Raw genomic sequence first — 137,911 nt, forward strand, 5'->3', positions numbered from 1 at the left:
CTGTACCTTGCGGGAAATGAACATGAAACCGTGGCGGAACGGAACAACCCGCCAGCCCGCCGCGGAACTACACACCCCGGAGGAGACGGACGCACGCACGCGACGGGATATGATCCGATCCCTCACGGATGCCGCCGCGATACCCTGAACGAAACCGATCGGGACGAAGAAGCTGTGGCCGGCGGCCGGAGGATGCAGCTGAGCCGCCGTGGTAATGGCCGGCGGCCGGCCGGGCAGCAGCGGCGAGCTCGCAGCGACAAGGGTGGCCGGCCGAGGCCGGGCGGCTTGGCGTTGTGCGCAGCCGGGCAAAGCGTCTCCCGTGTCCGTGCGAGATGCTGGCTGGAGGAGATCGAGGGGAATCTTCCACGGCCTCCGGGCACATGACCAGTGTGATCTGCTTGAATTCCCATCCATTCCCTTTCGTCCCTGTCCTTGCCGTTTTCTCGCTCACCTGCTCACATATGGATTTTCATTTTGTTTTCAAGATTCCAATCATATTTTTCTTTTGAAGTCATCAACTAAGGTCTTGTTTAGATACGTTAAATTTTGTGTGGAAAGCACTGTAGCATTTTTGTTTGTATTTGGTAATTATTGTCCCGCCATAGATTAACTAAGCTTAAAAAATTCGTCTCATAAATTATAGATAAACTATGTAATTAGTTATTTTGTTTAACTATATTTAATACTTCATGAATGCGTTGGAATATTCGATGTGATGGGGAATTTTGTAAAATTTTGAAATTTTGAAGAGAACTAAACAAGGCCTAAATAAAATTGCGTCGGATTTTCTTTCTCTTTTCGTGTACCAGGTACAGGTGCGGATCAGAAAAGGACGGGCAAGGGTGAGGGTGACGACTATGGCACGTCCTAGAATTTGCTTGTTTGTCTCATCAGATGAGGTTGCTTCAGCTCTACACCTTCCGGGAAAAAGCATCTGCGTCGTCTTTCCAAAGTGTGTACGGTTGAAAATTACAGCTTTGTTACTGTCAGTATATAGATGTATGTACTGACATGAAACTAAACATGTTAACTAAGAACTTCGTCATGTCGTTGAAATTTCGCTCCGTCACGGAAATATCAAGAAGTTTACAACTAGAGATAGAGATAGAATCAGAAGGATGCCAACAATAAGAACGAAAATCCCTATCGCCAACTGATGCCATCCTATCCCTAACTTGTTAAAATGTGCATGACTGAATATTTACAGCTTATGTTCAGTGCAGTGGGACCTTTTTTTTCACCAACGAGAAAAGGTAAAGAAACATTAATTGTGGTACAATAGTGTAATGTATTATCATGGGACTAAAAAAAGTTTACCAAAAACTTTGTCATATATGATTAAACTTTCACTCATTCCACAAGCGCGCGGCAGTACTAATTAGTATATCAGTACACTCGATCAATAACACACTAATTATTTGGAAATTTGCCCATAAAAATTGTACTCCAGTTGAAAACTTCAAGCGCGTGGCAGAATGCTAATAATAATTTAAAAATAATTCAACGCGACACCAACCTCCTTAGAAACCAGCTGAGCTTTTCTTCCTGATTTGTGGTCAAGCTCACAATCTTCTCTTTGTAGCATGCGTTTTGGTTCAGCTTCACACGCCACCATCTATGGGCAAAAGCTATGTTGAATTGTTGATGCGCATCGGTCTGTATCCTACTACTTGTGCGATTTTGTGTCTACCTACTACTAAGTCAAAGAGTGTCCGGCTGGAGAAAACCTTTGGCCTGATTTGGACATAGCTTGTCCTCTTTGTACTCTTATTGCCTGGATTACTAAAACCCAGAGCATAAAACCATTGTTTCGTGTCTGATACTTGCCCCAACTTCAGTAGTTTTCTCTGCTCTTACATACACGCTGCGTTTTAGACAAGCTACTGAATGTGAGCTCGCCAATCAGCACATGTGGCTCAGATTAAAAATAGAACCGCGTAGTGTTCTGGATGCATTTAGTATGCAAAGTAGGCCTGCTCATTCTTAATTAGGGTTTAAGCTGGTCACAGCTATCAATCAGCAGCAGCTGCTGCTGCACGGCACCACAGCATAAACTTCTCTCTGATGTGCGTGTGAGATTCTTCTGCTACTACACACAACCTAGTCAGCTGCACGCCCTAAACCGCATTTGTTTTGGCCATGTCTCGGTCACTATCTGTACCAACCGCCTCGCGGACGGTCCGCACTGGGCCGGCGGACGGTCCGCACGAGGTGACGCCTAGATATTTACCTCATTGTGGGACCCGCTTGTCATATCTTCCTCCTCCCTCTGCTCACTCCGTCCCGAGACGAGCAGAGCCCGACCGCTCGCCTCGACGTCGCCCCCTCCCCTCGATCTCCCTTCTCCGGCCATCTTTCCTCGATTCCTTGCGAGAGTACCTTCCCGAGCCCCTCCTCCACCTTCTCCGACCCCTAGCCCCACTCCTCCCCGGCTGAATCGTCTCAACCACCGCGGGTCACCATTGGAGCCCCTTGAAGCTTGCTCCACTGTCGATCCGTCTCTCCAGTCGTCCTCCGCTCTAACCGACCGCGGGAACGGGTTTGTGGTAAGTTGCTTGTGCTCCCTAGCCTTGTTCCCCTTCCGTTGGGTGCTGCCGGCGTCGGTGAGCGACCGCCGCCGCCGTCGCCGCGCTTGCGGCCGCCTGGTGCACGGTGTCAAAGATAGGAGTCGCGGACGGTCCGCCCAGGGGGGGCCAGACAGTCTGCAGGTCAAGTTAGGTTTCGTCCAGAGACGATGTCGTCTCTGGTAGTTAGCAGAGTCGCTTGCGGACAGTCCGCTAGAGGGGAGCGGACGGTCCGCAGTTGGGGCTTGAAATTGTTCCAGAGACGATGTCTCTGGTGGGGTTCGCAGGATTTAACTGCGGACGGTCCGCCACTTGGGCGCGGACAGTCCGCGGTAGAGTCAAGGAGTTTGTCCAGAGACGTTGCCGCCCCTGGTAGATTGATTATGTGAACCGCGGACGGTCCGCCAAGGGTGGCCGGACAGTCCGCAGGCGGTTTTAGAAATTTTTTAAGAGAAGTTGTTGCCTCTGGTGGGTGGGCGTAGGTGTACTGCGGACAGTCCGCTAAGGGTGAGCGGACGGTCCGCCATATAGATGGAAGTTTGTCCAGAGACATACTTGGTTCTAGGGGGTCGGTAGACTAGTACGGCGGACGGTCCGCCACTTGGGTGCGGACAGTCCGCAGGGTATTTTTTTTAGTTAAAGTAAAGTAGTTACATCTTTGGGCTGCACTCATTTATTCCATATGCATACGTGTAGCATCCGCAGCTGAGGGCGCCGTATTTGAGGTGATTGCGGCACCGCAGGAGCAGCCGACGCAAGCCCAGGAGGAGAGGTGTGAGCACCCGGCCCAAGGCCCGGTTGAACCTAGTATCGAGCAACAAGCGCAAGGCAAGCCCCGGAGCACAACCTATAAATTTTAATTTTATGCCATCTATATGTATATCTATTACTTGTGCATTACGTATAGAAATTGGTTGAAACTCTAGTTGCATGATCTTTAGGGTTCCTTGAGTTTATACTAGTATAATAGGACGATAGTAATGCTATGCTTAAGAGTTCTCGGTAGAAGTCGAGTGACTTCTTGTCACTCGCGAAATATAGGATATATAGAAGTCGAGTAATTTCCAGTTACTCGCGAGACATAGGATATGTCTACTTATATTACAGTACTTGAGTATTGGAAATGGATATGGAGATGTGAGACCGGACGGGGATGGTGTATAGGTATGGCAGCAGGACAGGGATTCCTGGTTGTCTTAGCCCCGTCTGTGTCGGTTAAGGACCGGTCGTTGTGGCAGTGCTGATCGGGGATTGAATTGTACTAACCGCATGCCGGGAGTAGGAGGTAGTCGAAACCGGTAAGCCTAGTACTGCCTTGCTTCGAAAGTACAGGACTCCATCTCACCTCCTGGGGTAGTCGAGTAGTCGCAGAGAATTGGGAATGCATGTATTACTTTTGGTGGTCTCATGTTGAGCTCGACTGACCATATGATGGTGGGGCGGTCCTGTAGTTCGAGGCGGGGAGGGGAAGAGTTGGTGCGTGTGGTCCGACGGGGCTTATGCGTGCCGTGTTGGTTAGGTCCACCTTGCAAGGTTAAATCGGATCGATTCGCCGTGTCTCGCGGTTATGAGGGCCTTGATCTCTTTGTCACCTCGTAGAAATGATTTAGAAGTGTAGTGATAAATGATGGAACTATTTTGAATCATTATTGTATTGCTCCAACATGATTGAGTAGGTATGCCAACATTAGATGAGAGTCTTCCATATGAAACTTGTGGCTAAAACATTGAAAGTAAGGAATCAACCCTAGGTGCTTTTCTGCAAAATAACCACCAGCCAAAAGTCTTGCATGTCTAGCTATGTGGGCTAAGTTATACCCACTGGTCGGGTAAGCCTTGCTGAGTATTATACTCAGGGTTTGTTGCCACAATTATTTCAGGGAATGCAGTTGTAGACTTTTGCCCCTGCTGCGTCAAGTTCATCCGCCGGGATGCAGAGGGATGGGTGGTCGTGGAGCCAGACGTCTAGTTAGGGATCTCCCTAGGGCTCACTTTTGGTAGCTGTAGGCCCCTTTCCTCTAGATGAATCAGGATTTCAGTAATGTAAAGTTTGTGAATTATGTATTTATTCAAACTCGGTTTGTAAAATTTAAGGTCAAGTTCTATGTATATTCGTTGTATTTTCAAATATGTGTCGTGCTTGTACCATCTGCGTCCACCTTCGCGTGGGACTATCGGTGATGTTTCGATCGGGACGTGGGTTGAGAAAGGATCGCCAAATTAAGCCGTTAAGCTAATGAGACCGATGTGTTCAAAGGACGGCCATTACGCTTAATTAGAGTTTTAATTTGGCGGTTCCCTCACACTATCGACCCCTATTGGCTCTGACAGATCACTTGACACACCCTGCCGCTGCGTGCTGCCGCTACTATATCCTTGCATGGCCTTTGGGAGGCTTTAATTGGGAAAATTCGATTCGTGCCACCGCAACTCCGTGAAATTGGGTGTCACGTTCAAAATCATGCCACTCAATGGCATGATTTTGAACATGAAATCCAACTTCAAGAAATTGGAGTGGCATGGATCAAAATGACCCTTTTTAATTAGGATCCAGTGGTTGTTGGTCAGTGACCAGCCTATGCAAGAGCGTCCGGCCATGGGGAGGCTGGGCTGGCTCGGCATAGTAGGGTGGTCCGGCCGTGTCCTTTTTGGAGGGATCAAAGCCATGGAAGAGAAGACAAGTGCTTGAGGCTTTTGCTTGTTTCTGGGTTGCAGTGGATTCCTTCAAAGGAAAGAAAGTGGGATCGAAGCAAGGGTAGCAGCTACCGCTATTAAAATCCACATCCTAGGGAGAATATTGTTGTGCTGCTGCAAACATTTTCTTCTATTGAGAAAGATGGGGATCTAAACATCTTTATTTATATTAATATGAGCAAGTATGTGCTGGTTTTCTTATCCATCTATCTTAGTGTACATGAATCGATACCATTGGACAAACAGTATATTTCTTTTTTCAAAATGACACCAATAGCAAATTATAGCTTCTGTCCACTTTGTGTCTAGCTTGATTTGAACAATTTGTGTCTCTAACGACACTGAAACAGCCAATGCGTATTCCTAGAACCACAATCACCTCGTATAGATGAAAGTGTGTCTTGCAAGTGGAAGATAATTAGTCACAAGAGACTAAACATGAATAGCACTATGTATAAAAGCTATAATAACAAAACATCATGAAACCATTTATTTTTTTAGAAAAAGTTGCACTTTACTAGTTTTTATCTTTCTTCATAAGCTATACCTTTAATATTTTCAACTACACTCTAAACCATTCAGATATCCGCATCAAACCTTGCCAAACACCTCAAAAAAGTAAGAATAGAAACTATATGTAGAGGGTTCAAGGTCCATAGTGGCCTTTGCATGACTGCATTGAGTATATATACCCACAACATTGGAAAATTGAGATTCCTAACACTAGGAAGCGAGTTGTGATCAAGTCTTCCACAAATTTTCGCTAAATAAGCATGAATTGATTGAAGTAAATGATTTTGTCTTGAGTTGAGCGCGCGCGCGCGCACACACACACGCGCACGACTTAAAAGTTTGACCTTCTTGAAGTTAAATTTTTCTAGTAGAAGTCTTATTATCTTTTTTTGTTGAGACCTTGATTTGTAACCCATCAATATTAGTTACTAAACGACAATAGGGATCTAGGCGATTTGTAGCCCTTCAATGTTAACTATCAAATGACAAGAGATATATAAGTATTAGCAGGAAACCGCAAGGCGACCGTAGATAGCCGCACCCAATTGTCAACATCCAATAATTTCAAACATGTCACTCATCACTTATAATCAAATTTAACATCAACTGTTTCCGGTTTGGATTCTCAAATAGTAACAGTGATGTGTTCCAAAACATGTCGCTGAAATAAGGTAATAAACTTCACCGAGAGATTGCCCTAGCTAAATGTATGTGCAATAGTACTTCTTAGGGGTAAAATGGCAACATGGATTGGACAGCTATATCCGTGCGTATGAAACTGTCCCATACAGATGTATGTGCAGGTGCCAAAATTTCAAATCTGACAGGGTTGTACTGTGTGGCGCTATCATCAAGTCAACCATTAAACCCGAGTTAAACTACCTTAGTTATGAGCCAAGTAGAGAACCGGGTCCTGTTAGAACGGGCTAAAAACCTTCACTCACGGTCACACACATTTTCTCAATAAAGAGTCAAGTTTCAGAGAAAATTCACCAAATAAAGTTTTGGATAGGTTCATCGATCACATTATAAGATACATTTTAAGACTACATCTAAAACCAAATTACTGTGCAAGCCTTCTCTAGATTTGATTTGAATTTCTGATTTTGTAGGAGAGATCTCCAATATAAACAGATCTAGATTTCATCCATGTTGTTCTTTGCTGAACTAACATTGGGAATTGTGTTTATCATGTTGATAAGAGATAGTGATGATCGGGTTTCAAGTGTAAAATGTGAGCAATGCACTTCATAAGAGCAACTATTTCTGTTTAGTTTATCTTAACTTGCAAAGAAAGGATCATCTCAACTACCTTATTCAAATGTAAATGTCAAAGTTGAGAATCAAAGCGATACATACAATATATCATTTAATTGAAAATTTGAATATATATAATATATTGTTGTTATCTGGGTTCCAAAGTAAACATCTCTATTGAGTATTGCTAAATTTTGACGAAATTAGACTGCTGGTCTCGTCAAGATTAATGGCTGAAAAGAGAAATATCAAAATAGTTAAAAGTATATAACCACAACATAAGTAAATAAACACCACTAAAGGCATTTTAATATGGTGATGGTGCGCCGCGTGGTCATAGAATGTTCCATGGGAATTTTGTGATAGTCATGTAGGAGTTAGAGTTAGTGACTACGCTGCCTCATGATGCCTAACTGGCTACATGAGGTGGGCACTTAGGGTTTTCTGAATGAGGCCAACCGCATGGCTCCAGCACACATGTCCAGTTGACATGTCATGTAAGAAGATCAAATTGATGGTTATGCTCTCGTTCCATCCCAAATGCATCACAGATGCAGTTTAATCTTAGAAATGATTGCCTTTTTTACTTTTTTTATGTAAGTGTTTTTTGGACGGTTGTCTAGATCCCAGTGATCGATGATGCAAAAACTATATGGGATTTTGTCCGTTAAAGTTCTATATACCTTGATGGTTACATGATGTAATGCATCTAAAATATATCATTTTGTACATGCATACTGATATGGTGTCTAAACCACACCATACATATATATACATCACTCTATTGAAGTTAATACTATATGGCCACACACAGCGGTAAAAGTAAGTAAATAATGTTGCAACAAGGATCAGCTTAGAATAGTTACATTGTGTTTATTTCTCTGTATACATCAGGGGCGAGGCCAGATGGAAATGGGGACGGGGTCTTTCCTACCTAACGTCAGGGTCTTAGCCTTTAGAAAACAGTAATCAACAGTGATTCATATTGATTTTTCACAAATCCATCGGGGTCGGCTGACCCGACAGTCATGTCTAGCTCCGCGCGAACAGTGATTCATATTGATTTTTCACAAAGCCATTTTGCAAAATTAAATGATTTAGTTTTTCTAAAATTAAATTGGTTAACATTATGTTATATGGCTTTTGTCTATCACTCACTTGTATAATCTGCATTGATTTGTCCATAAAAGCTACCCATACACTAGAAGTTTCAAAACAAATTTTGTTAACCGAGATTACGATATTCTACCTTAACGACATACCGGTATGTGATAATATCAGTATGCATTATTTATCTAATGATCATACCCTATTAGTTGTTGAATGCAATTCTTTCTCTCAATGTAGGAGCATGTTCCACCCCCTGTTTATGGTCCCTCATGGATCATGGCATTTGTTGGAAACAGGTGATACTTCCAATTTATACCGCCAATTTCTATCTCTATTTGTGTGACAACATGAGAGAGGTTAGGAAACTTTGGAATCTCACTCCAGCCCCTTTTAGAAACTTGGCTACCTCAAAGAATGCAATATCATCCAAGAAAAGTTGTGACAGTAACATGAAGCATGGAAGAAAGAAAAATGGACAACTTGTTTTGATTTATCAAAAAAATGGCTAACCTCTGCATTCCATTTAGCACCTCACACATCTTTTCTTGAAGAACTATATATGGTGAAATGTAAAACATAGAATTTTAACTTATGTATAGTACATGTAATATATCACCATGGAATAATACATATCATTGATTTTTTTCACTTACCTTGCTAAGATATCAAGATTTTATTACTTTAGGTAGAGACAGAGATATGGAGATATGAAGGATACACATAATAGAGGAGCATCTTAATCGATGCAAAAAAATATGGTAAGAATTTTCTTTACATAATTGGATCTTTGGTTCATGTACGAGGATATCATGAAGTTAGTTTTGGAGATAGGGATAACAAGGCCGTGTTCTCTCTTGATTGAAATAATAGGATCATAGCTATTCAGCCTTAGTCCTTAAATATACCATGACTCTTTGGGATAGACATTGCGTGTAAAAAAAATTGCGTATATATCTAAAGAGACGTCAGTATCTCTTTGGATATAAAAGTTTTTAAAAGTTCGGCGGCACGTTTCTGCTGACCGTAGGAGACATCTATCACAAGCTACGCGTACGTGTGAGTGCTTATCTGTATATAACTTAATATAACATTTTAAAAGTTCAGTGTGATCTCTTTTTCTGGCTCATGGAGACGCCGTGACGTCAAGCAAAGAGTCTCCGACAAAGGACACGTATATTATTCGCCAAAAATATTATAGCTATCTTATGTAATAAAAAACTCAAAATCTTTGTAGGAAGCTAGCAATGTAACTTAAAGCACTAACTGACTCTTTTAGATATTATACATGTTTATGGTCTATCTATAGCCAACACGCTGCATGTATCGGTGAGACACGTGCAACATCGTCAAAGATGACGACAAATTAAGTATGCTTACACAAATATGAAATATTTGAAGATAGGACTCAAATTATACCCTAATTAGAAAAATAAAAATATAGAAGTACAAAATATTTATATGATAGAAATGATCCTAGTAGTTTTGTAAAAAAAAACTACTGAAGAACCAATATTGTTGTGCTATACCACCAAAACGTTGAAACCATGGTGAAATAGGGAGAGGGAAAGGAGAAATCCCACTCCAGAAAACCTAAAAAGGCATAGGAAAAACAGAAAAACCCTACTCTAAGACACAAGAAACAAAATCCTACAAAACCCATCCTGCAACCCAAATAACCCCATAGAGAAAACGGGTGCTGTTTTTCATTTTGAACCCGGAACATCCGCAGCCTTCCAAGGCCGCCCCTCCCACCCACTATTTCTTCCCCCTCGCTCCCGCTCCTCCCCTTTCTTCTTCCTAACTTCTCTCCTCCTCCCCCTGAGGGCTGAGGATATCCTCCCTCCAACCCATCCACCTCACGAGGAATCCGCACTCGCTTTTGCTCGGCAATTTATTGCTCGGGGTTCTTGCTGGGTGGTGGTGGTGGGTGGTGGGAGCAGTAGTTCACAAGAGCGAGCTGTTCTTGTGTGCTTGGTTCTATGCCTGCTTGCTTGGCGTGGGGAGGAGGAGGCGGAGCAGTGGGACTTGAGGGGTGCAGGTGCCGGCATTGCTGAGGCAGCGTGGGGAGATCAGGCCATGTCGGAGGCCGACCGGTTACGCCTCCGCGCGGCGGCGCTGGCGCTGCAGGACGATGGGGTAAGGGACAAGCCGGACGCCAAGGCTAACGTCTTCGCGGATCTTGGCTCGCCGGTGTCGCCCCTGCGGCCGCGGGCGAGCGTGGCGACGTCGTCGTCCTCGTCGTCCGGGTCGGCCAAGTCGCCGGTGCCGTCGAATGCTGGGATGGCCGGCGGGAGGAGTCACTCCGGCGAGCTATTGGCGGAGTGCAACCCGCCGCGGATGACGGGGCACCGGCGGTGCGGATCTGGGCCGCTGATATTCTCCGGCGGCAGCAGCGGGGGGAGCGGCGGCGGCGGCGGGGACCGTGGGAGCACGGCGAGCTCGCCGATGCTGAATGCGCTCCCCACCGGGAACATCTGCCCGTCCGGGCGCATCCTGGCGCCGGCGGCCGCGCCGCCTCCGCCGCGCTCCCGCCCGGACGTGCTTGGATCCGGCACTGGCCACTACGGCCATGGGAGCATCATGCGCGGCGCGGGCATAGCCCTCGCCAGGAGCAGCATTGACTCCCCGTCGTCCCTCGGACACTCCTCGAAGTCGCCGTCGAGCTCCCCGGCAAGCGGCGGGAGCCTTCAGGAGGTGACCCGCTTGGGGAACGAGTGGTACAAGAAGGGCAAGTACGCGGAGGCGCTCCGCCACTACGAGCGCGCCGTGTCGCTTTGCCCCGAGAGCGCCGCGTGCCGCGGCAACCGAGCCGCCGCGCTCATAGGACTTGGCCGGCTTACGGACGCGCTCCACGAATGCGAGGAGGCCGTTCGGCTCGACCCTGCCAGCGGCCGCGCCCACAGCCGCCTCGCCGGCGTATGCCTACGGTAAGCCTCCTGCAGTTTTCCGGCCTCCACCATTGCGCCACAATCTGTACTAGATTCTGGAAGCTTATATATGCGTCATAGATCTCTATTTCTTGCTTCGATTTTGTTCTCCCGAGTTCATGGTTGCATCAGTATGTTGCTGTTGCTTTCTTGGATAGTTGGATGGCTTTCCCTGTGAGCGAGACCAAGGGGAAAGCAACATGAGTGTTGCGCCTTTCACTTTTCCTTTCCATTGAGGCGGTCAGATTTAGTTCTGCAATTGCTACTATGCTTGATCTTCACACCTAATATTCATTTTACTCAACTCGCTGGATGGAAAAATTGTTTTTTCCCCTTCATTTTTTGCAACTCAAAGAGCGCAGTTATTTGTTGATTGACCTGAATATGTGAGGAAAGCTACAATATTGTCTTGCTTTGATTGTGGGTAAAATTGGCGTTAAAGGTTCCCATCACACAATGCTGATGGAAGGGTGTCTGCTTAGCTGTACTTTGTAAGGTTGCTTGGTGGCCATTTTGTCAGGTTCATTGGATTTAGACCACACAATGCTGAAGCATCCTGAATTTTTGTTCCTAATTTTGTTTATGCTATACATTGTCCTTACTCTCCCCTGGAAGACCACACAATGCTGGTGCATTCTGAATTTCTGTTCCTAATTAATGTTTAAGCTGTACACTGCCCTTGCTCTCTCCTGGAAATAGGGATTAAATTCGGACAGATGATATGCTGCAATTCTTTGCACGGTTGCTGAAATTCTGTGACGGCTTGCATTGTTGCAGGTTGGGGATGATTGATAAGGCCCGGAGGAATTTCACCCAGGCGGGTCATCTTCAGCAGTCTGATCCTGCTGAGTGGCAGAAGCTGCAGGAGGTGGAGATGCATCTGGGAAGAAGCACTGATGCACGGAAAATTGGGGATTGGAAGAGTGCATTGAGGGAAGCTGATGCTGCCATTGCTGCTGGGGCTGACTCCTCTCAGTTGGTAATGACTTTGACTTGTCCGTGGTTTATGTTTTTTATGCAGTGCTCAGAATGTTGCTATATTGATATTTTGGTTGTGGAATTCATATTGACATTGTGCTTTGCGTGTAGCTTCTTGCCTTGAGATCAGAAGCACTCCTACAACTTCACAAATTGGAGGAGGCCGAGTCGACTCTTGCAAGCTTGCTGAAATTGGATGGTGCATTGCCCTCATCATTAACAGCAGTGAAACTCTCAGGCATGCTCGCTGAGTCATATGTACATATTGTCCGAGCCCAAGTTGACATGGCTTTGGGGAGGTGTGATTATCAAAACTTTATATAATACTTTATTTCCCACGATGCCGTGTCAAAGCAGGTTAGCATTCTTAAACATAATGATTGGTTTATGCAGGTTTGAGGCTGCTGTTGCTGCAGCTGAGAAGGCTAGAGATCTTGATCCTGGGAATGCAGAAGTGGGGATGATTCTGAATAATGTAAGGCTAGTTGCTAAAGCCCGAGCCCAAGGAAACGATCTCTTTAAGGCTGCCAAGTTTTCTGATGCATCTATAGCCTATGGTGAAGGGCTCAAGTATGATCCCACAAATTCAGTGCTCCACTGCAATCGAGCTGCTTGCTGGTCAAAGCTAGAAAAGTGGGAGAAAGCTGTTAACGATTGCAATGAGGCACTAAGAATACAACCAAATTATACAAAGGCTCTCTTAAGGAGGGCTGCATCCTATGCTAAGGTAAGCAATCAGCATGAACAGGGATGTTTTTGGTTCTTGAATGTACTGTTCCATTGACCTTGTATTGTATATTTTTGTTCAGCTTGAGCGTTGGGCTGATTGCGTGCGGGATTATGAGGTGCTTCGGAAAGAGCTTCCTAGTGATAAGGAGGTTGCAGAAGCACTATTCCATGCCCAAATTGCCTTGAAGGCGACTCGTGGTGAGGATGTGTCAAATATGAAGTTTGGAGGAGAGGTAGAGATGGTAACCAATGTAGAGCAACTCCGTGCTGCCATAGGTTCTCCGGGTGAGTTATTCACTGCTACCTATTTCTGTTGTACTCGCTCGTTCTCATATCAGTTGATAATTCGACACAGATTATAATGAGTTCGACATGGTTTGTAGTATGTCAGAATTGCTTACATTGCCTTGTTTACAATGTTATTTATTATGATTATGATATTCCTCCTGTAATTTGTTGCTCGTGTTTCTTTAGGGGTATCTGTTGTCTACTTCATGTCGGCAATGAACCAGCAATGCACACAAATCACACCTTCGGTGAACACTCTCTGCACTGAATGCCCCTCAGTGAATTTTCTGAAGGTACGCTACTGATTACATCTCTCTAGAAGAACTCTGGTAGTCAGATACAGTTCGGAAGCATTTCTAAAGGATGAGTTGATGACTAACACTTATTCTCTTGTGTGCCACCCTACAGGTAAACATAGACAGCAGCCCTCTGGTGTCAAAGGCAGAGAATGTTCGGATAGTCCCGACATTCAAGATATATAAAGATGGGGTGAAAATGAAGGAGATGATCTGCCCGACTTTACATGTTCTGCGCTATACCGTGCGTCACTATTCTGTGTCCAGTTCTTGAGAAGCTTTAGGTACCGGTACCCCAATTCCCATTTTCATTGATGCATAGAGCTCCCCTTTTCCCCGTCAAACTTGCAGCATTACCAGCCTCCAGAGCATTCACACCACCTGCATAACTATTCCCATTGAGCATGAGCACAATGAGCTAAGATTGTCGAGTGGAAGAGCCCACCCAATTCCCCCATCTTCTTTCATTTTCGCCTTTTTATCGTTCATCCGTTCATATGCCAACCCCATTCAATTCAATACTTTTTTTCATGTTTCGGGCTCCTTTCACCTCATATGTATTTTGATACTCCATTTTGATTTACCTCTATCATAGACTCATAGTCCATAGGCCGGCCAGCACCCTGCTTCTCAAGAATGGGAAATGTTTGTAATGTTGTCTAGATTTAGCATACATCTTTTAGGGAGGGGGGAGGGAGGCTGGGGGGATTGCGATTTTCGTTACATGTAAATACCTTATAGGAAAAACATGAGAGAAATCCATTGGAAGATTGGTTTCCCTGGAGAGAGAAAAAAAAGAGAGAGAAATGGTGGCATCAGATTGAGATGAGATTTTGGTGGTTGGGGTCAGGTACAGGGCTAGTAGCTATTTTGAGTTTCCATTAGAGTCTTTGTCTGTCTATCTATGTTTAGATAGAGAGAGAGGGGTTAACTGATGATGGAGAGAGAGAGGTTGAGAGGGATGATGGTTGGTGTCCATTGAATATGATGATGACATGTCGTTTTTGCTGCTTCTGCTGGCTTTTTGTCACCGATACCGTATATATATGCTACCATTTCCATGAATAAAAACATCCATGAATAAAAACATCGCAACATTCGTTGTTTTTTTCTTTCTTCAATCTGCCGTTTGATCGTCTCCCTGCGCTTTTTTTTATCAGATGCTGTTGCCGGCATCTGCACTAGCATCTTTCTCTGCAGCCAGAATTTGGAAGCGCAATGGTTCCTGGCCTGCTGCTGTGCGCATGCGCATCGGGTCCGTGTCCCGTGTTCGTGGCCTGATTACTGTGTGAGGTGAGGTGGGGATATGGAAAGGCGATGAGGCTATGAGCACTCGTTCTACTCTAAATCCATCTCTAAAAAAAATATTTTTATTTGGTCATCGAAATTTTTTATTGTGTCTTCAGTTTCTCTGTCATACTCAATATATCCTCTATATCAACTACCATAATGCGACCCACACGTCATACTCTCCTTTTATTTTTTCCCCCACCAGTCTCTCTTTCCTTCTCCCCAGACTCCTGCAGTCCTGCTCGATGCGCCGCCCCCTCCCTGTCCCCGCCGGTGAGCCGCCTCGCCGCGCCGCCACGGCCTCTCAGTACCTCCGCCACCACCCAGCGCCGGCGGAGCGACGCAGCGTGGCGAGCGGCGGCATGGCGCACGGTGCACCCCTCCCTTGCCGGCCACGCCTCTCTGACCCCCGGAGAGCAGGGGACGAAGGCGGAGCGAGGCTCATTGCGGAAGCACCGGAGGATCCTGGCGGCGGCGGGGCGCCTCTCCTGCTTTCTCCGGGCGCCGCCTCCTCCCCTGTCCTCCTCCTCCCTCAAGGACGCGGCACGCGGCGAGACGGCCCGACATCAGGCACCCGTGGACGGCCTCGATTCGATCCGGCGCGGCGGGGCGGAGGCGCTGCATGCGGCGGGGCGGTGGCGGATCCACGAGCTAGGCGTGAGCGAAGCAGGGCACGCGCAGGGTGTGTGGATGATGCGGCGGCAGGCTAGCGCGTGCGGGCGCGTGGACGCGGCGGCGGCCCGGCCTCCGAGCTCGTGCGCTCGGCGGCGGCGGAGCGCGCGGGGCGGGCCTGCGCGTGGGCGGGCACGCGCGTGGTCCGCTGCAGCCCCCATGGCCGGGACAAGACGGCAGCGGTCGGGACGACGGTGTCGGGGTGGGCTGTGTCGCCACCGATGCGGGGGGTTCGCCCGGGACACGGCATGGTAAGGGTGGGGGCCAAGCGGCGTGTGTGGCGGAGCCCGTGCGGGCGTTCAGGTGCACGCGGCCGTCGAGCTCGGCGGCCTCCAGCTCCGCCGCGCCGAGGTCGAGCGGATCCCGGCAACGGCGAGCTTCGCGACGGCTCGGTGCTGCTGTACTCCCTTCCTTCCCTCCCTCTGTCTCCCCGTGGAGGCCGGCGGACGGTTGGGGCTGCGTACGCCCGGCGGTGGGCTCTGCGCCATGTCAGGTGGTAGCGCACGTCCGCTACGACGCCGGATTTGGGGGGAAGAAGAGCCATCCAGAGAGATCACATATGCGATAGCGTCCCCCGCTGTAGGCCCGGTACTGGAAGATACCGTCCCGGGTGCTTTACCGCACCAGGTGTGGAGATATAGCGTCCCCCGCTGTAGGCCCGGTACTGGAAGATACCGTCCCGGGTGCTTTACCGCACCAGGTGTAGAGATATAAATGGTACTGATATGTTCTGACCGTCGTGGTACTGATATGTTCTGACCGTCGTATTCAGAATTCGATCAGATCTATATCCGAATGCAAGTATCCAACAGATCGCGTGGCGCGTCCCCCGACGTGCTTAGGAGTGAGAGAAAGAAGAGACTCTCTAGTCCAGGCTCCTCTAGGGTCCACTGCTGCTACAGGAGTAGCATAGGGAGGGAGAGGGGCCCCACTGCGCTGGGGGACCACACGTCAGTGGGAGAGGAGTCTCGTCCGGCTGACCACTGCTATCCTAGAGCTGAAAACCCACGTCCTCCGTTGCCCTTGGCGGTGGCGATGAGGGGAGGAGGAAGGAGGCGATCGGATCTGGGATCGGCTACTGGTAATGATGGATTCGAATGTCTATTCGAATGTCAGATTTTTGGTCATTTTTCTTCGATTATGAACAAATAAGATGTAGAATTTACTATGTAAATTCATAGTCTTGTACTTAACATTGATCTTGTAAAGATTTAAAAAAACTAAACCTCAAATTTATCATATATATTCTCAAATAATAGATATAAAAATTCGAATACGGATCGGATACAGATACGAATCTTTTTTCACCTTTTTAATTGTAGGGAGCAAATAATACATAAAAAAATTTATACAAAATTTTATTCTTATGTGTAATAATATGCTTGATATTATAAAAAAATATTAGCATAAAATTTTAAGCATATCTATTTTAAAATATCAAATTTGTTCTAAGAATTCGGATGTTTAGATCCATCCCTGGCTACTGGGCTGGTAATGGCCGGGGCCCCACCCGGGGTGCCAAGTCGTCCTCCCCGCCCACTGGCTGGCAGAGCGAGAGCTGGCCTGGTCCCTTTTCAATGGGGGTGGGTGCGCCCTCATTCAATGCTCTCGACCCCATCCAAATTCTACTCCCCCGCAGGCCAAACCACAATCAGCCCGTAGCTTTCCGAATTTTCGACCTGATAAGGGAAGAAAATCGATCCCCTACTGCGAGTACTGTATCGTCTCATCTTGTGTCCTCACGTCACCGGGTTTTCAAAAAAAAAAATCAAACGGTTCCCTTGGGAGTATGGGACCTGCATGTATCCAGGTGCCAAAGCTAGCGGTCGCCGAGATCCGGCGACCGGCGGCGAAGTGTCAAAGCTAGCGGATCGGGGGCGGGTCGTACGGAAGGGAGCGGTCGGGTTCCATTGCTGCGTAGGTACCGGGGGGGACGAACATCTCAGCGGCCAGCCGTGCCTGCTCCAGGATCGGGTTTGTTTTCGATTATAATCGATTTATCAGTAGAAATAAGCGATAATCTTATCAAATGCCTCGTTTATTTTCACTTCTGTGATAATTCGCTTCAAAAATTTGAACTACGAGAAGAAAAAAATCTTTGCTTCTCTCAACCACACTTAGTTTATAAGCCAAGCGAAAACAAATAGGTTAGGAGACAACTGATGCCACGCAGGCAGCCGAAGCACGTGAGCTGACGTGTCCGGGTTTCCGGCTCGCCTTGGTCGGCGGCCCGTCGCTCCGCCTAGTTAACGGCTAACGGCTCTTGCATCAATCTCGATGCTCAGTGGCCATGTGTCCGCTCCCTGCGCTTTTGTCTCGCCCTGTTACCGCTCGATCATCACTGTCTTCTTTGTTGTTTAGATGCTAAAATTTTTTGGTAAAAAACATAATATCATATGTTTGGAGACATGCATAGAGTAATAAATGAAATCTATTTATAAAGAGGGGTTGTAAATCGCGAGACAAATCTAATGAGTTTACTTAATTCATGATTCACAAACAGTGATGTTACAGTAATCATCCGGTAATCATGGGTTATTAGGCTCGTTAGATTCGTCTCGTGATTTACAACTCATCTATACAAAAAGTTTTGTAAATAGACTTTGTCTAATACTCCAAAATAATAAAATTCTATTTCAAAAATTTTACCCTAAACATCACCCCTGTTAGAGACGGGCTCGGGGCTCCTGCCGACGGCTCACACGGCTGGCTACCACTGTGAGTGTGAAAGGAAACGAGTGTCAATGGAAAAGCTGCGCGAACCTGCCCGGGCCGAGCTTCTTGTTTCTCAAGCCACCAGAATCGCCGACATGCTCGGCGGCCGGTGGGATCACACTTGTCACTTGCGACTCTGAGCTAGGATCCACGCCGCTCACCACCATGCACGAGGCTGACCTTGCACTATGCGTGCACGGCTGCATGCCTCCATCTCCGAGTCTTTGGCCGCCACCTGCACCGAGCGAGAACCGCGCCCGGCGGCCCTGCCTGCGCGACCGGCGGCGCGTGCTGGTTAGGCGCGCACCCGATGCGGGGGATGCGGCGCATGAGGGAGCGAGCCCGTGTCTGTGCACGCGCAAATGTGCCGTGTGTTGCCAACCGAGATGCCTGCCTGCCACTCTCTGTCTCTGGGCACGAGGACTCCATCGATATTTGGCAGGATGGCAACAGCCTGCACTGCCGGCTCGTGGACCACTCGTTCTCCGGTCTGCATCTATCGTTGTCTGTAGGCCGGGGAGAGGAAAGGAGGTGACGCAGCACGCTGCTGTGGCAATCTCAGCAGGCGCCATGCCGCCAGCGCCATGTCTGCACGAGAGACGGAGGACGCGGCAGCTAGCACAAGCCGACAATGATGTACTCCGTACTAGATGCTGCAAAGCCGGGCCGGGGTTGCTGCCGGGGCCGCTCGTGCTCTGCCGATTTGACCGCCGCGCATGCGTCGAGCCTCCTCCGGGCTCCTGCCTGCCGCCCATCACGGCATCACCCTACTACTTGCTCTCGACCCGTTCAGCGCAGCGCACCCTAGCTGGAGGTACGCTAACCCGGGCGCCCCACGCGTGTATGAGACGCACGGCGCGGCGTAGTGGATAGTTTTTCTTAATCTGAACGACTCGGTTCTCCAACATCAAGCAGCGGGACGAGTTTATTTACTCAAAAACAAACAAAAAATAAAAGATCAATGGCCGTTGAGACACAATGGGGCCGCTTGGTTCCCGGCTACAACTCGCCACACTACTGGTTGGGGCAGCGGCTAATTTGATTTGCTTATGTGGTGTGGAGAGTTGTAGCCGCTGCCCCAAACCAAACAAGGGATAACTTAAGTTGGAAAATATTGCTACCCAACTAAAAAACTCATATGTGAGAATGTGTTCATAGGCAGAAGGGGATTCCATGCTTTTCTGCTCCTGCCCCAACCAGGCCCATACCCGGCTGCACTCGCCGCCTGTCAACTGACCATTGAAATGTCTGGGAAGGAAAGAAGCCGTCACAACCCAAAACCTCCGTCCTAGTCTAGCTAAAAACTCCACTTCCTTTGCAAAAACAACTCCAATTGCTTGGTGCAGTAGAGTTTGACTATTACGAATTGATCAAGAAGTTGACCGCTGCATAGTGGTAGCTGTCAAGGAGCGGCTTGTATTTCTAGCCATCTTTTCTCCGAAAGCAAATGTTTTCGCCCTTTTTTTCCTTGTCACAGCAAAAACTTTGACGTGGTTTCATATTTTGGGTGGATGACAATCTTCAACTGTGAATAGTAAACAAAACCAGACTTGTTAGTGTATCTCCAAGAGTGCCCAAATAATTGAGTCCTAAAAGAAAAGACTGATTTGGGAACCTTGCTAAAAGATTTTGGGAGTAACTCGCAAAAAAAAAAAAGATTTTGGGAGGAAAAAAGATCTCAGCATCCAACAGTTTAAAAAATTTGTCAAAAAAAACTAATTGCTGCCACATCATTCAGAAATTCTAGACCCAGCGTTCGATTTAGAAGTTCACAACTCATCGGAAATCACGATAGAAACTTATTAGCGATTATTTTAAGTCAAGTTCATGATTAGGGACTAGTTTTTTATTCCAAAAATTCCTCCTTCCCCAAGCCGCACAACAGCAGCGAGCCAGTTTCTCCGGGAGCTGCATTTGAAGCAAATTGCCATGAAATCTACGTGCACAACTATTTACAGCCCAACACGGGCCCGCCCAATCCAATAATCTATCTCAGCTCTCTCTCTCAAAAAGAAAAAGGGTCAGGGAAAATAAAAATCCCAACGGCAACCGTGTTTCCGTTTGCTTCGCCTGGTCACCTTCCGCGGTGCGTGGCTGCCTGCGTACGCGGTCGTCTCCATCCATCCCTAGCCCCAACTCCAACTCGTCTCCCCCCCAATCATCAAAAACCTAAACCGAATCCTCCCCTTCGATCCCCCCACCCCGAGCCGCCTTCCAACCAGATTCCTCGCGGCCCCCTCGCTTCCGCCCGCCCAATCCCCGAGCCCGCCGCCGCGCTTCCGCCGGCGCCGAATCCGGTAAGCAGCCTCCTCGCTCCCCTCCCTCCCCCTGCTCCGGCTAGATCCGCCGCGCCCAGATCGGTGCTGCCCCGCGATTAGACTATTAGAGAGGAGGGGGGGGGGGGGGATTGGCGATCTGCGCGTGGGCCCCGTCTTTGTGGCTCAGTTCGTCGCGATCGCTTGGTCCGAGGTCTCTGCTCGGATCGCGCCCGCTTCCACGATAGAGGGGTTTTCGTCGCGTCGGGGTAGCGTAGGTCGGGGGAGCGGGCCGCCGCCAGGTGCGCGCCCTCTTTTTTTTTTCTACTGTAGTCGGCGCGGTGGGGTCGGGGTCGCTACTTTTGAGTTTCTCGAATTTGCTTGTGAGTGCTGTTGTTGTCTTCTGCTGCTGCTTCGCGTTGCAGGTATTTTGAGTTTCGGTCGCGAGCGCAGCTATGTCCATGTTCAACAGGATCTTCGGGAAGCCCAAGGAGCAGGCTAACTCCAATGCGCTGGCCACTCTGGACAAGTTAAATGAGGTGACCTTTTTTGCCCTTTATTTCATGACATCTGATTTCTCTGATTAATATTTCCCATGCATTGATTTCTTTTCCTTATTTCGATAGCCTAATTAAGACTATAACCTTAAGAGTATCCTTCATTTTGTATTGAATGTTAAGGTTCACTCTGAACATGGCATCGCTAGTTGCTTGTTGGTTCATACCACCGAGCTCTGGAATCATAATTTCGCACCTGTATATTTTAGTGTTTTGTAACTCTCGCATTTTCTCAACTTATAGGATGCATGAGTTATCCCCATGGCAATTGCAAGCTCCCCCATTAAGCCTTTTGTGGTGGACACCTTGATAGGTTGATCATTCTCTGTGTCACTGTATTTGCGCCTCAAGATCTAACGTTTTACCTCTTAGGGAAGGATCAGGGTCTTTATCTATTTATATGTTTAGCCCACTAGTGCACTAACTGACAATATGTAAGATCTTAATGCATATACCATAGCGAATTAGAGGTTCTAAAAGCTTACTTGAATTCAGACTCTTGATATGCTGGAGAAGAAAGAAAAGGTGCTGGAGAAAAAAGCGGCTGCTGAGCTTGAGAGGGCGAAGGAGTTCTCAAGAGCAAAGAATAAAAGAGGTATGTTCAAATCACCATATCACCATTTGTAAGATATACTTTGTTTTGGCGCAGAGATGCTATGCTTTTGTTAGTGCACATAAAGTTTTCTGTGTACGCATGTTGCGCTGTAAACTTAAAAGGTATCCATATTTGCCTATTTTTATGTAATTATTTCCTTTGGTACATGGTACACTGGATTATCAAATATGTGGGTATACCTTTTGACACGGTTATTGTTCGTATCATTGTTAGTACCATCGTGATGACTTTGTATCTTATTAAATCAAATTTAGGTTTTTATGTACCTGCATTGTACTTGAGGCACGCAGTATGCAAATTGCATATAACATTATTTTTGAATCAATCTTCACCATCTTTTACTCACAGGACGATACAACGTAGTCACTTTTTTTCGCTTCTTGTTTTACTTTCATTTAAACCAATGCTTTCCGATGAAAACTATATTTATAGGAGATTGTGCTAATGTAAATATTAATTATTTATCTTAACAGCGGCTATCCAGTCCTTGAAGAGGAAAAAACTTTATGAACAACAAATCGAGCAGCTTGGAAATTTCCAGTTGAGAATCCATGATCAGGTTAATATTCCTACTCAAACATTTAGAGTTTTTTTGTTTATATGTTACATGTGTTAATTGTATATCCCCTCTATACAGATGATCATGTTAGAAGCAGCTAAAGCGACAACAGAGACTGTCGATGCATTGAGGACTGGAGCTGCAGCTATGAAAGCAATGCAAAAAGCAACGTTAGTGTTAATTTTGAGTCCATTTTAGTGTTTTCCCACAATATAGGAGGTATCAATTTGATTATTTACCATGTCCCTGCAGAAATATTGATGATGTCGACAAGACTATGGATGAAATTAACGAACAGACTGAAAACATGAAACAAATTCAAGATGCTTTATCAGCTCCTCTTGGAGCTTCTGCTGATTTCGATGAGGTAATCAGTGTAGACATTTAACTTTACGATCTTGCATTACATTGTTTTCTCTGATGTACTTATCACCTATTGCACTGAAAAAACTCAGGATGAACTGGAAGCGGAACTTGAAGAACTGGAGGGAGCAGAGTTGGAATCTCAGCTTCTGGAGCCTGTTGCAGCTCCTCCAGTGCATCCAGTGCATGTCCCAGCCAACAAGCAACCAGCTCGCCCTGCTCCACAGAAAGCTACAGCTGAAGATGATGAGCTTGCTGCACTGCAAGCTGAAATGGCGTTGTGATCAGGTTAATGTTTGTTCTAGTTTTGCCTCACTGTATCTTCTTGCCATTCCTTCTATGGGACTACGTTGCCGGTACCTGTGTAACTATGCTGAGTGGCCAACTGGTTGTATATTGCTCAACAGTACTTAGTTAGGTCTGATGTAGAAATGTGCACACAGTAGCTAGCTGTTAAATTATTCCTACTCTTTTTTATTCCTTCGAATATTTTGAATCTTTGATTGTTCAGGAATTTTCTTAGCTCCAGAGATATCTTATAGGAATGTTCTGTCGCTGGAACCCTGTGATGACATCGTTCTGTATTTTACCATCACTGTTAGGATATACTAGCTTGATAAAGAGATATCACAAGTTCAAATGTGCTAATTTAAATAGGGGAAACATGTGCATGACAGTTCTCTGTCTAGATTGATTTATCAGATGAGGCATATGCTTCAAAGAGAGATTGTGTCCATCCAGTTGTGCAGTGTCCAATATTACTGATGATCCTGATAATTGGAATGCCTATTTTGTCTGACCCGTTGTTGATCTTAAATTTTGAAGTCACTAATGGGCTGAGTACCTAGTTTCATATAAGTTGTACTGCGGCTTAAAAACTTATTGCAACCACATTAGTTTGCCTTCATTTTCTTTTGGCTGCTTACTACAATCAAAGAAAATTGTAATTGGAAAAATCAACATTTATAGAATTTGCTTGGGATTTACACTTAAGTAGTTCAAGTTTAGGGTGTTTGGAATAGAAATGGGAAGAAGTTTGGACGATTTGGTTTCTGTGGAAATATTATTATTCAATGTTCTTTTTTGCATTATCTAAGTTACCATTCCCTTGTTCATAATTAACTCAATTGAAAACATGCAGGTTCCCAGTGAAGAGGTGAAATGTGTAAATGATTGGCGTTGCACTACGAAGTTCCAAGCGAATCTGGCTATAAAATATTTGCTCGTGTGTGTATAATCTTGGGAGGGGGTATTTGGCAATCGAAGCAGAAAAAAAGGCTGCTCCAGCCAGTGTTTGTTTCAGTGGTTTTGGGGGGTCTGTTCTGGATAGACAGTTTCAGTTATTGTGGCTCGGTTAGCTCCATCCATGCTAACCTTCCAGGTCATGCAACGTGCAATGTTGTCATACAGTATTTTCATTGACCCATATTGTCTGGAGCCATGTAAAAATGTTATAATTCCCCAGGTTTTACTTTTGATGCGCCGGTTCGCAGCTCTCAATTTTATAAGCAGCGTGTGTTTTATTCCTGTACCCCACAAGTACCAGTGTAGTGTTTGTTACATCGTGCATTTTGCTGGAAAAAAGAAGACTTGGCGCGATGGTACTTTTGAAGACAATTGGTACTTTTTGAAGGCATCTGGACTGTGGACAAGGATTTGCATCGATTTCCTAATCACTAGAAAAATGATGCGCCGTTGGTGCCCCCGAGAGGCCTGTCAAGGATGTATAGATATGTGTTTATAAAGTTTTATTGTGGGTTCGGTCAAATTTGATGAGGTATGAACCGTTGAAATATGTCTATTGCACGTGCGATTAGAAGTTATATTATTGCACAAGTCAAATATTTAAGAGACATTGTTCTAGAACAAAAATGTTTCAAAATAAAATAAAAATATTCAAGAGAGAAATTGTTTTGGAACAAATAAAAATATTTTAAGGTAAGATTAAGATATTCTAGAGGTAGAAATTATTTCGAAAAAATAAAAATGTTATATTATTTAAATATAACCTTGTGCAATAGTATAGCTTCAAGTCGCACGTGCGATAAATAGACGCACCTAGAAAATTTGCATGTAGTAATCATTATATGTGTCGATGTTGTGGTATACGCAGTGTGTAAATATGTGAGACAATTCAACCCATCACGATACACATTAAGGGGTTGGTTTCACAAAAGTCTGGAGGGTTTTCTCTGATTTTGATGTTCGTGGAGTGTAGATTAGTTTCGCCAGGGAGTTTTTATAATTATTGTCAATAGAATGTGTGCTGATTTTGGTAAAGTTCAGGGGTCTTTTTGTTTTTGTCAAAGTGTGTGTGTGGTGCCGGGGGGTGTAAAATTGCTGTCAGTAGATTGCGTGTCGATCTCTTTAAAGTTCAGGGGTACTTTATAAAGAAAAAAAGTATTTTTGTCCATCTAACTATCGTCTGAGTTTGATTTTTGCCATACAACTTTAAAATCGGGTATTCTTGACCATCCAAGTATCAAAACCGTTCACATTTGGTCATCCGATGGTTTTGCTGGGTGGTTTTGGTGATGTGACTGACACCTGGTGGTGGGACCCACATGTCAGCTTATTTTTCATCTCTCTCCTATTTATCTCTTTCTCCCCCCCTCTCTCTTCTATTTTTCTCTCCGCCGCGCGCAGGGCACGCCGCCGCAGCCGCCGCTGTAACACCCTGGGTGTCTGCACAGTAATTAAAAAGGTGCCTGCACAGTAATTGTGTATGTTTGCTATGCATCATGTGCTTGAATTGCTTAAAAAAGATCTTTTTGTAATTATGAAAGGTTATATGTGTAATTATGATTTTATGCAAGGTCCTTTATATGGTTATTTATGAATATAGCTTTTGTGGAGGGTGTTTTTGTAAAATTTCAGTGCATTTAATGCATGGTAGCGAATTTTGCTTGTAAGTCTACATTTGAAGTGAAATTGCTTTGAAAAAGGCAAATTTCCTAGAATTCAAATTCCTTTCTATGTTTTTAATTTTAGCTCTTGTATCTTTGGTCAAATAAATTTTTGCACAACATCAAAGTTGTAGATCTTGAAAAGTTGAACAACTTTCATGTTGGGCACTTTTTCATTTGAGCCCTATTTTAAAAGTTATCGCTGGTTTACAGTTTAGTCCATGGAATTTTTGGAAATTGCAAAATCGCCCTTATCCCCATCTCCCACCTCCCTGCTCTGCTTCTCGCCGCCGTCCACCGACAGCGCCGCCGCCGGCGCCTTCCCGGCCATTCCGGCCATTAATTCGGTGCGCGCTGGCACCCACGCGTCGCGGACGACCTCCTCCACCGCCCTCTAGCCTCGCGCTGGCCCTCTTCTTCCCGTGCCACGCGCCCCGCCGCTTCCAGAGCCGCCCAGGCGGCCGCCACCGCGACGCCGCCGTGGACAGCCCCGGGCAGAGCACGCCGCCCTCTCTTCGCGCGCGCCCGGGCACTACAAAAGCCCCAGCAAGCTAATCCGTTCGCCCTTTCGCTTGCTCCTCGCTTCCAGACCCCAGAACACGCCGCCGCTCCACCGTGAACGCCGACGAGCTCCACCCCGCCGTTGCCTCGCTATTCCAGAGCCGCTCCGCCCAAATCGACCACGCAAATAGCTTTGCCTCCCTCTCGCGCAGCTCACGGGCTACTTCCCGTCAACCATCTTCCACCGGAGTCACACCGCCGCCGTAGCCGAGCTCCGCAAGCCGCCGCTCGCCGTCGACATCCACTTTCCCGACGACCCCAGCCTCGATTCCAAGCACCCAGAGGTGCGCCTTGGACCCCTTTAGCCCCCACTACGGTTTCCCCTCACCGCCGGTGAGCCCCTCGCCGGGAAACCGCCGGTCAAACCCGTGCTCCCCCTCTGACCCGACCCGAGGACCTCGGTTTTGAAATTCCAGAAAACCCAGGGGGTTATTTGAATAGGCCTAGACACATATGAATAGTGCCTTAGGGACTTCTTTGCTATGATTTTCAGTGAACTTTGAAATTCAATATCAATTCATAGAAAATTCGTAAAATAGAAAATCTTGATGTTTTGGAATTCTCTTGAAGAGCTCTATGCAGTAGAACCATAATATGTTAGGCTTTAGTTGCAAGTTTTTGCTGTAGAATTTAATTTGTGTTACTAGTGCTTAAATATTAGTTGTTTTCATCTTTTTCTTAACTACTATATAAAGCCATGTCTTGCAGTGAAACTTTTATGATGGTTCCCTCTTGTAACACTTGTTTTCCTATAAAAATTTCATGATCAGTTCTGTGGTGTAGCTATTTATTTGATTTAATCTTTGTTTATTAGACTTTAATTATGGTAAATAGTTTTTGTTCATAATAAATCATGAATTTATTTCTGCATGCTCTTTCTGAGTAACTTAGTTTGTCCAGAAAGTTTGAGCCTCAGTTCATGACTAGAACAGGAGCTAAATTTGAATATTGCTAAACTGATGTCTGTTCTGTTTATTTTTCTCAGAATTAATTATGTGTAGATAAAATCATGAAAAATTCACAGTAGCTATGTCATCCCTTTTTAGACCTACGGTTAAATTTTGAGCTCATGTTTTGTTTTAGTTTGACTAGTATAATTCAAACTTGTTCTAGGTGTTGTCTGAATGAATGAATTGTTGTGATTAAATGGCTACATGTCTTGGCATGATTTTTACAGGGTAGCTTAATCTGTTCATGTTCTGTTTAGTGTAATTTTTGGTAAATTAATTACTGTTTGTACTTTGAGTTATATGTTTATTTGCAAACATGGAAGTAATTGCTATAGGAATCCACCACCACTTGTTCATGAAGTTAGTCAACTTCTTTTGTGCTGTTGATCATGATGCCTTGTGTAGTTAAATTTGCTATTTAACTACTCTATAAATGATTGCCCATGTATGTTTTTAATGTTATTCTTGCATTACATATAGACACGACTGCCTTATCGGACAGGACGTACGAGCTGATCCCGGAATCTGACGGAGGTGATCTCGAAGCTCAAGTAAACACTGCTGAACTAACTGAAGCCCCGAACCAAAGTTCGGAAGAGCCTAGAGCTGAAATAGTTAGCGACTACCGAGAAGGCAAGCCCCGGACATAACCTATATTTCAAATTATTATCATTTACGGTTGTTATTTGCTTATGCATTTACAGTTCTTAGGATTTGAATTGAAACCCTAGATGCATGATCCTAGGAACCTATGTACTGAATACTAGACTTGAGTTCGACTACTTGCTAAGCTTATAGGACCGGTAAAAGTCGAGTGATTGCCTGTCACTCGCGAGTTTTATAGGAATTGATTGTTTACCTTTCTGTTATCAATATAAGGACGACAGACGGGGTTGTGTTCGACATCATGACTTTATGTGAGACCCCGTCTGTATTGATGAACTAGCTAAGGTCGCGGTGTGTGGTAGTGCTGGTTAAGTTTTTGAAAGTACTAGCCACATGCCGTAAATATGGTACGCAGCAAGCCTAGTAGCCGATTGGACCGGGGAGTGGATATACCTTTCACTCTCTCAGTAGGGATAGGTTTTATTGTTATGTTGCGCAACACCACGACTTCAAGGGACAAGGTTCGGCCTTGGAGCCCTGTAGTCGGGGAGAGTGACCCTATCCACAAGCCGGAAAGAAAGGTCAACGGTTGTTTGGGAATGACCCGACGGTGTTCCAGACGTGTGTACTAGGTTATCCTTGCAAGGTTGAATTTCGATTCAGAATCGTCCGCCTCTCACGATGAAATGAGACTGCTTGATCTCTTTGCCACACAGAGTAAGAAGAGCAGCAATACTTTAATCAATCTTGATGTTTGCTTAGATTTCTACCATGATTGGCTAGTAGTTGCTTACATAGAATGGTTAATCAACTAGAACCTTGAAAGATAAAACTTGAAAGTAAGGACATACTCTTTATTGCTTTTCAGCAAAAGAAAACCAGAGCCTCACAAAGCCTTGCATAGTCTAGCTAAGGTGGGCTACTTATACCCGTTGACGGTTAAGTCTTGCTGAGTATTAGAATACTCAGCCTTGCTGTTGAAACCCTTTTTCAGGTATGAGTTTTGAGGATCAGATCGCTAGCTTGACCTATCCTTGCTCGTTGCCTCCTGGCTGGTCCGTAGAATGGGATACGTCTTCGACCGGCAATAACCTCGATGAGTGATACAATGCTTGGGCTAGCTTGGTGTCCTTTTGCGACGTGTTGTAGCCGTCGTGTTTTATCTTCCGCTGTTTTAAAACTCTGAACTTAAATTATGGTTTGTATAACTGTTTTACTTAAGTTGGCTTGTAATACTGGTTTTAACTGGTTTGTAATCATTGCTATGCCGGTGTTATAAAATTGTGGTTGTAATATCTCTGGACTCGCCTTCGTGCGGGGTATGCTTGTTCGATCCGAGAATTTGTGGTTGTATCGGGATGTTACCCGACAGACCAAGAATTGTTCCGTTTGAAGTGCATTTAAGCTAATGTTGCCTTTATGGTGATGGCCTGCGCACTTGAGCCGGGATAATTTAGGCGGTTCTGCCACAGCCGCCGCCACAGTCTCTGTCGCGTACAGGCCGCCGAAGCTGCATGTAGACCGTGCCCGCCGGCGGCTGCCGCGTGTAGACCGTGCCCGTGCCGGAGGAGGAGCCGCGGTTGAGCTCCGGCGGCTGGTTGAGGCCAAGTTGGACGGGAATCCATGCCGGATAATGGGAAGGCGGAGGGCGGCAGCGCTAGAGGTGCCACTCGCTGCCGGGTGGTGTGGCTTGCTGCTTGGTACCGGCGGAGACTGTGGCGGCGGCTTTGGCGGCCTACGCGCAGCGGAGGCGTTGGCGGCGGCAGCCTGCCCCCCCCCCCCCCCCCCCCCCCGCGGTGTGGCCCTGCACGTGGCTGAGAGAGAAATAGGAGAGAGAGGGAAGAAAAAGAGAAATAGGAGAGAGATAAAAAAAATAAGTTGGTATGTGGGCCCATCGCCATGTGTCAGCCACATCACCAAAACCACACAACAAAATCACCGCATGGCCAAATATGAACGGTTTTGATACTTGGATGGTCAGGAATACCCAGTTTTGAAATTGCATGGCTAAAATCAAAATCAGTCAATAGTTGGATGGCCAAAATAGATTTTTTTTCACTTTATAAAATTGGCATTCACAAAATTCAGGGATTCTTTTGCAAAATTGTCATCCATAGACTGTGTGTTGATTTAAACGAAGTTCGATATAGGAGCTCTTTTGCAAAAATTATGTCTCTAGCTGTCGGGGTTAGTTATAAGAGAAGAGATGCCTTGGAAGCTACGCATATGGGGAAACTTGAAGCTGATCTTAAAAATTGTTATGGTTACATGAAATCAACTGAAGAACTAAAGATGCTCTCGATTTAAATGGATCTGGCACCTGCCGCATCCTTAGGTGATTAAACATTTAGCAACCAGCAGGCGCCACACCCACACCGTAGGATGCGACAATCAGGCACTGGGGCTGCTGCTCACAGGCGCCATTGCAGATCTGACCATTGCGCATTCAGTTAGCCGCCTGAAGAGGATAGTAAGACTTTGATAGTAGTAAGATACATTCTGAAGGCCCTTCAGAATGTATCTTACTACTATCAAACTCTTACTATCCTCTTCAGGCGGCTAACTGAATGGGACCGGCCCGCCGGGCGGCCCGTGGCCCGGCACGGTGAGGCACGGCCCGAGCACGGCCTGGCACGGCAGGCGGCGTGCCCGTGCCAGCCCGGCACGAGGTCCGTGCCGTGCTTGGGCCAGCAGGTCGGCCCACGGTGACGGCCCGAGCACGGCCCGGTAAATGTGGCCGGCCCGGCATCGGCCCGGTATATATACCCACCCCTCCCCTCCCCCCCGTAACCCTAGCCATTCGGCCATCCCCTCCCCCGCAGCAGAGCCGCCCGCAATCTCCCTCGCTCGCCTCGCCTCACCCACCGTAACCTTAGCCATTCGCCGGAGAGTGGAGACGGACGCCGCCGAGCCGCCATCGACACTTTCTGATCCTCTACCCCTCTCTCTCCCTCCTCGCTGTATCCTCTTCCTTCTCCTCCTCTCTCGCTGCCTCCGTAACCCTAACCCTAACCTCGATCTGGTCAAGTTCTGTGCCAAGCTCCGCTCATCATTTTCCCTCGCCGCCGGTGGATCTGGTGCTCTGGCTGCGCAGGTGAGCCGTCCGCCCGTCCCTCTCTTCCGCACGAGGTCTCGAACCCTAACCCTAAATCAGTAACCCTAACCTCTATGTTCTTCTTCTTTCTCTTGTGTTGCAGGTCGTTGGCTATGGGTCTTCTTCCATAGATCCGGTGCCGCGTGGCCGTGAGGGAGCCGGATACACCGGCTGAGGAGGCGGCCATGTCCATGGAAGATGATGCCATGGACGACGACTACTATGCTTCCGCCGAGGCCGAGGCCGCCGAGGCGGAGCGGGAGCTTGAGGCGCAAAACGAGGCCGAGGATGCCCGGCACTTCATCCAGGGTAGCAGTGCAGATGCTGCCATCGAAGTGGATGGCGCCGGTGTAGCGCATCTAGGCCGATAGATGCTAATGGTAAGTTTCGGTGATTTATGACAAACGTATGTGACTAACGTGTGTTTTAAAGGAAAGCTCAACAACTGGATTAGTCTCATATGAAATATGAAAGGAGACCCCTCAATTCGAAACAATCATGCGTACCAAGGACTCAATTTGAAAGATTAAGGACCTTTCTAGTCTCAAGTGTCACAAGGAGTAGAAGGACACTTGATTTAGTTAGGTTTTATAGTTTCTAGTTCTTGATCGTACTATTAAGAGGGGTTCATGAGTTAGTAGCTTGATCAAACTTGAGTTGGCCTTAGAAATCTTGCACACTCACTCAAAAACAGCAAAAGATGGTCAATAGAAGTCAACACAACTCTTGGAAGAAGAAACAATCAAAGTCACATTCGAATCCAAGTCAAAACAGCTGAAAACAAAGAAAATCAGTAGCACGGGTTGAACCGGTGACCTAGCATCGAAGCATCCGATGCATGGCGGAAGGACCGATGACCTGTCGGTCTATCTTCTCTGGATGAAGGCAGTAAACCTCTTCAGCACCGGTTGAACCGACGCTCCGAAATCAAAGCACAGGTGCAATGAAAGTCTTTTGCTCCAGGGAGCATATTTTGGTGGACTCCAACTTCTCTTCAGCACCGGTTGAACTGACGCTTCAGAATCAAAGCACCGGTGCATTGGATGTACTTTGTTCCAGAACGCTTGTTTGAGTTGATCAGTAAACCTCTTCAGCACCGGTTGATCCGATGCCCCTACGGAGCGTGCACCGGTACAATGACGCAAGCGTGGATACTGTGTCAGAACTCCAACGGCTACTTCTTTGACACAGAGAGACCGGTTGAACCGATGCCCATATTTTCTATACCGTCGGTTCTTCCGGTGGTCACGGTTTTTCTGCAGAAAACTTCCAACGGCTATGTGACCTCCTCCACTCTATATAAGGGTACCCCCTGGTTCATTTCAGTCGCCTTTGACACCCTGAAAACCTGATGCCACCCTTGAGAAGAAGAGAAAGAGCTTTGAGCAAAAGAGAGAAGATCTAGTGCTTAGTTTGTGCTTCAACCTTGAAGAACTCATCCTTTGCAAGTGTAGCAAGTGTGCTTGAGCTAGGGCCAACTGAGTGTAGGTCAAGTGAAGGCTTAGGAGCTTGTTACTCTTGGTGTTTGGCAGCACCTAGACGATCTTGGTGATTGAAGGTGTTTCTTCCGGAGCTTGCCAAGGATTGTGGGAGCCCGAAGAAGTGTGTACGTGGCTTGAGCTCCACCACGCCGGGATGGTGAACGGAGACTCTTAGTGAGCGCCCAAGTCTCGGTGACATGGGAGGTGACAAGACTCTTAGTGAGTGTCACAACATGGATTAGGGGTGTGTGCCAACACATCGACACCACGGGAAAAATCCGGTTGTCTCTTGCCCACTCTTTCATTTCAAGCATTTACTTTCTTGCAACTTTTCATGTGCTTGACATTAGAGATCATAATTTAGCTCTACCTTGCTTAGTTTCATATCTTTGTTAGCTTGTGTAGTTTGCTTTGTTTAGCCGGTTGGTGAATTGAGCCTTACTAGCATTGCATAGGTTAAGGTTGTTTTATTGCTTTAGAATTTTGAAAAAGGCCCAATTCACCCCCCCTCTTGGTCCATCGATCCTTAAATTGGTATCAGAGCCTCGTTGCTCATTTGGATCATTAGGCTTCACCGCCTATTGCTATGGCCAAGATGAGAGGTTCGCCGCCTCACTTCGAGGGCAAGAACTTTGCCTATTGAAAAGTTCATATGGCCGCATATCTTGATGCGATTGCCCCCGAAGTGTGGTTGGCAACAAAGACCGGGTTCACCGGAACTCCCACCACGGAGCAATTAAAATGGAATGCAAAGGCTAGAAATGCAATTTTCGAAGCCATTAGTGAGGAAGTCTTTGCTAGAGTAAATGGCATGGATTTAGCAAGTGATATATGGAAAGAGCTAATTGAAATTCATGAAGGCTCCACAAAAGTCCGTGAACAAAAATATCACTTGTTTAGAGCAAAATATGATTCTTTTAAAATGCTTGCTCATGAAAATTGCAATGATATGTATTCCCGCTTGAATGTCATTGTCAAGGACATTAATGCTCTTGAAGTTTCCAAAATTAACAGTGGCTCCATCAACCGCAAGATTCTCATGCTCCTTCCGAAGCCCAAGTACAACATTATCAATGCTATGCTTCAAAAGGAGAATCTTGATACAATGGAAGTGGGAGAGCTTGTGGACGAAATTCGTGCTCATGAAATGAGTATCCTTGGTATGACCGAAGAGCCAACAACAAGCAAGTCAATTGCTCTCAAAACCAAGGCCAACAAGCACCGCAAGCTCAAGATGGTCAAGCAAGATTCAAGCTCAAGCAATGAAGAAGAAGATCATCATGAGAGCTCATCCGATGAAGAAGATGATGGAGAACTTGCTCTCATGATGAGAAAATTCACACGCTTGAGTGACAAGATCAACAAGAAGGGTTTCAACTTTGACCCTAAAAGAAGAATGTTCAGGCCATGGGGAGATGTCAAGAACAAAACTTGCTATAATTGTGGAGAAAAAGGCCACATCTCTCCCGATTGCCCCAAGCCGGACAAAAGAAAGAAGGACAACAAAGGCAAACATCGCCATGATTCAAGCGATGATGAAGAAGATGAGAAGAAGAACAAGAACAAGAAGCTTGGGAAGAAGAAGAGCCATGACAAGAAGACCAAGCTCTTCCCAAAGAAGAAAGGGCACACCAAGAGAAGCTTCTTGGTGGAAAAACAAGAATGGGTGACCGATGTCTCATCAAGCGAAGATTCAAGTGATGAAGAAGACATCGTCACCATCGCCCTCACCAATGAAGAACCACCACTACCTCCGCCTCCTATGTGCCTAATGGCAAAAGATAACACCAAGGTATGTGAGGTAGATAGTGAAGATGATAGTGATGAAGAGCTTGATCCTTATGAATTCACTAACCTCATTAATGAGTATACATCCGTCATCAAGAGGGAAAAGGGCAAAGTCAAAGTTCTTGAGAGCACTCATGCCAAGTTAGAGCTTGCCCACTCCGATTTGCTTGGCAAATACAATGACTTGCTCAAAAAGCACAATGAGTCACTTGTACTTGCTAAGCAAGTTGAAGAGAGCCACAAAAAACTTAAACAAGAGCATAGGGAGTTGGCTCACAAATATCAAGAACTTGAATTTGCCTATGAAGCAATTGACCCAAGTCTTGAGAACTTTGCTCATGAAACTATTGAAAAGGTCAATGCTTCTACCTCATGTGATGACCTACTCATTAATGCAAATGCCACTAATATTGTGTCCAAGCTTGCTCCTTCTAGGGAAAAGGAGTTGATGGATCAAGTAGCAAGCCTCAAGAGTAGTGTGGAGAAGCTCTCAAGAGGAGAATACATCCACAAGGAAATTCTCTTCAACAATGCACGTGACTATGGCAAGAGAGGTCTTGGTTCATTTCCGGAGCCAAATCAAGGCACTACTCCTTCTCCGGAGATCAAGATTAGCTTCATCAAGGAAGTTGGTTCATATTGCCAACATTGCCAAGTCACCGGGCACCACACTAGGGAGTGCACCTTATCATCACGTCCTCTTCCCACTTTACCTAAGAATTACTCATCAATGTTTCAAAATAACCATTTTCTCTTGAGTAAAGTGAAGGGCAAGGTGAAGGCCAAATTTATTGGCAAAATTGCTAAGGAGTCAAAGAAGAAGCTCCCCAAGCAATTTTGGGTCCCAAAAGCTCTTGTCACACATGTGCAAGGCCCAAAGCTTGTTTGGGTTCCTAAAACTCAAAAGTGAATTCTCATGTGTGTAGGTGAACTACAAAGCTGGTGGAAAACATTGGGTACTTGATAGCGGTTGCTCTCAACACATGACCGGCAATGATAGCATGTTCACCTCTCTTGAAGACCCCGGCGATCATGAACATGTCACCTATGGTGATAACTCAAGGGGAAAGTCTTAGGTTTGGGTAGAATAGCAATCTCTAAAGATTTATCTATTTCTAATGTCTTGTTTGTAGAAGTACTTAGTTTTAATCTCATTTCTATTGCTCAATTGTGTGATCTTGGACTAACGTGTACCTTTGACAAGAATGGTGTTGTAGTAACTCTTGAAGAAGACAAGTCAATGGTATTCACGGGGTTTAGGCATGGCAACATCTATTTAGTGGACTTCTCTTCAAAGCAAACAAGCACCATGACATGCCTCTTCACCAAGTCTTCTCTTGGGTGGCTTTGGCATAGAAGAATTGCTCATATTGGCATGAGCAACCTCAAGAAAGCCCACAAGAGAGGGATGATCACCGGCTTGAAGGATGTCACGTTTGACAAGAACAAGCTATGTAAAGCATGTCAAGCCGGGAAGCAAGTCGCAACACATCATCCCATCAAGACGATGTTGTCTACCTCCAAGCCGCTCGAGCTACTTCACATGGATCTCTTTGGTCCAACTACATACAAGAGCATTGGTGGTAACCTCTATTGCCTAGTAATAGTTGATGATTTTTCACGTTACACTTGGGTTATGTTTCTAGGCGATAAGGGTGAAACTCCGGAAATCTTCAAGACATTTGCAAGAAGAGCTCAAAGGGAGTACAACTCCCCAATTGTGAAGATCCGGAGTGACAACGGCACCGAGTTTAAAAATATGAAGATTGAAGAATGGTGCGATGAAGAGGGCATCAAGCATGAGTTTTCCGCCACCTACACGCCTCAACAAAATGGAGTGGTGGAAAGAAAGAACAAGACACTCATCACCCTAGCAAGAGCAATGTTGGATGATTATGGCACGTCCGAGAAGTTTTGGGCGGAAGCAATCAACACGGCGTGTCATGCATCCAACCGAGTGTATCCTCACCGACTCCTCAAGAAAACTCCATATGAGCTCATCACCGGGAGGAAACCAAACATATCATACTTTCGAGTCTTTGGTTGCAAATGCTTCATCTATAAGAAGAAAAGGCTCGGTAAGTTTGAGAGTAGATGTGATGAAGGTTTCTTTCTTGGTTATGCATCAAACTCCAAAGCATATAGAGTATTCAATCAAACTTCCGGGTTAGTAGAAGAAACATGTGATATGGAGTTTGATGAATCTAATGGCTCCCAAGAGGAGGTTGTTGGCTATGAAAATATAGGTGATGAAGAGATTGATGAAGCCTTGAAGAATATGTCCATTGGGGATATCAAGCCGGAAGAGGTGCATGAAGCCAATGATCAAGGGGGAGGACCTTCCTCATCCACACCAAGCACCTCCACGGCACCCCAAGTGGATGAAGATCAAGAAAAAGATGATCCACTACCTCAAGAAGATGTGCCAACGCCAACACCCCAAGTCCAAGAATAAGAAGAGCAAAGTGTTTCACCACAAGTCACCCATGATCCACCCCAACAAGCATCCACGCAAATACCGCTAGTGAAGCATGGTCGCATCTCCAAGGATCATCCAATTGGCCAAATCATTGGTAGTCCTTCAAAGGGAGTAAGAACTCGCTCTAAGCATGCTTCATTTTGCGAACATCACTCGTTTGTTTCTTGTATTGAACCCACTAGCATAGAGGAAGCGCTTGAGGACTCGGATTGGGTGATGGCCATGCAAGAAGAATTGAACAATTTTACCCGCAATGAAGTTTGGGTCCTCGAAGCTCCTCCGAAAGACAAGAACATCATCGGCACCAAGTGGGTCTTTCGAAACAAGCAAGATGAACATGGGGTGGTGGTACGCAACAAGGCAAGACTTGTAGCAAAAGGGTTTTCTCAAGTCGAAGGTTTGGATTTCGGTGAAACTTTTGCTCCGGTCGCAAGACTTGAAGCTATCCGTATCCTTCTTGCTTACTCTTCACATCATAACTTTAAGTTATATCAAATGGATGTGAAAAGTGCATTCTTAAATGGCGTTATTAACGAACTTGTTTATGTTGAGCAACCTCCCGGGTTTGAAGATCCGAGGAATCCTAACCATGTTTATAGGTTGCACAAGGCACTCTATGGGCTCAAACAAGCTCCAAGGGCTTGGTATGAGAGGCTTCGTGACTTCCTAATCATGCAAGGCTTCAAGATCGGGAGGGTGGACACCACGTTGTTCACAAAAGACGTCAACGGGGATCTTTTCATTTGTCAAATTTATATTGACGATATTATCTTTGGCTCAACTAATGATTTACTAAGCCATGAGTTTGCTACCATGATGTCTAGGAAATTCGAGATGTCCATGATTGGCGTATTGACCTTCTTCCTTGGTTTTCAAGTCAAACAAATGAAGGAAGGGACATTCATCCATCAAGAAAAGTATACTAAAGATATCTTGAAGAAGTTCAAGATGGATGAGTGCAAGCCAATCAAGACTCCCATGGCAACCAATGGGCATCTCGACTTGGATGTGGACGGTAAATCGGTTGATCAATCCCTCTATCGTTCTATGATAGGGTCTTTGCTTTACCTTACCGCATCTAGGCCCGATATAATGTTTAGTGTGTGCTTGTGTGCCCGCTTTCAAGCTAACCCAAAGGAATCACACCTTTCGGCTGTGAATAGGATCCTTCGGTATCTCAAGCACACCCCTAGCATAGGCTTGTGGTACCCCAAAGGCGCTAGTTTAGATCTCTTGGGATACTCGGATTCGGATTTTGCCGGAAGCCGTGTGGATCGCAAGAGTACCTCAGGGGGTTGCCACTTGCTTGGGCGTTCTCTAGTTTCTTGGTCGAGTAAGAAGCAAAATTCCGTGGCTTTGTCCACCGCGAAAGCAGAATATATAGCGGCCGGTGCATGTTGTGCCCAAATCCTATATATGAAGCAAACCCTTTTGGACTTTGGTGTGAAACTAGATAGGATCCCGCTCCTTTGTGACAATGAAAGTGCCGTAAAAATTGCCAAAAATCCGGTTCAACACTCTCGCACAAAGAACATTGATATTCGCCATCACTTCTTGCGTGATCACGAAGCCAAAGGAGATATATCTCTTCAAGGTGTGAGATCCGAGGAGCAATTGGCGGATATTTTCACAAAACCTTTAGATGAGAGTACTTTTGTTAGGCTAAGGAGTGAGCTTAACGTTCTAGATGCTTCTAACGTCATGTAATTGTCTTGTCATATAGATGCATTTCATATGTACATGTGCTAGGGGCTTGTCTAACCTTGTTAAGATAGTGATGAACATGGGTCTTGCATGAGCCGGTGGTCTTGGTTTCGCTCATGGCATGAAGAATGGTTTATCATGAAGAAGCTTAACGAGGGTTCAAACTTGACAAGATAGATTTAAATTTTGCAATGCATGTGCCTGTCTTATAAAATGCATCCATGTTTAATTTCTCGCTTTGCATTGGCATTGCATCTCGTTAGTAGCATCACAAGGGAGCAAATCACACTTCGAGAAAGATATTCATGCTAAATATGATATATCATCTCTACAAGCGTGATAAGATCAATGTTGTGCTTTCATGCCTATTGAGTCACGTCCTATCGAACTTAAAGTTTCTATCTCTAAGTTCATAGGCAAAGTGGCTCATACATTTGGTTTTTGTGTTTAAACCTCGCTTGGTTCTTATTTTGTCTATGTTTATATAAAAGCTTGCGAGCACTTAGTATGAGTGTTTAAGGGGTGAGGTTGTCTCTCGAAAATGATCCAAATTGAGTGTTTATGGCTTTGGTTTTGGAATTTGGATCAGAAGTTGAGTTAGTAGTTCAGCAGAAATTTACCTTAACCACCGGTTAAACCGACGCCCTGTGTTTATCCATCATCGGTTCAACCGGTGCTTAAAGTCTTCGTGGCTCGGCTTCTGCATTGCCTCTGGAACAACCTCCTATTTTAACACCGATGGCCACCGGTGCTTCCGATGCATGGCGGATGAACCGACGCTTCAGCATCGGTTCAACCGGTGCTACTGCGTGGAGTAAATGGCCCTTGCATAGCCTCTGGACCTTACTCCTGCCGATGCACCGACGCTCGTCGGATGTTCCGGTGCCTCAGTGGCGGATCTTCCGGTGACCCTGTTGACCACGTTTCATTTTCGTTCAGATCCGGTCAACGTTACTCCGATGGATACACCGACGCTATTTCTCTGAACCATCGGACCTTCCGGTGCTTAGGGTTGGCGGGCCCGCTCGTTCTGTTTTCTCTTAACTCTTCCACGGGTCCCATGCATCAGTCTCACATGTTCGTTTCTTCCTCCTCGCGAAACCGCCGCCCCTGCACCCGCGCCCGTACACCGCTCCGCCGCCGCCACTCCTGCGCTGTCCCTCCGCCGCCGCTCACGCGCCGCCTGCTCGCCACTCCAAGCCGCCGCCGCGCCCGAGCTCTCCACTGCACCGCCGCCCGCGCGCGACCCCACCTCTCCTGCGCTGCTGCTCCGCAGTTGCTCGCGCGCCCACGCCGCGCCTTTGCCACCCACGCGCCACCGCTCACCGCCACCGACGGCCTCTCCACACACGCGCAGCCTCCCCTGCTCCGATCAGCCTCCCACGCTCAAGCATTCAAGATCGATTTGATCCATCCACCCTTTGCTTAGGCGCCCTCAAGGTGCTCGAGGAATTGCCTCTTAGGCTTTTCTTCGCTTTCTTCCCTGATTTGCAAGGGTATGGCCTTTACACCTTGTTGCAAAGTGAAATTCCTTTGATACTTCATCCTTTGCACACATGTTTACATATATCCTTGCCTTGATCACACACATAAGAATCTTGTCACTTATCTTTGCACATGCTCACATAGATAATCTTTTAAATCTTTTAGCGTGTCTTCGATATCAAGGCTGCTATCCACTAGATTTCACGTCATAGGCTCAAATCAAATCTTTGTTTTGACTCTCTATGACAGATGGCTGGTGACAAGAAGGGCAAGGGTAAGGTGGTTGCGCAGAAGAAGAAGAAGCGCACCCGTGAGGACCGCGAGCGAGAGCAGGCTGAGGCAGTTGCAGATGCAGCAGATAGGCAGGGATCGCTCAGGATCAGGGATCCTCAGGCTCAGGGGGAGCCACAGCAGCAGTTACGTCGCTCAGGACGTACTCAGACAGCTCAGGCCACACCTGAGTCCCGCTCACGTCCACGGACTCGAGGTGGTGGCACTCAGAGGGGAGCAGGCCATGCACAGCAGCAGCAGCAGCACACCGGCAGTGACACTCAGATAGGAGATCAGGACAGTGGTGAGGAGCTGCCCGAGGTTGAGTTGTTCGATCTCAGGGGTATTCCAGGACCTAGGGTCAAGAGACTGCGTTATGTGACCCCGGAGCAGTGGTTTCCCGAGCAGAGGGATGTTGGAGTTGATCGTCGTTTTTACACTCTGCTTCAGGAATCCTTTTACCATACCTACTGCCAGTTGGACATCAAGATCAGTGAGCACAAGATGTTCCACTGGGTAGCTATGCGTGTAGCAGCAGGTGGGACTCCAGTGCTTCCTCTCTTTGAGAGATATGTTGGATTGCCTGCTCTACTCAGTGCGAGGTCCAGGTACATTCGAGAGTGGGTTCGAGTCTTCTACGCCACTCTATTCATTGAGGTGGACCGGTAGTTTATTGACTTCATGTTCCAGGAGAGGCACTATCATTTGACCCGAGCACGACTGGCTACCTTTCTTGGAGTTCAGATTGCCGAGGAGCCACACTTCGTACACTATCAGGCTTATGGTAGCACGGTACCTCCTCGACGTCCTCATGAGTCTCACGTTCCATCTGACGAGGAGATCAGTGTTCTCTTTCAGCAGCCTTTCCTGCCTGGCACACCGAGGACTCCGGACAGGCTGACTCCCCTGGCACACTCTATCCATCTAGCTTTGAGGAAGAGCTTGTTGTTTCGGATTGGATACAATGAGGGGATCACAGCTCTGCAGCAGTGGCTTCTACTTTATATCATGACAGGTCGTGACTTTGACCTAGTCGACTTCTTTATCTGCGAGCTAGAGGATGTGATTCTGGATGGGATGACAGTTCATCGTCGCCATCCATTTGCTCATTGGATCTGCTGGATTCTGGCTCAGCTAAGTCAGAATGAGCACATGGATGAGCTGGAGCACTCGAGGACACAGTTCAGTTTTTACTCACCTGCTACTCCTCGAGACGGTCGTCGTGGCTCGAGAGGCCAGCGCCGAGCACAGTGGGTTCTGGATGAGCATTTCTTGGCTTAGGGCAGAGTTGCAGATGATCCGACAGCAGCCGAGGACGCTTCACAAGCAGCAGCAGAGGCCCAGCTCCCACACTACCTGATCACTGACTCAGAGGACTCGGAGGATGACGAGGATTTCATTCCCACTGTTACCGTCCCTCGAGGAGCTCATGATGATGAGGCAGGATCTTCTGGTGCAGCACATGTCCCCGCTCCTCCAGTCTCCACTGCTCAGGTCACTCAGCCCGATGCACTCGCTACCATTCTTACTCGGCTATCAAATCAGCAGGACAGATTTGCTGCAGCTCAGCTGAGCATGCAGGCCGAGCAGGCTCGTCAGCAGGAGGCCCAGACACTTGTTCTTGAGGGCATTCGGCAGCAGCAGGAGGCCATGAGGCTACAGCTACAGCAGCATTCCTAGATACAGCAGCAGATGTTCACATTCTTCTCGGGATGCTTCGGTCAGCTGTATCGTCACACTGGACTGCCTGAGCCTCAACTCCCTACACCCCAGCAGCTCCAGTTCGACCCCACTGCTCCTCCTCCACCTGCTGACGGATTTGTGCAGACACCCTTGTCATCTTTCCCGATGTCACCACTTCTTCAGACCGGGTTGTTTGCCAGTCCTGTTCCTACTGCTGCTCTGGCTCCTGCTCCTCAGCCTAGTGTTTGGACTGCCGAGCAGCGTGCAGAGTTTCATAGACAGCAGCAGATCCTACACCAGCTCCAGCACCCCTCAGCTCAGTCACTCACGTTCGAGTCACCTTCACAACCTGAGGTGCTCCGTCCGTCCGTCGCGCGCCCCACTCAGCCAGACCTGACTCCCGTCATGTCTGCTCCTCCGACGAACTCCACGGTCGTCGCCGCGCCAGCTTCTACCGCTACTCCAGCTACTTCTGCTGCTCCGACGACTCCGGTCGAGCAGAAGTCCTCTTCGGTCGACGACGACTGGACGGACGACGACGCCGACGACTCCGCCGCTCAGTTCTCCACCGGACCCAGCCGGAAGACCCCGCCTTCTCCAGCTCAGGATTAGATTGCCTTCCTTTTTGGTTCTTTGTTGCCAAAGGGGGAGATAGATAGGGGGAGTAGAGATAGGGGGAGCTTGGTGGTTTGTGGCGTGATTGGATCTTCATGGATTTTGTGTTTGGACATGTTATTTGGATATTGTGTATGCTCTGTGTTGACATGTCCCTACATGTGCTTTATTTCAAGTAATGCATGCTTGTTTATCTCTTTCATTTTCTTATAGTATGTATCTCTACTTTGTGTTGTCATCAATCACTAAAAAGGGGGAGATTGTAGCGCATCTAGGCCGATAGATGCTAATGGTAAGTTTCGGTGATTTATGACAACCGTATGTGACTAACGTGTATTTTAAAGGAAAGCTCAACAACTGGATTAGTCTCATATGAAATATGAAAGGAGACCCCTCAATTCGAAACAATCATGCGTACCAAGGACTCAATTTGAAAGATTAAGGACCTTTCTAGTCTCAAGTGTCACAAGGAGTAGAAGGACACTTGATTTAGTTAGGTTTTATAGTTTCTAGTTCTTGATCGTACTATTAAGAGGGGTTCATGAGTTAGTAGCTTGATCAAACTTGAGTTGGCCTTAGAAATCTTGCACACTCACTCAAAAACAGCAAAAGATGGTCAATAGAAGTCAACACAACTCTTGGAAGAAGAAACAATCAAAGTCACATTCGAATTCAAGTCAAAACAGCTGAAAACAAAGAAAATCAGTAGCACGGGTTGAACCGGTGACCTAGCATCGGAGCATCCGATGCATGGCGGAAGGACCGATGACCTGTCGGTCTATCTTCTCTGGATGAAGGCAGTAAACCTCTTCAGCACCGGTTGAACCGACGCTCCGAAATCAAAGCACCGGTGCAATGAAAATCTTTTGTTCCAGGGAGCATATTTTGGTGGACTCCAACTTCTCTTCAGCACCGGTTGAACCGACGCTTCAGAATCAAAGCACCGGTGCATTGGATGTACTTTGTTCCAGAACGCTTATTTGAGTTGATCAGTAAACCTCTTCAGCACCGGTTGATCCGATGCCCCTACGGAGCATGCACCGGTACAATGACGCAAGCATGGATACTATGTCAGAACTCCAACGGCTACTTCTTTGACACAGAGAGACCGGTTGAACCGATGCCCATATTTTCTATACCGTCGGTTCTTCCGGTGGTCACGGTTTTTCTGCAGAAAACTTCCAACGGCTATGTGACCTCCTCCACTCTATATAAGGGTACCCCCTGGTTCATTTCAGTCGCCTTTGACACCCTGAAAACCTGAGGCCACCCTTGAGAAGAAGAGAAAGAGCTTTGAGCAAAAGAGAGAAGATCTAGTGCTTAGTTTGTGCTTCAATCTTGAAGAACTCATCCTTTGCAAGTGTAGCAAGTGTGCTTGAGCTAGGGCCAACTGAGTGTAGGTCAAGTGAAGGCTTAGGAGCTTGTTACTCTTGGTGTTTGGCAGCACCTAGACGATCTTGGTGATTGAAGGTGTTTCTTCCGGAGCTTGCCAAGGATTGTGGGAGCCCGAAGAAGTGTGTACGTGGCTTGAGCTCCACCACGCCGGGATGGTGAACGGAGACTCTTAGTGAGCGCCCAAGTCTCGGTGACATGGGAGGTGACAAGACTCTTAGTGAGTGTCACAACGTGGATTAGGGGTGTGTGCCAACACATCGACACCACGGGAAAAATCCGGTTGTCTCTTGCCCACTCTTTCATTTCAAGCATTTACTTTCTTGCAACTTTTCATGTGCTTGACATTAGAGATCATAATTTAGCTCTACCTTGCTTAGTTTCATATCTTTGTTAGCTTGTGTAGTTTGCTTTGTTTAGCCGGTTGGTGAATTGAGCCTTACTAGCATTGCATAGGTTAAGGTTGTTTTATTGCTTTAGAATTTTGAAAAAGGCCCAATTCACCCCTCCTCTTGGTCCATCGATCCTTACAGCCGGCGTGGGGACGGGGACGGGGACGGGCACGCGCACCGGATCTACGAGCCCGACGGGCACGGCCGCGGCGAGTGCGTCTGGTACCCGCACCAGGAGGAGGGGACCATCCTCCAAAGTCTGGCTAGACTTTGAGGAGGTGACTGAGATCCAGGGAGGTAAGGAAGTTCGTGTATCTGCCATATGCCACCACTGCAAGAATACCTTGTCTGCTAAATCCTATTCTGGTACTGGGCACTTGCGCCGTCACCTAGATCTTTGCCCTGCTAAGAAGGAAAAGGATAGACACGGTAGAACTCAGTCTATGCTTAAGTTTAATGCTGATGGTTCTTTTGTGCACTGGGAGTACTCTCCTTCTGTTGCTAGAACAGAGCTTTGCCGTTTGATTGCTAGGCTGGACCTGCCTCTTTGCTTTGGTCAATCTGATGCTTTTCAGGACTACATTACCAATGCTCATAACCCTAGGTTTGTGAAGTCCTCTAGGCAAACTACTGCTAGAGACTTGATTGGCCTTTATAATAACCGTGTTGAACAGCTTACTGATGTCCTGAAAAACTCTGTTTCATCTGTTGCTCTTACATCTGACATTTGGTCTGGTAAAGCTAAAGAGGACTACATCTCTGTTGTTGCTCACTTTCTTAACCCTGATTGGTGTTTAAAAAAGAGGTTACTTGGTCTAAAACCTATAGAAGTGGCTCATACAGGTGTTAACATTGCTGAGCGTGTTGAAATGGTTGCAAGTGACTATGGTATTACTGATAAAATCTTTGCTATTGTGCTTGACAATGCTTCATCTAACAAAATTGCTATAGATGTTCTAAAACCTGTATTCTCTGGTTACATTGGTAGTTTGATGCCTAAACCTGCTAGGATTGATGATGATCTAGCTGCTGTATTCTTGCATCAGCGATGTGCTTGCCATATCATCAATTTGATTGTTAAGAGTTGCCTGAAACGTTTGAAACCATATCTTGAAGATTTTAGGACTGCTATTACATTCTTGAATTCTTCCAATCAACGTATTGCTTCTTATAAACAGTATTGCTTGAGTGTTGGTGTCCGCCCTCGTAAGTTTGGAGTTGACATGGATGTGAGATGGAACTCTACTTATCTGATGCTTAAGCATTTAGTTCCTTATCAAAGTACCTTCTCTGTGTGGATTCAAACAAACCATCCTCGCAAACAGGATGGCTCTTTTTTACTGACTCCTAATCACTGGACTATTGCAGAGAAGTTATTGTCTTTTCTTCAATTATTCTATGACTCAACTGTTGCACTATCTGGTGTTTATTACCCTACATTACCCTTAATGCTGCATCATATTTTGAAAATTGCTAGGCATCTAAATGCATATGAGAACCATGAACTGCTAAGAACTGCTGTTGTTCCTATGAAAACTAAGTTCCTCAAATACTGGAGGGAGATACCCCTCCTGTATTCATTTGCTTTCATTATTGATCCTAGAGCTAAGATGAGGGGGTTTCATAAAGTATTGCAGAAGTTAAGTGTTCTTAATGGTCAAGATTATGCTAGATACCCATCATCTATTCGTTGCAAGTTAACTAAGATGTTTCCAGTTTATGAGTCCAAGTTTGGTGATGCTTGCTTGAGGACTTCAACACTGCCAGCTGTTTCTGGTATGGGAACTGAGGCCTGGGATGATATATATGGTGATGAGGAAGCTTTTGCAGGTAATCCTGGGCAGGTAATCCTGGTAATGGTGCAGGTACATCAGCTAGTTCAGGTCTATCTGAGCTCTCTTCTTACCTTGATAGTGACACTGAGGTTAAGTTTGGATCTGATTTCAACATTCTAAACTGGTGGCAGCGCCATAATCAGACTTATCCTATCTTATCTATACTTGCTAAGGATGTTTTGACTGTCCCAGTGTCTACTATTTCTTCAGAATCCACTTTCAGCTTAGCTAGCAGGGTCCTCGAGGAGCGGCGGCGGCGGCTAACACCAGACTTGGTGGAGGTCCTCTCATGCATCAAGGACTGGGAGTTGGCGGACTTGCACAAGCAGCACACTGTAGAGAAGGAAACAAAGGACCTTGAAGCAGCCTTTGAAGCTATGTACCTGGACAATGAGGAAGAAACATCACCTGGTACCAAGCGAAAGGAGCAAGAAGGAGGCAGTGGACCTGATGCTGCTGCTAGGAAGAAAGACAAGGGCCCAGCAACTGAACCATCCAGTTCAAGAGGCAAAAGAGCTTGAACTTCTATCTCTCTTTCCATTCTGGCTATCTAATATCTATTCATGTATCTATAACTGAAAGGACCTTAATCGCGTGATGTCGCCTAGAGGGGGGGTGAATAGGCGTTTAAAATTAATCCTGCAGATTAAAGCACTTAACACAATTGTCAGCAACCAACTGGTCAGACCGGTATGGCAGACCGGTCAAACCGGTACTAGGCTTAGAAACAGGATTCAAACACTCAGACCGGTCAGACCAGTTGAGCAGACCGGTCAGACCGGTACTACGCAGAACCTGCACAAAAGTGTTAATCCTCCCCTTTACGAGCTCTAGCACAAATGCAACTTGGTGTGGTGCTTCTTTAGGTGCTTGCAAATGTATTTCTTAACCCTGCACACACAGAAACAACAAAACCAAGTAGATCGAAGCGGAAGCACAAATAAAGCTAGAGTACAAAGTGTGAGGCAAGCTAAATAAAGATAATGCAAGGAGACACAGAGATTTGTTTCACCGAAGTTCGGATTCACCACGTCACCACGTGTGAATCCTAGTCTCCGTTGAGGAAGCTTATCGTGACCACAAGGTCAAGCTATCTCCTCCTTTTCACTATTTGACCATGTGCCCTTGTGGCACACCTTTGCTGCTGCAACAAACTTACCGCTGCTCACCACAAGCTTGGGAGCTAGCCGGCGATGCCTAGCCGTCTAGGAGGCTTCTCCTCCAAGAGTAACAAATGCTTCAATCAAGTTGGCGACGCAACCACAAGTGCTCAAGCTAGGGCTTATGCTCTCACTGCTCAAATGCTCTCTTAGCAAAAGTTTCACTCAACCCAACTCAAAGGATTCAACTCTAATCACTCAAATCTCACAAAGAGAGGTTGGGGAGGACTTCTCAAGTGCTCTCACGGCTCAGAGATGGCTTCTGGAATGTAATGGCATCAGCACACATGAAAGGGTGAGGGTGTGGGGTATAAATACCCCTCTCTCAAAAACTAGCCGTTTCTCTATCAGAGTCAGACCGGTCAGACCGGTCCCCCAGACCAGTCAGACCGGTCAGTTCAAATTAACTAGCCGTTGGACCCCGACCGGTCAGACCGGTCGGCTGGACCGGTCAGACCGGTCCAAGTAGGTTTTCTGCTCCCAAGTGTTTCTCTTTGATTTTTCTCACATGGGATAGCTATGAGCACTTTTGGTAATGTCAAACCACTGATGTTGCATCCCTCTTGATAGTACGGCATCCTATACTCAAGTTCACATAAATTGACATACACAACACTTGAGCTTTCATGTCTTGATCAAGCCGAACTTCTTCAATCAATATCTTGAGGTTGTCAACATCCTTAATTTCAGTGAGCATTCCTGCTTGAGCTAGTGACTTTGAATCTTCCTTCATATAAGAATGGAATCCATCTTTGATTCACAAGTCACTCCCATTTTCCAAATAATGACACTCTTCAACATAGAGCTCTTTATGATTTTAGGATCTCCGGTATTTTGACCCATATCGGTTTCCTTGCTCCCCCCAAGCCGTCGCTTGCGTAGCCTCTTGAAACACGCCTCTCGGTCCTCCACTTTTATCCTAGCCGTCCATCTTGAACTCATATTGATTTGTGTCATGCATGAAATCTTCGTTGTCAATTTGAATTCTCAATTCAATCTTATATACAAGCCTTCCAATTTGAGATAACATATGCACATCAACTCATGTCTCATTCACTTTTCTCTTCTTGCTTTCTTTGTACAATAATATTCATCTCATACGTCAAGTCTTTCCAATTTGAGACTATGCAACTTGTGTCTCATTCTTATAACCTTTACTTGTCATACAATTTCTATCATAAGTCGAATAATCCTTTAATAGATATTTGAGCCTTCATGTCAATCATGAACACTTGCTCACATTTTTCTATTTCTTGTTTTGCTTGTCATATACATCCGAAACAAGCCTTCGCATATTAGAGCCTTTATATCAACCATGAATACCTTACTCTATTTTCTTTTACAACTTTTGCTTGCCACTTTGAGTCCCACATAAACTAACAAGCTTCAACACAATATTAGAGCCTTCATACTACACATGAATACCTTGCTCTTTCATTTTTCTTTCTCATTCTAGCTTGTCACATATAATGATTGCCAATGAGACATACATATTTTCTTGCAATACATGAGCTATATCATTCCACAAATTAAATACCTGCTCATAATCTCATGCCAACAAGTTAGTTCTTTAATCGTGTTGTCAATCAATACACCAAAACCCACTAGGGGCCTAGATGCTCTTTCAGTAACTGTAATGAATTATGGCATGGACTATGAACAATGAACTAAGGAGCTGGCTGTACTCTTTTCCTTCCTAGGGTTTTCTCACGAGGTGTGAGTTTTTACCTAGGAAGGTTTTTAATGAGGCAGCATTGCACTAAGGCTCCATTTACATTTTGAGATGCACTGTTCTGTGTTCTGTGATGGTTTGAATGCCTGGATGATCTAGTTTAGTAGATTGAATGATTATGCCTGGTATTTTGGAGTTTGGTCATGAATTGTTGAATGCTTGAGTTTGAACATATGAAATCTGTTTATATTGCATTATTTGGAGTTGATTGAGCTCTTGTGTGTCCTGGGCACGGGCACGGCACGGCACTGCCGGGCTGACCGTGCCCCAGGCACGGCACGGCCCGTCTAAGCTTAACCGTGCCGTGCCTGGGCAGGAAAGCCGGCACGGTGTGCTGGCCCAGCACGGCATGAGGTCTCGCCGTGCCGTGCCTGGGCACGGTGGAACCGTGCCGTGCCCAGGAATGCCCGTGCCGGGCCGGCATGCCCAAATGGACATGTATACTGAAGGGTAGGAGAAGAATAGGTAAAAGTTGATATCGGCGACAACGCTGCTCCCGATAAGATGAATTAAAAATTATTTTTCCTGACGACCGCACTGAATAGACACATAACTAGAGAGAGGTAGAGGCTGTGTTCACTTCCAAAATTTCTCTCTTCAAACTTCACTATTCACCTATCATATCAAATCTTTTACCTCATGCATGGAGCACTAAATGTAGATAAATAAAAAAACTAATTGCATAGTTTTGATGTACACGACGAAACGAATCTTTTTAGCCTAGTAAGATCATGGTAGGACAACAATTACCACAAACAAATGAGAAGTGCTACAGTGTGCTACAGTGTCCGATGTGATCCTTTTTACCACTATTTTGTGGATCTAAACACACCAGAGTTTGGATTGCTGATTTTTCTATCGGTAATCCTAGGGATAGGGTGTTCGATGCGTCGGATGTCCCTATCTACTGCCTTGCTCACCCCTTATCCCCTCCATTGTATGCACCCGCTCCCTCTCTCATCCCGGCATCCTCCTCCTCTACCCCAGCAGCTTCTTCCCCCACCCCAGCGGCGGCGCTTCACCCACCACGACGTCCTCCTCCACTGCTCCTCCGTCGGATCCGCCATACTTGAGCTCCTCCGCCGCCCTCGAGCTCCTCCACCAAGGCTTAAGAGGCTGCGCATGCGGGGCGCGGCTGGAGGCGGAAGAGCGGCAGCGGCTCACCGGTGCGGCGGTACACTAGTGGGAGCGGCCCATAGCAAGAGGACCAATTACCTGACGGCGCGGACCCAGGGCAGGGCGCGACTACGGTAGCGGCAGGCTAGCGAGGCGCACAGGGAGTGCGCACCCCTTGGCGGTGAGATCCTCTGCTCGCCATCCTCCTCCACCACTACTCGTGTAGTGCTCATATTTTACTAGAATTTCTGCATGTTGCAAGCGTATACTTCAAGTGTTTCAGATGAATGTGCAAGTGTTTCATGTGATGTTGCAGTGGGCACCTTATATTGTTGCGGTAGAAATTTTTTGATATTGCAAGAGCTATAGATGTGTTGGGTATTGAAGACGAATGCATTTTTGTGTTGTTTGCACGATTGATTTTCTGAGATTTCAATATTGCAACAGTTGGCTTTAATGTTTCAGCAATATTGCAACAGTTGATTTTTGATGTTTCAACATTTAATTTTTCATGTTGCAATAGGTCATATCGCATGCAACATCAGCTAATGTTGCAGCTAGAATTTTTTTCTCTCTTGGTACCATCCGACGCTAGGGCCCGATGTCCGAAACAGCTGCATTTTTTCTATTACAGGGCCCACTTTTCACCGATGCACATTGTGTGAGTTGAAAAATCACTACCGGGACCGAGCCTTAGCTCGGTTGGTGCGCTCTCCGGGTGCGGAAGCCACCGGTCGCGGGTTCGAGCGTTGCTCGTCCCGGATTTCCCACCGGGAACAGTAGGTTCTTATTAAATTTTGTTATCTCTCATGCGTGGAGCCACAAAGGGATTGCGACGCGCCCGTCGCCTACGGAGCCTTGGATGGATCCGGTGATCTCATGAAGGACGCGATTTGATCTGAGTGTAGTTGTGTTTGTTTGTGTATGTGTGGTGTGAGTGTGGTGTGCGTGTGTAAGGTTGATGTGAGTTGTACATGAACAATACTACAACTGTACCCAGATAGAGGCTCAGAAAACCACTACCCGACCGTGTAGCCGTTCAGAGCGCCGCTTGCGCGTGTACGAGACATGCTGCACGGTCTGTGCGCGCCTCGTCATGGTCTCATGGAGCGTCGCTCTGGCACCTCCAGTTCCACATCCCTCACCGGCTATGCAGCAACAGTACCCTCGTACACGGGCACGAGCATCAATGCAAAGTTACAAACATGAGGACAACAAAGACAGCACCGCTGCAAGGTATCAATCACGGCCAAGAAAGCACTGCTGCTGTGCTGCAATAGGCACCAGGGCATGTCAAGGCCAATGTTGGTTTCTACAGTGAACTCTTCACGAAAAAAAATCTTGTACGCATGGAGTCCTAAATGTAGTCTATTTATAAAATCTTTTTAGGAATTAATACAACTTTGCGAGCCAAATCTAATTAACCTAATTAATACATGATTAGATTCAGTAATGCTACAGTGATCATGCGGTCAAAGGCTTCGATTGCTACAGTACCATGGCTGTAGAAGTGCTTTTGTGATTAGACTTAATTTAATAGCTCTAATTAGTAGTCAAAGTTGCAAAAAGTTTTCATCAAAACTTTTTCACCTCCAACCAAACAAGGCCCAACATGACATCCTACCAGATTATTGTCATCTACGGCAAAAAAACGAAGATATAACTCACCAGTACCAGCACTGCTCCAATAAACTCTACCGGTGGTACTCAACTTCACAAATCGGACGCCCACCACAACCCGGACAACATCAACCTTTAACTACCAGCGCGTTTCGCGCATTACAATCTATATAATGAGGCAGGTGACAGGATGCAGCATCACGGCCTAGCGCAGGACGACGCTCAACCCTTCCTTCTCCTCCACACCTTTCTTCTCCACACCTTCCTTCTCCTCACCTTCCTCCTTCTCACCTTCCTTTCCGCCTGCCTGCAGCTTGGCGATAGCCTCCTGTAGGGGAGGGTGGTCGAACTTGCAGAGCACGCCATACCTGCACGTGCCAGACCTCATGTAGAAGGCACAGATCTCAGCGTCCTGCGTAAGCACCAGTCAAGCGTCAGCCACTATTGAACTTAACATTACAGATAGCATTTGACGAGTGAGGGAGAGAAGAATTCAATAACAATAGTCCTTGGCTACTGAAATAGGTAACTAAGGCCCTGTTTAGTTTCCAAAAAATTAAATTTCCTACAATATCCGTCACATCGAATTTTTGGACACATGCATGGAGCATTAAATACACTTGAAAAAAATAACTAATTACACAGTCTAACTGATTAGCACGAGATGAATCTTTTAAGCCTAATTAGTTCATGATTGGACATTAATTACCAAATAACAACGAAATGTGCTACAGTATCCAAACCCAAACTTTTTCACCAACTAAACGCACCCTAAAAGAACAATTGTAAACATAAACAGAAGGAGAAACCAAGCAAGTCTCAGCTGAAAACCAGCGTACAAACACAAAATCTTTCTTTCCAGTAAGAGTGAACATAGAGGTCACAACAATGGACACTGTAACGTTAAGAGACTTCTATCACCAGGAACTACTGCAGTCTGTGAAACCAGACCGGTGAGGAAACCGGTCAGGGGCAGATCTCTGACCAGGCTGCCTGGGCTCAAGCCCTGGGGCAAGGTTCTAGACCAAAATTTCCAAGGAAACCAACTTAAAAAATTGCATAAATATTAGACCCAAATATGAGTTGCAACATGTTGTAACTAGCTGAACCCAGGTTAGTTCAATCCTAGGTCTGCCATAGAAACTGGTCACACCATTGGTTTACTAGTCCAAATGCCAGCTTACCAGCAGATTGCTGGCTTGGCCTACAAATAATTTTTGTCAATAAAATTAATGGACAAATCAATTTGCTGTAGCGCCATTTGTCACATGTCTAATGACTGACAAGTACTGGCCCACAAGATGGTGTGGCCTGGTTATTTTTCTCAGGTGATGCAGCTGAGGTGGAGAGCATTTCAATCCCAGCCAACATGGAATAAAAATACAACATTTTTATTAAAAAAGATCTAACGTCCAAACTGATTAAGACAAGTTTGGATCTTTATTCTTGGTTTATAAAAGGTGCTATCCCAAAAGAATGACTGGAAGGCATTAAAAAAGGTTTTAAATTTGGATAATATTTAGCAGATACCATTAAATTTCAAGTGTCTTAGCTACCAGTAACATAGTCTAGCAATGTTACCTCTCTCCTTGGAAGGCCAGCAAGAGTAAGCGTCACAGGCTGCTGAGGATCCTCGTTTTCATTGGCATCATGTACAGAGCGGTTGATAGGATGGTGAAACTTGCACTTCTGAGAATACTTGCAAGATCCTGTCTTCATGTAAAACTACATTACACAAAAATGAGGAAAGGACAAAAGGATCAAATAAGCATAATAAATCAAGTGCAATAGCACATAGATAAACTGAATTGGACAATAAAGAAGATGGTCATGCCACATACATCACAAACAGTTTCTCCAGGCCTCTGAGGATACATTATTGGCAGAGGTTCAATCTGCATTTTACAAAAGAAAGCATATGTTAATCTACACTGTCATTTTTGGATTCATAGGCTATATAGTGCTACTGTATGGCACATACAGCACCACACTGCCATTTTTAGATTCTTAGTCTGCACTTACAGGCACATGAGTCGCATAAAAATCAAAGCATTGCATAATATTTGCAGCTGGATTTAACACCGCCGCAGAGTCAATGGGAGCTGGAGTAGGAAGAGTATCTTGAACCAGTGGATCCATCAATGCTACATCCACAACTGCACATGGTGCAAAACAATATCAGAAAAAAGGTCTAAAAACAATTCCATGTGTAAAAAGTTGCATCAAAATTGGAGGTCATAATTTTAAGCACTAATACTGTTGTGACATTGAAGTTGATAGGTAACAGACTTGAAAATGGAATGAGAAACTATCTTAAAATTGCTGTCTGAAAATTTGTAGCATAAGGTCAATATGTTTTAGCATGAGAATAAAAGGCAGCTACATAACAATGGTCACAACCGCAAGAGACTCTGTCGGTGGTCCACAAAAGCTAAGCTAATGAGTAACATACACTTCAAGCAAAATTTCGAAGTGTTTCTATCATAATTTCGTAACAAGAACATATAATATTAAAAGATCTGGTTCTGTCTCTTCTATACCATTTTAAGACTTTTTAGAACCTAAACAATTACAAGGTCACTGCAAGCTTGATCTGTACATGATAAGTCTTCTATTCAACAGGCCAATCCAATACATTGCAGGCTAAGTTATGACATCTATTAGAGTAAGCTACTGATGGTTCCTCTATCCTTCCGGAAGTAACACAATGAAAACAGAAAGAAAAAAATTGGCCCACAGGATGTCAGGATAATTTAACTCGAGCAAATGATTATTAGTTATGAAAAGAACAAACCTGGCCGATAAGGATGGTTGAAGCGACAAATAGAACCATATTTGCAGCTGTAAAAGTGCAAAAGAAAAAAAATATCAGACCTCTACAAACTTGTATTAAGAGGCAAAGGCAGCTACGATAGTGATCCTGTTATAGAAGAAGGTACCTGCCTGTCTTCATATAAAACAAGCAATCAACTTCACCCTGCAATATGGGAGAAAAGGTTATTAAGCAATACAAGCTACTTGGGTACAGTGAATGTAAAATGTAGCATTAAACTGTAGTGATATGTGAAAAGATACTCTAGCAGACAGTACTTTGAGAGAACTAAGAAAAAGGAATTGTAGAGAGATAACAATTATACTCATAACATCCTTTTACAAATCAAGACTGAATTACCGACAGAATCTGCAGTAGGCATAGATCATTTTATTTGTTAATTTGCTACTTTTTTGTGACAAACTAATTGATGTGGTTTCCAAATAAAAGACATGAATAAACTGAAACCTAGTGTATCTGATGCTATAGCAAATTAAAAAGGTGCCACCTTAAGAGACATTTATAAATAAAGTTTACTGCTCTAGCTACAGAAAAACATCACTTGGTAAACACATACTGGTCTTATAGGAAACCCCTTTGCGTTATGTGCCTCAGCTGGGGCAGTTGGTGCATGCGCCTTTGCTTGAACTGAACTATCTGCTGTACCAATGTGTGCTGCTGCATCAGTTGTTGCTGTATATATGGTTTCCTTTGCAATCACAGGTGCTATCTCAACATCTTTGGGATGATTGAACTTGCATTTTGCACCAAATTTGCATTTTCCTGTTTTTACATAGAACTGAAATACAGGAAACTTTAAGAAATGAACTTAAAACATTACACAATTGAGAAAAATAAAGATAATTTTATGATAATAAAAGATGTGATGGTAGATGTTCTTACGGAACAAACAGGTTCAGAAGGCCTCACTGGTAAGATGGCGCTATCAGCAATTAGAGACTGCTGCATTTCAGAAAAGCATAGTCACATTGAGACTTCATTATGGAGGGTTCAAAAACTCTCTAGTAGGCTAGTCAATAAATATAATTAACATACTCCGTTGTCCGTTCCAGCACATAATGCATTCACCTTTTCCTTTGGATGGTTGAACTTGCATTTAGATTTAAATCTACAGCTATTAGACTTCACAAAATACTGCAAAGTCAAGAACAATATTATGAATATATTGATCATACATATTCTGAAACAAGAATATGAATTACTTACAGGACAATCTGGTTCCCCTGGTCGCTCAGGATAAGAATCTTCAGGGACCTGCAAAAGTAAGTCAGGAAAAAAATCATTCAGAGGATTACAAGACAGAAGGCACAACTACATAACATTATGGCGATTACTCCAGAAGGTGCCAAATATAAAACGGCAAACTAAGTAACAGGCTCAGCCAAGAAAATTTCAAAAAAAAAAAACAGAAATAGCACTCCCATGAAAGTGGTGTGCCCCCATATAAATAGTTGCCTGTGTCAATGTTTATCAGCATTTCAGTTGAATGAGTATTAGTTAAACATTATTTAGACCCCATTTGGATCCATGGACTAAACTTTAGGCCTAAAGTTTAGTTCATTAGTCAATCCAAACAGGTGGACTAAAAGGTAGACTAAAAATTAGTTCTAGCCCAACTAAACTTTAGTCCATTAGTCCTCAAAACCCATCTAATTTGAACTAAAAGTAGCTAACCATCAGAGAAATTACCAGAGTACCCCTCCGCCTTATCTCTTCACTCAAATGCAAAAAAGGATGGACAAAATGGACCTTTTGTGTTTCTCATCTACCTTTTAGTCCTGGGATCCAAACAGGCTATGGGCTAATTTTAGTCACCCTACTTTTAAGCACCTAAAATTTAGTCCGGACTAAACTCTAGTCCTAGGTGATCCAAACAGGGTCTTAACGGGAGGGATGTTAAGAGTTGATGTAGCATAGGTGTGCAGCTTTGTAGTGCAGATGTAAATGCACAAGGAGTCACATGCCCAGACCAGCATGATGAAGCTAGCAAAAATGCGAAGACTGGAACCAGGTTGTGTTGAACCATAAGCGGCAAATGACAATGGATGGCATGGTAATGATTTCGAGTCTCAATGTTCTGCAACAGGATGGTGAGGGGTAAAACCAAGGTATGCAATTCAGAAAGAAAGAAAACAGAAACATGTAGTTGGAGGAAAAAAAAGACATGCATACATATGATAGGAGTACAAAGTACCATGGTTCTTACAGGGAATACAGTGACCCATGGTAATACATAGGCGCTTAAGGCCAAGATGCAATACATGATGATACACATGCTTACTTCTCAAGAGAAAAGAAAAAATGATACAAAAAGTAGAGGGAATATCGGGCATTCCTAAACTATTCCAGCCCATTACGGTTAGGCAAATTGCTAGCAGCAGCAGCAACGCTGTAACGTGTCGCCAGCAGCGATCTAGCAGAGGGAGCCACAACAAACAGGAAGATCTAGAAAAAACCCTGCTGCTGTTCCCGTCCAGATCAAGAGTCGCGACTGCCCCATCCAGATCGCCCACTGCAGCCGGCGGGGACAGGGGAAATAGAGGTTGCTTGGCCTTGCTGAGTGCTGATTCCCTGCCAATCTTCTCTCTCGTCTCCCTCCCTGCCCTCTCTCACTGCTTTGGCCAAGGCAGCAGTGATGCCCAGGACTCAGGAGTGACCTGTCGCCTAGCTGCCTAGGCAGTGACTTACAAACCATGTCGTGTAGTGATGCAAACAGTATGCTAACATTCATTAAAAGTTAAATGGTTATCTTGCACACACCTTACATATATAGCCAGGGAAAACGGGGAATGGCAGGTGGTGTAGGTGTACGGGTGTTAAGTAATTCCAAGGGGCATCATGGACAAAAAGAGGATAGGGAGGAGGCAAGAGATATGCATGAAAAGTGAGGGAAAACAGACATCAGGAGCAAATTCAAGAATTGTAAGGTTTCAATATATCAATAACAAAATCTAAGTTTTAACTCGAGGGGAGGGGGGGTCCCCTCAAACACTCAGGAGAGCAGCATATTTTTCTGTATTGAATAAAAAGAGCATCGGACAGATTGTATGTACCCCTCCAGAAGGAAGAGTATGCACACAACGCACATAATCACACACAGGCACACCACACACTCAAGTGAGGAATATCTGAATGTGATTAAAACTATATGAACTTTTTTGTCATGAATTAAACAGAGACATTTCTTTTATCAAAGAGAGACAAAAGTTATTTTTTTTCCTTTTTTTTATAAAAAAATACAATTTTCTAAATCAAAATATGGACAAGTGTAGAAGTAGGCTTTGACTGAACTATAGTAAGAACTTGGCTTCTTCATCGTACAGGTCACCAACAACAATACTAGAGAGGGAGAGAGGATGTGAATCACTCAATATACACAAAAAAGAATAGTGAAATGGAAGTTAATTTAAAGACCAGTACACCAAATGCAACCTTAGATTGTTGATTAGTACACATTTGCTAGTAGTGTAGCATTGGCGATTGGCGTAGAGATTAATGACTATTACCTCAATCTCCCTAGCTAACTGAAAAATAAGCAATGTATATAGTATATATTCAGTAACAAACACCATATTATATTGCAACAACTACGAGTTGGGGACCATATGTTAAAGAGTGGTACTTCAATGTCATTCTATAAATACTGAGTAGGGGTACTTTAGAGACTTTTCCAGCCTTATATATTGTGCATAAAAACCCAAACAAAAGTATTTTACCAACCATCTGCTACCCTTCCCATTTTGGATGCTACAACTCACAAATGGCTGGATTTGTAGCAACTCGATGAAGTCTGTGTGAAAAAAAAATCTCTGCTAGGATTAGGCTCTGTCAACCATGATTGACTGGCTACCCTGCAGGCTGCAGCTAACACTAGCTTGCTTTTACAAAAAAAAATGTGTTGTTGCAATGCATCTGTTTAACACTTCAATGCAGAAATAGAGGGCAGCTAACTGTGTTCTTACCTTCTATTTATGTGGCCAGTTCTACTAACAATAATACAAGCATAGTTTTGGAAATAACATAGACAAAGCCATAAAGGTACGCACATAAAAAAACAAAAAACAAATAAGCTTAATAGAATTAACATTTCAAATAATAAAATATATATAGATAGCTACAAATAATAATAACAGATAGTCACCTCTTTCCAGTTTGGAACCCCACCCTCTGGAACCCATTGTGGATGGTCAAATTTGCAGGTCTCTCCATAATTACAGGTTCTGGTCCTCATATAGAAGGCACAGTCCTTTTTCCCCGGTCGTTGTGGATACATAGGAAGGCTGCTTTCAAGCCTAGGGCGTTTAGCCATAGTATTTGATGAATATAAAGCCTCATTCTGGCCAACAGTACTATGACTTCCCATAAAAGATTGGTGATAGAGAGCTATAGTAGATATGCAAAAGAACTTTATAAGCCAGGTGTATTAGGCAACCATATACTGAAAATAATTATAAAGTACTGACATGAATGAAATCATAGCTATCAAACTAGTAATACAAGTATAAGGGAAAATGTTAGCTCTAATGCTATCTGAGAACCTATTAGTTTCACTCACTTCAGATGTACTGTAACAATGCAACTTTTTATGTTTCATCACAGCAGAATGGCAATAATCAAGTGTGTTTATAGCTGGTAGCTAGCCTCAAAATTGACCTGGATTTATTCGATAGAAACATGGTGATAGCTTTTCCACATTCAAAATCACAAGCCCAAAGGTCCAAACTCCCAGTATTCTGTTTTCTAGTGCAGTTACTACTTACCATTACCAAGGCTCTTCCCTTTCATCAAAAAAAAAAAGAGGCTCTTCCCTGTTCGAATATTATACCATTGTTGTTTTAAGCTTATTCCATACATAAAGGTCTCAGATGCTTGAAAAGGAAAACTCAAACAAAGCTCAATACAAATACAACCGAGGTCAGCCTACTTGAAAGCTCTTTTAGAAGCTATATGACTCGAACACCTTCAAAGAACTAGGCTGGTGATCCTCTTGTTCTTAATTGCTCAGAAGAACCCTGTAGCTCCATGAAAATACAATCTACACAACATTTTACATAAATACTTTCAAACAACTCAAACACCTGAGAGGTTATAAGGCTATGGGACAGCCATACTAAGTAGAAGGTAATGGCACTGTCGATACCAAATGGTGCAGTTATTGCCCTTATCTATTCTCTGCTGTGTTCGCAAGTTTTATGGACCCTCGCAATTATACGAAGTGTAATATACTGATCATAAGTACTATCTATATACACTAGATCAGTACAAGCTACTTAACACTAACAAGTAACAACACCCAATCAATAATTCACAGGACCCATAATTTGCATAACCCACTAACATATGCTCAAAGTGCCACAGTCAACATATCGCATTCGTACTACTAAGTTTCAGATCAACAAGCAGCCATACGTCCATACGCCACGGTAAATACAGCAGCATTGCCGATGAACACACACGGAAAATGCCTCACGCCAACCCAAACAGGGAGATGGCCGCTCTCACCTCCCGCGTATCGCCCCGCACCGACGTACAAGTCGAAGGCGCCGATGTGCGAGTCGAAGGCGCCGACGTGCGAGTCGAAGGCGCCGATGTGCGAGTCGAAAGCGCCGACGTGCGAGTCGAAGGCGCTGGCGTCGGCGGCGGAGGGGTACGGCGGAGGCGGCGGGGAAGAGGCGTAGCGGGCCGCGATGAGGTCGACCTCAAAATCCGAGTACCGCGGCGGCGGCGGCTTGCCGTCGCCGCCAGGGAGAGCGCCGCGGGAGAACGGGTAGAGGGGGTCCGACATCACCGGCGGCTAGGGTTTCCGCACGCGTCGCGGTGTGGGGATGGGGAGGAAGCCGCCGCCCTGACCGCGAAGCCTTTATCGGGCTTATGCGCGGGACCACGGTGGAGGAGGTTGAGGTAGAGCAGGTGGCGGCAGAGGAGGAGGCAAGGACGGGCAGGTAGGTGACGTCGACGCCGTCCTGGGCGGCGGCGGAGGAAGCAGAGGTGGGAGGGTGGCGACGACCTGGGCAGCAGAGGAAACGATGGAGAGGAGGCAGGATAAGGTGAGGTACGGTAGACTCGGGTTAGGCATTAAAGATACTAGCAAATATGCCTACGGGTAGAAACTACGTTATTTAGTAGATTTATAGAACAACCCTTTATGAATCTATATTTGAATAACTGAATAATTCTAGTTGCCTTATTATTTTTTTTGCGAAACACAGTACAGACAGACGCTCACAAACGCTTTATAATTTGTATATTATCATATCTTTTTCACATTCTTTTGTCGCTGCTTCGTTATTTTCAATACCAGGATAAATTTTAGATTGACTGTCTACTATATTCTTGAGTGTTTCTGGGTTCTCAACATTTAAATTTTAGGAACGTTAGATATAAAATCAAGGGTGTATGTTACATCTCACTCCTTATCTTATTTTCCACCACCGCAACTTTTATTTTCGTGATGAACAAGAGCACTGCACATGAGTTCAACCGGAGCCCTCACTGTCAATGTACATTCTGTAGTTTTTCTTTTCGGGTGCCAATGCGTGCCAGGAAACACAATCATATGCTGAATGCCCCTTTTCTCTTCTCAATGCATGCTACAAAATACGATATCACATCCTTATCTGCCCACACTCAGAATTTTATAAAGGAAAATGAAATCACGTCTGGCGTCCGGTCAGCCTTATCCTCTCCTCATTGCTGGTTTCCGTTTCTATATATGCTCGTTCACCTGAACCACTCAGGCTCAGTACTCTTCTCTCGATCCTTTCTTACTCGATCATGCAGCCTCGGTGCTACGGAGCCGCCACGACAGCACGCGCATGCTGCAGCTTGCGAGGGCTCTGCGGTGGCGCGCTAGGGAGCGCGGAGTGGCATGCGGGAAACGGCCGATTGCAGCACTCGCGCACGACGGCGCGAGGAGCCTGTTGGCTGTTGCCTGATCGTCCTCGCCACCGCGCCTTGCGTTTGCCGGAGTGACGGAGTTGAGGCCGGTGCGTCGCTGTCTTCTAGGCCCCTCCGGGTTCCGGCATGGCCGAGCACGGTAGTGGAGGGGGGGGGGGGGTGAGCTGGTGACGACGCCGGCGTAGGATGGATGCGCAGCGGCAGATAGAGGCGTGGCTCGTCCGACGCGTTCGTAGCCATCGCCCCGCTCGCGGCCATACATCTACCTCAACTTCTCCAGCTCCAGCCTCCTCCAGACCAGGATACCAAAATATGAATTTATGTCATGTCGTCTCCAGGTGTGCCTAGCTAGCTAATTCTAGCTATATCTATGGAATAGATTGAAAGCAAGAACAAAACCAAGATTCTTCAGAAGATAGATAGGGCCAGGGCACTAGTATGTCTCTATTCCTCGTTCTCACATTTAAATTGATCACAAAGAATCAGTCGATCTATCGCGATTATCTATCAACAAATGTTTAACTGAAGAAAAATGAAGGGAGTGGGAGAAAAGGAATCTATCTGTGGATGATATGATTTGGCCGCGCGTTGCTATTAGCTTAGCTTGCTATTGCTGAACGGCACAGATGTCACCGCCTGTGCCCTGTGCAAAAATCACATGCGCCGGTTGTTTAATTATCAAGTTGATCAATTGATCTTAGAAGATAAATCGGAATAAAATGGACTTTTATGGTGTAATGTTGTTTTTAAAATCGTTATTGTAATGTCATTTCAAAAATCGCTGATCCCAAGCCTATCGCTGAAATTCCACTTAGCTAGCTGACTTAAACGCTGTGGCTAGGGATAAGGTGAGGTTGAGACTCGGGTTAGGCTGCTTTGATGGGCCTTCCATCTAACTTTAGGTCCATTTTATCTAGTTTGTCTTTTCTTTTAGAGAAGTTAATAAATTATTTATATTTATAAAATATATCAGACAATACTTTTGTATTTATATCAAAGATATATTTATATACATGCAACAAGGACGTATTTAAAAAAAAGATCTACCAGGAGCAAAATTCCATAAACAATTCAATGAGGGTTCCCAAGTACATTTACAGTTACACATTCCATTGAACCCAAGACATCATTTCAATTCTATGCCACAAAAACTCTGCTTGTTGACTAAAGCTTCTCAGGTCACATAACCTGCTATAAGTTCCCCACCCTCTATAATTGTGAGCTCACCGGCAAGACTCTTCAGGCTTTCTTGTCAGATCTGTTAAGGTTTAGATTAAACCACTTCTTTTTCCAGATTTGTCTCTGTCATCTACGCTACCATTCTCAGGGCTCTCAAGGATGCTATGCAACTGTGGTATACCTACTGCTGCTACTATACCAGCGCCAACAGGGTTTACCAAAGTTCGTTCAGTTGTGAATGAGTAGTGGATATTATCCCTCTCTCAGCATATCATCAACCTGCAGATAGTGCAACTCTTTAGCACATTTTCAAACAATTCTTCAGACTAAAGACCAGTCAGAACCTATGTTGGATCAAATGTTTTTTGGACAGCAGTAAGCTGCCTCTTACTTCCCGTGCGTTGCTACGGCAGCAAAAAAATTTATAATGTACTACATAGAACATCGCACGAGACAATAATTCTGATATAGTTTTCTCGTAAAATAAACCAATCTGTTCTACAAGTTTTATGTTCAAGCATTAATCATGAACTCCAGTTTTAACCTAACCTATCAGAAGGTTATTTTACACATTTCTTAGATTGTGCTCAAGTAAGGAAGACGAATTCAATCAATCAACAGGATCCCAACACACACACACACACACACAAAAAAAACTTTTCAGCCCATCCTCCGGGCCATCAAACCAAACCATTGACCCACTACCAAACTATCCTGATTTTAAGCAAAGATGAACAATAATTTCACTACTTCAATCGAAAGATGAGGATAACACAAAAAAGAAGGGCTGCAAAAAGAGAAGGAAACGACAACCACCAGGGTAGCTCTCACCTTACTGAACCACAGATTTTCCAATAGTTCAGCTCAAATAATTGAACTCATTCTAAGGCTTTAGCACAAACCACCAATCATAATTACACGCCTATAAGACAAATGTAAAAGTGAACCTAAAGACGCCAAGAATTGGAAGACCCTTTTTCATAGCAACATCCCGAATACAACTAATAAACATTGGCACACAGTTTTATTCCACTTTTACTTACCAGCTGCTGCCATCCTTCAAAAATGATGGTTTGAGTTGAAAGGACCGCCAGTGAAGTACCAGATCAGATTCTATCATATTCTGAGACAACGATTTCCTTTTAGATTTCAACTTTAGATTTGATCCAACAGATTATATTATATTAATTCTGAGACAACAGATTGTTAGAAAGAGGGCTGGGACGCTGGCTGCAGGCTATTAGTTTGTAGGGGAGGAGAGGGGAATTCCCAACCTCCAAGCAGTCAACAGAATCCACAAGCTCGCTAATGAATTTTGGTGATCAAAGCCCCGAAATAAGAAGAAATCAAGTCAAGCATGGCTCAGGTACTCCTCGTGCCAGAGCTCGGCAAGGTGCATTTGAATGGCAGAAAGGAGAGCGGATTTACCGTCAGCTTGGCGACGGCTCGGCACAGGAGCGTTAGTGTTGCGCGCTGTACTGGAACGCATCCTTGCTGGCCAAGTGGGCACCTTCTCCATCGCAGGGAGTAGAGCATGGGTGGAGCCGCGCCACGAGAGGGGACACGAGCAGGCACAACCAACGATAGAGCACGCGTGAGAGGTTGGCCTCCGGAACGCCCATCTCCTCCATCTGGAACTGAAGCGTGGCCGCGCTGGTCTTTGGTTCTTGCCCAGCATGCCGATCCAGCTCCATCCGAACACACTACAACAAGAAGCATGAGAAATATGAATATTGTTGAATAAAAGCAATATTATGCTGCAAGGATTAAGAAACTACTCAATAAACACCCACCACATTTTGAGAATGACAAGTGTAGCATATATATTCCCCAAATAACTGTTATTCAGAAATCAGCTATCACATTTTGAGCATTCTTGCCATCTGAACCAGAAAGAAAAGACCTCACAGAATCGTCTAGGCATGCAACAATTTTATCCATTCCATATTTTTAGCCAAAAATAACCAAAACACATATGAATCTCCCTTCCATTATAGTTGTTTTTCCTCAAGCTTCTTCATAGCATCACCTGCAATTTACAATGATATAGAATAATAGAGTAATACTGATGAGTTGGAGAAAATTTCCTCAAGTTGAATCTCCCTTCCAACTACAGCATTTTAACAAGGGAGCACGATTTACATGCTAAAAGTTACATATCTCAACACAGGGGAAATGCCAAATTATACTTGACATAGATAGTGTTTGCGCAGTGCAGTTTACTCATCACAAAGGCAGCAAAGACAACTAAACCATATATACACCATAATTCAGAACACACAGGGTTTCAATTGACTTGTCGATATAATTGGAGTGTGTAGCTGATGATTTACCTGAGTTAAATTTCATAATTAATCCTGATCATCTCCAATTTTGTTCATAATATCACCTGCAATTTACAATGATATAGAATAGTAGAGTGATACTGATGAGTTGGAGCAAATTGTTAACCTTGTCTACACACAACAATTTTTAACTATTCCACGTTTGTCCAGCAATTATCACCTTATTCTGCAGGATCTTCATCTAGAATTCCCAAAATAGTGAAGTTTACAATCACAACCAATCTGTTGCACTACTTGGTATTCAGTAAACATCTACATCCTTCTCATATTCAGTAAGCCAATGATTATATCCATTTCCAGCACACGATCTAAAATAGAAATGCAGATATTAGGATTCGAGGAACATGAGAACCAAAACTAACCTGTAACTACTGCAATTGGAAAAGGCAAAAGAATTTGTAGAATTTGATTGTTGTATGCATAATTTACTACTTAGGCAGAAAAATTACTACTTAGGAAGAAAAATTATTCCAGGACTCATGTACCACAAATAATAACTTAAGAGAAGAAAACTCATTCAGCCAAACAGACCATTGTACTTAGGTGCTTTGTGCTGAGCACATAGCTGACCACCACACAATTGAGGCATCGCTGCAAAAGTAAGACCCAGACGATTAATGAATGATTGGTTTGTCATTTGTGAAGGATATCTCCATACTTGAGAAAGATAAAGCTAAGAACAGGATATTAATTCTAGCAAGATGTAAAAATGATTCCCTAGCTAATTCTAGCAAGAAGCAACATCGAAAGTTCGAATTACATAGGGGTTGCTGGAAAAACAGGACCCAGGAATCTCACATGGCAATATCACCCCAGAAGCAATGCTAGCTGACCAACCACCCGTATGGCTCTCTTTTTCCCTAATCTAGTCGCTCTTATCTTTCTTTTTCTCTAATCTATGTCAAAAAAACTTCACCGAAGCATCGACCAAGCAAAGATGCCAGAAACAAACTCAATAAGATGGCTTGAAAAAAAATACCAAATTATCCTCAGAATGCATATACCTTTAATTTGCTACAACTTAACTACTCGTGTGTTCTGGTAGCACCAGTTCATGTAGCTACACATGAATTGTATAGAACTTCAACTCGCATACCGGGAACACGTGAGTCACCGGCAGCTGCGGAGGATGAGGGGCGCTGGGCGCAGGTAGGCTCCCGGAGGAGGAGGAGGAGGAGGAGGAGGAGGGCGGGAGGGGGCCGCGGAGGAGAGTTGTGCAGTTGCTCGCACCCCAGCGTCGCGAAGCCCGGCGATCTGCAAGCGGCTCGTGCCCCGGCGGCGCGGCGGAGGAGGAGTCAGAGAGGAGGAGGCAAACGGAGAGGAGGGAAGGGCGAGCGGGCGCACGATCTGCCAGCGGCTCGAGCCTCGGCGTCGCGGCGGAGAAGTCGGAGAGGAGGCGGACGGAGAGGAGGGGAGGGCGAGGGCTAGGGAGGTGGCGACGAAGGCCAGACGCGCAGACGGCGGACGGGGAGAAGTGAGCATCGGGATGACAGCGCGATGTGGATGGGGAAGGGATGAGCGTGGTGCGGCTGGCCATTATCATAAGGCAATATCGGCTCAAACACACTTTAAACGAAATAATTCTTGGTCTGTCGGGTAACGTCCCGATACAACCACCGGTTCTCGGATCGAACAAGCATACCCCGCACAAAGGCGAGTCCAGAGGTATTACAACCACAAATTTTACATCACAAGCATAAAAGTTATTACAAACCAGTTCTAAAGCATTATTACAAGTACAAACTTTAAAAAGCAGTTATACAAACCAAGTTTAAGGTTCAGGGTTTAAACAGCGGAAGATAAAATACGTCAGCTACAACACGTTGCAAAAGCATACCAAGCTAGCCCAAGTAAGGTATCACTCGTTAGGTTCATTGCCGGCCGAAGACAGATCCCCCTCAACAGACCAGCCAGCAGGCAAAAAGCAGGGATAGGTCAAGCTAGCTATCTGGTTCTCGAAACTCACACCTGAAAAAGGTTTCAACAGCAAGGCTGAGTCTACTAATACTTAGTAAGACTTAACCGTCAACGGGTATACTTAACCCACTTTAGCTAGACTATGCAGGGTTCTGAGAGGCTCTGATTTTCTTTTACTGAAAAGCAATAAAGAATAGGTCCTTAATGTCATATTTTAGCTTTCAATATTCTAGTTAATTAACCATTATATGTAAGCATCTAACTCTACTCAACCATGGTAGAACTTTAAGCAAACATCAAGATTAATCATAATAATGTTGCTCTTATTACTCTCTATGGTAAAAGGATCAAGCAGTCCCAAACTGTGGGAAGCAGACGATTCGAATCGAATTTGTTAACCTGGCCAGACAGACCTAAACACACGCATGGGAACAGAGTCACCCACGCAATAGTTCATTTCAATTCCCGCTTCACGGAACAGGCCCACCGCCCTCAAGTACAGCAGTACGACGACTCTGTACTCGCCATTAGCTAGATGTGAACGAGTTCAAGACGGTGGGGGAGTATGTTCCGGCCTCGGTTCAGTCCAGTACTTAAGCTTACCGATTACCATATTCTCGGCATGTGGTTAGTACGTTCAAACGCTTAACCACCACTACCACACACTGCGACTTTATCCATTTTCATCAACACGGACGGGGTCTCACACAAGGTCATGATATCGAACACAACCCCGTCCGTCGTCCTTATATTGATAAGAGAAAGGTAAACAAGCAATTCCTATAGAACTCGCGAGTGACAGGCAATCACTCGACTTTTACCGGTCCTACAAGCTTAGCCATTATTCGAACTCATGTCTAGTGTTCAGTACATGGGTTCCTAGGATCATGCATCTAGGGTTTCAATTCAAATCCTAAGAACTGTAAATGCACAAGTAAGTAATAATAATAAATGGTAATAATTTGAAATATAGGTTATGTCCGGGGCTTGCCTTCTCGGTAGTCACTAACTATTTCAGCCCTGGGCTCTTCCGAACTTTGGTCCGGGGCTTCAATTAGTACAGCAGTGTTCACTTGAGCTTCGAGATCACCTCCTTCGGAATCCGGAATCAGCTCGTACGTCCCGTCCGATAAAACAGTCGTATCTAAACGTAATGCAAGTACAGTATTATAAATACATTCACGATGTGGTGAAGCTAAGCAAACAAAACAAATACACATATGGGCAATCGTTTATATAGTAGTAACTCAACAAATCTAACTACACAAGGCATCATGATCAACAGCACAAGAAAGCTATACTAACTTCATAAAGTGAGTGGTGGTTGACTTCTATAGCAAATAAATCAAAGTTTGCTAATAAATTAACAACTCAGAGCACAAACAGTAATAAATTTATCAAAAATTACCCTAAAAAGAACATGAACATATTAAGCTATCCTGTAAAATTCATGCCAAAACATGTAGCCATTTATTCAAAACAATTCAATCATTCAGATCACAACTAGAACAAGATTGAATTACACAGGTTAAGCTAGAGCAAAACAGAAGCTCAAAATTTAACAGTAGGCATACACAAAGATGAGTTAGTACTGTGAATTTTTCATGATTTTATCTACACAGGATTAATTCTGAGAAAATAAACAAAACAGACATCAGATTAACAAGATTCATTTTTAGCTCCTGTTCTAGTCAAGAACTGGGGCTCAAACTTCATGTACAAGCTAAACTATTTAAAAAGATCACTCAGAAATATTTTCATGATTTATCATCAGCATAAACTATTTATCACAATTAAAGTCTACTAAACAAGGATTAAATCAAAGAAATACCTACACATGAGAACTGACCACGAAATTTTTATAGAAATAATAGAGTTACAAGAACAAACCACCATAAAAATTTCACTGCAAGACATGGCTTCAATCATCAGTTAAGAAAAAGATAAAACAACTAGTCTTTATTTACCTAGTGACACAAATCAACTTGTACAGCAAAAATTTGCAACAAACACCTAGCTTATTATGATTCCACTGCAAAGAGCTACTCTCAAGGATTCCAGAACAACTAGATTTGCTATTTTACGAATTTTCTACGAATTTCTATTGAATTTCAAAGTTCACTGCAAAAATTACAAAGGAACCCTTGCTGCTACTATTCAACTGAGTCACGGTCTACTCAAATAACCCCCTGGGGTTTTGATTCTTCTCAACCCGAGGTCCTTGGCCGGGTCAGAGAGGGGGAGGCGGTGGTTGACCGGTGAATCCGGCGTCTAGGCTCGCCGGCGGAGAGGAATAGGTGGGGGAAAAGGGAGAGGAGGTCGAGGCGAAGCTCTAGGTACCCTTGGTTCGCGGAGAGATGGCCGGAGATGGGCGGTCCACGGCGGACAGGGAGACGGCGGCGGAGGCAAACGACGGCGAGGGTGCTCCGGTGAGGGTTGGGCGAGGGGAAGTAGTCTGTGAGCTGCGCGAGGTCGAGGCGCAACTGATGGAGTAGTCAGCGTGCGCGGGGAGGTTGCGGAGAGGCGGGTCAATGGCGGCGTCAAGCTCGCCGGTGTTCGGGGTGGAGCGGCGGCGGCGTTCTGGGGGCGTGGAATTGCGGAGCAAGCGAAAAGGGTGCGAGGAATAGCTTGCCGGGCGTGGAATTGCTAGGAGAGGGCGGCGGCCTCTGCCTTGGCCGGGCCACGGCGACGGCGAGGTGGCGACCGTGCGGCGGCTCTGGGCTCGGCGGGGCGCATGGCACGGCAGGGGAAGCTCCAGCGCGAGGAAAGGAGGGCGGTGGGAAGCTCAGGCGCGACGCGTGGAAGCTAGCAGGCAGGAGGTGGCGCGAGGAGGCGGCTCTCCGCGGCGGGCGGGCGGCGCTCTGCACAGCGACGGCGAGAACCGAGCAAAGGAGCTGGAGGAAGGGAAAAGGACTTAAATGAAATTTCAAAATTTCCAGGACCAAACTGTAAAAGCAGAGATAACTTTTAAAATAGGGCTCAAATGAAAAAGTGCCCAACATGAAAGTTGTTCAACTTTTCAAGATCTACAACTTTTATGTTGTGCAAAAATTTATTTGATCAAAGATTCAAGAGCTTATTTTGAAAACATAAGAGGGATTTTAAATTCCAGGAATTTTGTCTTTTTCAATGCAATTTCACTTCAAACTTAGGCTGATTTGAAAAGTTTCCTGCCATGTAATGATTACACTGTATTTTGCAAAAACACCCTCCACAAAAGCTATAATTTCACATCCTATTCAAATATAACTGCAGAAAGGACCTTGCATAAAATCATAATTACACATATAACCTTTATATTTACAAAAATATCCTTTTTCAAGCAATTCAAGCATATGATGCATACCATAGATACACAACTACTGTGCAGACACCTAGGGTGTCACAGTGCGTGGGGGAGAGCGGAATCAACGGGATCAGCCGGTGCATGGGAGGTGAGAGTGAGACACGCCGGGACCGCGATCTGCGGCCACCATTGATGGGAGCAGGATTTGTTGGCGACGACGGGTATGGCGAGCGTGGTTCCATGGAAGGAACAAAAGGTGCCCGGTGATGGCACGGAGGAATTGGCGGCGGTTTGGGGCGGGTACGGCGGGCGGGTAAAGGGATCGGCGTGGTGAGAAAAAAAACTCGAGATTCGGCAGAAACATTTTGCTTCTCTCTATTATTTTTTCAGTCCTCCTCCATGCTGTCAAACTTTCCACCTTACATGTGGACCCATCCGTGAGGGGTATAGATGCTTGCGTCTTGGTGAAAATTGTATCTCAAAGTTTCATTCTTTATTGTATAGATATATTGATGTGTATGACAAAGAATGTCTACATATACAACACCGTCTAATAAACCGCCTTGAAACATCTAGGCTCGCCTAGGCTCTAGGTGGTCGGTCAACGCCTAGGGAGTGCCTAGTGTCTTTTTGCAACTTGGTACCTTGTAATTCTACTAGAATTTCTATGTTGACTAGTAAACCTGCCCTCTAGAGTATATAAAGGGGAGGGCAGATGTACATATATAAATTGGTACAACCAACCCAAACCTAAACTAGGCAAAACAACAACCAAACGCAGGGATATATAACAACCTAAATATAATAGGGTTTTTTGGATCCATGCCACCGTTATTTTTCGAGTTTTGAAATATACCATTACTATTCACGATATTGGAACCATGCCATTGCTATTTTCAAAAACTTTGATCCATGCCATTATGTACGCTCCTCGAGCATTTGGACCCACATGCAGACCACCGTTTCCGGTCTTGCCCCTGGAGCAGCCGGTCAGCGGCATGCGCCATGGACGCCGACGACTCCCTGCTCCCCGCCACCGTCGTGCTCCTCGGCTCCTCTCCCCGGCCCGCGCCGCTGCCCCTGCTCCCCGCCACCGTCGTGCTCCTCGGCTCCTCTCCCCGGCCCGCGCCGCCGCCCCTGCTCCCCGCCCGCGCCGCCGTGCCCCTGCTCCCCCCTCCGCCGCCGTGCCCCCGTTCCACGCCCGCGCCGCCACCCCTGCTCCACGCGAGCGCCTCCGCACCACCCGCGAGGCCCGCGCCTCCGTGCCACACCTGCTCCACACGCGTTGCCGCGCCCGTGAGGCCTGCGTTCCGCCCGCGCCGCGAAGCAGGGGAGGCGGCGGCACGGAGCCATGGAGGATGGGAGGCCGCCGGTCGATTCGCCGCGTCGGAGCCCCGCCACAACCTCGCCGACCCCCCTCGGCCTCCACCTCGACTCCACCCTCAACACAGCGGGCCGTCGCGGAGCTCCTCTGCCCGCCGCGGAGCCTTCGACGGTGGGCTCTCGACGGGGAAGGTCCAAAAGGTGGTGATGATGGTTGATTCGGCGGCGGGGAAGGTCGATTCGACGGCGAGGATGGTCGATTCGAGCTCGGAGGCGCGGGAAGACAGTCGGCGGCGAGCGCTTGCACAGCCTCGTGCTCTGCTGCGGCGACGTGGCTGCGGCGGCTGCAGCTGCAGCACCAGGGTCCCCTGGCGCGCGCCGTTGATGCCGCCGCTCCTGCCGGTGACGGCACCCGCCGGCTCCGGGTCCTGACTCTGAGGTGCCACCTACGCCTCCCAGTTCTTGAAGCTGAGCGAGCGCTCGAGGACCTGGCTGGCTTCTTCCTGAAGAGACTGTCGTTCCTGCACGCGAATCATGGGAATGGTGCGCGGGGGGTGAGCGGCTGTGTGAGCTGGGGGCATTTCTGTCCATACTAAAATACGGTACCTTGGAAAGCCACCGAATAGGTGCGTAATGGCATGGATCAAAGGTTTTCAGAATATTAATGGCATGGTTCCAATAACGCGAATAGTAATGGCATATTTCAAAACTCGAAAAATAACAGTGGCATGGATCCAAAAAAACCCAATATAATATAGGTTATCACGCTACTCTAGCAATCCGAACTTATATAAATTTGTACCTTGCATCCTCGCTTTTACCATCAAGCTCTAGGTCCAACGATCCCCCTCCCTACAAATCTACTACTTAGAGTATCCCTCGATAGGATGGTGGATGAAACACCGACTATTGCCAGAACCACTCAATTGATTGGAAGGAGATGTATTCCACTAGTGACCAATCTTTATGTTCTAAAAAAGTAAACAGATAAAGTAGGTTGAAGTCTACTAGTTGTTCTTCTTCTTTGTTATTTGTTTTCGATATGAATCGGCAAAGATGTACATCATGAAGCATATGAAAATCTAGCACCTAATCTATCTGATTTGAACCATAATATACATGACGACGTGAATGAAATGCCGGATTAAATCAAAATGGAATGCTCACCGAGTGTTTAACAATTTAAAGAGTATGGTCGGACAAAAGAAAAATATCACCATATTATAGGTATTCCAAACTTACTTCGCTTTTCTTGTACCATATTGAGCAGTTTACATGTGGTTGGACTAATCTGCAACCAACTGTCAAGTCATTATGTTATTATGGGTGTAATTACTCTTTTTTCATGTGATAAAAGCCCGTCACACTTGCTGAAAAAAGCCATCAGTCCAGAAATAATCAAATCACACGCGCGACCTGGAGACAAACCATCGCAGAAGCTTCTCCACTTCTTTGGATTTGTTTCTCTATTTTTTTTTTCTTTCACTGCTTCCGGCCCGGGTATTGTTAACCCGGCTTCTTGTATGGTGTATAGGGTTTGGTGCAAAGAAAGATTTAGGTTTAAAAAATCCATAGTTTTCAAATCAACTATTCAATCTAAATTCCGATTACATCATTGTATTTTTAATGATAAGATCTTCAAAACAGAACTACACTTGACTACATTCAAACAAAATTTAAGATGGAACAATTTTATTTTGAAGTTGAAACAATTGTTCCGTCTTCACAATAATATTGTTCCTATTCAAGAAAAATATTCCATCTTAAAAATTATTTAAACACAGTTAATGGAGATCTTATTTTAAAGATTTCATCAAAACAAATTTTATAGTTCAATTTGAATTTGATTTGGACATTTCAGTTGAAAATTAGACTTCAAATCTTTCTTTTGTTCGTGTTATATCGGGAGCTGCGCGCGTGGATCAGCCCACACAGTATCTGTGGTGACTGTAAACCGCAGATACTGTACCGAGGGCACGCGCGCTACCCACACCACCACTGGGAGACTTTTGGGCCGTGCAACTTTGCTCAGCCCACCGTGGGCCGAACTCAACCAGAGAACCCGACTCGCCGGCCCTTTGCTCGCGTGCGAACTGACCCTCCTCTCTCCCTTTCGCACTCGATAGGCGGCGGCGGCGGCGGCGGCGGAGGCCGATGGCGGTATGGCGGGCGGCGGGTGCTCGCGCCGTTCTTCGGCGGCTCGGCGCCGCAGCGGAGACGGCGGGGAGATGTGATGGCGGTGTGCTCCCGGCCATCTGTAGCAGCAGCGGAAATGCGACATCCGGCTTAGGTGAGATCCTTTGACGCCTCATGCTGTATTGTATTCATACGCATCCTCGATTCGATCTGAAGCCTCGACAACTTAGGCTTGCTGTAATTTGAAGATGTAGATAATAGCTCTATCAAATGATCGGGTCTTCCGCCTTCGGGTTCTGTTTATTTAGTTGGTCGTTGGTCGGGTAGTTAATGCTTTTGAGAAATTTTTTCTCCTTACTGCGCCATTTGATATTGGTATCATGTCCCTTTTAGCTTTATCATAAGTGTTAGATATCTCACCACGAGTAGTGAAATGTTATGCCAATCCATCTATTATCTAGTACTAGTGCTGGCTGATTTCACAGTTTCTCTGAGTATGGGTCTTTGTTCAGGAATATCTTTTTGTAGCTGCTAATTGTGATGCTTTCATGTAGGTCAATATGCAAATCTATTCAGGGCACAAGCCTTTGCCTCAAGGAGTATTCCAGTAAATTTTCATCAGTTGATTCACAATGCTGTAATTCGCTTCCCTCGTGCTTCATTATATGGTTGTGACTCTATTTTTTATCAGAATAAGAAAGGAAAAGACGTAGTAAAGGATCTATGTTTTTTCTTTCTGGTGCAACCAGCATGTTTTATATAATAATTGATGTTTTATATAATAATTGATTAGAACTTTGCAACCATTTCTGTTTGATACCAACAGAAAATGTTAGCAAATACTTTCTATAATTGCTCAATTGTATGGTGGTTCATATATGAAGCAGAATTACATTGTCATTCTTTTATTAAGTATTTAACTTTCTACAGTAACTATTTGTATGGATCTTGGCAATTCATTGCAGGGAATATCAACTACAAGGAACTTGCTTGCAGATGATGCTATGGTTCCTATTTCTTCTCCTTTGACGCCTCCACTGGGTGACAGTGAAGAGACTGACAAAAAGGGGGCTGTCGTCAAGCGATTGAAGGTCCATGCCATAAAAAAGGATATCAGACAGGTAACACCACTGCAGGACCAGTTATTTCTTTCCATGGAACAATTTATTGGGTATGTGAGTATATCCCCAATGGCATATCTAATATGTGAAAAATATCATAAATTAGCTGCATGTGGCCTGTGTGTTCTCTGAAATAGCCAACTATGGCTTCATGCCGTTTTGATGGTTACGTCATCATCACCAAAAGCCTTTTAGTCTCGAGATTTCAGTTGAAGTTGCCAAATTGATAGTGAAGTTTCTAGAAGCTGCATCTGTTGCTTAACTTCAGTTCAATTCGAATTACTAAAACGCTTGGTACAAATATTGAGCATATATGGTAACCACAGAAGAAGGTTGCACGGCTTGCATCAACTGATATACTGCACATTTTTTCCCTGTAATTTAGTATCATCAGATGTTTATATCTCTTGTCTCTGAAGCTTTCTGGCTGTTTTAGAGCCCAAAGAAGGTGAATCTAGTAGCAAAGCTGGTCCGAGGTATGCGTGTGGAAGATGCCTTGTTGCAGCTGCAAGTGACAGTTAAAAGGGCTGCCAAAACTGTTTACCAGGTCCTCTTAGTAAACTTTTGACTACTCAACTGCTTCCTGTAACACAGTGTCAAAATGACCAAAAACTCCTTCATCAGTATTTTATCTTACTAATTACCGCAGGTGATCCATTCTGCTCGCGCCAATGCAGCTCACAACCATGGATTGGATCCTGATAAGCTCATTGTTGGTATGATTCTTAAATAAAGCATCTGTCATCCACTTCATTTGATATATACTAAATACTTCCGGCAACCTTTGAAAACCTGCAGAGGAGGCCTTTGTGGGAAAGGGACTTTACCTGAAGAGGCTATCTTACCATGCCAAGGGGAGGTGCGGTGTCATGGTGCGACCAAGGTGCAGATTGACAGTGGTGGTTAGAGAAGCTACAGCTGAGGAAGAGGCAAAGATTGCCAAACTCAGGGTGAGCAACTACAAGAAGCTAACCAGAAAGGAGCGGCAACTTATGCCGCATCGGCTCATTGAGGTTAGCCCGAGGTGGGCTCGCAAGAGGAAAGAAGAAGCTGGTGCTACGGCATAGCGCTAGTTTCTGTATGTGGTGTCCCAGTGTTTGCCATCATTCACCCTATTGTGCTTGGAGACACTAAAATTTGCCGAAGAAAGATGATGTCTCTTACATGAGATAATTCAGGGTCTGTTTGCTGATCCAGCCTTGTTCTATTTGTTTGTTTCATCCGCATGAAAACTGTCAAGACATGCTACTTTGACTGTAGGACAGTGTTTTACCAGCAGTGCTCTTATACAATGAATAATTTACATGTGATGTTTTATTTGAGTGGTCTGATTCGGTATGTTATCCTGCCCCCATTATTATCTGGGCAAGCATCAATCTGGTCTTACTCTTTCTTAGCACAATCGTTTATTCATCTAGTTGCATCATGAAGAGTTGATGACAGGAGCGTAGTTTTCCTTTAAGCTGTTCTTTTGTCAATTGTCATATTTAACATGTATCATATGAACCACCGTCTTAATCTATACTTATCAACATGTATCATTACCTTACCATCTTAATCTTAGCAAATAGTTAAACGATCTTGTCAATGTTTGTTCTTTTAGAGTAAATGACGCAGCAAGTACAAATTGATTTGCAGCATTTTAACTTTTAAGAGGGGTTGTACGTGCTACTTTACTTTTCTATCGTTCCAAGCGATTTTATGGTAAAATGTGGCCAAAATATGTAAAGGAAGGTCCGGCAGAAAATTGGGCCTTGAATTGGTCACCTCTCCAAATTTGGTTTCATTGCCCCATTCTCATGGGCCCAACCCGCAAAAGAAGAGCATAGTCGCAGAGAAGTCCTCTAAACCCTAGCAACACTGGTTGCGATCGCTCGATTCTGTTCACTTCCGCAGCCATGGCCGCCGCCGCCGCCGCAACGTTCGCCGCCTGCCGCCGGCTCCTCTCCACCGCCGCCGCGGCCGCTGAGAAAACCGAGCTACCCATACCTATCGCCCAGCTTCGCCGGCTCGCCCGCGTAGGCAGCCTTGCCGAAATCGAGGCGACCCTGGCGCCGCTGCTCCCCTCCCACACCGTCCCCGCGCTCTCCGCCCTCTCCTCCCTCGGCCTCCACGACCGCGCCTCCGCGCTGCTCGGCACCATCCCGTCGCCCACCGCCGCGCACCTCAACGCGGTCCTCAGCCCGCTCCTCCGCCGCCGCCGGCTGGCGGGGCTCGTGCCATCCATCCTCGCCGCGCACGCCTCCGTCCCGCGGGACGCCTCCACGGACAGCATCCTCGCCAAATCGCTCTGCCTCACCTCCGGCGCCGACTCCGCGCTCCACCTCCTCCGGGAGCCGTCGTCGGGGGCGCCTCCGTCGGTTCAGCTCTTCACCGTCCTCATCGACTCCTTCTACAAGCAGCGCCTCCCGCACCGCGCCGAGGAGCTGTGGCGCGCCATGGTGCAGGACCACGGCATCGCCCCCGACGCCGCCGCCTACAACGCCCGGATCACCTACAAGTCCGCCAACGGCACGGTGGACGAGGTCAGGGAGCTGATCCGCGTCATGCGCGAGGAGGCCGGGCTCCAGCCGGACGTCGTCACCTACAACGCGCTGATGCGGACGATGGCGCGGCACGAGAGGGTGGACGAGGCGGTGGAGGTGTACCGCGGCCTGGAGGCCGGGGAGGTGGCGGGCGTGGCGCCCGACTGCGCGACGTACACGTGCGTGGTGAGCGCGCTGTGCGGCGCGGGGCGGTGGTCGGAGGCGGAGGACGTGTTCTACGAGGGGGTGAAGCGCCGGAAGCTGGCCGACCTCGGCACGGCGCGCGTGCTGGTGCGCGGGCTCAAGGGCGCCGGCAAGAGGCGCGCGGCGAGGCGGGTGGTGGTCGGCCTGCGCAAGAAGTTCCCCGATCAGTTCGACGGGCCGTGGAGGGAGCTCGAGGAAGCTGCCGGGCTGCCGGCCTCTGGCAAGGAGGACGGCGGCGAGGAAGACGGCGCCGACGAGCAGCCGGCGGCGGCGACGACGGCCGCAGCGTGAGCAGCTTGGTGAACTTCTTCAGAAACGATGGCGATTTTGGTTTAAAAGGGCAGATCAATGGAATAATTGAACTGACAAACACTACACTCGCTTGTCCTTTTAGGTGTTCGGAGAAAAGATTTCTCGTTCAGTTAACAACTCCAGTGTCGTATCTTATTGATACGATCAAATGCTCGATTTCGTTGTTTCTAAATCCCAGTCCTAGTGGTGCCTTCAAATGCTCGATCGTTAGAGCTTAGAACTTCCAATTGTGAAGTGCCCCCGCTGCAATTTTTCCATTTTGATTTGTGTCCGATAGATACACGGGTGTGCAGCTCCTGTTTTCGTCAAATGCTCAATGCTCTTTGAAAAGGTCACAAACAAGTGGGATGTCCCAACAATGTGCCATCGCATAATCTAAATTTTGACTTGACCTTCAAATTTCACCCTAAACTGTTAAACAAGATATATTTTTACCCTAATCTTTACTCGTACGATGCTGTTCAAATAATTACACCGTGGTTTTGGTCTGCGAGTGACCCCAGGAGCTTGCTTGCATGTTTTTACTGCCCTCTGCTCGATCTGAGACGTCGCTCGTCGATCCGATGGTCGCCCGCACGCCTGCATCCCTTCCCCAAACCAGTCCCCGAGCAGAACCGGGCCCAGAACGCGATGCCTCCCCGCCGCGCGCCGCCGCTCGCCGGCGCCCTCCCGCGCGTCCTTCGCGGCATCTGCACCGCCGCGCCGCCGCCATCCAAACCCCCGCCCGAACCGCTCTCCCGGTCTGAGCTCGACGCCATCTCTGCGCTCCTCCCGCGGCTCCTCTCCGCTGGCCACGTCCCCGCCGCGGGGCGCCTCCTCTCCGCCGTGCTCCTCCTCCCGGGCTCCCTGGAGCGCCTCCCTCTTCCGGCCCTCGCCGCGCACCTCGCCTCGCTCCCGACCCTCTCCGAGGCCTTCGCTCTCCTCACCGCGCTCCGCCACCACCCGGCCCGCCCCTCGCCGCTCCCGCTGGCGTCGCCGCTGCTCGACAGCCTCCTCTCCCGGCGCCGCGCGCGCGACGCGGCCTCCGTGCTGCGGTGGCTCTGCCGCCCGGACTCCCCGCGCCGGCCCGACGCCGCCACCTACGCTGCTGCCGTCGCGGGGCTCTGCCGCCTCGAGGACCCCAGGGGCGCGCTCGGCGCGCTCAGGGAGATGGCCGCGGACGGGTTGCAGGCCTCGCCTGAGCTGCGGGAGGCGGTGCGGGACGCGATGCTGCAGGACGCCAGGATCGAGGAGGCGTGGGCGCTGGAGGAGGCGATGCGGTTGCCGGAGATCGGCAAGGTTGTGGAGCTGGTCGACAAACTTCTTTCGGAGTGGGAACCCTGAGCCTTTCAGGAGGAAGAGCAATGCATGGTTGGTGCTTCCCTGTGTTGGATGCAAACGTGAGAAATTTTCAATATGCGTTGACCTAGAGTTGATGGCAACGTTTAGTGCTAATGAATTTGTAGCTTGAATAAAATCTGATGAGACAGCCATCTGCCAGTTTGTATTGGAATTGGATGGTTATTCAGTACCAAGAACTCAATGTTGCCATGCAGGAGAGCACAATTCGCTAAAACAATGTTGCAAGACTTGATTGGATAGATCAATGTGCATACAATTGGGCAAAGGTCATTTCTGGAGTGGTTTTGGTATTGGATTATTTGCAATGTCGATGTCCATGAGGTCAGTCATCACACCGGAGTTTTCATACTAAATGCCATTTGTTTGATTTATTGTCCGCGTTTACGGTAGACTGTAGTTAATTTTGTCGAAATTCTGGACCCATAAGATAGGAGTGCTGCTTGTTTTCACCATTTCCCTTTGCAAACTAGTATACGTTTATACCTAACGCGCATTTTATCATGAATCAGTAAAACCTCATATATGTTCAGTTCTTTCAAAACAGATATAAGCATGAGCAGTATTTTGTGGTTGTGTGGAAATGGAATCGAGTTTCATTGTTCTCTTTTGTAGTGCATTAAATAATTTGAGCTCAACTTTGTGTAGTTGCAGATGTGATGAGCTGGAAGAGATGATTGATCTGCACAAGTTCCATATTCAGAACACAGGACAGATTTCGCCTGAACAGATTTCTACCTAAGATGGCAGAGATGCCATTGGGCGTATTTAAAAATTAGGATATGTATCTAAGCAGATTTAGAAAGGCAGATTTTTTTTTCTTGTGCTTTGCGTTCCGATGGCAATTGGATTTGAGTTTTGAATTTTGACTGAAAACATAGTATAATTACCTCAGGCATAAAAATTACACATGGGGTCTTGGTATCAACATCGAATTCAGTGCTATTTGCATAAGAGATTCATGACATGACGAGCTAACTCCACCATAGAAAGAACTATGTATTGTTGATATTTTGGATGAGATGGTTGTGCCAAACAAGCACATGATAACACTAAACTATATACATATAATTCCTTCATTATGTTGATCTGCACAAAATATATTGTAACTTGACACAACTGGCAAAACATGCAATCTAAACTACGAATTGAGATGAAAATATTGCCAAACACATTTGCGGCAGAACTTCAACCAGACAACAGGATACCAACTGACATGGAGAGCAGACCTCTCTGTTTCTAGTGGTACGGCAACAATTTATGCAAAATTCAATTGAAAATCATGCGCTCAGGATGCACATTAACAAGGCAGAACCCATAATCATGCAGAGAACTTATTTGTGCAAGAGCACAAAAAACTGCCAATATCCAAATACAGAGTGCCTAAGATCCAAATTCTCTCACCCATTACAGTGCATTCTCAGCATCAACTTTAGAACTCACCGAAAATCTATTAAGCAACCAAAACATTCAGCCTTTCTTTCAGATATACAGCATAAAAACTCTTCTGACCCAAATCTGTTCTATTTGCAGACAGAAGAGGGTAGAGATGAACACAGATACCACTATCTCACGCCTTCAAAGAGATCCAGCTCGGTTCCTTCACTAAAAACCACCGAACGAGCACTATCCTTTGCAGACAGCCTGCATCGAGTAAAGAACTTTTTCTTTCTCGGGCGACCATGATACAGTTAAGCCAGCCATGCCAAAACTGATGCAACAAGAACTGCAAAATTGAAGCAAATAGTTGCAAATCCTTGGGGCCCTCCACTGATGCTCAAGCATGCACACCATTGCCATTGGCATAGTATGTTCCATTTGAAAGACCATTGGCGAGCTTCTTAGGATGTCCATTTTGGTGTACTGTAGTGTAAGAGCCATTGCTTAAAATGTGTCTAGCTGGGACCACATGACCGTTGCAGCAGTCTTGCAGGACCCTATCCAACTGCCCAGATGCGGCCGCGACTAGTCCTGCAGAAACATACATGAGGATTACCATATATGTTTCTTAGAGGACTTATTTCACAAATATAAAGAAAGCACAAGCGTTTCTGAAACAATGAACAGATACCAGGTTTCTCAGATAGTTTCTTACCCACAAATAGGGGAGATGGCTTTGAAGGTCTTGACTTGAACTCCGGATGGAATTGTGCACCAACAAAATATCGGTGTTTGGGTATTTCAATAATCTAGAAGATAACAAGTTGATTAAGAGAAAAGTTTCACAAAAGTAAAATTGCTCAAGCAAGCCCCAGTTCAAGCCAGACCTCCATCCTCCTTCCAGTATCATCTTTGCCAACAAATTGAAGACCAGCATTTTCAAACTCTGGAACCATGTCAGGGTTCACCTGTGATGATGGCAATATTTCAGTGCAAAGACTAGGCAAGAGGTAGGAACATCATCATAACAGACAGCAATATTCATAGCATTTAAAGGCATATTTACACAAGCTTAGTTAACAGACCTCATATCTGTGCCGATGCCTCTCGTCGACATATGTGACATTCCCATACCTAAAATGGTGGTAATAATCGGTGAGTGAGGTGATAAAACTACAGGGAACTTGATTGAAAAGGGTCACAATGAGTTAAGCAAAAGGCTATATATGGTACTCACAATTTAGCAGACTTGCAATCAGCAACCTTGAAAAATGTTCTCCTTGATCCTAGGCGCATCGTCGCACCCATATGTGTTTTGGAACCCTAAAACAAAATAAAGTTCCATGCTGATTTGTACCAGACTGACAAAACATTGCTATGTTGCATCAAAATCTCAGTGGCAATCAGTGTAAGTCAAATCCACAAGAATCCAAAGCCACTCACAAACAGTTACCTCGGGCATAAAAATTACACACGGGGTCTTGGTATCAGGATCGAATTCAGTGCTATTTGCATCAGTGAGATTCATGACATGACGAGCAAACTCCACCACAGCAATCTGCATTCCAAGACAAATACCAAGATACGGGACATTCTTTTCACGGGCATACTTAGCAGCCAAAATTTTCCCTTGAACACCTCTGTCACCAAAGCCGCCTGGTACTAAAATTCCATCTGCCCCCTGCAATGAAAGCTCAGAAATCAAAGATGTGAAAGAAATCTAAGTATTCGTGTCCTAAAAACTCCATCACATAACTCCTTACCTTCAATAAGTCCCACGCTGCTTTATATGCATCAGGTGCCTATAAAGTTTAGCAAGGGGCAAGAAAATAAGACGCCGCCATAAGACTGAGTATGCTGAATAATAGAAGGCTGTCAAACCTCAATGACCGTGGAGTCCTCAAGATCCGTTGAAGCAACCCAATCAACAACAAGCTTCCTACGGCAATCAACAGATGCATGCAAGAGGGCCTATAAAAATTTTCAAGACACAAAAGTTAGATATCAGTGCCAACATTTGGAAAGAGAAAACATCACTGTATTGAACAAGCTGAGAAACTCACTTTCAACACGGAGAGGTATGAATCTGATAAGCCAGTGTACTTCCCCACCATAGCAATCCTCACCTGAAATCATCACTGTCAGTCACATGAAACAAAGGATGAAAATGTTTCTGAGAGCAAGGATCTTAATGGGAGAATATGCTAACAGTGTTTTGAAGGGCATCAAATATGGTAGCTCTTTCAACCCACTCATCTAACTTTGGTTCCCGAGCAATGCTGGAAATGTTATAAATAAATATAAGTTGCCTGCACAAAGCAATGTCACAGCTTGCAGAGAACTTATTATCTAGATATTTGAAACAAACCTTTCCACCCTGTCCAGGTTCAGAACTTTAAGAATAGCCTCATGTGCCTTTTGGTCCTGCAGGGTGCACAAGAATTCAGCCCAGAATATGGATTCCAAAACAACGGAAAATGACTCCAAAGAAAACAGATATGACATACCCGTAGCAACAAAGGAATGCGCCATATATTGGAAACATCATACAATGTGACAATATTTGCTGCCTGCAGCAAACAACTATGCATTAAATTCCTGGAATTATTAGTTGCTAAAGAGTATGAAATTTTGTATAGGTCAAAGTGCAGTGTCCTTACCGGCACATGGCAGAACTGGGAGAGTTTCTCCTTCACATTATCCTCCAATTCCTGTTAAGACACAGTTTCAGTTTATAAGTAGTGCTCAGCAAGGTTGACTCATAGTCTACCAAGATGGGGTGCAAAAATAATTAGTTTGATGATTAACCTTTGTACTGCGGCAAGCTAAAATATTTGGGGTGAGCCCAAGTCCCCTTAAACCACGTACACTATGCTGAGTCGGCTTTGTTTTCTGCAGGAGCAAACAACACATATAGAGACTTAAGGTCAGTGGGCCCAAGCAGATTTGTCCAAACAATAACATGTAAATCTTATGATTAGTAACTAGACAGTGGGACATAGCTAATGGCCAAATATACCTGCTCACCAACGACATTAAGAACTGGAACAAGACTAACATGCACCAAACAGAAGTTCCCAGGACCTGTCAAACGTCAAACAAAAATAATGTAGAAGTGAGACCATCACTCCTGCTTACTCACTGAAGATGGACACTGTATGCATCAGACTGTGAAGCTTCTCACCAACACGATAGGAGAATTGACCCAAAGCTTCGATAAAAGGCATAGATTCAATATCCCCTGAAGATGTTCAAAATGCAATCAAACAAAGGTAAACCAGCTCTAAAATGCTAAAGGGAACAACTATAAACAAATAAAAAAAAGGTTATCTCATGCCACCTATAGTGCCCCCCAGTTCTATCACGCAGACATCAGCTGGTCCCTCCTTGCCATCCACTGGTATCATGGCAACACGCTCGATCCATTCTTGTATGGCATTTGTGATGTGTGGCACAACCTTAAAAATAATTTTTTGGGGGTGATCAGTACTAGAAAAAAGAATAAAGGCAGAAGTTACCCAGACAGATGAAACAAAATCAAGTCCGCATCACGTGATCCAAAATACCTGGACAGTCTTTCCCAAGTATTCCCCCTTCCTCTCCTTGTCAATTACAGACTGGCATAAACCACAAAAGTATAATTTATAAATAAGAAAAGTCAGAGTAGCTTTTTATGCAGGGAAAAGGAACTGTATGTACAGAATCACAAATGTGACATGTTCGTTCTTATTTATATCCTTGTGATAATTTTTTTCCTTACACTATTAACATGCTCAAATCACATAAAGACAACAAGGACATCCTTTTCCTCCATATGTCGTACAAGATATCAACGTCAACATAAAAAAACTATTTCAAAATTCTTCTGATACACCAAAGAATGCTTTTATGTAGCTATTTAGCTCCCCATGCAATGCACTTATAAGTACTTAACAAACAAAAGTTCTGCTTAAACTTTTAAATACATCTCCAATATTGAAGATTCACCAGCACAAATGAAGGTCTGGCGGATAATATAATTGCTTGTGCTTACCTGATAGATCTTTCCAGTGGTTATATTATTGTCCCGAGTCAGCTTAATGTCCAGAAATCTCTCGTAATTCCCAAGATCCAAGTCAACCTAAAAGATGCAAAAATATAGTACTTAAATCTCATGGGCTAACATGAGCTACATCTAGCAAAATTTGACTTTACAGCCCATCACTATATCAATACCTCGCCACCATCATCCAACACGAACACTTCGCCATGTTCAAATGGGGACATAGTCCCAGCATCGGTGTTAAGGTAAGGATCTGCGTATTCAGGTAATTCAAAGAGAACATGTCAACCACATGAAGACAAGCACAAGCAACTAAAGCATTCAAACAAGTATTAGCTGGCTTGCCGCCATTAATTTTACAAGGCAAAGGGCATAATCAAAGCACAAGTGCAGCAATAGTACAAAGAGTCACAAAGCAACAACAGCAAAATCAAAGAAGGGTTTAGGTGGTAGTGGATAAGAATAACTAGGGGCAAACAAAACATGTAACGTTAGATTGAATTAAGTCAAAAGATTCAACTGTGAAAAGCTGGCTTCCATCGGTTCGTGAAATGATGATATCTAAATCAGCGATGGCATCACCTGATATCTAAATCAGCATAGGCAAGCCCTCCTCAGCACAAGCTATCTGGAAGACAGAGACACGGATGGGAGGGGAAACCTAGTCTTCTCCAACCACCTTGTTTCCATGACGGCAGCATGAGAACAAAAATTTATGCTCATCTTTGAGAGCCGAATCCAATTTATGGACAGCCAACATGGCATATTTTTTATCCAAAGGTGAGCAAGTTGCCGCATTATTTTTTTTCAAAAAGAAGGCGAACATATTGCCATAGGCACTTGTGCAAGCAAAAGCGCTGACCACAAACCAGTGAAGTAAAATCACAAGGCTCTAGAATATTAGACCAATCCAGAATGGACCACCATTGTTCAAACTTTGAAGCTATGGCTCAAGCAGAAGATTCCCAATCACCACTACAAAGTCAAAAGAAGGTGTCATCCCTCCATAAATATAAATTCTCCTAAACAAAATCAGGTGGAGGGGAAATCCCCTTTGCCCGAAGTGTAACCTGGAGTAAGTGCCAACCAATAAAGAGGCAATCTTTGGAGAAAAAGAAATAAAACTCTCTTGCTGCACACGAGACAAGATTGACAAACTTAGCATCAAAATCACATCCATTTTTACACGACATCCCCCAAAACCCCAGGCACCAACGAATACAACGGCAATAGCACTGAGCGGAAGGTTCAAAAGAGGGACTTTTCACCTAACCGGACCACGAACCCCCGGTCCTCCGCACACCAACCCCGACCCACAGTCCCCTGACACGAGAATCGCTCCAAAACCAAATCTTTTGCCGGCCAATCTTGCCGGAACGGATCGAGGGCTCATAGGCTCATAGCCGCCCTGGGCCAAATCCCCCAGAGCAATCCCCTCTAAGAACGCGCCCTTTCCAGGACACGAAAAGCCGGGTTTTAAAATGGAAGATTTGCGCGCGTGCGGCGCGGTTCGTTTAGGCCGGCGGCGGCAGCGGCGGCGGGCGGCACGTACCGATCTTGATGGACGTAATGCGGAGGCCGCACGCCTTGAGGACGACGCCGATGCTGCTGGCCGTGACGCCCTTGCCGAGCCCGCTAACCACCCCGCCGGTGACCAGGACGTACTTCATCTCGCCTCGACCGGGAATCTCGGACTGGACAAATCCCACGCTGCCGCCGCCCCCCTCCTCAATCCCTGGTCCCACGGGACAGTCCGCGGCAGCGCCCGCGTCCGCGCGCGCACACAGTCACAGCGGTGTCGGCGCGAGCGCGCGGCGCTGGGGCAGGGGAGGTTTTAGGAGGTGAGGGGGGAGAAGGTAATGGGGGGCAATGGAGGCAAGGCGGCTGGGGATAGAGGGAGGGAGGAGGGCTTTGGAGGAGTGGCAATTTATACGCCGGTGTCCCTATTTTTCTGTCGGATTTTTTTTCCTCTTTTTTTCTTTGTGCGTCTTCTGGGCTTGGGTTTAACTTCAGGGCAGAGGCCCATTCAGCCGAGTCCTGCCAAAAGTCTCCAAAACAATGAAACTCTTCTAGTCTACTGATTACTCCCTTCATTATAATATTATTAGTAAATGTTTGTATTCATATTTTATGAGATTTAGTGCAATAAAGGTAATAAGAATATATATTTATATATATATCATAAAATGCAACATTATAAACATTTATTTAGGAAAGATATGTTGGTTAAGATCATGGAGACCATGCATAGGAAAAGATTAAAAATAAAAGTAAATGCACTGTGTGACGCATAACCTTTTTTTCACAAAGCTATAGTTACCTGACTCTAGTTTTCACAACGTAGAGATGTAGCTGTTAATCTAATCTTCCTGTAGAGCTAGTCCTAATTATACAGTTTTTATAGGTAGTCTTTTATCAGAAGATTATTTAACACCGATAAAGGGAGCTACTTCTTGAAGTGAATGATCCGAATTCAGAGAGGATGTAGAGGTGATAATGAACGATGTCAAACCCCTTGGCGTGTGGTAATTATTATTCAGTTTTTATAGATAGTCATGCTCAATGCTCATGCATGGTCGTGTCTGTCCGGGGCATGCATGTGAAGTGGAGGCATATGTTCAGAATCATGCATGTGTTCTTCAAAAAGAATCATGCATGCGCCTACGAAGAAAAAGGCCGCACTTGGTCTTTTGCGCGTTGCACTCGGAGATTATTCCAACACTGTAGTAGCAGATGATGGAGACCCAAGAGAAAACCATGCAACACTCATACCGCTGCCGGAAGGTGAATAAATTACTTTTTGTATTATTGGAGGTGAACACACAAACATAATCTGAAGTGAACATTCCCCATCTTTGATAGATATTCAGTATAAATGAATCTCCATTAGTCGAACAAAAATATTTTTTGATTACAAGATTGCGCGCGCACACACTATTTCTAAAGGAAGCAATGATTCCAGGGTCCGTCAATTAAAATCCTAATCGGAACCCGAACAAATCAATTCAAATCTCAATAAAAAACCAAACAATTAATACCTCGCGCAGTCACAACACGGATTTTATGTGGAGTTTCCATAAAAAAAATAGTGATTCCATATAGATATGAATAAAATTTATATTATCTGTCGCAACGCACGGACACTATACTAATATATATATAATTGTACATATTTGTATACTCGCCACACCTACTAATCCACGAGCGAGTGCGAACCTATAAATAGTAGAGCGGTGTACCATCACTCTTGGCCACCGCACAAAGTGCACATTATGCAGTTTGAATTTGTCTCATCGATCAGTTCCCATCGTGAAAGTAATGGCAAATGAAGGCTGCTCTCCCTCAACTTGTTCGCTGCTACGTTTTTTTTCCCATCCCTTGCCCACTTGACGCTCCACTGGACATGGATATGCATGTCTGTATTTTTTTTTGAGGCCCTGCCGTTGCCTGCACTGCACCTACCGATTCTATTACGTGCATGAATTCCTGTGGTCGGTCAACCTGCCATGCACTCCGGTAACTCCACTCTAATTCGTCGCATGTGTTAGGCTCTGTTTGTTCTAAATAAGTCATCTATTTATAAGCTAAAAAATAAAAAAAGTGACTTAATTTGCTAAATAATTCTAACTTATAAGTCACCTCAATTTATAAGTTTTAAGCAACTCCACCCCAATTTATAAGTTTTAAGTCTCCCTTTTCCATATGGGGTCTACATTTTTTAAATCACTTAATAATCAAACACCTCTAATTTATAAGTCATTAGTTTTAAATCACCTGACTCACAAAAGGCCGTTGCCGAGCTGTCTACATGCAAAGACGTAGGCAAAAAGCGGACAAAATGAGCTATGGCAAGCGCTCTTCCAAGTTCCAACTCAAAATGTTCACGTAGCAGTTGCACATTAAATATCAGTGGAGTCCGCCACCACTGGTTAGCGCTTTGGGTGAACTGGAGCATCTTGCAACCCGCGAGCGGGCGTATCATTAGCTTTGCTCTAAGCAAACTGAATTATGAGGTGAAGGAGATAGGAGAGGAGGAGAACGAGCATGCTGTAAATTTATCGTCAGCCTTCGACATAAGAATCAAAATTTTGTGAGAAAGACAAGTGGATCATGATGAAGAGCTGGCTACTGTACGAGTGCGCTGATAATATGTTGTAAAGATCCTCACAGCTAGTAATTGGCTATATTATTAATCTTGCTATCATGAAGCATCGACGATTTGGTCAATCGGCTATATTATTAATCTCACTTTCATGGAGCATGGGCGATTCGGTAGATGAATGGATGCCTTTGGGATCAAGAGCAGTCGCGTGCAGAATCTGCAGAAGCACCAGCAGGGGCAACGGCGCGGCACTTGATCAGCAGATATGGTACGAGGGGCGAGTTGGAGTGTGTTTAGTAGCATTTTTGCTTTGTTTTTCTTCCGCACGCCTGACTGTGCATAATAAAAAAGATATAATGTGTTAAAACACTCTAATAATTTTTTTTACCTGCGAAAAACATATAGGAATAGTTTTTTTTTCAATCAGTACAGGATTCAATGTACGTTTGTACCACAACACTAGATTAGCATAAGACATTAGGCCAGTCTTAATGGAAGTGTCATCGACACAATTACCTAGACTATAATCTTAAGAACTGTGCCAGTGGAGTGTCATGGTGATGACACACCTCTCATATTTCATGACACTCATCTTTTCTCTCTCCTCATATTATTGGTACATACAGTGGCGGAGGTAGGATGGAGAAGAAGGGGGCTGAATCAATGAAGTTGTTAATTTGTATAAAGTTTTAATGGTGATTTAATATTTTGCTACAGTAATTTTAGTGTAATTATTTGCTTTAGGGGGGCTGGAGCCCCCAGCCCCCCTGTGCATCCGCCGCTGGGTACATATTAGCAAATTTAATGTCCATGATACTCCCACTGAAATTGGTCTTAGTGGGTACAAGTTTATACTGACACCACTTTCAACAACTTAGTAGTTTTTTTTTCAATTATTACAAGACCACAATAATAATGTGTACGAACAGCAAAGCCGAGGACACCGGGATTCAAATTCCTCATGCATCGATCTCCACCGACCACCATTTAGGTGTGATTTTATTTATTTAACAATAGCAGATATATATAGTTCATGCACTCATCGACCTATCGGCGGCCATGAGGCATCTGATTCGCTTAATTGGTGTGCATCGACCACCACATGGCACATCCATTGCTTTTAGTCTCTCCGACGATCTGAAACAGGCATGTCATGTGCTATGCTAGCTACTTTAATTTGCAATATAATCAACAGGTTAAGCAATTGAAGAGTATTCAACAATATATATGTACCTGACTGTCTCACTGAAAATATAGCTAATTTATCAACCAGATTATTTAGATCCATCCTGGACCGTACAATCTCTCTCTCTCTCTCTCTCTCTCTCTCTCTCTCTCTCTCTCTCTCTCTCTCTCTCTCTCTGTGTGTCTTTTTTTTCCCACGGAATTAATCGAATATATTTAATTTTGTGCTGGCCGCCAAGGACAAAAATATCATCGACGACCGATCTCAGAATCCTAATGACATGGGCGGCATGACCTATGTGACGCGCACGAATCAAAGTTGGAGACGACACCGGATTGATGTGGCGACGATCCGACGTTCCAATCCCCAAGTGCTTCGACAGCTACCCGACTCACGTCGATGGTGACCCCCAGGTTCGTTAAATCCGTTTACTTGTTATAAGCGCTAATACATGATGTCCATTTCATCTACATCTCCACAGATTGGAAAATTCAGAGAAACAAGTTTTATCGACTCCTTGCAATTGGATGCAAATTACAGTTGACAACATTGTTTTAGAGTAGTACTTGTTTATGGTGCTGACTTTGATTCCATCTGGTTATACTTTTGTTTTTTTATTTGTTTTATTTGTATATTGATCAAAAACTAACATGGGGTGTGATGCAACTTTGTAATGGGAGGTACTATATAATATGGGTACATGTAGGGATTATCAACCAGTCTGCAGAAAAAGAAAACCAGACATTTTTGTTTACAAATTGCGGCGCAACAAGAAAATTTCTTTTCTTGGATATTATAAAAATTGTATAATGATGGTGATACACTCATAGACACGTGTGCAGCGTATTTCAATCACTATATAATTCAATGGACATTCGGATATTGTTAGCTTTGTACTAAGAAAACAAACCATTTTTATATACTAACTTGTTTTAGATGTACCCACCTCAGGTTTGTCCATGTGTAGTTAATATCCATGCTATCTTCCCCAACAAAAGAAAAAGACAATGAGAATAGATTACATACAGGCCATCGCAATTCCCATCCACAAATTTTCCAGGTGCTCAAGTTGTGGACCAAAATAGTTCTATTTTTAACATAACATCAAACACCAGTGCCCCTTATTAGTATACAGTTACGCTGATGGGCATTTGTGATTATTACCTGGGGATGATCATTGTACCATACCATGTCTATTATAGCCAATCAAGACACTGATAACAACAATTGCATTCAGCAATGCCGCCAATTTCATGTTGATATTTCTGTAGCATGCGCATCGATCCATCGACACCACATATTTGGGATACTGAATACCGGATCTGATTGAAATATATGTAGTTGCTTTTATCAGGGCTTTGACTGCCATATGATGTTTTGACACATATGCATCAAGTCACTACCTTGGTTTGCCATATCAAATAATACATCAACAACAATATAATGTCTAATTTGGTTATTGTTGATTTATTTATGCTCAATAATTCTAGTTATATGTATGGAGTGAAAGCACTGACCATGAAAACAATGCCTAGCATCCTAGCCGCCGTCAGGATACCTATCAAACCTAAGGAGTTTGTTTCTTTTTTATTATTTGTTAAGGCATCAATGTCATCTATATGTAACTTATGAGACAAACTCTCTCACGTCGCCGTAACGTCAATCATCTTACCGTCTCTATTGTCTACGTACATCAGCTATCCGGCCACGAGGCCACTAGATAAACAATTTTATTTCATTCTGGTAACTTTTCTTCTCTTTGACGATTTTTATTCATTTTTTTAAAAAAGAGTTGGACACGGTAACTTTCGAGTATAGCAAAAGTTTGTTATAATTACGAGATTTGATCATATAATCAATAGAATCATACAAGTATTGTATCCTCAAAGATTGTTTTTAATTTTCTCCCTTTTATTGGCTATATTGTTTACTTTTTTAGATAATGTCTAAGGTTGTTTACGCACAAACAAGAGGATACTCAGCCAAGCCCTAATGCTAAAGGGTTCTTCTGCTGGTTTAATTTCGTCCTAGGCTCCTAGCTAACTGTGAGTCCATCTTAGCCCGTAGTGAGCCCACACTAAAATCACAGGAATGCAGCGCAGATAGCGGGGTTTTAGCTACTCAAAGATTAAGAGCATTATAAACTGCCTAATTTGGGTTTCTCTTCCTCCCAACTCGATTTGGGTTTCTTCCTCTACCAAAAAAAAGCTGATAAATAATCACCCAAATCAAATAGATTCGTAGCATAAAAAACAAATCATGTGCAAACCATTTCTCGCCTTTGCATGCACATCCACTCCTCCACCACCAACTGAATCCCATGACATCTCCACCAAAGAATCCCCAAAATCTAGTTCGCCTTCACGACGAGAAAACAAATGAGTATCGAAGAAATCCATGGAGGAGGGCGGGGGGGGGGGGGGTCGCTGGCGTGAGGGAGGGAGGAGGAGGGGGAACTAGGGGAGGGTCACCGGCGTGAGGGGAGGTCCATGGAAGGAGGAGGAGGGAGGGCTCGCCAACGTGAGGGAGGGCAGTGAGAGGCTCCCCGGACGAGGAGGAGGCCTCAGCACGGCGGATGGGGGCGGCTGGGCTGAGGATGGTGGCGACGACGCGTCTGTCCTTGGTGGTGGGGTCGAGGGGCTTGATGCGGATCTAGAGAGCGGGGAGACAGAAGCTCACCTAGAGAGGGAAATGGGAGAGGCACAATAATGAAATGACATAGCATAACAACGAATGGCGTGTGACCTCTAGGAGTCTGGCAGAAATTGATCATCTGTGTGGAAATCTCATTTGTGTCTGTGGCATTCGATGGCGGATGGATACATATGGAGCAGCCGTGCGTAGCGTACGACCCGCTGTTTTGAAGTCTGTACCAAAACTTATAGCTAAAAAATATTTAGATGATCCAAATGCACAATGGCTATTGAAGACCTATAACAATCGTACTTCATCAAGAATGAATCCATGGAACTCTTCATAACCTGGCTGCACCTTAAGCCACAACATGATCTGATCGTATGCTGCAATTCATCAATACAACCATATTCCTCATAAACCATTTACTAGTGTCAGATGGAACACCACAACACACGTGCGAACACGGGGAAGGAGGGGGACGGAGAGATGGGGTGTTGCCAGCATTTCCGCCTATATAACAATATACCATAGATACTAAACCTATAACCAATCATAATCTCATCAAAGAAAGCACCAAATAAGATGACCAAAAAAGCCACACACGGGAAGAATGGTCCTTTAGATTGACAGAGTATGAGTACCACCAGTACAGAAATGGTCATTGGTCTAGCACATTAGTCCCGAATGCCGTTGAGTCTGGAACCAATGAAGGCTTTAGTGCCGGGTCCAACGGCTATAGGGGGCGGCGGGGAGCTTTAGTCGCGGTTGCTCACTAATTCGAAGGCGCAAGTATTTAACACGGAATAATCCTAAATAAATATATAAATAATTTCTCCCAAAAAATTATACTCCTTCCATCCCATATATATATATATATAGCATTCAAAATTTATATCATAATACAGCTACTTTTAAGTTTCCAAATGGGTTTTTTGGTATGCCAATCTAAAATGCACCTCCATGTGTGCAAATTAATTATGGCATGCAAATCTGCATGCAAGCTAAATGGAAAAGCTATAATTATTCTCTGCATGGTAACTAAACAAGGGTAATTTAGACTTTTATCTGTGAAATTTTTTAGAAGTAGCTATATTATTATGAGACGGAGGGAGTATGTAATATGGGGAAAACATAATCGGTAAATCTCAACTATATATGTTGGCCTAGACAATGATTCAACGAGGGTATAGAAACCAACAATATCCTTATTTGCGTTGTTTACTCAAAAGTTTATCTACTTAAATAGCATCAGGGCATCATTGAATTTCACGTGACAACATTTCCTTCAAAATCCTTTAAAATAAAATTTGACCCAGCCACTTCATGATACTTTCCATAAAGGGCACACAAGGCTGGCTGCTGCTGCACGTCCGTCATTTGCCGAGCAAGCCTACTAGGTTGTGCTGCCATTTGCATGCGCGGACCAGCGCTGGTTGTGGTAGGCCCTCAAGTGGATAAGGTGGAAAGCAAACGCCAATTTTGCCCTCCCCCGGGCCTCGCTGCATGGGTTGCCGCTTGCCGAGTTGCCGTGTGGATTTTGCTCGTTCAGTACTGTCGTTGGATCTCACAGGATATGTGAGATCTGCAAATTGTCGTGTAGTGGAAAATATGTGTAGCGTTCTCGCTACAAAGAACATGGTTTTGGAAAATCTTTGTTGCCTTTCTGACTGCGATTGCTCGTAAGGATTCGGCACTAGTAAGTAATTAAGATCATCATCGAACTACGCCAACATCCGTTACCAGGGTTATTTAAAATGGGGATTCTCAAAATGTGAAAATATAAAAACATTTTCCCCAACTTCTTGAGTCCTATGAAATGGAAACCGGGAAAAAAACACCATAAGAAAAACACAACGATATCATGTTCCAAAAGAGAGAGATAGAAAAGTATGCATCCCGACATCGATCAGAACATCCAGTGGAATTGTGAACATGCATAAACATAAGCTTAGAGCATCCACCAAAACATGGACAGAATGTTTGTGTCCTTTATAAATTATTATTATTATTATTATTATTGTTGTTGTTGTTGTTGTTGTTATTGTTATTATTACTATTCAAGGTTAACCTTCTCTACTAGCTAGTCAAGAGATCCCCAAACCCCGGTTTTGCCAGAGAGAGACCTTTAATCAACTTGGAAATTCGCTCACACGGTGAGACAAACCCGCAACGTAGAGGTGTTGCAACGCTACAAGCTCTCTTTCACGATTCCTCCTTCCAGTCTCACCTGCAACACCTCCATCCAGGGGCAGAGCTACTTTGTCAACGGGGCGTGCCCGGGCACCCCCACTGAAGTAAAAACTCAATGATAATCATCAAATTTCCACTTTATAAATTAGAGAGCTAGCAGCAGAATAATGGACACAGCACCCTCCTCGACTCAGCTCTAGCTTCGCCCCTGCCTCCATCTTCCATGCAGTAATGGGAAAATGGTATGGAGATGTTCATGATGCGACCTGTTTGACCCGAACACGAAGTTAGGCAAATTTCATTTCTCAACGCGCAAGACATGGAATGCAGTTAGATGCTTAGCACTTCAGCAGCTGTGCTGTTAATGGCCAGCCACTATGCCGGAGCATGCACCGTATCTGTACGACTGTACTGTTTGAGTGACCAAGTCCATGTCAGGGTCACTGTTACGCGTACTTGCATGATGCAGTGGCCATGTGCCCCGTGCCCGCTCTAGCTAGTCCCTTCGCCGTGCCCGCTCTACTAACCAGCAGGGCTCCAGGAGGGTTATTATGTAATTAATCCACCAGATAGACACTGCCTGATGCTGCCAATTGAAGCAAAATCTGAGGATCAGCTAGCACTGTCTGGTTGTTGAAGAGGATGGGGATGTTCACGTGCCACAGCATACGGCTAAAATGCTAAGAGTGCTGAAAGGGGGAACTCAAAGATAGTTTTGCTAGTTGCCCCCATCATCATTGAAGCGAGCGGGAGCACTTATGCACAGTATGGCATCTATCTCAGGGACTCGACAAACGTGAACTTGATTTATGGTCAAAGCTAACCAAAATCATTTATTGGGATGACCTTTACTTTAAGAGAAAAGTCTGATTTACACCATCTAACTATCACAAAAGTCTGATTTTCAACCTTCAACTACGAAACCAGATAGCAGAGATCATCTAACTATTAAAACCGTGCAAATTTAGCCCTTAGATGGTCTTGAAGGTGGTTTTCCATTTTGTGAAAATTAAAAATATTTAAATTTAAACTAAAAATTCATAAGTAATTCAGATTAATTTAAAAAATTACGAAATAGGTATCAAAAGTTTTCTAAAAATATAACCTGTCTACTGGGACAATACTTGACAGTTATTTAGATCTTTTTTTTTACATTCATAATATTTGGTTGCTTGTAGTTATGCCTTTTATTTTTGAATAACTAAGATTCAAATGGAGCAATAATAGATAGGTTATGTTTTCAGAAAACTTTTGGTACTACTTTCGTATTTTTCTAAATTTAAAATGAATTAGTTTTGAATTTTTAGATCTAATTATATTTTTTGTAATTTTTAAAAACTACAAAACCACCTTCAAAACCACCTTAAGGGTCAAATTTACCTGGTTTTGATAGTTGGATGGTCTTTGTTGTCCGATTTCATAATTGAAGGTTGGAAATCGAACTTTTTGTTAATTCAAAGGTATAAATCAGACTTTTCCTTAAGTTAATTTTGTATGGCTGCTGTATCAACTCAATGTAATCGACTTGTTGATCTATATAAAGATCTCTTTTATTTTTCCTTGAAAATAAATTGCTTTTGCGGAACACGTACGGCCCGGGAACAATACTAGCGTAGTTTGCGAGCAGTGCGTGCAGATCGAAAAAGCGTAGTCTGTGCAGCGAGAAGCAAACTGCAAAAGAAGACAAGCACAAGTATTGTTCCACTACGGTCGTGTTTAGTTCCAAAAAATATTCTATATACCTGCCGCATCGAATCTTCACACACATGCATAAGCATTAAATATAGTTAAAAATAATTAATTATACAGTCTAACTAATTATCACGAGATGGATCTTTTAAGCCTAATTAATTCATAATTGAATATTATTTATTAAATAATAACAAAATATACTACAATATAAAAATCTAAATTTTTTCACATACTAAACACACCAGAGCCTTTAGCTGCATGAGAATCCTACTCCGTGCAGATACTACGCAAGCAGTGTTCGATGAGGGCCGGGCCGACAGCGCAAGGGACAGCCGCGCGACGACAGCCGACGGCGCGGCGTCTTTTTTATTTTTATATTTTTCGAAAACATTTTTTACAGAAATATATTTTCAATATCACAATTTACAGTTTTGTACCCCTACCGCCCGGCAGGGGGCGGCAGGGGGCCTGCCGCCCATCAGCGGGGCGGCAGGGACTTATATGTAAATTAAAAAAATTTATTTGCGCGAACGCCCTTGGCGGGAGCCTGCCGCCCCCCTGCCGGGCGGCAGGCCCCCTGCCGCCGCAGAGGGGCGGCAGGCTCCCCCAACAAATTGCTATAGCCATTAGATGTGTTTTAGATATGGATACAAATAAAAACCATTAGCAAAGAACATGAATATGAAAAGTATAAGCTAGCAATTCACACACATACACAAATGAGAACGAAATAGGTGATGTATGAGAACGAAATAAGTATAACATGATGACATGTCCATAACAAAAATACAGAAACAGCTAGAAGTACATCCTAACCACCCCGGCCACCCCGGCCATGTCGACCTCTTTTACGCTGAGCGTGGACGTGGTCTGCAGAGTAGATGTGTCGCTCTGGAGGCCCTACGTCTCTACCTGGACGTCCGGTGGGCACAGGTGTCTGGAAGGTAGTATCGGCCTATGGGTTAGGTGTAGAAAATAACCGACTCCAATCTTCGAAGTTCGCCTCAAAGGTATCCTGTGTGGGCCCTATACAGTAGCAATTAAGATATCTTAATCATCGTCTTATAAGTCATATATTTTGGTATATATTCATCATACGTACCTGGTGGTGGTGGATACGAGGAATGACCCATATCAGGAAGCTGGTGGTGCGATCCTATAAACCGTTCAAATTATTTAAAATATTCATAGAGATAAGAAACACATGATAAATTCGGGCTACAGATTAGGTATTTACCTTGCGTTCCTTCTGCTGTCGCCGTAGGGTAATACGAAGAAGGTCCAGCATCATATAACTGTTGTGATCCTATAACTGTTGTGATCCTATATGTAAATACAAAAGGGATTAGACTTGATACCACAATTAATTAAAATTAAGATATTGACTATATGTCTACCGAAAGGTCGTTGTGGTGCCTGTGTTGGTTGAAATAACATCCCTGCAGCTGGTGCCATGGTACTAAACTGAGTCCCTCCGTGAGGTTGGTAAGGTGGGTGTGCATCACCTGTATGGACTGAGAATTAATTGTTGGCTTCAAAGTAGGAAGTTAGTAAGTATCCTCACGTACCTGGATAATGCTGCTGAGACCAATAAGGTGCTTGGGAAGACTGTTGCTGTGTGGGACCACAAGGAAACGAGGTCGAGGCTTGAGACGAACCGTACGAGTCATCGTACGATGTCCGGCTACCAAAGGCTTCAAGCATGGAATGGGCTCTTTGTGAAACTCGGGTCCAGGCCGACTCTTGCTCATTCCTATCCATCATAGATCCCCCTCGAATCCTCATCAAATTCGACCTGGCATCTAAGTCCATCAACCTGCACATTTCAAACTGCAAGCAAGAAAAAAAAGGCATTAACACTAATCCAAAGTATTTGAAAAGCGATGATAACTTTGACTCACCGCCCCAGCTAATGCTTCATCCCTATGTCGTGCGTACTCATCCTGTGCTGTCGCAACATGCGGCTGTGGTTGCATGTCAGCATATATCAAGCGGCAACGAGTCTGAGGCTGGTACCAGCTCAGGTACGCCCTGTACGAAGCCTCCATGTGTGCAGGGGTCGCAAGCGCCACGTTCTCCTCTGCCTGGTCCCAGCCATCGACCCAAGGCTGCACCCTTGTCACCCACATGTTGGAGAAGGGTTGCCCAGTCCTCGATAAACTAAATATTTAAAACAATTTAGTCAAATATGATTAGTTAACTAGACAATGCATAATCACTGAAATAGTATATGAATTGTTACCTGTGGTCATGGCGTTCGACCCGATCCAATGCTGACGGCACAGGATACAATTGTCTTTGACCGAACTGTCTCCTGACTCTGTCCGGGCAGTGAGCCTCAATGTAAACGTCGTACACCAACGCTGTAGTTGTCATCCAAAAGGCCTGGTCCTGAAAGCAAACCGAAGATATCCCGATCGGTGCACGAGTGTTTATAGCCAACTCGGAGTAGGGCTCCCACACGACGTCTTCAGGTGTCAACCGATCAAACTCAGCCACAAAATCAGGATAGGCCCGACGAGACTGTACGTGGGCCCACCTCTTCTGCACAAAATTAATAATAATATGTACAAATAAGAAATAATATGTACAAATAAGAAATAATATGCACAGAATTGCCAACAGAATAGTACGAGTAGCAGTCATTTCCGTACCTGACGAGCGTACCAGAGAGTCCCCATGGTGGGCCTATCGTCCTCGGTGTCACCGTACATATCCAGCTCATACGGTGAGTGGTCGACAAGCGGGCGACCAATTGCTATCCTCTCGTACGACCAAAGCTGTAGCAGAATTGGACATCCTGTAAGAATTGCATTGTGCTTATTTTGCACTGATGCCTTGCAGAGGCCACGGTACGTGGCTGCAAGTACCGCTGCACCCCAACTGTATTGAGGCATTTCCTCCACAGCTGCCTCTGCGATCTCCAGTGCGTAAGGCACAAGCACCCTATCCACATAGGCCCCGTGTGAGTTGTTGAACATTATGTATCCAAACAACCACAACAGGTATGCCTCAAGGGATCGAGTGACGCTATCATCATCAGCATCATGTGCCAAATTGTCGGGCTGCATAGAAAAGATGAACATTTATGAGTACAAGATCAATTATAAAATAAAACCATAACTGCAATAGTCAAAAGCATAACTCTAACATTAATCGTAACAAAACAAGGTATGTACCTGGAACTGGAGGATCCATGCCTTGGCAGGGCCTGTTGCTTTTGGGTGCTCTTCTACATCAATCGCGATGTCAATATTTGCAAAACGCTCTTCTTGATCGTCCAACCACGTAGGCGGGACGACACGAGGCCCTACGGCATCCCCACTGATAGGAAGACCCAGCAGCATCGCAACGTCCTGTAGGGTCGGTGTCATCTCCCCACAAGGGAGGTGGAAGGTGTTTGTCTCAGGCCTCCATCTATCAAATAGAGCCGTCAGTAGGGACCTGTCCAGCTGTACTGAACCACTCTCAGCAAGACGACCTATAGTAAGAAGACCAGCCTCACTCAACCTGAAAAATAGAACGATCAAAGGTAAGTACATTATGTACGAAACGTATACGAAACAAACGTATTTTTAAAAACATAATCCGACGACATATCACCTGGGCACCCATCGTGGGTCAACAGGAATAAACTCCGCTGGTGGACGTGGACGCAGCACGTTAAGTTTCACGCGCTGAACCACTGCAAGAAAGGACCGGTGCGACGAGTCTATGACTCCGTCAAGTAGAGCTGGCGTATCTCCGGCCATACCTAACACAAAAATATATAAGTTTTCTGCATTTTCTACAATTTTTCTGCATTTTTCTACAATTTATCTTCAATTTTCATAAACTTTTCTAACATTTTCTTACATTTCCTACAATTTTTGTACAATATATTTTTAATAATATATTTTACTAATATTTTCTACAATTTTTCAGCATTTTTCTACAATTTATCTTAAATTTTCATAAACTTTTCTAACATTTTCGTGCATTTCCTACAATTTTTTACAATATATTTTTATAAATATATTTTCTAATATTTTCTAAATTTTTCTGCATTTTCTACCATTTATCTGAATGTTTCATATACTTTTCTAATATTTTCTACAATTTCTGACTATTTCTCGAAATTTTTTCTCATATTAAACAACTAATCAATACCACAAAATTTGTTGGTAAACCTAATTGGTTTTTCTAAAAACTAATCTTAATTCTATCTAAATTATATTAAAAACATTACCTAAATCGCTAAAATATGATTACTGCTGCAGACACTAATTATAGAATTAAACATACAATAAATTTAGATCGAGAAAGTTGAGAAATATTTATTACCTGCGGTTAGGATCCAAAATCCGGCAGGGTTTCGCCGTTACAACTCCCTCCCTCACCCCTCCTCTCTCCCTCGCACTCTCTGGATGTCGTGGGAAGCAAATGAGGGGGGAGAGGGGAGGGAAACCCTTTTATACAGCATGGGGGAGCCTGCCGCCCCCCTGCCGGGCGGCAGGCCCCCTGCCGCCCCGTGGAGTGGCGGCAGGGGGCCTGCCGCCCGGCAGGGGGGCGGCAGGCTCCCGCCAAGGGCGTCCGCGCAAATAAATTTTTTTAATTTACATATAAGTCCCTGCCGCCCCGCTGATGGACGGCAGGCCCCCTACCGCCCCCCTGCCGGGCGGTAGGGGTACAAAACTGTAAATTGTGATATTGAAAATATATTTCTGTAAAAAATGTTTTCGAAAAATATAAAAATAAAAAAGACGCGCCGACGGCCGGAGAGACGGTCGGGCCGACACAGGACGCACCAGGGATAACCTTATCAAGCTACTCCTAGTAGTAGAACAATTAAGAAAAAAGTCTATATCACCCCCTCATCTATCGTGGGTGGAATACATAACCCCTAATTTATGAAACGGTCTATATCACCTCCTGAATTTTTCAAAACCGGTCAAATTGCCCCCTAAAGCAGTTTTGAAATATCATATTGAATCACATAAAAATTATAAAATAAAAAATCCAATTGTGTTAGACTCCAAATGAGTAGATCTATATGTGGAGCCCACATGTAGTTCTAGCCACGCTGCTTTGCACAGAGTAGCTGTCAGTCGTACTGAATCATCTCCAATAAATTCCAGTCAATTTTGATAAAATTTTATAGTGTAAACGCGAGGTTTTAATTCCATGGTCCGGCTCTTTATGTGGGGCCCACATGTAGTTCTAGCCACACTGCTTTGCACAAAGTAGCTGTCAGTCGTACTGAGTCATCTCCAACAATTTCAGTCAATTTCGATAAAATTTTCTAGTGTGAACGCGATGTTTTATTTCTAGGGTTCGGCTCTTGATGTGGGCCCATATGTAGGTTTGGTCACACTGCTTTGTACAGAGTAGCTATCAGTCATACTAAGTCATCTCCAACAAATTTTAGTTAATTTTAATTTCAGAGTTCAGCTCTCACGTGGGACCCACATTTATATATAGTTACAATATTTTGTAAAAAGTATCCATTTTAATTCATCCCAACCCATTCCAACCCGTATTTATATAGAACCCGCCCCGACCTACCCATTAACTAATACAATCCATTTTAACCCGTCCAAACATACTCCATTTCAAAACTCATCTCATAAAATCTATTTCAACCCAACTCATTATAGTTCCCGCGGCGTGCCCGTAGTAGCTGCTAGCTAGCTGGTTCGACCGCGTGCGTAGTACATGTTGTTCTTGTACGCATGCGATGCTGCCCAGTGGTCCGTGCCGTTCTGCGTAGATCACATGCACGTCCCCCGCGGACCCGCCTGCGTTGCCCTGACCCGAACTGACCAGATTCTTTTCTGGTGCAGTAGTATTACCGCTGTTACACCACATGATGACGAACAGCTTTGTTTTGCCTGGGGGTGTGGCTGAAGCGTAGGTGGATGTTTTTTTTTTGTCCGCAACTCCTGCTGTCTGTCCTGCATGCAAGTGGCGTGGCTGATGAGTCACAAGTGACTGAGCCCACAAAAATTAAGGTCCCTCGAGCCGTCAGGCGACCGATCTTCTATTGCTCGTCTGCTCCATGAAACGCATGGCCGATTGATGTGTATATATACATGCAGTAGTGTATGATACTGGCGAAGTGATCTTCTAGGGTCACGATGAAATGAAATGAAATGAACATAAGAAGGCACTATTCTGCAGGCCTCCGCATTATACAATGCAATGAGGAATCAGGCCGTCCGTCGTCCGACCCTCCAGCCAAAATGAGAATATACTAGTAAACAATTGCAGATGTAAGGATCGATGCTGTGCATCTTTCATGCAGCATGCGTGGAGCGGGGTGGCCGGCTGACCGACCGTGCAGGATCTTAACTGTGGTCAAGGACTCGAGGCCTGAGCAACTCCGGATTTTGTTTCATCATGGTACCAAGCTGAGTCACGAGGGGGAGGGCCAAGAAGGGACATGGCAACAGATTAAAGATGCTTCATCAACCGGTGGAGTAGCTAGGGCCACAAGGAGGGTTAGTTAGTTTATCTAATGTGCGTGCTTCGACTGATCTTGTGGAGTATAGAAAACGAATATGATTGACTAACCAGTGTCCTACTAGTACTCCGTAAATCCTAGCAGTTGCGACTGGCAGAGGCAGAGCACGAAAGAAAAAACAAAGCGATCGAGGCCCTCGCGCCTCGCGCGCGCGCCACCCCGGCCCGGCCCGCGCACATGCGCGACAAATCCCTGACCCTGACGCCTACCACTCGAGGGGCGCGCTGGTGAGACAAGCCATTCCGGCGACGGCGAGGGGCGCCGTCGGCGTGCTCGCCCTTGCCTTCGGCCCGGCCTCCGCGAGAAAGGCGAGGACGCACGGGCACGGCACGACGACAAGATCCCTGGCCCGGGTGGGACGAGGCGAATCCCGGGGCGGCTCCTGCTTCCGCCTCCGCCTCCGTCCGGGCCTGGGGAGCCACGAGATTGATTCGCTCCTCTGATCACGGGCCGCCGGCGCGCGCAGCTGCGCCTGCAGGCTGCTGCAGCTGCCTCGGGAATGGGAGCACGTGAGGCCCCAGGCCGGGGCCACCCTCTGGCTCTCCCCGCCCCCTATGCGCGCCAATTATTATTGCCTGCGGCGACCGCGCGCGCCGACATGGCACGCGAACCCGGCGGTCCACCGGTCGACTCCGATGGACGGGCGCGCGGCACAGCATCCAGCCAGGGGTCCGCAGAGATAGGGCGCTCGGGCGCAGAGAGGGCGCGCTGACACCGTCACGCCACCGGCAGCGGCCAGCGGCCGAAGAGAGAAGAGGCGCCGGCGCGTATCCTTCTGTCGCCAACGACGCGAGGCCGTCCTGCTGCTCCGAGAAAGCTGCCTGGCAGCAATCCGAGGCGTTGGATTTCCTCAGCCTGGGGTCGGATGGTGCTGCCTGGCAGGCAGCAACCAAACAGGCCCGAGTGCTGACTGCTGAGGCCTGGGCCTCACGAGTCACGACACCGCCACGCCGGGGGCACGTGAACGACCGTGGGGGCAGGGGGGCCGCGGCGGGGCTGGCCGGTGCTGCTGTAACATGCGCCGGCAGCCCGTTTGGTTCGCCGCTGTGTCCTGCAAGCTGCTGACGCGTGCTGTGCTGTAAGGGAGCACGGGCACGGCGCACCACATGTCCACATTAAGTTTTTTTCTTTTGAATTATATTGTTTTGTAGAAAATACATTGCAGATATTTTCAGAAAAAAACATTGCAGAGGTGCATATAACTATATCAGGAAGACTACGACAGACAAGACAATCAACAAAAATAACCTGAAAAAAGGATGAAGCTCGTTTTTCGTTTTACTTCAGGACAATCTCAACCAAGACACTACTAGTGGTTTCTATACTTATCATGTCATATAGACACTGCTTATAGATACTATATCCTCGATGAATAGTTTCTTCAATAGAAATTGCTATCCAATCATATCTCTTCTCTTCCTCCAATCCTATCTTATTTTATTTTAGTTTTCGTGTAAACCTGATTTGACCTAGTTTTTTCATCTTTTTTCTTCTCTCCTCGTTAACTCTCTTGTCACATCAACTTTTTGCTTTTCTTCTCTCCTCATTAACTCTCTTGTCACAACAGTTTTTTCAGCTTTTTTACTTGCATGGCAATGTATTTAATTTAATGTTATAAAAACTAGCTGAGTTAGACGGTTGGGACTGCCCTCATCGGTTAAATCATCTCAGCAGAAGCCTACAAAATGGCCCCTAAATGAAGTTGACTGCCTCAACCTCAAAAGTGGTGGTGCTTTTGCATTCTGTTTATTAGTGGTGTGTCAGTGTGTTTGACGAAGACGCCGTATCGCGTCTATATCAGATTTATTTATGTTAACAAAAACAATAACCAATACAGAAACCGTGCAAAAAAAGAAAATGACAATAATAAAATTAGTGCGATTTCACCACCAACAAACTGCACCAGATATTAAGATTATAGTAATAAAGAAGTCACTTCTCTCATCAAACAAGTGAATGCAGGCTTCTCAACGCGTTGCATATGTGAAACACCCAGGATCAACATCCATCATTATTTCTTAGGACAACTGAAATACAATTTCTATGTTCAAGATTAACTAATTTACAATGTCGAGCAAAAGCTACAAAAGCAAAGGGATTAAAGCAACCCCAGACACACCAAACTGTCGCGAAACACATGTTGTAAATTAAAAAAAGGTTTAAGATTATACATCTGCTTTATGCCAAAATTTTGTAGTTCAACAAGAGTGAGCGAGCAGCGGTAGACAATAGAACGACCCACACAACGAATCCATGACCCACTGCTTCAAATGAATCATCACACCCTGATGCCGCCAGGCAACAAACGCCGGCGCAGACTTCACCATATCTGGGATGAAAGGTTATTCTTTCACTGTCTACAAAATGGCAACAAAAAGGTACAAGCTGGAAATGAGATAATAATCCCATTGAAGAGACCTCAGCACCCAACCAATAATATACTCTTCAAATGAAATGCGCATGCGCTGACAAGTAATTGAACCAGGGCACTTTGTTCCCCCTTTTGTGTCTGTGTGCACTTTAGTCAATTGGGTACTGGCTCCAGTTCTAAAATATGTTCTGTTCCAGATGTAACCAGGCAGCTACTTGATGCATCACCGGATGCTTAAGCTGCTCAGATCATCAACAATATGCACAGCCCCATTCAAAGCGCCTAGTTCGCCCTCGTTTGATTTCAACTGAGGATTTTGGGCAATTCCATTTTCTGGTGAATTTTGTAGATTATTATGGTCGAAAACATAGGCTGCAATTGAACTCTTGACGCCTTCAAAGTATGTCGAGTAAGGAAAATATTCTGCGCAGCGTGTCTTCCAACCTGTTGAAAATGTATGGTTATTCCTGAGTGCAAGATTAATAGACAGTATCTTTAGATGTTACGCCTGGAGCATCCAGCACTGACATTGTGACCATACTGATGGTCCTATCAAATACAAAGGAAGTGCCAGCATAAACCTCATGAATGACATTGGAAGCAGCAAAAAAAGTACTAATTAAATAATGGAATATTAAGCACCAAGTGGCATGTATTCATGTAAATGCTAGAATCAAAGGCTATGAGCACTCAGTTTGAGGAAAGGAAAAAACTACATTGCAGGAAAAACAATGTAGCATGTGGCACAATACAAGCACAACAGTTTAAACTTACTATTTGCAATATTCTGGTCCCCAAAGACTGTCTCCAGCAATTTGTGAACATCAATACAATCTTGAATTTGCCATTCATTCACAGGACCAAGCACATTATTTCTGCATAAAATTGGAAAAATGTAAACAATTTGTACAGAGCAGGTGAACAAAAAAGAGGAGGTTTTATGTCTTTACCCTAAAGATGCATTGTTTGTCGAATCTTCAATTAATTTAATTGCCTCCATCTTCTTATCTGGCTCCAAGAGATACATCATTTCAGCAGCTGCTGCTCGGTGCGTCAACGAAGCTGGCAAAGAAATATTGACAAGAAAGAGTAAGATCATGATCAGGGAAATAGCAATGAAGAACATCAGAATAGTTACCGTTGTGTTTCTCGAGGAAACTTCTGTTTACTTCAATGAGAGACTTCCCATGTAATTGCCTGTAACAACTTGTTAGTCAAGTAAAATCGTAAAAACACTGACCGAGCAAGTATCAGATTAGACCTTATGTCTGGTCGTTCGGCTTCCAAGACATTCCAAATTAGCTTCTCAGAATCAGTACCAGGAGTAGGAAGACTGTTTATCTTGTGGAAGAACTTTATCTGTGAACTCAGATCAAGTAGCAAATAAATAGCAATGAAACAATTTGATGGGATTTATCTTTTATTATTCAGCTAAAGTATTCAAAATACAAATAATAAACTTAATGTATATAATAAAAACACCACTAATGTGGCCTGTCATCCATCAACAACTTATAACTCATTTTCACTCCAAACTCTTTTTTCACCAACTAATGACACTAACCACTATTGTGGCCTCTCATCACCATCACCCCACCTAAGCAAGAGATATTCTAAGAAAGAGCAGTATCATAATGGATGGGTGATTCACCAGTTCACCATCATATCCATTTCCAAGTAGTAGTTACATTTGAATTTTATGTAAAATGACAACCAAAATACTTATAATTCTATATGAATCTAAGTGATATCACAAAGAAATTGAGCACTAGAAACAATTATTAGCATTTGATTTTGAGTGGACAGGCGAAAGATCATGAACAACCTTATGCTCACCAAAAGCGACATCAGTACACCCAATTCATATGGCATGAGGCAATTCTAATCAAGGCATTGTTCTCAGACCCATAAATACATAAGGAAAACCTCCACTCTGGTATCTAAATAGCTGTTACTAGATCATTAGTGTAATGAATAAAGAGAAACTTCTTATGACTTGTCACATAATTCATGAATGAAGAGCTTGATGCAAGGTGTAATTTTGGAAGCTTACCAAACAGCGGTGACTGTCTGGATTGTTCTCATCCAATTTAATGAGCTGTTTAACTGCCTGAAATTAAAGATGGATTACAGAGAGTTAGGACATATGTCGAACGAAATGGAACAAATTAAGATCATGTCGCAATCAATGTTAGGGAAGGTGCTAGAAAGTCAGGCAGTAACCCGTCGCCTAGAGCCTAGGCGTTTCAAGGCAGTTTTCTAGGCGGTGATGCATATCAATAATATCTCTAAAAGAAAAGAAAAACTGGAGATGAGTGGGCCTAAAGTTGAACAGAAGGCCCGTCAAACCAGCCCAACCCGAATCTCGACCCTACCTAGACCTAGCTCCACCTTATCCATTCGATGCTCCCCACCTCTCTGCTCCTCCTCCACTGCCCAGGCTGCCGCCGCCCACCCGCTCGCCTCTGCCTCCTCCGCTGACCAGGCTGACGCCTGCACCCGCCCATGCTTCCTCCTCCGCTGCCTCTCCCTCAGCCCATCCCTGTCTCCGCCGCCATCCCAGCCCGCCCGCACCGCCTAGGGTACAGCCTACCCCCTAGGCAAGGCGGAACCCCTAAGCCAAGCGACTATGCGCTTAGGCGAGCACAGAACGCCACCTTGTGAACATTGGTCGCAAACAAACCATTATAATACTAATCAACAAGCTTTCAACTGGATGATGCTCAGGAATCGGGGAATCATGCCAATGTCTTAACAGGAAGTGAGAATGATTCACCCGTTTCACTTTTCCATATTACAACGAGGTTACTATCACCAACTAGCCTATATCTGATTGTAAAAAAAAAAGGCTGGACTCACCACATCTTTCTATTTGCCAATGAAATATGCAGCTTTTAGCATTTACACGGATGTAACACTTCCTTGATACATGTACACATCTTAGGAGATGGTTTGGAATATTTAGTATCAATGACATTGATCGGAGAACAGGCAGCGTGTTGGGTAATTCTCTTCAATGTTGATGACTAGATGCTGTAAGCTTATACTTATTGATAGGCAGCGTGTTGGGCAATTCTCAACAATGTTGATAATTAGATGCTGTAAACTTATAATTATTGATAGCCAGCGTGTAACTAGCACCAGTGAATGGGGGCGAAAAAAAATTAATTAGATGCTGTAAACTTATTGATAGGCCGTGTTTGGATGGGGGCGAAAAAAAATTCGCGAAAACTTTTTGCAACTTTGACCACTAATTAGAGATATTAAATGAAGTCTAATTACAAAAGCACCTCCACAATCATTGGTACTGTAGCAGTACTGTAGCCAGTGAGGCATTTGACCACATGATTGGAGAATCATTAGAGTATGGTTACTGTAACACTACTGTATCTAATCGTGGATTAATTAGGCTCATTAGATTCGGCTCGCAAAGTTGTACCTATCTGTGAAAAGGTTTTGCAAATAAACTTCATTTAATACTTCATGCATGCAAGATTTCCTTTTCGCGAAATTTTTTTCGCCCTAACCAAACAGGCCCATAGATACAGATGTTGCTAGGAACATTTTCACGATTTTTTTAGTCAGAGAAACAGACCACAGTCATAGCATACAAAGATGTCATATTAGATAGAAACCAACGATATACCTGGAAAGCAAGTAAAATCTTTTGCTTTCTCATGTTGAGCTCAAATGAAAGTATATGGGTCTCTAATGAGCTTGACGAGTTACTCTGCAGGAGCTTCAAGTATTTCGTAGCTTCTGCAAGCGGATCCTCGATCTGCAGACAAGAATTTTGCATCAAAGGTTCCAGCTTCAAGATTGCACTGATAACGACTTAACAAAGAATTTGTCACAAATTGTCACCACCGAAACTGGTTAAAAATGACATGATTAGATAAGCCTTGTAGCGAAGATGAATACCTGAACTAATTTTTCACCATGTGGATCCAGATCAACAGGTCTTGCATTATGTTTCTTTCCAGATTTTGAAGTGTTGGTTGTTGCTGTTTCATCCTCCTGTTTCTCTTCAGCCTCCTGGAGAAATATGGGGTGCAAAATCAGAGAACTATTGATACTGCAAGTTAAAGGGGGAAAAGGATACAGTGGTAAGCTTCTCAAAGTACCCTTTTAGCACGTGCTTCTGCTTTCTTCTGCTTTTGCCTCAATTTCTTCCTCTGGGCAGGTGGTAGTTTTGACATCTCATCATTTTCCTCAGTAGAAGATTTTGTTGGAGAATCATGTAGTTTCATATAGCACCTATAGTTTGCTAGTATCACCAAATATCCTGAATGGAAGCACTAGGCAATCAAAAAACAGAAACAAAGATTACCTGATAGCTCCAGCAGCCGCCTTGTGGAAGTATTCATGAGCATGCAAACGATCTTGAAACTTCAGCATAGAAACATATGCTCTAAGTGTCATTTTCCGTAAGCAATACGAATGGAAGTCAAATTGATCTTCAGTCATATCAGCATAATGCTTTTCAACAGCTAAGAAATTTTTTAGGGCCCTGCCGAGATCACCTTGACGGAAATAACTCTCACCAGAAGCAAGTTCATACCTTAAGTATTGTAGATCATCAAGTTATTAGAGATAGAAAGAGAACATGAGAGATGGATGGCAGATGGAAAGAGCGCATACCACATGCACTGCATGTCATGAAGATTATTGTGTTGATCACCATCTTTTGTAAACAAGACGGCAGTCTTCTCCGCCAGCCCAACCTTCATAAGTTACGAAAAAGAGCTAAATGTAAAAAAGGTAGCAAATAGAAAACCAAGAAACTCCAGCGCTTTCTTTTCGAATGAATGCTAGAGAATCTGTATTATTTCCTCCTTGCTCTTGAACCCAGCATTTGAATTGACATTCCTCTAATACACACATTACCCTTTAATTATATGTTGGAAAAACAATCATACAATTTATGGTAATATGAATGCTTTTTTATGGTAAACCTAAAATTATCATTTCCACACGACAAATCTAGAGGATTTTTTAAGAATGAGTGGCAATTTGATAAATTGCCTGCACTCAAAAACAGCACTAGTAGCAATATACGGTTACAGAAAAAAAGGGTACTGACCCTAATTTAGTTACCTGATCAGCCTGAAGCATCTGCATAACACACTCGCTGTTTAAATAGCGATCAGCAAGATCCATGGACCTAGCTTCATCTGCTAATGCAGCTGCTGCAGCAAAATTGCCAGCATGCTGCAATATCTTTCCCTGAAAAGGAATCATGGTATTAGCAGAGGCATTAGTGTAACAGCCTGTGCCTTTGACTTAAGAGATTAATGTGATATAATCAATTGAGCCCTTTAACCTAACATACAACAGAAAAGACAAAGAAACCATAATGATGCTGCCAAGTTTATATAGCGATCTGATTTGTGATCAGTGCTGAGCCACTACATATACATAAATTAACAGAAGAGAGACCAATGTATCAAACAAAAAAGTTGCTAGGCAACAAAATCACTGCATTTTAAACTGAACTTAATCCAAGTTTCAGATGAGTGCGAGAGAAACCTTGACTGAATATAAATCGATGACAGTTGGTGTATGTGATATAGCCTCATCAATTTTATTTAAAGCAATCTCATACTGGCCTCTTCTGTCATAGTGCTGCATTAGATAAGATTAAAAGGAAACATGACTGTTCGAGACCATAATATTTCAATCAAAAAATTGAGAAATGTATTTAAAAACTGCAGGCCAAATGCAAACCTGGGAAATCAAAAACAAAGTCCACAATAGTGTGGAAGGAGGCTCCTTCTGTGGGCTGCAAAGCAAGACATGGAAAATAAATAGTAAATAAAAGAAAGTTCACTTATTGACAATCAGTATTCCATTTGTTATTACTTATTAAGATTGCTTAGGGAAATAAGATAGTTTTTGACAATAAGATTAAGTAACAGTGATAGTAAACAAGCACAAGCTTGACAAGTGGGACAAAAACTATCTATAAACTTTTTACATTATAGTCGTTGCCAAATCTGGTATCCATACTGAACACGTGAAAAAATTTCAAAGTTCAACAAGCTGCTTTTCATGTAATTAGGAAGTGTTGCCTCACAGGACCATCTTAACATTTCATATAGGATTCTAGTCAAGATATTAGTACTTCATCCATTGCAAAAGGACACCACATAATTGTTGGGCAACAAACAATGAATCAGTTGTCAGGCACTACGGATTACCTTCCTGGAAAGCATCCAGAAGTCCTAATGGAATCTTCTATTTTAAGAAATAACTGCTCCAGTATGTTTGCCTGCCAATAGGATTAAAAATTTGAACATGAAGTGGCTCTCTGACTTACATCATAGTCAGTAATGAAGTACAGGATATTATATTGCGTAGTGCAACTAGTGTTACCTTGCCAGGATGCTCGTACAGTGGGCTTAAATCAGAAAACAGTGAAGGCACACCCTGAAAAAATGGGATACCATTACAATTGATTATTACCAAAGAGCTAATCCATGTGGACTAGAAAACCTACTAAGCTGTATGGCAAAGAAAACGAGAAAACAGCGACAAAAGGATACCCCATATGGACTAACTACAAACTGAACGATACCTTAGTTAATAGAGGTCTGACATAACTGTCTGCTGCCTCCTGGAACTTCTCACCTTCCAGGAAATCAAGAGGGATGCGCTGTTGCAAAGGGAAGATGTACAAGTTTAGATTCACAGACTCTCAAGTATATGCCCTGCTTACTACAAATACATGCAGGGAAAGTACAATTTATCAGCATATATAGGATAAAATTAGGCATGCCAATGTTGAAGGCTCAGTAGTGGATACCAAAAAGAAAAACAGCACTACATCTGAAGTCGCGGTTAAACATAGTTTACCTTAACAGCAGATGACCAAGAATACTTTTCTTTAAGTGAGTTGTATAATGCGCTTAAGCGCTCAACATCACCAGCAGAATATTGGCCATTATCAGAGTATAGGCCAAGGCACTTTTGCACAGCTATGAAGTATCTGAGCAAAACCAGTGAGAACTAATTAATCAACAACAGTAACAAAAGGTAGGTTATGAGTATAATGCCAGCAATAACAGTGTTATAGAAAGAAAAGAGATACATGTATTTTCAAAGCATGCAAAAGAAATTCTTAGCTTAAGCTATTATCACATTTTCAAGATTAAACTTTGTCATGCTTACACGATAATCCCAGATTTGATTTATTACAGGATTGAGGATTGTGTCATTGTTCTTCGCATATTCTTTCATGCTAGTAGAGGAAGATTGTAACACCAATGGGTAGATCAAGTCCATACATACATCCTCACTCTACCCGAAGAGTGCTAATGGCGCTGGTGAGAATGCTACCCTACGATATATACAACAAAACGACAACCACAACCATACACTTTGGTACATATGCATACTGTGTGCCCAAGTAGGGAAATGGTTTAACATCATGCAACATGTTGGGAACATCTCAATCATACTTAAGCCTCTGCCCTTGATCATGGCCAATATAAGCTACATATGCTCAATTGTTCAACATGAACTAATCAATTTTTTTTTGGCAGACAACCAACTGCACGGGTTTACATTGATCGACTGGTAGGTTGAGACAGTCGATTCAACAAGGGTTCTGTCTTATTCATAGTTGCTAGAGCTGTATTAGTCAGAGAACACTCAGGTCGAAGAAGTAATGCTGAAAAACACATCCAAGTTGATAAGAAGTTGGGAACAAAAATGACATTAGAGGGTAGTGTTTGGTTCGTGCTTAAAACAACCTTACTAATTTTGGTAATGCCTATAGTCCTTCTGTCAGACCTTATGCATTTTCTTCAATCAACTCTAGGCCAACTTCAGGTAATATTGGATAAAACTTTTCATAGCAAATGTTCTAGCAAGGTTGGTTGCATAGACAGAAGTACATAACATACCCAAGGAAACAGCACGAGTCATCTGATACCCATTTATGCGGTGGCACAAAATTAAGGCTGAAAATATGTACGGAAAAAAGGGGACACAATTGACTCACTTGTAGTTATCAGGGTTCATGAAAAGCAGTGATCTGTAAATGCTCTCAGATTCATCAAAGCGGCCAAGTTTGAACAAAACGGATGCCATTTGTTCTTTAAACGATAGCTTGTCAACCTAGCACACAAAGTTAACATGAACAGGAACAAAAGATGTAATAAGACGTCTTGTTCAGTGACTCCCGAGAACCACCACATACAAGCAATATAATACAAAAGGATAGGACTCACAATCTTGCTCTCCTTCTTCTGCATTTCCTCAAGGGCTCTGTCTAGCATCCCACATTCCTCAAACAATGATATCTATAAAAAGCAAAGATTACATATCACTATGAGGATAATATAATATTTATATTCTAGGAGAATAACATGAACTCGTAACTTCATGGCTGAATAAGAGCAAGCCTAATGAAAGGAACTTCATCATAATGTGTGTTGGAACCAAAAGACAAGAAAATAAGAAAAATAATCAGGTGCTGACTATAAGCTTGGCATGGCGGAAACATAAGTGGACGTAATGCAAATGAATAAAATACAACATAGTGGACATATATTGACACCGAAACACTAAAACTAAATTACAATGAATAAACAAATCTAGATGGCATAAAGACATATAAACCAATATTCTGCCCAAAAAAAAGACATGTAAAACCAATATTGAAAAAAAACTTATACGGAAGCACAATACATTTAAAAAAAACAATACAAATAAGCAAAACTGCAACCTATCCAAGAAACACCAGAGAGATGCGGCAAACACCTTATACAGCAGCATTTCATTGTGTTCATATCGCTCGTTGTCTGGAGGATAATCATCTTCCAGTGTCCCCTCATATGCCTCCAATACTTCTATTGCCTTGGAGGAACTACAAGTGAGTGAACAGAAAGAAAAGTGATGAATCTTTCCATACTGTACATGTTTTGTCTTAACATAAGGGAGTTATAGCAAGCAGATCACAAATAAATGGATGAGTAAAGTGTCCATCTAATAAATTTCAGTATAAACAAAACGAAATTGAAGTTTGGATGTTCAAAAAAAATATTTTCAAATTGTGCATTCATATTATAAGAGATAGGGTATATACAAGTGAGGTAGCCATGGGCTTATGGGCAAACCCTGGAATAATGGGCCTTTAGGCTATCTACACACTTACCAGGAAAAAGAACTGACTAAATAAGCATAGTATTGGGTATGAACAATGATGGCACAGAGAAATCAAATAATTGTGCAACAAAGGAAGCCATGAGCTAATAAGATTAGAGTCAGTACACAGTTTATACCCAATAATACTTCAATGTTGTTTGCAATGGACACTCAATAATGTTTAGAATAATATATATCCTAAACATATATTTGTTACTAGACTTTCACAATTATGTTTTACAACAACAACAACAACAACATAGCCTTTTTTCCCAAACAAGTTGGGGTAGGCTAGAGATGAAACCCGAAAGCTTGTGGGTTTCAAATCCATTAGAGTGGCTATTTTTTATGCTGGTTTGCCAAAACCTAACGCAGCCCTCCTCCTTTACCCGGGCTTGGGACCGGCTATGCTGAGACAACAACAATTATGTTTCACAATTATGTTTTACATATAAAAAAAATAGCACGGGGCCAAGTAGCTATTATCTTTACTCGCATAAGATGCACTTAAATCAGCATTGCTTAGAAAGTGGCATACTTGGAATTCAAATGATGAGCAACAGCAAAACCAATCCAGTTCATGCGGTGATTTGGCTTCAAAGACAAAAGTTGTTGCCTAGTCTCAACAAAACCAGATAAGTCCCTCATTTGTGCCTGTGAGAAAAGGTGAAAATCCACATATTCGGAGTCAGAAAATGTCCGATCCTGGAACAATAATTACTGGTTCACCATTGCTTTGTACATTTTAGAAGGATGATAATGGAAAAATCAGTAATAAGATCCTGAAGAAATAAGGAGTCTTAAAGAAATGCTTATTGGCCATTCATTAATGAACAATGAGAAGTGCACAGAACATTAAGTGGGCCATTGATGATTGGAGTATTGCCTATTTTAGCTGGTAAAGTTTCATTGAGGAAAAACAAAAAGAAAAACACTGTCCCAAAAGAAAGGAATCAAATACTATGTTAAATTACACCAACCTGGAGAAGTGACAAGTCACGAAGAATTTCTATGTTATCTGGATCAATCCTCAAAGCATTTCTGTAACATTTTATAGCTTCTCTGTATTCTCTGTCTGATCGGTAAAGTAATCCATAGACATGCCAGCAGACATGACTCTTCAGATCATTCTGCAAAAATGTTCAATGCATGTTAGTTCTGATACTTGGATGATCAACAGAAAAAAGACTCAAACCAAAATTGATTGCACAAAATGGTAACCTTCAGACCACGTCGAACAAGTTCATATGCTTCAGATTTTCGGTCCATGCAGTTTAGTGTCAAACCCTTCATTGATAGTGTTTCTACAAGGAACAGAATATAGAGGGAATGAGACATTGTAGGAAGCAGTACAGTAACTACAGAACCAGAACATATCTTTCAACATACCGCCATGCTCTGGGAATTTTTTTAATATAGAATCTGCAGCCTTAAGCCCTTTCTTATATTGCTTAGTCTCATAGGATTTCTGTAGACAAAAAAATCACAGAAGGAACTATCAGAGACACAAAGTCACACTGAAATTAAGAACAGAATAGGCTAGCTTGTGCAGGGTATCTCAAAGACTTCGCATGCATATGTATAAAACTCTGCAATGTAGAAGGACATTATGAGTAGCATCCTCAAATGCCCAAAGCACTAATGTAGAATAAAGGCTTCAGTAAATAGTAAGAAGTCATCCCCTTAAGATCATCAGAACTGGATAATAGCTAGTTCAGAGTTTTAGAACCAAGAGGCAGCTTAGCAATTTCAACTCTAAGCTAAAAAAGGGCCCTTATGCTAAAATTTTGAGCCCATCCAGGTTTTGTACAATGTGAAACAAGCACAATGCTAGGATTTCAGTGCCCATGTCACAACAAACCAGTTTTCCAGGATCAGACTCCACTCCTTAATATAGTACATGCATAATACACTGACCTATCAAGGAGTGGATTCTAATCCAGGTATACCTCCTCATCAAGTCCAATCAACTCATGTCACTAAGATCAATTAGGGGTGTAAATTGACAACCCTTAGGTGCACCTCCAACCCTCTTTAGTTCAAATATTTATGCTATTTTTTAAGAACAATCAATAAGGTCCTCGAGGCGAGATAACACTAGTACCCAAACACTAAGCACATATAATTAAACATCGCCAAATATGGTACTGCACGAATGAGCATGCGGCTCAAACTGCAACCAATCCACTAGTGTTACAAACAATGCTTCTGGAGCTAACAGCCTACGGCTGTTCTATAGAGGGACTCAGTCATCCAGCTAAGGCAGCTTCTCAGAGCCGCGAGCATGGCCTGACTACCACTGCTGACTGCCAAAACCAGCAAAACCCCAGCGTCCAGACACTCTCCTGCAGTAGCTCGGATCTCCAGAGTTGCGAATCGAGTGGAACCAGACCACGGAGCAGGCAGATTCGCGGGGAAACGGATCGTCTCGATTTGAGGAGTGGGGGCGGAGCGGAGGATGGAGGTGGGGTGCTTACGACGATGACTTTGAAGAGGTTGGCCTCCTTGGGCGGGAGCGACGACCCCATGGCTGCGGCGGGGGCGGCGCGGCGAGACGCGGCGGCGCGAACCCTAGGACGGGGTGAGGAGGGGGAAGGGTTTTGGAGGCGCGAGGTGGAGGGTGGGCTGTGTAATGGAAGGCGTAGAGGCGCGCGGCCGCTTCGGCCGCAAGGAACCCTACCCCGTCTGTTCGGTCGCTGGAAGGAAGGCTGACCTACAAAGAATACTTTGTTTTTGCTGGTAGCGAATTGGATTTCATGAAACATGCCGTGCCGCGTGCGCTGTGTGCCCCTCGATAGTACACTATTCAGGACAAATCTACCATGAACAGTGATTTTTTCCCAATCATAAAGCTCTGCTCCATTGCATTTTTATTTATTCTAAGTCGAAATATTCTAAATTTAACCAAAATTATAAAAAAATATTGACATCTAACACATCAAATAAGTAAATTATGAAAATATATTTCATAATGGATCTAATTATTCTTATTTGACATTCAAAATATTATTACTTTTTTCTAGAGTTTGATCAAATTCAGACTACTTTAACTTGAGCAAAGTCCTTACATTTCAGAATGGAAGAGTATAATCCTTATATTTATTTTCACTTTCAACCACTATCGTGAAACCCATCCCTATTATTAATGCCCCCCTAAGTGATGCAACTACTAAGGTTTTGCTAATATGCATCCTTCGGTCATCTAGAATATATATGTGCATACATATTTGATATATTTAGATCGTTGGCTATATAAATCTTAGCTACAACTCTGCTAATATATATGATTTTCTTATAATGCCTTCAACAACCATCATGCATTTAAAATTATCCTATAGTCCTGTAGCAAGCACTACTATTCACTTAATTAGGTGATTCTCCACACGTTGTTGCGGGATTTGAGTGAGCTTTTCGATAAACTATGATAAAAATATAATAGTTCTTTAAATAAAACGCTATGTTTTTTAGCATAGTAAGACACATAAGTACTTAGATTGAGTTTGCTAAAAAAAATAGATTTTTAATAAAGAAAAAAGCTCATATTAATGGTGCATTTGTAGAGATTACATTGAAAGCCATATGAGAAATCTCTTGGATGAAAAATGATAGATTTTTGAGTTATTCTTTGGTTAGAAAAGTAAGAAACTAATAAGACATGCATTTCATGGATATAAGACGTTCAAGAAATTGATTGGATGGTTACAATAATGAAGATCTTGTTAGACAACTTCTAGAAAAAAGGGCAACTCATGGTCACCCATCAATGCTGCGCTCTCCACCAGCTCTACAGAGCTGTCTTGCGCCGCCACTAGCTCCGCGAGTCGTAGCTGGCCTAGAGGAGTTCGTCATACTTGCGGTGGGTGAGCTGGATGCATTGCTTTATTTTTTTTCTAACAGTGAACAGGAATGTGCTGCTTCTGGGGATGAGCGAGTGGCATATATACCATGCTGGAGAGGAATTGAAAGAACAATGGCGCCATTAAGATGACTTTTAATTGATGGATATTAACGTGAGTGGGAGATGATTTTTGATTGCTGAGTAGTGGTGTATAATGTCAGTGGGAAGCAATTTTGCGTGCTGGTTTGAGTAATGCATGGTGACATGATGAATGGATATTAACTTGAGTGAGTGCATGAATAAGTGGATTAGAAATAGTAACTTATAAATGGATCAATGGGTGCATGAATAAGTGGATTGGACATAGTACCTTACAAATGTCCACTGAAAGAAATGATCTAACGGTGATAAGAATTTGAGGTGATGTGGCTCGACGTGGTTGCAAAGAAATAGAAACTATGACCCTTAGTGAGAACCCACTGTATAGATTTTATAGATACCATAGGTAAGAGGCCTATGAGGTTTTGCTCTTGCAGTTGTACTCCAATAATTAGCACACACTTGCATTTTATGTGAGGCATACATGCGATTAAAAGCCCTATTTTGCACAATAATATTTTTATGAACTACAGGTGCAATTTTGAGTTAAAAATTTCCATTTTTATCATTGAAAAAACAATTCAAAATGATCATATTCCACTCCCTAAAAAAGTTCCAGACCAGAAAGACGAAAAAAAACAATGACCACAACCGTTATAATCGCTAGCTAACTTCCACAATACATTTATTTAAGCCCTTTTGTGCCAAGTGCCATCAACTATATCATTATAGATATCTACTAACAAAAGCATATAAATTTTTAAAATTGGTAATAAATTGAAAATTTAGGATGGTTGGGGATGTTTGCAAAACCATGGGTTAAAAGTGATGTCCTTATAAAGTTTTTAAGACCCAAACGAATATAGTTTTCACAATACCATGTTTTATGAAACTTCATAGTTTGTTATATTAAAAAACTTTGCAATATCTCAAAATCAAATCAATTTTTAACGATCTACCTATTTCATTTTGTAAGGCATAGCCATATTTTAAGTGCCAAACATATCAGTTCAATAAATAATTAGTCTTGTATAATATATGTTTTGGTGTACATAAATTATATTGTACATTCACATATGAAAATAGTTTGATTTTTTTTATCCATTTCCCTTTTTTCATGTGCGGTAGGTGTGAGGGTAGGGAGAACACAATGCAATTTATTTGAAAACTCCGTATGAGTAATGCATTTGATTAATTTTTTTTTGCGAGATGACTATTTTTTTATTTTTCACAAAAAAAAATTCTAGTATGAAAACTATATAGTCTACTTTTGATTTCGAAGTGCTTCTCTTTCTTCAAAGATATAGCAGTGCTCCTGCTTGCTTTTTTTTTAAAAAAATTAGTGAACGACATTAAAAAAATACGTCTTATAAAAATTTAAATCCATGTTTAAAATTGCGAGCTATAAAATTTAGCTGGAGTCTCACCAAAATGCTATAGGCGCCATAGCGGCAGCCATATGCAGTAGCGCAAGCTACTTCTGGCTGCTATTGCGGCGCTATTTAGACGCTATAACGCGCTATTTTTTACATAATAAGAAAACATCAGAATAAGATGATGACATCATACTTCATTACTTCATAACGACATATTCCACAAGTTTCATACTGTCATACGCTCAATTACTATAGTCAAACAATCACAAACTCATAAGTCTTGATAAAGTAATAAGAAAGATTATTAAAACACTAAAGCTTTAGTAAACGCTACGCTATTCCTTTTTAGTGGCGCTATAGCGACGATAGCGTCCATAGCGCAAAAATATGTAATATCGTTGCGGCAGTTGCTTCTAGACGCTATAGCGACGCTATTTCGGCGCTATAGCGTGCTATTTTTTACAATGATTTAAATTAAACCAAATAATAAAGCACGAGCTGGGGAAAAAAACAAAAAAAAAAACTGAACGCGACGACTACTAGGCCCACTGGACCGTTCACATCCATACTGACTTGTTGGACGTACGTGACCGATCCTCGGCCCGTTGCCCGTTGCCCGTGGCAGACATCTGATAAAAAAAAAACACTCCGCTTCCGCCTCCGGCATCCACCCCCGCTTCGCATTTCAATTTTTGAACTCCCGATCCGGCAATTCCCCATCCGGCCAATCCCTCCCCAACCACATTCCAGTCTGAGACGGGCATCTCGGCTCGCCTCCGGCGTTGCCTCGAATCCCCAGGCGGCGGCGGGGCCGCCTGGGCGACGCGCCGTATGGACGCCGCCGACCCCCTCTGCGCCATCTCCTCTCCGTCGCGACTCCTTCCCCGGACTCTCGGCCCCGCCGGCCCAGGGGCGTCCCCCTCGAAGGCCCGCGAGGTGCTCCTCGAGGCCATCTCCCGCGCCCGATCGTTGGTACGTATGCCCGCCCGTCCCTTGAGGCACGAACCTCCCATGGTCACCTCCAACCCCAACCCTTATCTCGAATGGCCGCATCGACGGCTTGTAGTAGCTTGGTCTGGATGGCATTTCAAGGAGGACCACCTCGCTCGGGATCTAGGGTTCTGTTTTTTTTTTCCATTCGCAGCTTATGATTTGTTCCCTTTATAGGTTTAGTTCCTTTTTTCCTGACTTACAGAGGGAAATGCATGGAATATTGGAGTAACTCATTAAATAGGCTAAATATCTCATTACTTGGATTGCTGGAGTGCTAATTCCAATGTTTCACAATGTCCCGCGTAGAAAGGATCCAAGGAGCTGGTTGAGCAGGCCAGAGTGGTGTTGAAAGGACACGGGGATATCCAGATGCTCTACCATGATGATGGAGCGAAAGCCTGGGGCCCTGCAAATGGCAAGAAAGATCAGCAGGGAAGAAGGCCAGGACTGGACCGCAAACGGGGTCGGTTCACTCACAAGGCCCCGGAAAGGCAAGATGCTTGTTCTTCTACGCTGTCGCTTCCATATACAGCTCCATAAGCAACGTGAGCTGTGAATAGCATTAAAGCCACTTGTCTTGATGCTGTTCTCTTTGCAGCAAGGGGGTACCTGCTGTTGATCGCTCTAACATATTGAAGATTAAGGATCCAAACGAATACTACAAGAAATTGGATGATCTTGAAGGTAACCATTATCATTTCAATTGACGGTTTGATCAGCTTTAGCAGTGCACTAATAACAGTTAATCAATGCAGAGGCTGAGAAGGAGATAAGACGGCTAAATGGTGAGGTTGTTGATGACATAGCAATGAATTTTGATCCTGTAGTAGAACCCAAGAGACGATCTACTGTGCTGGGGTATGCTGCTTAGCTCTTTCTATATTGTGTGTGTGTGTGTGTGTGTCTAAGGTTAGTTACAAACTTATAATTGTCTAGAGAGGACTTTTTACAATGCAGCCTGAGAAAAGCATACCTAGCCTATATTCTTGTGTGTTTGTGACCTATAAGTTTGGATGTATTTGCATCCATATCGTTTCTGTATGTGTGTTATCGCTACTGGTTGCAGAAGCATAGTGGAAACATAAGAATTGCCTTTTTCTGTACCTACATGCCAACCTACCACCGCATTGATGACATGAACTGATCCATGAATTATGCCTGTTAATTGACAGGAGAAAATCAGTCCGTACTTTCAAGTTGATTGACGATGCTGATACTCAAGATCCAATTGAGATATCAGATTCCCAAACAGGAACTGTGACTGGATCTCAGCTCTCGCAAGATGATGCACATGCCTCTGCTGCGGAAAAAAATGAACAGTTTGCTCCTTCAAGACCTGGTCAATGTTCTATCTCAGATGTTTCAGAGAAAGAAGGTTACACATAATTTGTTTTGGATTGTTGCCATTATCTATATTTGAATTTGCTTGACGTGATTTCTCTATGTACAGATTCATTAGCTGAGAAGGATAGAGACGATTTGTCTTATTTACTGACCTCGCTCCAAAATTTGGATGAACCTGATGAGGAAGAATTTTTCCGAAAGACCTTAGGGATTGGCAAAATAAGGAAAGAAAAAGTTTGTCTTCGTAATTCAATTCCTGGAGATAGATCCCAAAGAAGCAATACTGTATGGAACAATTCAATGAGGGTTCCTCCTCCAGAAAGTTCTTTGCCACAGAGTTGCCAGAGTCGAGTTTCGGAGTTAGAGAAACATTTATTTCCCAGTGATGCAGCAAACGATAAATGTGCAGATCTACAGGAAGATGATGAATCTGAAGGTTCACCAGATATTGAGATGGGTGAACAACCATTGGTGCATGATTCCTCTGATGTTTTGATGACTGATGAGACCTTTACTGCAGATGAAATTGATAAGGTAAACCCAAATCTGAGCGTCAAAGCTGCAGAACATGTTATTTATCCAGAACCCAACATGGCAGACTGTGCAGAAGAAAGGCAAACAGGAGGTTCCCCACTTGGTTTGTGTACTGCAAGTGAATATGATAGGGAGACCCCAAATTTGGGTGTCAAAGCTACAGAACATGTTCTTGATCCAGAACCAAGCATGCCTGATCATGCAGATGAAAGGCAAGCGGGAGTTTCCCCACTTGGTTTGTACAGCGATACAGAAGTTGCCAAAGAAAAGGCTGCATGCAGCAGGAGCAATATTTCTATGGAGGTGCTTGTTTTAAACTTGTTTCTCACCTTTACTTATTCATTAGTAAACTTCTGAACCCTTGACTCGGCATATATCATGTTTAACTTTACACTGCAGGAAGACAATGTGCCAATAGACCATCCTATTGATATGTCTAATAATGAAGTGGAAGTTTCTTCTTCTCATCATTTGGAAGGCAGCTTGGCAGAAGCGTTGGTCAGGACATCAGTTAGAAATGTGGCTTCAGATGGTATTGATCGGACGTCACATGCAGCTGAGGACAGCATTCAACATCTGGTAAGTTCCTGTACAAATTATTATCGTTAAACATAACTTTCTGAGTGTATCTTGAACTTAGATTTTTGTTTTGTGTCACAGGAAGTGGTCGAAGAGGATGGTGTTGTACAAGGTACCTATTTTCTCTGGAAATGTCAGCCAAACATATGTCTCTCGTGCCTCAGGAAAAGAAACATATCGACTGCAGTTTTTCTGTCATCCAAACTACACAACCATTATACTAAACTCTGCACAATTATTCTGAAGACTGGATTTGTTATTTTCCTTGAAGTTGATATATTTCAATTGCAATGATGCCCTTGTTCTCCAACCTCTTGGCAAGCCACCATTAACCACACATGCACGTGTGAGTGCTCTCTCACTCACACACATGCGCACACCCAACCCACACACCATCGCGCACACACATACAAGGAACCACTCATTGCAAATAGACCCAGAAGTAGAATAAAATCCAATATCTCTTTGACAGTAGCAGTGTTCCCTTACTTATAGAAATAAGACAGAAGCATATGTTAAGGAGAATCAACTATTTATTGTGTTTGTTAAGTTGTTTGAAAGCACATCATCAGTTCATCACAATATTCATCATGTGGTTGAATATTATGTCTAGATATGATATTTTAAGTTATACTACCTATGATAGTCATATGCAGTTTAGGGTATGCATGCAGTTTTCTATATAGACCTTTGGCAATTACTCCTTTTCTATATAGTCCTCTGGCAATTCCAAATTATAGGTTGGCTAAAACAACCTATAATTTGGAATGGGGAGGGAGTAGAACTGTAATAATATCGAATTATTTTTGATGTTTTTTTTATTATTTTCATTTTTATGTGATAAACCCAAATGTTTTAGTGTATAGGCGTATAATAAGGGTCAAAATTTCAAAAGTGTGACAACTCACATGTTAGGACATGTTTACCACAGATAGCTATCTGTAGGAACATTCTGTAGAATTTTTTTATCTGCTGTTCTGCATTGAGTGCAAAATTTAGAACATGCAATTTGTTGAGGTTTGTAGCATTAATTTTTCCTCCACAGATATGTCAAGTCATCCATCAGAAATACCTCTAGAAGATATTGATCGAGCGAATCAATCTCAGATGCATGGTGGAAACAATAAGGTAGATTCTTATGTAACATCATTGATGTTGTCTTTCAATCATTGCTGCTGTAAATAATCTAGCTCAACATGTCTTGTACTTTTACATTGCTTATATGGATAATTACCACTTTATCATCTTGTACTATGGGCATCCTTGATAGTGGAGGAGATTGAATTAGCTGCCCTGAGTAGCAAGGAAATCCTTGCTCTCACCTAGCGCAAAAGCAAGGCTAGACAGGGAATCCAAACTAACGTTCTTGCATGTTAGCATGACTAGGCAAGAGTGGGTAAGGGAGCAAACAGTGTATCTATTTCCTTCATAAATCCTGACCACTAAAATTGTTGAGTTCTTGAGCCAAAATGCACCACTCATTGTTGAGACTTGAGAGATGAGTAGGCGTTTTGGTTCATTGAGTGGTACCTAATATAGTCGCATATCATCTGAATATCTGATGCCATACTTTACATAAATACATACTTGTGACGCAACATTCAGTTTCCATTTGGCTAGATTACGAGGATTTTTCTTAGCTAGGCTTGGTACCTGCATTAGAGATTTACACAGGCCTTTAAAGAAGCAGAATCTTGCTTTGCTATGCTTTATTAATTATTTACATGTTCCAATTCTTCCATATACTGTTAAATAAAATTTTATACAAGGACATTATTGTCAAACTCAGCGCATGTTTTGGATCCTATGCCCAACCTTACCGAGAGGAACTGCAAAGAAGGTTGTATATTTGCTTCTCTTGCTTACTTTTGAGCAGGAATAGCAAAAAAAGGCTGACACATGCATAGGTGAAGCAACAACCAGCAGAGATGCAGTGATTTTAGCCTATCGTGCTCATCTTCATCATACTTTTCTGTGTATATGACAAATTAAGTTCCATCTTTGCCTGTTCTCAAAAGACAATCATTCTTTCCTTCTTTGGACTTTCAGAAATCAGCAGCTGATCTGAGAAATGCGCAGGCTCCGATCAAAGAGAAGAAGCGACAAGCAGCTGCAAAAGGGAAAAAGAAGCAACAATCAAAGAGGAGCCAAAAAGTGGCAGGTATACCTCTGCCCATGCTACTTTATGTTTAGTAATGCATGCGCGCTTCAAACCATTTGTCTATGAGATTACGAGGATTGTTCTTAACCAGGCCTGGTAACTGCGTTAGAATGTTTGCAGGCCTTTATAGAAGCAGTCATGCTTAGTTGTGTGTATGCATCAGAATGTTTGCAGGCCTTTAAAGGAGAGTCATGCTTAGTTATGCGTAACTTATTATTTACATGTTTCCGTAGCGGCATAACTTGCCGCATGTTGGGCTCGCCGAGTTTTTTTTTCCTTCAGTTTTATGCAACTGTTTTCGCCAAATGTTTGGCGGACGAATCGTCTGCCGCTTCTTGGCGTGCCACAACTACGTTCTGGCGAGGTGAGGTAATCCAAACAGGCATTTAGTATTGTTTATCAGGCAAAATCGCCTACATACAATACAACTGAAGCTCATCATCACCTGTGACAAAGACAACCGGCCAACTAGGGCCTTATTGTTCTTTTGCTTGGTGACGTCTCTTTGTGTTCGATTATTCTCTTATCTACTTAGCTGTGTTAAATTACGTGATGCTGTATCATGGCTTTAAACTCCGCCTATGCTGACTGGAAGACTCTCTCTCCTGAGTCGTCTCAACATAGCCGGTCCCAAGCCCGGATAAAGGAGGAGGGTTGCGTTAGGTTTTGGCAAACCAGCATAAAAAATGCCACTCTAATGGATTTGAAACCCACAAGAAACTCGTTGGGGCGTAACCCTCTTAGCGACGCGCTACATCGGAACCCGGGTGTGGTGATAAATGGGCAAGGGCCGGGTCGCCATCCCCCCAAGGGCGCGTCGTATCATGACCTGGGTACGATGATAAGTGAGCAAGGGTCGGGTGTAAGGATCGATGGACCAAGAGGGGGGGGGGTGAATTGGGCCTTTTCCAAAATTCTAAAGCAATAAAACAACCTTAACCTATGCAAGGCTAGTAAGGCTCAATTCACCCACCGGCTAAACAAAGCAAACTACACAAGCTAACAAAGATATGAAACTAAGCAAGGTAGAGCTAAGCTATGATCTCTAAGGTCAAGCACATGAAAGAAAGCATGAAAGTAAGTGCTTGAAATGAAAGAGAGTGCAAGAGACAACCGGATTTTTCCCGTGGTGTCGATGTGTTGGCACACACCCCTAATCCACGTTGTGACACTCACTAAGAGTCTTGTCACCTCCCATGTCACCGAGACTTGGGCGCTCACTAAGAGTCTCCGTTCACCATCCCGGCGTGGTGGAGCTCAAGCCACGTACAATCTTCTTCTCCGGGCTCCCACAATCCTTGGCAAGCTCCGCGAGAAACACTTCGATCACCAAGATCGTCTAGGTGCTGCCAAACACCAAGAGTAACAAGTTCCTAAGCCTTCACTTGACCTACACTCAGTTGGCCCTAGCTCAAGCACACTTGCTACACTTGCAATGGATGAGTTCTTCAAGGTTGAAGCACAAACTAAGCACTAGATCTTCTCTCTTTTGCTCAAAGCTCTATCTCTTCTTCTCAAGGGTGGCCTCAGGTTTTCAAGGTGTCAAAGGCGACTGAAATGAACCAGGGGGTACCCTTATATGGAGTGGAGGAGGTCACATAGCCGTTGGAGGTTTTCTGCAGAAAAACCGTGACCACCGGAAGAACCGACGGTATAGAAAATATGGGCATCGGTTCAACCGGTCTCTCTGTGTCAAAGAAGTAGCCGTTGGAGTTCTGATACAGTATCCACGCTTGCGTCATTGCACCGGTGCATGCTCCGTAGGGGCATCGGTTCAACCGGTGCTGAAGAGGTTCGCTAATCAACTCAAACAAGCGTTCTGGAACAAAGTACATCCAATGCACCGGTGCTTTGTTTCTGAACCATCGGTTCAACCGGTGCTGAAGAGAACTTGGAGTCCATCAAACATGCTCTCTGGAACAAAGGACTTTCATTGCACCGGTGTTTTGATTTCGGAGCGTCGGTTCAACCGGTGCTGAAGAGAGGTTGGAATCCATCAAAACATGCTCTCTGGAACAAAGGGCTTTCATTGCACCGGTGCTTATCTTCTTGACCATCGGTTCAACCGGTGCTTTACTTGATGTCTGCCTTCATCCAGAGAAGATAGACCGACAGGGCGTCGGTCCTTCCGCCATGCATCGGATGCTCCGATGCTGGTGCACCGGTTCAACCGGTGCTACTGATTTTCTTTGTTTTCAGCTGTTTTGACTTGGATTCGAATGTGACTTTGATTGTTTCTTCTTCCAAGAGTTGTGTTGACTTCTATTGACCATCTTTTGCTGTTTTTGAGTGAGTGTGTAATATTTCTAGGGCCAACTCAAGTTTGATCAAGCTACTAACTCATGAACCCCTCTTAATAGTGCGATCGCTACAAAACTATAAAACCTATACTAACCTAAGTGTCCTTCTCAACCTTGTGACACTTAGGACTAGAAAGATCCTTAGCCTTGACAAAATATAAATTAAAAGCCGAGATCGCCTTTTTGAATGACCGAAATTGAGGGGCCTCTTTTGACATATGACCAAATGAGCGATAATGATTTATTAAGCTGCACAAACTCATTAGTCACAATAATGGTTGTCATTAATCACCGAAACATACCTTGAGGGCCTAGATGCTTACATCGGGTCGTCACCTGAATGGCGCGCTACATCTACGCCCGGGTGTAGTGAAAAATGAGCAAGGGTCTTCGCACTTCCCTCGACGGGTGCGAAGGGTAAGGAAGCTAGCCGAGCCAACTAGGATTCGTATAGGTAGCTGGAACGTAGGGTCCCTAACGGGTAAGTTGTGAGAGCTAGTTGATGTAGCAATTAGGAGGCGTGTAAATATTCTATGCGTTCAGGAGACTAAATGGAAGGGCCAGAAGGCGAAGGAGGTTGAGGATACTGTCTTCAAGCTTTGGTACACGGGAGCAACTCCGGGTAGGAATGGTGTAGGCATCTTGATTGATAGGAGCCTTAAGGATGGAGTCGTAGAGGTTAGAAGGCAAGGCGACCGGATTATCCTAATCCGGTTGGTAGTTGGAGATTCGGTTTTGAATGTGATTAGTGCCTATGCCCCTCAGGTAGGCCTTAGTGAGAGCACCAAGATGCAGTTCTGGGAAGATCTAGATAGCATGGTTAGTACCGTGCCTACCAGCGAGAAACTCTTCATAGGAGATCTCAACGGCCATGTGGGTGCGACTAATGTAGGGTTCGAGCGAGTGCACGGGGGTTTTGGGTATGGTAGCAGGAGTCAAGAGGGGGATGATGTGTTGAACTTCGCGTTAGCCTACGACTTGTTGATAGCGAATACCGTGTTTAAGAAGAGGGAATCCCATCTTGTGACGTTTCGTAGTGGACAACACTCGAGCCAGATCGACTTTATCCTTACTAGGAGGGAGGATAGACGTGATTGCTTAGATTGTAAGGTGATACCTGGGGAGTGTGTTGTCCCTCAACACAAGCTTGTGGTGGCGGATTTTCGTCTTCGGGTACGTGTCCACCGGGACAAATGTGCCAAGATTGCGAGAACAAAGTGGTGGAAGCTTAGAGGGGAAGCGGCACAAGCGTTTAAGGAAAGGATGCTAGGTGAGGGGCCTTGGGAAGAAGGAAAAGACGCAGATGACATGTGGCTAAAGATGGCAACATGTGTTCGGAAGGTGGCCTCAGAGGTGTTTGGCGTGAGTAGGGGAGGCAAACAGGAGGGGAAATACACCTGGTGGTGGAACGACGAGGTGCAAAGGGCTATTAAGGAGAAGAAGGAGTGTTTCAAGCGCCTCCATCTTGACAAGAGTGCAGCCAACATCGAGGGCTATAAATTAGCGAAGAGGGTTGTAAAGCGAGCTGTGAGTGTAGCAAAAGGTAAGGCGTATGATGACCTGTATCAGCGGCTAGGCACGAAAGAAGGGGAGAATGACATTTATAGGATGGTTAGGATCCGCGAGCGGAAGACAAGGGACATCAACCAAATCAAATGCATTAAGGATGAGACAGATCGACTGCTAGTGAAGGATGAGGAGATCATGGATAGATGGAGAGAGTACTTCGACAAGTTGTTTAATGGAGAGAGTGAGAGCCCTACCCTTGAGTTAGATGACTCTTTTGACGATACTAACAGACGTTTTGTGAGGAGAATTCAGGAGGCAGAGATCGGGGAGGTTTTGAAGAGGATGAAGAGAGGTAAAGCGATGGGCCCTGATGGTATTCCCATTGAGGTGTGGAGATGCCTAGGAGATAGAGCAATAGTATGGTTAACTAAGCTTTTTAATCTCATTTTTCGGTCAAACAAGATGCCTGAAGAATGGAGGAGAAGTATATTAGTACCTATCTTCAAAAACAAGGGCGATGTTCAAAGTTGTACTAACTACCGTGGAATTAAGCTGATGAGCCATACGATGAAGCTTTGAGAGAGGGTTATCGAGCATCGCCTAAGAAGAGTGACAAGTGTGACCCAAAATCAATTTGGGTTCATGCCTGGAAGGTCAACCATGGAGGCGATTTTCTTAATACGACAATTGATGGAGAGATATAGGGAGCAGAAGAAGGACTTGCACATGGTCTTCATTGACCTTGAGAAGGCATATGACAAGGTACCGAGAAATGTCATGTGGTGAGTTTTGGAGAAGCACAAAGTCCCAATTAAGTACATTACCCTCATTAAGGATATGTACAAGGATGCGACGACGTTTGTCCGAAAATGTGATGGCAACACCATTGACTTTCCTATTAACATAGGCCTACACCAGGGGTCAGCATTGAGCCCTTATTTATTTGCTTTAGTGATGGATGAGGTCACAAGGGATATACAAGGTGAGATCCCTTGGTGTATGCTCTTTGCTGATGATGTGGTGCTAGTTGACGAGAGTAGGGCAGGGGTTAATAGGAAGTTAGAGCTGTGGAGACGCACGTTAGAGTCGAAAGGATTCAGACTTAGTAGGACCAAGACCGAGTACATGATGTGCGATTTCAGCGCGACTAGGCATGAGGGGGGAGACGTTAGTCTAGATGGCCAAGTGGTGGTCCAGAAGGATACTTTTCGGTATTTAGGATCGGTGCTACAAAAGGATGGCGACATTGATGAAGATGTTAGGCATAGAATTTCAGCTGGCTGGTTGAAATGGCGGCAAGTTTCTGGCATCCTTTGTGACAAGAGGGTGCCACAAAAGCTAAAAGGCAAATTCTATAGGACAGCAATTCGTCCGGCGATGTTATACGGTGCTGAATGTTGGCCTACAAAAAGGCGACATGTGCAGCAACTGAGTGTAGCAGAGATGCGGATGTTGCGGTGGTTTTGCGGGCACACAAGGAGAGATAGAGTCCGGAACGAAGTTATTCGGGATAGGGTCGGGGTGGCACCAATTGAGGAGAAACTTACTCAGCATCGGCTGAGATGGTTTGGACATGTCCAACGAAGGCCTCCTGAGGCGCCGGTGCGTAATGGGGTTCTTGAGCGGGTCGATAATGTAAAGAGGGGTAGAGGTAGACCTAAACTGACGTGGGATGAGTTGGTTAAAAGAGACCTTAAGGATTGGAATATCTCTAAAGAGATAGCTTTGGATAGGAGCGCTTGGAGACTAGCTATCAATGTGCCTGAACTTTGAACTTACTTCTTTCGGGTTTCATCTCTAGCCTACCCCAATTTGCTTGGGAAAAAAAGCTATGTTGTTGTTGTTGTTTGTTGTTGTTGTATCATGGCTTTAAAATTCTTACTCTGTCTGGTGTTCTGAAGCATATTTTCTTTACAGCTGAATCGAATCACTCACTGGAAATATCCCAAGAAAATTTTGATTCAGAGAATCAACCTCATATGGATGAGAATATCGAGGTAGACTCCTTTTGGTGCACCTTCTTATGTTTTAGTTTCTGTGCTGGAACCAGTGCATGAAAATCTTATATAGAAGTAATATTCAGGGAGTGTCACATTCCTTCTCTTTATACAATGTATTTTGGATAACAAATGCATGACCAAAAATGTAGGTACATTTTTCTCTTCATCATGCTAAGCATGTGTTATTTAGGGAATGAGGGATCAGTAGTCACTTAGAATTTGTAGATATGACCAGGTGAAGACTTGTGTAGGGCCCTATTTTTATTCAAGTTGCATGCCCTGGGTAGGAACAATCAGCAAATATAGATTTTGCCTGCATCTTTTTAAGAACATGTTCTTTAAACTTTGAAGCTCTACATTCATCTGTCTTTGGACTTTCAGCCACAGACAGTTGCTACGAGTAGTGCTCTGTCGCCAAACAAAGCTAAGGAGCAAAAGGGAGCTCAAAGGAGAAACAGGACCAAGCAATCAAATCAAAGAAAAAGCCTGGGAGGTCACACTTCTGCACATTCAGTACCTTTCTTTTACAGCACAGTTTTAAAAGGATACTGATGTCCTGCATTTATATTCCCAATGACTGTTGTCCTTTAGATGCTGGCCTTGCATGGCAGTCTGGAGTGAGGAGAAGCACAAGAATACGCTCAAGGCCTTTGGAGCATTGGCTTGGTGAAAGATTTGTATATGGGCGCATACATGACAGTAAGTAGACAGATCTAATACACGTTTCTTTGTGTCCAAGACTTGAAACAGAATATAAGGACAAAGATATCAAGGCAAAATCATCATCTTAGCAATGTGAAAATGCCATCTGACTGCCATTTTAATACAGCTAGTAAGTTACTGCATGAAACCAACAATTTAAAGCCCTCTTATTCTGTTCTATAAGTAAAATCAGAGGTGGGGGGAAAATGAGGGTTGGGAAATAATTTTAGCACCTTATAGATTATTTAATACTGACATAATGGTGCTTAAAGTTCTAATATGTTTTTCACAGTTTTACATGCCTGCCTAGTTGCCCTGATCCAAGCACTCTCTCCGTGTGTATGTGTGTATTAAAGTAGAACAGCGACATTTTTATCTGATACTCCTATCATTTGCAGCTATGGTCACAGTTATTGGCATCAAAGCATACTCTCCTGATCAAGATGGCAAGAAAACTTTGAAAGTGAAATCTTTTGTGCCTGAGCATTCCGATCTTGTTACTGAATGGGCGAAGTACTGACATGTTTTTCCTTGACAAGTCATGGTCAGATCGCCATTTTCCTAAGAGGATCCCGCAACTCGCGACCTGTGTGACCTGTTGCTTTGTCACCTGACTTCCTGTGATTGTGGTAATGGTGGAGCTGCACGGAAATGCAGAGATGATGTGAATTTGTAAAGTTAAAGACATAAGTCTTATTGGATGATGGTATCTGTCTAAAGTTCGGATGCGCTCGACTATTTGTGGCAGAACCGCCAGAATTAATCCGACTCAAGTGTGCTAACCATTATCATTAAAGATGAAATGATTAACTCGCATTTCGAACAGAGAAATTTGACAGTCTGTCGGGTAAAATCCTGATAAAACCATTGTATTTCCGATCGAAACAACATACCTCACTCGAAGGTGAGCTTAGAGATTACAATAACCATAAATTTTTATAACACAAACTTTAATAGTAAATGTTATTACAAATTGAGTTTGAGAATGCAAACAAGATATCTCGGAATTTGAAAGTAGATAGGTTGTTTAGAGTTTATAAACAATGAAAAAGAAAACGACAACTAGCGACGGTATATGACATCATGATGAAGCCTGTACATGACGTCATTCTCACCAAGTATTCCAAAAATTACCTGAAAACTGTTATGAATCGATGCCTCTTTATCAATAGGCGTCGTTTCTCATGCGATCTCATCCATCCGTACGGCAGTTAGCATAATTGTTAGTATGATAGCAGTTAGCATGACATACGAAGGGGCATGTCCCTTCGGCTGTAGTCTGTTCACGTGAACAGTAACTTCCTTGTAAACAGACACCCCTTCACATGTATATAATCCTCAAAGATCAATGAAACAAACAGTTGTTCCCAAAATCTCTGTTCATTTACATTCTCATTCACAACACATTATCAGTCACTTTGCTCTTTGAACAAGAGAAAAGGAGAACGACAAGCGGAAGAACAAACGCTGCTTCCAGAGGCACATGCCTCTGAACCCTCGTCGGATTAATGGCTGCCAAAGAGTTCGAACAATTAGCTCTTGACGGCCACAACTATCCAACATGGGCTGTGGACGTAAAAGTTAGTCTTTCGTCCCGTGGACTTTATCGAGCAGTTGCACCACCTGTAGAGGGTGCTGAACCGCTTGATGATCAATATGTATTCTCGGCCTTATACATTATTAGGAGTCACATTCATCCTGATCTTAAGGCCGAATATTTGTTGGAAGAAAATCCACGAAATTTATGGACTTCTCTTAAGAAACGCTATGAACAACAAAAGGCACTTATCCTGCCCGCGGCCAATTATGAGTGGACCCAACTTCGCTTACAGGACTTTAAAACTATAAGTGATTATAACCATGCTGTTCATAGGATATGCTCAAAGTTGCAATTCTGCGAGAAAGAACCTTCAGATGCGGATAAGATAGAAAAGGCTCTATCTACTATGCTTCCCTCTGAAAGGATTCTTCAACAACAATACCGTGAAAGGAATTTTCAGGTTTATTCTGATCTTATTCATACATTACTTGAGGCCGAAAAACATTCCGAACTTATGGTTTGGAATAATCAGCAACGCCCTGTAGGGTCTGCTCCATTGCCTGAAGTACATGCTTATTCTAAGAATAAACCCAAATTTAATGATGGATCTTCTAAGAACTATCATCAAGAAAATTCCAAGAAGGGTAAGAAAATCCGCAAACGCAACAAGAAATTCCAGAATCGTGTTTCCAACAAGAGTAAGGACATTTCTAAATACAGGAGTGACAAACCTGTGTGCCAAAAGTGCGGTTGTTACAGCCATATTACAAAGAAATGTCGTACCCGAGTCATCTTGTTGATCTTTACTTAAAGTTCGTGGGACGTGGACGTGCTACTCAAGGACAGAAGTATGAAGCCCACTTCAACTATCAACCTGACACAACCAGGGAAGAGGCTAGTTGTTCACAACAAGTTCCCGAGGAACCAAGCAGCAACCCCATACCAGGAGGCGAGGATCTTGCTACAGAGAATATGATCGTGGAATACACTTCCAACGACATATTTGGAGACCTCGAATAGGCTCCCAATCTCCAAAAGATTCCAAAGTCTTGATGTCCTATTTACTAGTATTTGTAATATTTAGCACAATTTATGTCTTAAAGTGTTGTAAATAAATAAGGTCATCACTTTCTTAGGTTGGATATAAAATAAATGTATTGTATACATTTGATATTTAATAAATATAGTATGTATTCTATATATCATCAAAGAATTTCATATTAAATTCTTCATTTATATATAGATTTATACTGGAGTCGATCCGATGGACGAGGAATTATGCCTTGTGGATAGTGGAACCACAAATCCTATACTTAGGGAAATTTTTTTTTCCAAACTCTTACCAAGAAACAAGAAAAAGTTTTGACAATTGCAGGACGCAATGCAACGATAGTTGGCACTAGTCGTGCCACTATTGTACTCCCTATGGGTACCCATATTACAATTGAGAATGCACTTTTGTATCCCGATTCAAAGTGTACCCTACTAAGCTATAAAGATATCGGTCAAAATGGTTTTCATATTGAAACCGGTGATGACAATAATGAGGAATTTCTCCTCGTTACTAAAGATAACGGATATGGCAAACAAATTGTTGAACAAATTCCTTCTTTTCCGTCCGAATTATACTACACATACATTAAACCCGTACCACATGTTGCGTATAAGGTAATTTTTCAGAATGTTGATACATTCAAAACTTGGCATGACCGCCTTGGCCATCTTGGTGTAGGGATGATGAGAAAAATTATCAGCAATTCAAATGGTCATGAGTTAAATATTGCTAAATTTTCCAAATCATCGGATTTTATGTGCACTTCATGCGCTACGGGGAAATTGATTTTACGTCCATCACACGTTAAAATTCAAAATGAGCCACTCAAATTCCTTGAACACATTCAAGGTGACATATGTGGCCCCATACAACCTACGTCTGGACCTTTCAGGTACTTCGTGGTTCTAATAGATGCATCTACTAGATGGTCTCATGTGTGTCTTTTATCCACACGTAACCATGCTTTTGCAAAGATTATTGCTCAGGTCATTAGACTTAGAGTACAAAATCCTGAACATCAAATTCAATCAATTCGAACGGACAATGCTGCTGAATTTTCCTCAAAGGCTTTCAATGATTATTGTATGGCTTTAGGAATTCAAGTTCAACACTCAGTCCCATATGTCCATACACAAAACGGTTTAGCAGAATCTCTTATTAAGAGAATTAAACTCATTGCAAGACCCTTACTACAAAATTGCAACCTCCCAACTTCATGTTGGGGTCATGCAGTCTTACACGCTGCAGACTTAATTCAATTGCGACCAACTGCATATCACGTAGTCTCTCCTATGCAATTAGTATGTGGGAATACGCCAAATATTTGTCATCAGCGAAAATTCGGTTGCGCAGTATACGTACCGATCTCACTACCTAAGCGTACCGCTATGGGCCCACACAGGAAACTGGGGATCTATGTGGGGGTATCAATCACCGTCGATTATTAAATACCTCGAACCCCCTCACAGGGGACCAATTCATGGCTCGGTATGCTGATTGCATATTCAATGAGGACCATTTCCCGACATTAGGGGGAGATTATAAGTACCAAAATGAATGCCAGGAAATCAATTGGGATGCCCAAGGCATTTCCTCCTCAGATCCACGTACTCAAGAAACTGAACAACAAGTTCAGAAAATCATAAATTTGTAACATATTGCAAATAACCTGCCAGAAGCATTTACTGATTATAAGGGTGTCACAAAGTCCTCTTATCCTGCACGGAATGCACCCGAAAGAGTAGTGGTACCAAACAAAAACATTCAACTCCTCCCGCTTCCAAAGAAGAGGGGGAGAAGTACGACTGCTCCCAAGGATGATGCTCAAACGAAGCATCAGAGGATTCCGCGGACTAAATCTACAAAATCAGTAAATACAAGCCAACCTAAAGTTGGTAGACGCCCAAAAGTGGATACAAATCCCATACCAGGACCAATTCCACAATCCGGATCAATGGTGCACCCAAATACTGATCCTGGGACATCGGAACACCCTGACTCCATAGTCTTAGGAAATGACAAGTCACACAAAGGGGTGAAAGAAATTTCCATCAGTTACATTGACTCTGGAGAATCATACGATCGTAAGACTACTGTTGTCAACATATACTTCTCCGCAGCAATTGCAGAAATCTTCCTAAACGATCCAGATCCCAAGACCATGGCAGAGTGCAAAAAGCGCTCGGACTGGACTCAATGGAAAGAAGCAATCCAAGCTGAGATAGCCTCGCTCACTAAAAGAGAGGTATTCACATCTGCAATACTTACACCTCCCAAAGTCTTCCCTGTGGGATTCAAATGGGTTTTCGTCCGAAAACGGAATGAAAACAACGAGGTAGTGAGATAAAAAGCGAGACTAGTAGCACAAGGGTTCACGCAGAGACCCGGCATTGATTACAATGAAACCTATTCTCCAGTAATGAGTGGAATCACTTTCCGATACTTGATATCATTGGCAGTTCAAAATCATCTATCTATGCAGTTGATGGATGTAGTGACAGCATATCTTTATGGGTCACTTGATTCGGACATATTGTTGACGCTCATTAGCGCCCCGATTTGTATACCGCAAGCGCACGGTTCGTGTAGCTTTTCCCTTAGAGTATTCCCCCAAGGTTTATCAATCCGTGGATTGACAAAGAACTACCTAAGGTTATCCATCTAATCTAACGGATCTATCCTAACATAAAGCATGAATTGCACATATAGAGTAAACCTTCAACAGATATGAGTGATGTGTAAAGGTTGATCTCATCCATGAACATAGGCTTAATCATAGCAAAACCAAAGACATGACTAGGCCTATCGTCATCTAGTTGTAGTTCAAGCTAACGAGCAAATAAATCATGCATCTCAATCAAAAGCATCTTTAAACTCAAAATCTCCAATCCGATCCCTCGATACTCCGCCTACTCTGTGGAGACGGCTGTCACGACGCCCCCCTTTTGAATGAAATACCCTGAAGCAAGTCGAACCCCCTTTGGTAGTTCCGCCATGAACCTCTAGCCACCATGACTACAAGATCATGCTAAGCGATCTATCTCGATAATAGATCTAAGATGAAGCAAACCCAAAGAAAAGAACAAAATCGAAAGAGAGAACATGATCGCTAATAGATTCGGAAGACATGATTATCATTACTCACATAATAGATTCGTTTGGATCGTCACCACCGAGTACATACCATTGACGACTCCAACTAGCTCATGAACTCCACCATGGCACAACCTCGCAGGGAGGCCATGGCGGCTAGGGGCGGCCTAAGCCATCTCCTAGACAACTTCGAAGACTTGCGGCGGCCGTCGTCTCCCTCCGGTCTTGGCCCTAGGTTTTCGTCGAGTTCTGGGTGGATGGACGCCTCGAGATGAATAAGGTGCGAGCTATTTATAAGCCGAGGAAGCCACCGGTCGAAGGGGAGGCCAAACCGCCTCGAAAACGGGCTGGGCCGGCCGGCCCCATGGGCCTAGGCCGGCCGGCCGGCCTACCCCCTTTCGGGCTCGCCTCGATCTCATTTTTTGCGTGCAGACTCCTCGCATCTTCTAGAGTTTCTGTCCTTCACGATTGCACCCCTTTGGATGTCGTTATCTTGGAGATATCTTCGAGGAAAGGATAGGATAGGGAATCATTCCTTAAATCTTCATTTGCTTTGCTTAATCCCGAAGTATCTTGATCTCATCTTCGTGGGCTCAGTCCTTTGGGCTCTCTTGGAGGATGGATGTGCATGAATGGGCTTCGAATCAAAATGGGCTTTGGTCCTTCCTTTGGGCTTTGGCCTTTGTCTTTCTCCGTGTTAGCGCTCGATCACGGGCCTCGTCATTTCATGCTCCAAAATAGGCCAAAAACCTGCAAAAACGAAGTTCCTCCAAAATATATGTGCAAGTGTGAAAATGACCAATAATTAGGCCGGGGTTAGGACGGTTAGTGATTTTGATATTAAATTCATGCCATTATCTAGGATAAAC

General features: G+C 44.1%; 10 protein-coding genes and 2 long non-coding RNA genes across 28 annotated transcripts; 8 read left to right on the top strand and 4 right to left on the bottom strand.

Moving 5' to 3' along the window:
• Nucleotides 1–10,214: 10,214 nt before the first annotated feature.
• LOC120707412 (TPR repeat-containing thioredoxin TTL1-like) lies at nucleotides 10,215–14,370 on the top strand. Its single transcript, XM_039992306.1, has 7 exons — nucleotides 10,215–11,065; nucleotides 11,843–12,044; nucleotides 12,155–12,342; nucleotides 12,437–12,770; nucleotides 12,853–13,057; nucleotides 13,247–13,353; nucleotides 13,469–14,370. The coding sequence occupies exons 1-7, from the start codon at nucleotides 10,215–10,217 to the stop codon at nucleotides 13,628–13,630; spliced, it is 2,049 nt and encodes a 682-aa protein (XP_039848240.1). The 3' UTR covers nucleotides 13,631–14,370.
• A 5,709-nt stretch (nucleotides 14,371–20,079) lies between these two features.
• Nucleotides 20,080–23,914, top strand: LOC120707413 (vacuolar protein sorting-associated protein 32 homolog 2-like). 2 transcript variants are annotated; one of them, XM_039992307.1, is made up of 8 exons: nucleotides 20,080–20,330; nucleotides 20,714–20,827; nucleotides 21,341–21,440; nucleotides 21,935–22,020; nucleotides 22,099–22,190; nucleotides 22,273–22,387; nucleotides 22,476–22,671; nucleotides 23,525–23,914. In XM_039992307.1, exons 2-7 carry the CDS (start codon nucleotides 20,744–20,746, stop codon nucleotides 22,665–22,667), a joined length of 669 nt encoding a protein of 222 aa, XP_039848241.1. In that variant the 5' UTR covers nucleotides 20,080–20,330; nucleotides 20,714–20,743; the 3' UTR covers nucleotides 22,668–22,671; nucleotides 23,525–23,914. The 2 variants fall into 2 exon arrangements, with proteins under 2 accessions (XP_039848241.1, XP_039848242.1); XM_039992308.1 differs by lacking the exon at nucleotides 20,080–20,330 and adding an exon at nucleotides 20,429–20,590.
• A 20,318-nt stretch (nucleotides 23,915–44,232) lies between these two features.
• LOC120709920 (zinc finger BED domain-containing protein RICESLEEPER 2-like) lies at nucleotides 44,233–46,145 on the top strand. Its single transcript, XM_039995543.1, has 3 exons — nucleotides 44,233–44,995; nucleotides 45,158–45,619; nucleotides 45,835–46,145. The coding sequence occupies exons 1-3, from the start codon at nucleotides 44,233–44,235 to the stop codon at nucleotides 46,143–46,145; spliced, it is 1,536 nt and encodes a 511-aa protein (XP_039851477.1).
• A 3,241-nt stretch (nucleotides 46,146–49,386) lies between these two features.
• On the top strand, nucleotides 49,387–50,629 carry LOC120710673. The gene is made up of 2 exons (XR_005689979.1): nucleotides 49,387–49,813; nucleotides 50,267–50,629. It is a non-coding gene; the product is annotated as an uncharacterized LOC120710673 (long non-coding RNA).
• A 517-nt stretch (nucleotides 50,630–51,146) lies between these two features.
• LOC120707415 (zinc finger CCCH domain-containing protein 8-like) lies at nucleotides 51,147–60,152 on the bottom strand. 4 transcript variants are annotated; one of them, XM_039992312.1, is made up of 12 exons: nucleotides 59,588–60,152; nucleotides 58,227–58,468; nucleotides 55,292–55,339; nucleotides 55,154–55,219; nucleotides 54,968–55,024; nucleotides 54,642–54,863; nucleotides 54,192–54,229; nucleotides 54,047–54,093; nucleotides 53,275–53,408; nucleotides 53,094–53,147; nucleotides 52,834–52,977; nucleotides 51,147–51,664 (listed from the first exon to the last, which is right to left on the bottom strand). In XM_039992312.1, exons 1-12 carry the CDS (start codon nucleotides 59,868–59,870, stop codon nucleotides 51,458–51,460), a joined length of 1,542 nt encoding a protein of 513 aa, XP_039848246.1. In that variant the 5' UTR covers nucleotides 59,871–60,152; the 3' UTR covers nucleotides 51,147–51,457. The 4 variants fall into 4 exon arrangements, with proteins under 4 accessions (XP_039848246.1, XP_039848245.1, XP_039848244.1 ...); XM_039992311.1 differs by having other exon boundaries at nucleotides 54,968–55,027; XM_039992310.1 differs by having other exon boundaries at nucleotides 55,121–55,219.
• Nucleotides 60,153–62,012: 1,860 nt separating this feature from the next.
• On the bottom strand, nucleotides 62,013–65,583 carry LOC120707416. 4 transcript variants are annotated; one of them, XR_005688990.1, is made up of 5 exons: nucleotides 64,495–65,582; nucleotides 63,955–64,190; nucleotides 63,590–63,864; nucleotides 63,205–63,284; nucleotides 62,013–62,440 (listed from the first exon to the last, which is right to left on the bottom strand). It is a non-coding gene; the product is annotated as an uncharacterized LOC120707416 (long non-coding RNA). The 4 variants fall into 4 exon arrangements; XR_005688989.1 differs by having other exon boundaries at nucleotides 63,955–65,583; XR_005688992.1 differs by lacking the exon at nucleotides 63,205–63,284 and having other exon boundaries at nucleotides 64,495–65,580.
• Nucleotides 65,584–73,117: 7,534 nt separating this feature from the next.
• On the top strand, nucleotides 73,118–75,618 carry LOC120707419 (50S ribosomal protein L22-like). Of its 2 annotated transcripts, none has more exons than XM_039992316.1 (6): nucleotides 73,118–73,322; nucleotides 73,723–73,805; nucleotides 74,134–74,289; nucleotides 74,726–74,836; nucleotides 74,939–75,005; nucleotides 75,088–75,618. In XM_039992316.1, the coding sequence occupies exons 1-6, from the start codon at nucleotides 73,187–73,189 to the stop codon at nucleotides 75,354–75,356; spliced, it is 822 nt and encodes a 273-aa protein (XP_039848250.1). In that variant the 5' UTR covers nucleotides 73,118–73,186; the 3' UTR covers nucleotides 75,357–75,618. The 2 variants fall into 2 exon arrangements, with proteins under 2 accessions (XP_039848250.1, XP_039848251.1); XM_039992317.1 differs by having other exon boundaries at nucleotides 73,723–73,775.
• A 487-nt stretch (nucleotides 75,619–76,105) lies between these two features.
• Nucleotides 76,106–77,486, top strand: LOC120707418 (pentatricopeptide repeat-containing protein At4g36680, mitochondrial-like). The gene has a single exon (XM_039992315.1). It carries the CDS (start codon nucleotides 76,188–76,190, stop codon nucleotides 77,307–77,309), a length of 1,122 nt encoding a protein of 373 aa, XP_039848249.1. The 5' UTR covers nucleotides 76,106–76,187; the 3' UTR covers nucleotides 77,310–77,486.
• Nucleotides 77,487–77,715: 229 nt separating this feature from the next.
• On the top strand, nucleotides 77,716–79,622 carry LOC120707420. 7 transcript variants are annotated; one of them, XM_039992320.1, is made up of 3 exons: nucleotides 77,716–78,709; nucleotides 78,800–78,992; nucleotides 79,323–79,622. In XM_039992320.1, exon 1 carries the CDS (start codon nucleotides 77,961–77,963, stop codon nucleotides 78,651–78,653), a length of 693 nt encoding a protein of 230 aa, XP_039848254.1. In that variant the 5' UTR covers nucleotides 77,716–77,960; the 3' UTR covers nucleotides 78,654–78,709; nucleotides 78,800–78,992; nucleotides 79,323–79,622. The 7 variants fall into 7 exon arrangements, with proteins under 7 accessions (XP_039848254.1, XP_039848253.1, XP_039848256.1 ...); XM_039992319.1 differs by having other exon boundaries at nucleotides 78,811–78,992; XM_039992322.1 differs by having other exon boundaries at nucleotides 78,866–78,992; nucleotides 79,317–79,622.
• Nucleotides 79,623–79,941: 319 nt separating this feature from the next.
• LOC120707417 (CTP synthase-like) lies at nucleotides 79,942–85,994 on the bottom strand. The gene is made up of 21 exons (XM_039992314.1): nucleotides 85,643–85,994; nucleotides 84,264–84,343; nucleotides 84,082–84,168; nucleotides 83,615–83,665; nucleotides 83,389–83,506; nucleotides 83,233–83,289; nucleotides 83,068–83,132; nucleotides 82,857–82,940; nucleotides 82,709–82,759; nucleotides 82,556–82,618; nucleotides 82,417–82,472; nucleotides 82,258–82,327; nucleotides 82,112–82,174; nucleotides 81,930–82,019; nucleotides 81,812–81,850; nucleotides 81,502–81,729; nucleotides 81,286–81,371; nucleotides 81,134–81,182; nucleotides 80,936–81,016; nucleotides 80,764–80,857; nucleotides 79,942–80,639 (listed from the first exon to the last, which is right to left on the bottom strand). Exons 1-21 carry the CDS (start codon nucleotides 85,758–85,760, stop codon nucleotides 80,446–80,448), a joined length of 1,824 nt encoding a protein of 607 aa, XP_039848248.1. The 5' UTR covers nucleotides 85,761–85,994; the 3' UTR covers nucleotides 79,942–80,445.
• Nucleotides 85,995–104,379: 18,385 nt separating this feature from the next.
• LOC120707422 (N-terminal acetyltransferase A complex auxiliary subunit NAA15-like) lies at nucleotides 104,380–116,610 on the bottom strand. The gene is made up of 26 exons (XM_039992325.1): nucleotides 116,398–116,610; nucleotides 115,310–115,388; nucleotides 115,142–115,224; nucleotides 114,901–115,050; nucleotides 114,459–114,574; nucleotides 113,537–113,642; nucleotides 113,005–113,076; nucleotides 112,776–112,891; nucleotides 111,626–111,758; nucleotides 111,348–111,425; nucleotides 111,146–111,199; nucleotides 110,971–111,041; nucleotides 110,498–110,552; nucleotides 110,300–110,395; nucleotides 109,868–109,996; nucleotides 109,412–109,494; nucleotides 109,101–109,331; nucleotides 108,895–109,027; nucleotides 108,692–108,805; nucleotides 108,417–108,548; nucleotides 106,824–106,880; nucleotides 106,032–106,129; nucleotides 105,909–105,967; nucleotides 105,721–105,832; nucleotides 105,545–105,645; nucleotides 104,380–105,214 (listed from the first exon to the last, which is right to left on the bottom strand). The coding sequence occupies exons 1-26, from the start codon at nucleotides 116,446–116,448 to the stop codon at nucleotides 104,994–104,996; spliced, it is 2,730 nt and encodes a 909-aa protein (XP_039848259.1). The 5' UTR covers nucleotides 116,449–116,610; the 3' UTR covers nucleotides 104,380–104,993.
• Nucleotides 116,611–119,901: 3,291 nt separating this feature from the next.
• Nucleotides 119,902–132,158, top strand: LOC120707423 (centromere protein C-like). 3 transcript variants are annotated; one of them, XM_039992328.1, is made up of 14 exons: nucleotides 119,902–120,205; nucleotides 120,533–120,717; nucleotides 120,825–120,910; nucleotides 120,982–121,084; nucleotides 121,399–121,565; nucleotides 121,677–122,407; nucleotides 122,504–122,683; nucleotides 122,765–122,795; nucleotides 123,729–123,811; nucleotides 124,733–124,844; nucleotides 130,571–130,650; nucleotides 131,035–131,146; nucleotides 131,245–131,352; nucleotides 131,754–132,158. In XM_039992328.1, exons 1-14 carry the CDS (start codon nucleotides 120,065–120,067, stop codon nucleotides 131,873–131,875), a joined length of 2,241 nt encoding a protein of 746 aa, XP_039848262.1. In that variant the 5' UTR covers nucleotides 119,902–120,064; the 3' UTR covers nucleotides 131,876–132,158. The 3 variants fall into 3 exon arrangements, with proteins under 3 accessions (XP_039848262.1, XP_039848261.1, XP_039848260.1); XM_039992327.1 differs by having other exon boundaries at nucleotides 119,903–120,205; nucleotides 121,399–121,601; nucleotides 124,763–124,844; XM_039992326.1 differs by having other exon boundaries at nucleotides 119,904–120,205; nucleotides 121,399–121,601.
• Nucleotides 132,159–137,911: the final 5,753 nt, after the last annotated feature.

The sequence above is a fragment of the Panicum virgatum genome, chromosome 5K, assembly GCF_016808335.1.
Source record: "Panicum virgatum strain AP13 chromosome 5K, P.virgatum_v5, whole genome shotgun sequence".
Classification (NCBI taxonomy): domain Eukaryota; kingdom Viridiplantae; phylum Streptophyta; class Magnoliopsida; order Poales; family Poaceae; genus Panicum; species Panicum virgatum.

What these genes read in the sequence shown, in the direction of transcription:
- LOC120707412 (XM_039992306.1), top strand. Translation starts at nt 10,215, where the DNA reads ATGTCGGAGGCCGACCGGTTACGCCTCCGCGCGGCGGCGCTGGCGCTG. An exon ending in CTCGCCGGCGTATGCCTACG is followed by an intron (nt 11,066 to 11,842) that starts GTAAGCCTCCTG and finishes GCATTGTTGCAG; the next exon opens with GTTGGGGATGATTGATAAGG. An exon ending in GTTGACATGGCTTTGGGGAG is followed by an intron (nt 12,343 to 12,436) that starts GTGTGATTATCA and finishes TGGTTTATGCAG; the next exon opens with GTTTGAGGCTGCTGTTGCTG.
- LOC120707413 (XM_039992307.1), top strand. Translation starts at nt 20,744, where the DNA reads ATGTCCATGTTCAACAGGATCTTCGGGAAGCCCAAGGAGCAGGCTAAC. An exon ending in AAGAGCAAAGAATAAAAGAG is followed by an intron (nt 21,441 to 21,934) that starts GTATGTTCAAAT and finishes TTATCTTAACAG; the next exon opens with CGGCTATCCAGTCCTTGAAG. An exon ending in CTTCTGCTGATTTCGATGAG is followed by an intron (nt 22,388 to 22,475) that starts GTAATCAGTGTA and finishes GAAAAAACTCAG; the next exon opens with GATGAACTGGAAGCGGAACT.
- LOC120709920 (XM_039995543.1), top strand. Translation starts at nt 44,233, where the DNA reads ATGCTTAAGTTTAATGCTGATGGTTCTTTTGTGCACTGGGAGTACTCT. An exon ending in GAGTGTTGGTGTCCGCCCTC is followed by an intron (nt 44,996 to 45,157) that starts GTAAGTTTGGAG and finishes GGACTATTGCAG; the next exon opens with AGAAGTTATTGTCTTTTCTT. An exon ending in TGATGAGGAAGCTTTTGCAG is followed by an intron (nt 45,620 to 45,834) that starts GTAATCCTGGGC and finishes CTATTTCTTCAG; the next exon opens with AATCCACTTTCAGCTTAGCT.
- LOC120707415 (XM_039992309.1), bottom strand. Translation starts at nt 59,870, where the DNA reads ATGTCGGACCCCCTCTACCCGTTCTCCCGCGGCGCTCTCCCTGGCGGC. An exon ending in TTTTATATGAAGACAGGCAG is followed by an intron (nt 54,094 to 54,191) that starts GTACCTTCTTCT and finishes GCACTTTTACAG; the next exon opens with CTGCAAATATGGTTCTATTT. An exon ending in TTTATGCGACTCATGTGCCT is followed by an intron (nt 53,148 to 53,274) that starts GTAAGTGCAGAC and finishes TGTAAAATGCAG; the next exon opens with ATTGAACCTCTGCCAATAAT.
- LOC120707419 (XM_039992316.1), top strand. Translation starts at nt 73,187, where the DNA reads ATGGCGGTATGGCGGGCGGCGGGTGCTCGCGCCGTTCTTCGGCGGCTC. An exon ending in TAAAAAAGGATATCAGACAG is followed by an intron (nt 74,290 to 74,725) that starts GTAACACCACTG and finishes TGGCTGTTTTAG; the next exon opens with AGCCCAAAGAAGGTGAATCT. An exon ending in CTGCCAAAACTGTTTACCAG is followed by an intron (nt 74,837 to 74,938) that starts GTCCTCTTAGTA and finishes TAATTACCGCAG; the next exon opens with GTGATCCATTCTGCTCGCGC.
- LOC120707418 (XM_039992315.1), top strand. Translation starts at nt 76,188, where the DNA reads ATGGCCGCCGCCGCCGCCGCAACGTTCGCCGCCTGCCGCCGGCTCCTC.
- LOC120707420 (XM_039992318.1), top strand. Translation starts at nt 77,961, where the DNA reads ATGCCTCCCCGCCGCGCGCCGCCGCTCGCCGGCGCCCTCCCGCGCGTC.
- LOC120707417 (XM_039992314.1), bottom strand. Translation starts at nt 85,760, where the DNA reads ATGAAGTACGTCCTGGTCACCGGCGGGGTGGTTAGCGGGCTCGGCAAG. An exon ending in AGGACTCCACGGTCATTGAG is followed by an intron (nt 81,851 to 81,929) that starts GTTTGACAGCCT and finishes TAAACTTTATAG; the next exon opens with GCACCTGATGCATATAAAGC. An exon ending in GGCATCGGCACAGATATGAG is followed by an intron (nt 81,017 to 81,133) that starts GTCTGTTAACTA and finishes CCATCATCACAG; the next exon opens with GTGAACCCTGACATGGTTCC.
- LOC120707422 (XM_039992325.1), bottom strand. Translation starts at nt 116,448, where the DNA reads ATGGGGTCGTCGCTCCCGCCCAAGGAGGCCAACCTCTTCAAAGTCATC. An exon ending in TTGTTCGACGTGGTCTGAAG is followed by an intron (nt 115,051 to 115,141) that starts GTTACCATTTTG and finishes ACATTTTTGCAG; the next exon opens with AATGATCTGAAGAGTCATGT. An exon ending in CTTTGTTTTTGATTTCCCAG is followed by an intron (nt 110,396 to 110,497) that starts GTTTGCATTTGG and finishes TATCTAATGCAG; the next exon opens with CACTATGACAGAAGAGGCCA.
- LOC120707423 (XM_039992326.1), top strand. Translation starts at nt 120,065, where the DNA reads ATGGACGCCGCCGACCCCCTCTGCGCCATCTCCTCTCCGTCGCGACTC. An exon ending in ACTCACAAGGCCCCGGAAAG is followed by an intron (nt 120,718 to 120,824) that starts GCAAGATGCTTG and finishes TTCTCTTTGCAG; the next exon opens with CAAGGGGGTACCTGCTGTTG. An exon ending in AGGACAGCATTCAACATCTG is followed by an intron (nt 122,684 to 122,764) that starts GTAAGTTCCTGT and finishes TTTGTGTCACAG; the next exon opens with GAAGTGGTCGAAGAGGATGG.